Genomic DNA, 122,813 nt, shown 5'->3' with positions numbered 1-122,813 from the left:
TGCTCAGGGGACCTGTCCGGCCTCACAACTCCAGACAGGAGCTGGGCACCTGACCGGGGCTCTGAGCTGGGGGAGGGAGGGGCTGTGGCATTCAGTACTGAGGTGTGGGGACTCAGCCTATAGCTACACGTGGCCTGCTCGTGGACCACAGGACAGGGTCTGTGTGAGGCCCCAGGCATTGCTCACTGCTTTCCCCTCTACCCCCGGGCCCCCCGGGAACACAGGGAAGCTTGTTGGTCCCCAGAGTGTGCGAGGGTAGAAATGACACAGAACAGTCCCATCTCCAAGCCTGCGAAAGAACTGGAAGGCTGTGGCTTACTCATAGATCAGTCGTCCCAGCTTTTTGTGGAAAGGACAGCACGATCTTTATTCACAATCCCACTCTTACCAAAGTATTTTTAGACTTCAGAATAGGAGTGAGGAGCCTAGGCGTGAACACTGGTAAATTGTTCCTAGCTGGTGGTGTGGAGGAAGGGGGGCAGGGCGTACTGTCCTGAGTTTAATTCCGCCCCCTCCTCCAGTGAAGCTTTGAAGATGTGGTAAGAATAGTTGGTTACTTGAGAACAATGGTGAAACCCCCTTTCTGTTACATGGATTAGAACATTCTTAATGCTTATGATGACTGCACGAGGGATGTTATGAGGAGAGGAAAATATTCACTATTTCCTCCGGACTTAGCAGGGTTGGGGAGTAAATCTCCATTTGACCAGACAAAGAGGAGTTTTGGGTTTTCCCACTTCCGAGCCATTGACTCGATCTCAAGGAAACGCGGTCTCGCTGTTGTCCAGCCGAGCACTGACATCAACAGCAAGAGGCCACTCACATTTTCTCTTTGACTCCTGCTTTCTTCTATTTACCATATTCTGTGATTGTGCCAGTTCCTCAGAGTTTTTCCTTTTTCTTTCCCCTGAAGATTTTATTTATTTATTTGAGAGAGAGAGAGTGAGAGCAAGCACGAACTGGGGGGCAGGGGGAGAGGGAGAGGGAGAAGCAGATGCCCCGCTGAGCAGGGAGTCCAGTGTGGGGCTCGATCCCAGAACCCTGGGATCATGACCCGAGCCCGAGGCAGATGCTTAACCCACTGAGCCACCCAGGAGGCCTGGAGTTTTTCCTTTGATCAGGAGCTTGAGAAGAATAGAGCCAGCTTCCACCCATTTGTATTAGTGCAAGAGAGTGTCGATACCCCCACAAGGAGAGCATAGATAAGAGGTCAAAGAATAACGAGTGGTCCAACTGGAGGAGCCGTGGGGACAGCGGACCCTGCCTCTTCACTTTTACGTATGGAAATACAGACACCCACAGAGGGAAGGGAGCAGATCCCATGATTCTCACTCCTGTCCTCTTTCCAGAACATATGACTGCATCATTACATATTTTCTCTCCTGATTATGATTTGTAAAGGTTGTCAGTTGGCATTTCTGGGGCCTGTAGCCAATTGGGTGTTAAGGGGACAGGTCCAGAGCCATACATGGTAGGGAAAGCCAGACCCAAATAAAACATTTACCCTGAAGGATCAGATCTGGAATGGGCAACTCGCTCGCACTGTTAAGTGTTGGCATTGTCCAAAGTTCTGTCCTTGGTCCTCTTTTCTTGTATTAAGAGTAGGCCTGTGGTCAAGGTTGGTCTCTGTGGCAAAATAATATGAACTCTGGATCAAAAACCTGTACCTGCATTTCTTAGGTTTTTTTCTGCTGGTCTCTGAGGATAGCATATCCTCTCCTAGTCAACGCCAACCTTTTCACCCACCCATCTCTTGACAATTCTTTACTCTTTCTTTATACTCTGCTACATTTGAAACCATCACAAAACCTCAGGTTTTTTTAAATGACTTTGTTTATTTGAGAGAGAGAGAGAGAGAGAGAGCATGGTGGGGGGAGGGTCAGAGGGAGAAGCAGACTCCCGCTGAGCAGAGAGCCTGATGCGGTACTTGATCCTGGGACTCCAGGATGATGACCTGAGCCGAAGGCAGAGGCTCAACCCACTGAGCCACCCAGGCGCCCCCTCAGACAATTTTACCTGATGTCTCCCTTGTCAGCCAAGCCTCCTGAAGGAATGAATAGTCTATACGTGACGTCCCACTTCCTTCCTTTTTGTTCACCCCCACGCCAAACCTTTTAGTCGGTGTTTTGAGGAACTTTGTTTGGCAGCTTTCAACATCCTTCAGCCACTCACCTGCTGGCGCACTCTCCGTGGCTCTTCTTCTCCTGTTGTCCCACTCCTGTATTCCTCAAGGATCTTATTTGATAGTAGTTATATTTTGGTTAATGGCCGGCTTCAGTCTCCTTCGAGGCTCTATTTCCCCACCCACAGCGTCTCAGGAAGGGACGGTGAAGCCTCGGGCCTGGCCACTAGGACTAGGGGTGGACATTTAGGCAGAGGGGATGCCTAGGAATATGGCAAGATGGAGGGAGGTGGCCGTTAGGAAATAGGGCTGAGAAGTTGCATAGACACGGAGGCTGAAGCTGTGATTCTGGCCACGTGAGTGTGGGCAAGTGACCTGAAGACGCTGCTGGGCAGGGAAGGGAGTGTGGAAGTCAAGTAAATGCTCCCAGAGAAGCAAGGAAGAGATCATGAGCCAAGGGAGAGGTGTGGAGTAGCAGAGGAGGAGGAGAGGGGGAGCCTTGTGGGATGGATCAGTGGGGCGAGGGGGAATGATGACAGAGAGCCCAGGAGAAGGTCCCCCAGACAACTTTCTAGATCCTGGGAGCTGCTCTTGTGCTTAGTACAGTAAACGAGTGATTCTTCTAGATCCTTGTGATAACCCTTTCTGGTACCTTGTTTTAGTAGATAATATTGTTTCTTGCGACCTTTACCCTAAGGTACCTCTTCTCCCACCAACTTCTTGAACTCTCCCTGAGTGATCTCATCTACTTTTTTTTTTTTTTGAAGTTGATTTTAGTAATCTCTACACGCAACATGGGGCTCAAACTCACAACCCTGAGATCAAGAGTCACATGTCCTTTCGACTGAGCCAGCCAGGCACCCTCATCCGCTTGCTTCTACAGTTTAAAAAGTTTTTATTTCAGGTGCCTGGGCAGCTCAGTCATTAAGCGGCTGCCTTCGGCTCAGGTCATGATCCCAGGGTCCTGGGATAGAGGCCCACATCGGGCTCCCTGCTCAGCGGGCAGGCTGCTTCTCTCTCTCCCACTCACCTAGCTTGTGTTCCCTTTCTCTCTCTGTCTCTCTGTCAAATAAATAAAGAAAATCTCAAGAAAAAAATGTTTTTATTTTTATAATATGAAACATGTATAGAGCTTAAAAAAAAAAAAAAAGAGTACCAAAGGCTTATAATGAGAAGCAAAACTCCCTTTGCCTATCCCTTTCCTTCTTACCAGAAGCAATCACTCCTTGAAGTGTTCCTTACGGTGTTTACCTCAGTCATTTAAAAGAATATGATTATTGGGGTACCTGGGTGGCTCAGTCAGTTAAGCGTCTGCTTTCAGCTCCGGTTGTGAATTCAGGGTCCTGGGATCGAGCCCCACATAAGGCTCCCTGCTCAGCAGGGAGTCTGCTTCTCCCTCTCTCTTTCTCTCAAGTAAATAAATAAATCTCTAAAAAAGAGTATGATTATTAGCTTGCAATTTCTTTTTTGATTATTGTGGTAAAACATACATAGCACAAAATTTGCCATTTTAACCATTTGTTAAGTGTCAAGGTCAGGGGCACTAAGGACATTCATATTGTCATGCAACCATCACCACCATCCATCTCTCGAATTTCTTCCTCATTGGGAACTGAAATTCTGTGCCTGTTAAACGGTACCTTCCCATTCCCTTCCCTGCATGTCCCCGGCAACCGCTATTCTAGTACCTGTCACTGTGAATTTGGACTTTGGTTCCTTTTTCAGACCGAATGATATTCTATTTTATACACACACACGTGGGCGCGCACACATACACACACTGTATTTTGTTCTTCCATCTGTTCCATGATGGACATTTGAGCCGTCCACCTTTTGGCCGTTAGGAAAGTGCTGCTGTGAACACAAGTGTGTAAACACTTGCCCGAGTCCTTGCTTACACCCCTTCTGAACTTATACCCAGAAATGGAATTGCTGGATCGTTCAGCAATTCCCCAATCTGCTTTCTTGAGGAACCACAATGCCGTTTCCACATTCTGTTTTCTTGACGCTTTTTAACCATCATCTACTGACTTTGTATTATGGTAAGTGAGGGACCGTCCGCTCTTCAAGTACTCTCTACCCCCACGTGCTGATGGCTTCCTGTCCTATTTCAAGCCCGGACTTTCCCCTGAGCCTCAGCCTTTAATATCCAAATGCTTGCTGGATGTCTCCGTGTAGATGTCCAGCTCGGTGTTTCTCAAAATGCTTGCCCCTGCCTCACCCCCAAACGTTCTCCTCTTCAGGCTTTTCTACTGTCCCCTACTTCAGGGAGTGTCACCAACACCTACCCAGTCACTCTAACAAGAAGCCTAGATGTTGTTACAGACCTGTTCCCAGACCTTACCATCCAAAGGATTCCAAAGGATCACCGAGACTTCCTGAGTTTACCTCTTCAATAGCTCTTGACTCCATTTTCTTTTCGCCCACTGGCACCGCTCTCGTTCGGACCTTCTCGTTCATTATCTCTTGACTGAGCCACTTGCAGCAGCCTCCGTATTTGCCCTCCTTTAGTCCTCCTGCAAATCGAGCTAAGCCTTTTTAGCCTCTCACATTGTCACTGAGTTTTCAGTGACCGTCAGTAGCTTCCACTGACCCAAGATGGCTGCGGGTTGTCATCCTCACCCCGTCCTGTGCAATCTGCCGGCCGGGTGGTCCATTCCAGAGACAACAGGGCTTCGACCCAGTTCTGCCAAACACATCTATTAGTGGTTAGACACAGTCCTACAACCTGTCCTCATGAGACCGTGAAGCCCCACGTGGGAGAGATTCACTGAGGCACGTTTAGCAGTTCCCCAGTCGCTGCAGTTTAGCTAAGCTTGTGGTTAGGTCAGGCGATGGGATCTTCCATTAGGTGTCAGGACGCAGGACCAGTGGCTTCCTAGACCTAGAATGCCACTCTGGGCTCATCAGTTTCTTAGGTCCCCTTCATGCAAGGGCAGATGGTGGTACAGATCCATAAATCTAGAATACTTTTATTTTACCAATGAAAGTTTATTTCTAACATCCCTTGTATTAATGAACCAACACTCTCGTGCAGATTTAGGTAGATTGGTTGAAGCTTTCCAGTTCCGCTTCTGGAATGTATGTTCATAATTAGTCTTTCAGATGCACAGTGAGCACGGCTGGAGTGTGCTCCTCATAGGGGTAGTTCCGATACTGACTGTCCCTATATACGTTATGTGCATGTATATATGCATGGGTATGTGTGTATCACACACTGTGCTGAGTATTTTTTTTTTCTTAGAGAACGCACACATGCCCACACAAATAGCAGGGGAGGGGCAGAGGGAGGAGAGAGAGAATCTCAAGCAGATTGCGCTGAGTGTGGAGTCTGACGTGGGGCTTGATCTCATGCCTCTGAGGTCACGACCCTGAAACCAAGAGTCAGACGCTTAACCTATGATGCCACCCATGTGCCCTGGGCTGAGTATTTTTAATTTTAAATTTAATTTTAATTTTTAATTAAATTAAAATTTTTTTAATATTTTATATATTTATTTGACAGACAGAGATCACAAGTAGGCAGAGAGGCAGGCAGAGAGAAAGAGGAAGCAGGCTCCCTGCTGAGCAGAGAGCCCAATGCGGGGCTTGATCCCAGGACCCTGGGACCATGACCTGAGCCGAAGGCAGAGGCTTTAACCCACTGAGCCACCCAGGTACCCCTAATTTAAGATTTTTAAAGTAAGTTTTAGACCATAGAACAAATCTCTCCTCCTATGTACATCTATTCATGCTGTGCCCCTGAATGAAACCCTTTATCTCCATGGTTCCATGGTCCATGTGAAATAAAGTCCAGATTCCTTCCAGTGATGTAGAAGGCCTTTCCAGAACCCTCCCCCACCTCTCTCCTTTCTGCACTTTATGCTCCCGTCTAGAATTACCAAGCGGCGCGTATGTGAGCTCCCGCCCACGATGCTGGCTTGGGCTCACACTCTCCCCCTGCCCGGCCCACGTTCGCTGCTTCGATTCACCTGGCTGACTCTTACTCATCTTCTGTGACTCAACCCAGGCATCAGCTCTTTCAAGAAGCCTGTCCTGTAATCCCATTCAGACTTAAGCTCATTTATTTTAACACACGTATAGTGCTTATTATGTGCAAGGAACTCTTCTAAGCACTCGGAATCCTCATTGTGGTTCTGGGAGTTAGATGCTATTATTATCCCTCTTTTCAGATGAGGAGACTGAGGCACGTGGAGGTTTAATGGGTCAAAGTTCACGTAAGTGGTAAGTGGCGAAGCCAGACCGCAAACCCACACTGTCAGGTTTCCGACCATGAGGGTCAGAAAGCCGAATAGTCTGAGGCGGAGTGGGGTCGTGGTTAGATCACACAGTTTGGGATTCGATATGCCTGGGACTAAGTCCCACCTCTGCTGTGTACTAGCCTTGTGACCTTACGCAAACTTCATAACCTTGCTACATGCCCTTTTCCACATTGGTCAAGTGGGGCAAAGAACACCCCACAGTGCGATGGACAGAATGAAACAAGATGATCTAGGTAGAGCACCCTGCGGAGGGTCTCTCAGAATTTAAAAAAAAAACCCAAAAACAAAAAACACACAAACAAAAAAACCCTCTTGGTAATGCTTGACTGTTGCTACTAGCTATTATTATCTCTGCGTCTCTAGCAACTAGCCCCTGGGAAATAGATGCTGGAGGACTATTGTTGAACTGAACGAGTATGGAAATCTTTAGACAGACCTTGGTATCTAAAGTAGACATGACTTCAGAAATGGTCCCCTGTTGTTAAGCGGGAAGTGCCACCTCACTTTGCTAGGATGCCCGGGAAGAGTTTTACCTCCAAAGAGTAGCTAGCCCTGTAGGTCTTCAGTTAGTAACTAGCAAGCATATGGTGCTGGTCTTTGCCACCATTCATTTTAACGTAGCTAAAGCTCACTACAAGAGAGCTCATCGCTTCCAAGTGGGTCTTGTCCTCCTAAACCATTTCCCCATCCTTTAAAATGAAAGAGAACCCATTTCATTTCCTTTCGTCAGAACAAGGGCTTCAAAACTCCCCCTGGGGCCATTGAGTCTCATGGGTCACTGGCCTTTTCAGTTCTGGAATTCCCATGTACATTTCCTTCCCAGCATGCCAGGGCTTTGATCCCTTCTGCTATAAATTTCACTTGTCAACTGGATGAAAAATACAGTTATCAGACATGCCCAGGTCAGCTTTGGGTAGTGTAGTTTTGACCGAAAATGTCCCAGGGATCAATGAAGTACCTATCTTCTTGCACCCAAGAGCAGTAGAAGATGCTGCTTGAAAATCTGGAATAGACATATATGTCATATTCAGAGAGTAACCACCCTACCCCCCAGAACACTAGGGTTAGGGTTAGGAAGCTCCTCAAGCAGAATTTCTTGGTTTACTTGGGGCTAAAGGGAGCCCTCATTGGGGTTCAGCAGGCCGATCTTTCTGTAATATCTGACCCCACTTTCCTTCATAAAGGAAGACAGCCCCGAGACCACGGATTCTTTTTTCCAGGAGGATCTCACAGACCCTCTAGGCTGACCTGGTTATCACCAGTGATTACTTCAGAATTTTAGATGGACAGACAAAGTTAAGAAGTTGACCTGAATTTCTATTCATCCTGGTCATAGTCTAGAATAATCTGGCTGTTTGATTAAACCTCTGATATTTTGGTATGTTTTCATTTTTCTCTTTTTTTCCCTCAAATCTGTTGTATAGAGCTACTACTGTTAATACTGTTTCAACACACACACACATACACAAACACACAGCTAGTTGAGGGTTCTGGACTCTCAGGTGCTTGAGGATTTTAATGCAAGGGGATGATGACTGTGGTTTGGGTCTGGTCAGGAAGGGCTGCCTAGAGAAGGTATCCAGTCAGGTTTGGTAGACTTCGGATAGTGAGGGCTTCTAGAGTTGAGGAAGAGGGTTGGACGGGAGTCAAAACACACAGTACATCTAAGAAACTATAGGCAAAGGCTTGTGGTCGTGGGCTCAGTGCAAAGCCTGGGATTCCTCTCCCTTTTTCTGTCCAGACAGTCAGAAACATGGAGGGTTCAGAAACACAGGTTGGAAATGCTCACCTCTCAGAAAGCACAATGGGCGAGGGGTGAGGAGATAGGACTTCTGATCCTAGTTCTACCACTGATTTGTTCCATAATGGCAGGCAGGTCATGTAAACCTTTCTCAGACCATTTCCTTGTCAGGTAACGTAGAGATAAATAGATAATCAGACTACTACTAGTGGGAGGCTTAGGTGAAACTTGTAAGTATCCATCAGATGTCAGTTACTAAGAGACTGTTAATAAATAAAAGGTAGATACAGTGGGAAGAGAGGCCATCTTGTCGGTTGGCCTCTTACTGGATATTAAATACCAGCCACTCTGGGATGCCAAGGAATCGGATACAGAGAAGAGAAAAGGATTGTTTTTAACAGATGAAGAAACCAGAGTTCAGAGAGTTTAAACCACTCCCCAGTTGTTGAGCAGGGACTGGGCCAAGGCCAAATACGAACAGTGTCACTGCTTTGCTCTAAGAACCCATATCTGTATGTCTTCAGAATGCCCAGTAGGAGTGACCCTGTTGGTGAGAACTGTAGGGATATTGGAAAACTACGAGGGTACTATTTTGGAGGTGGACAGCTGATCTCAGATACATATAGTTCAGTCTCTTTGTGTGCCTTAATCCATGCTGATCTCTGGGTGAATTGCTAGGCCCTTCCCCTACTGGTAGGTACTACCTGTAATCCTTTTTTTTTTTTTTTTACTGACACAGTCTAATAAAAATAAATTTATTTTGCGTACTATTTTGTACAAGCTTATAAATATTAATCCCAGTATCCACAAGCTCTATGTCATTCCTTTTGAGCCTAACTTGCTAGAGGGAACTGAGAGCTGCTCACGTGGAAACAGGAGGTCGGGTCCCTTCCAAGTAGGAAATACTGTTGTAGGAAGTGCCAGGAGAGAGAAAGCCAGCGGAAGGAGAGTGAGCAGGGCAGAAATCTGCATTCTGGTGGGATCAGTGAACAGAAAGGGAACTGAGGATTTATGTAAGGTTTGTGTAAGAGGCCATGTCAGCAGGTGCAGAGAGAGCGAGCGAGCAGAGCACCCGCCGGAGCCTAGTAACTGTGTCGGAGTGCTGCTGGGCCTGTTCTTGGCCCTCAGAGCCGCTCCGGCCCTCTTCCTCATCTCTCTGTCAGCCACCAGCCATCTCAGCTCCCACAGAAACTTGGCCAAGAGGTAGAGACAGATAAAGAATCATTCAAATCACCCTTCCAGACATGTTCACTCCAGAACATCTCTCCACTTGGATCTTGCCATCACTCCACGAACACTGGGACAGACAGCTTTCTCTTCCGTGCTCTTTAGCCAATGCTCAACAGGATCGTCACAAGAAGTTGCTGGTAACTTTTTTCTTTTAAGATTATTTATTTATTTGACAGAGAGAGAGAGAGCGAGAGCGCACAAGTAGGCAGAGAAGCAGGCAGAGGGAAAGGGAGAAGCAGGCTCCTCGCTGAACAGAATAACCAGCCCGATGCGGGGCTCCATCCCAGGACCCTGGGATCCTGATCTGAGCCGAAGGCAGATGCTTAAGCAGCGGAGCCACCCAGGCGCCCTACTGGTAACCTTTCTAAGAACAGATTTGATCAGTGTCTTCATGGTATTACAAAATGTCAAGGTAGACATTTAAAACTTGATAGTAATCCAAAAAGGAATTTAAGTCAATCTTATGACTTTGTTGCAGAGGTTCTAGGCTTCCTCTTGTAATGGAAGATTTTTTTTATTTATTTATTTTAAAGATTTATATTTTTATTTGAGAGAGAGAGAGAGCACAAGCAGGGGAGGGGGTGTGGAGATACAAGTGGAAGAGGCAGAGGGAGTCGAAGGCTTCCCGCTGAGCAGAGAGCCCGGCGTGGGGCTCCATCCCAGGACCCTGGGGTCCTGACCTGAGCTGAAGGCAGATATGTAACCAGCTGAACCACTCAGATGCCCAAGACAGAATGTTGGGGTTTTTCTTTTGTTCTTTTTTTTTTTTTTAATATTTTATTTATCTGAGATGGCGTGAGAGAGCGAGAAAGAATGAGGGGTAAGGGGCAGAGGGGGAAGGAGACCCTGAGCTGAAGCCAGATGCTTAACTCACTGAGCCACCCAGGCACCCCGGATGGAAGGTTTTAAAGCAGCTGTTTTCTGGGGTGCCTAGGTGGCTCCGTTGGTTAAGCATCTGACTCTTGATTTCAGCTCAAGTGCCATGTTGGGCTTCCCACTCAGTGGGGGTCTCTTGACCTTCCCCTTCTCCTCCACCCCTGCTCATGCTTGTTCCCTCTCTCTTTCTCTCTAAAAAATAAAATAAAGCAAATAACCCCCCAAATTCTACTTCCTTCACCTCCTCAAATCTAACCCTCATATCAGAGAATTCTGAGTATCCTTTGTGTTAGCACTGGTGTCTGAAGGCCAGTCCCTCTTACACCTTGGTTGGATGAAGTTGATGGTGGAAATTCACATTTGTATGTTAATATGTGACTTTAGTCAGAGTCTGGAGATGACCTGCTATTAATAATTTGGCATATGGGGGTGCCTGGGTGGCTCATTCATTAAGCATCTGCCTTTGGCTTTGGTCATGATCTCAGGGTCCTGGGATCAAATCCCACAACGGGCTCTCTGCTCAGCGGGAAAGCCTGCTTCTCCCTCTCCCACTCCCCCAGCTTGTGTTCCCTCTCTCACTGTGTTTCTCTATCAAATAAATAAATAAAATCTTTAAAAAATAATTTGGCATATGAAAAAACAAAATGCTTTTAATCTAACGAAGAGAGAGGCACTAGAATTCAGCCTCATCTTCTTTATGTATTTTACATAAAACCAGACAGATTTTCTTAACAACATTAATAATGTACTATTATAACATAATTGCAATATTATACCAGAAGCATTATCCACGCTAAGTACTCTCCAATTTAGAATGAGTGAATAACCTTCAAGAGAAGCGTATCCATTTTCTTCAGCTAAATAATCCCTAAGTTCAAAAGGTAAAATGAATACTTCTTACACAAAATGCACCCTGTATGTGGGAGTAGAATTTTGATAGGACTTTATGAGCTCAGAGTGCCTGGCAGGCTCTGTTGGTAAAGCACACAACTCTTGATCTTGAAGTAGTAAGTTTAAGTCCCACATTGGGTGTAGCAAGTACTTAAAAATAAAATCTTTAAAAAAGAAATTTGTGAGCTCCCTGCTAGTGGATTTAAAAACCTCCTTGGCCATCTCCTGGCAACTGAGGCTACTATGCCCCCTTCCACTGTGGGGCCAAGACATAGTGTCTGCGAAATTATATACCCATTAAGGTAACCCTTGTTTTGTCCTGTCCTATTTTAGTGCATGGCGCCCAAGGTCACCCTGGATGCTGACAAGCAACTAACAGATGGGGAGAGAGGAAGAGTGGAAAAGGCACGTGACCTTCTGAGATTGGCCTGAGTGTGGCACACGCCCCTTCCACCAACATTCCGCTGGTGAGGACTTGGGGGCGATTCCTTCGTGATCTAACCACAATCCCATACCACCTTGAACACTATTCAGCTTTCTGACCCTCATGGTGAAGTGACAGGCACATCCCCAAAGAGACAGTTTCAAACCATTATGCTCAGTGCTAAGATCAAGGTATTCTTAGGGTGCTGTGGGAATATGGAGCACGGGCCTTCGAGAAGCAGCGCAGCATATGCCTTTCTAAGAGCACAGACTCTGGAACCCGACATTGTGGGTTTGCGGTCTGGCTTTGCCACTTACCAAATATGTGAACTTTCACCCTGGAAACAGCAGTGCCTTCCTATAGCACCAGCTCGATTTGGTTGGCAGTTCCCATCACTTAGAAGAATGGCCTTCCTAGGCATCATCAGAGACAATGCCACTGGTCTATGCCTCCTTCTTGAAAGTCTGAGCCCTAGCATACAGGGACCCTCCTCCAAGAACAGAGATCCCAGCAGCAGCTAGCAAGGACCTCCTTCCCAGAAGTCGGAGTTTCAACTCCATGGAGACCCTCCCCCAAGTTTTAGTAATTATGAATTCTCCTCTTCCTCCCATGGCCCCCCAGTCTAGGAATGCTGGCTGCTTCCTCAAGTTTTTACCTCTGGGACACCTTACAGCAGCACTGTCTAATAGAAATATATGTGAATCACACACCGATCTTTAATTTTCTAGTAGCTACACTAAAAGGGTAAAAAGAAATGGTGAGATTAATTTCAACAGTATATTGTATTTAACCCAATGTATCTGATCTGCTGCATTTCAATATGTAATCACTATAAAAATGATTAGCTATTTTTATATGAATTCTTTGAGATCCGGTGTATATTTTACACTGACAGCATACTTCAATTTGGATGATAAATTTTCACCAGAAATACTTGATCCATATTTTGATTTCATAAAATTTACAGTTGAAGATGTAGATTTACATTTTTTAAGTCATTCTCAATATACTTAGAAGTTTGCCAATAACTGAATTGAGTATCAATTTGTAACTCTTTCAAAAAATATTTTACTTATTAATTTGATATAAAGAGAGAGAGCAAGCAAGCAGGGGGAGAAGCAGCTTCCTGTGGAGCAGGGATCCTGATGCAGGACTTGAACCCAGGACCCCAGGATCATGAGCTGAGCTGAAGGCAGACGCTTAACCAACTGAACCACTCAGGCGTCCCAATTTGTAACTTTTTATTTTGAAATGAGAAGTTGAAAAAATGCTGCAGAGAGTTTCCATGTACCTACCCCACAGCTCCCCCCCATTGGTAACATCTTTCCTAACTCTAACTTTCACAACCCAAATCAGAAAATTAATCGGCACGATACAGGGAACTACACTAGAGGTCTTAGTCAGATTTCATCACTTTCACATGTATTTATTTTTTTTTAAATATTTATTTATTTATTTTAAAGGAGGGGGTGAAGGGCAGGGGGAGAGAAGAGAGACAATTCCAAGCAGACTCTGTGCTGAGCGTGGAGCCTGACGTGGGCCTCGATCTCACGACCCTGAGATCACAACCTGAGCTGAAACCAGGAGTCAGACGCTCAAGTGACTGTGCACCCCCTCTCCCAGGCGCCCCTTCGCGCACTTATATGTTGTGTGCCTTTGTGACTGTATGGTACTTTGTCACTTGTGTAGATCTGTTTGATGGCCACCACCACAACCGTGAGACCAAACTGCCCCTTCACTGCAGAGGGAGTTCCTCATGCTGCCCCTTCAGGCCTGAACCCCTGGTAACCCAGTAGGTGTTCTTTGTCTTTACAGTCTAGAACATGTTGAAATTGGCTATTGCACTCGGTGCAGTACCCTTAAGATCCATCCATGTTGTCTGGTGTAAGAGTGCTCTGTTCCTTTTTAGTGCTGAGTAGTATTCTACAGTATGAATGGACCATAGCGTGTTAACTGTTCACCTATTGAAGGACATTTACTGGGTATGTTTTCAGTTATTGGCTGTACAGATAAAAGCTGCCAGGAACATTTGAGTATGGTTTTGGTGGGGGCAGGCATACGTTTTGATTTCTGCGGGTTGAATGCCCGGGGGTGTGATCACTGAGCATATGATAACTCTGTGTGTAATTGCCAGAGTGCTTTCCAGAGTGGCCCGACCATTGTGCGTTCTTACCAACAACGAAAGAGAGAAGTCCATTTGTTGGCATCTTTGTCAGCACATGGTGTGATCTGTGTTCTTTTTTTTTTTTCATTTTTTAAAAATATTTTATTTATTTATTTGACAGAGAGAGGGATCACAAGCAGGCAGAGAGGCAGGCAGAGAGAGAGAGAGGAGGAAGCAGGCTTCCTGCTGAGCAGAGTGCCCAATGCGGGACTCCATCCCAGGACCCTGAGATCATGACCTGAGCCGAAGGCAGAGGCTTTAACCCACTGAGCCACCCAGGTGCCCCTGATCTGTGTTCTTTATTTTAACCCTTTGAATCAGTAAGTAGCAGCATCGCATTGTGGTTCCAATTTGCATTCGCCTAATGGCTCGTGATGCTGAACCTTCCTTCATGCACTGATTTGCTGTCTGTATGTCATTTGGGGGGAAGTATCTGTTAAGTCTTCCCCATTTAAAAATTGGGTGGTTGTTTTCTTACAGTTGAGTTTTGAGAATTCTTTATATATCCTGGATACGAATCCTTTATAAAAAGGTATAATTTGCAAATACGTTCTCCCAGTGTGTAGCTTGTCTTTTTATCCTCTTAACAGGGTCTTTCACAGAATGAAAGGTTTTCATTTTGATGAAGTTCAATCTATCCATCTTTTCTTTTATGTCTCACTTTTGGTGTTATGCCTAAGAACTCTTTACTTAATGCTAGGTCATGAAAATTTTCTCCTACATCTTTTTCTGAAATATTATAATTTTGCTTTTAAATCTGTGATCCAGTTTGAGTTAACTTTTATGTAAGGAATGAGGTTGAGACCTAGGTTTGTTATTCTGTTTTTGCCTCTGCATATCTCATTTTCCCAGCACCACTGATTGAAAAAAAAAAAAAAAAGAACCTATTTTGGGGTCCCACGACCACTCAGGGTCAGTGTTTCACTGGATAGACCCACCAGACCAACTGCAGGCTTTACTTACAACTAAGGTTTATTACAGCGAAAGATACCACAAGCCATAGGAAAACTACGCATGGGACAGAGTTCGGAGAGGTCGGGCACAGATTTCCCCATCCGAAGCCACACAGAATGTGCATTCTCTGTAGCAGGCAGCTGCAGGGCCAAGGGCAGAACAGCTCTGCCCAGGGAAGCCTGTGCCTGTCTCAGGATCTGAGACTTTTATGTGCAGGGGAATGGCTCTGTCATGGCAATCTGGGGACTCGGGCTGCAGAAGCAGAGGCATGACCTGCAATTTACCTGAGTGTTTTTTTTTTTAAATATTTTATTTATTTGAGAGAGAGAGAGAGAGAGAGCACGCGTACACAAGAGCATGAGCTGGGTAAAGGAGGGGGAGTGGGAGACGGAGAAGCAGACTCCCCACTGAGCAAGGAGCCTGATATGGACTCCCTCCAAGGACTCTGGGATCGTGACCCAAACGAAGACAGATGCTTAACCAACTGAGCCACCCTGGCATCCAGTTTATCTGAGTCTTAGCAGAACTCCTTGGGATCCACTGAGAACATGAGAGGATGGGAGGCACATTTGTTCTAGAATCGTCCTTTGTGACACATGGGACGAGGAGCGTACGTTGCCAGTACCTTCAGCTACTCTGCCTTTCATTCTCTGCATGAGTAATAAACTGTCTGAACCTAATGACAGCTCACTGTGTCTTTATTGGTTGAGTCTGTGAGGCCTTACTTAACCTTTCCTCACATACCATCGAATGGCTTTTTCGCCTTTATCAAAAATCAGTTTCATTGGCATATGAATGACATACAATAAATCGCACGTATTTAAAGCTTACAATTTCCGGCTTGGCTCGTGCAGACACCTATGAAACTCTCACTGCAATCAGGATACTGATCACAACCAAGGACACTTGGAAACTTTGGGCTGTGTTCAGCGTCTTGATTATGGTGTTGGTTTCACAGGTGTATACCTATGCCAGACCAGAAATTATACACTGTGATACCCAGGCAAATACACCAATTGGGCAAAATAGAGAAATCGGAAATATATTCGCAAATACAGACAGCTGGTTTTTTACATAGACAAAAAGGCAATTCATCAGAAAACTAACAACCTGTTCAGCAAATGGTGCTAGAACTATTAGATATTTATCTGCAGGAGGAAAAAAAAGCAACTTGAATCCATACTTTGCCCCATCCCCCAAATTAACTCAAAATGGATCATAGAATTAAATATAAAAGCTGAAACTGTAAAAGTCCTCCAAGAAAATACAGGAGAAAAATCTTCATGACCTTGAGCTAGGCAATGATTTCTTAGATATGATACCAAAAACACAATACATTAGAAATGAATTGATAAATTAGACTTCATGAACATATAAAACTTTGGCTCCTTCAAAGACACTGTTAAGACAATGAGAAGGTAATTCACAGACTGGGAGAAAATATTTGCAAAGCATATACCTGATAAAAGATTTGCATCCCGAATATGTAAAATACTCCAAAAGCCCAATAAGAAGAAAATGAACAAGCCAGTCAATATAAAATGGGCAAGAGATTTGAACAGGCATTTCACTGAAGACATACAGATGGCACAGAAGCACATGGAAAGACATTCAACACCATTGGTCACTAGGTAGATAAATGCAAATTAAAAACCACAATGAAATAACACTACACACCAAACAGAAGAGCTAAAATGAAAAAGAATGGCCATAGCAAGTGTTGCCGAGGATGCCAATAAAGCTGAGCTCTCTTACATAGCTGGTGGTGATGTCAGTGGTACCACTTTGTAAACAATTTGGTGGGGGGGTTTTGTTTATTTTTATTTTTATTTTAAGATTTTATTTATTTATTTGAGAGAGGAAGAAAGAGAGAACACAGCAGAGGAGAGAGGCAGAGGGAGAAGCAGGCTTCCTGCTGAGCAGGGACCCCCCCCCCATACACACACCCCACCTCAACCCAACCCAGGACTCAATCCCAGGACCCTGGGATCATGACTTGCGCTAAAAGCAGATGCTTAACCAACTGAACCACCCAGGTGCCCCAGTTTGGTGGTGGTTTAAATAGTTAAACATGTACATGAAATGATTTAGCCATTATTCTCCTAGATGTTCACCCAAGACGAAAGAACGCATGCATCCACAGAAAGTCTTGTACACAGAAGTTCATAGAAGCTTTATTTGCAATAGCTAAAAAGTGGGAACAAGCCAAACATCTGTCAGCGGTGAACGGATAAACAAACAGGTGAATAGACCAATCAAACTTACCAAGAACTGTCACAATTATAGTGTGCAGTCTATGCCTGACGCACGAATAAAGTAAAAACCTCTATTTAGATTTTCTTTAGTTTCTCCTAGCCGTACTTTATATTTTTCACTGTATAGATTTTGCCTATCTTTTGTTTGATTTATCATTTAATATTTTACGTGTTATTGTTTTTTTAAATGCTTTTTTTTAAAGATTTTATTTATTTATTTGACAGAGAGAGATCACAAGTAGGCATAGAGGTAGGCAGAGAGAGAGAGAGAGAGGAGGAAGCAGGCTCCCTGCCGAGCAGAGAGCCCGATGCGGGACCCGATCCCAGGACCCTGAGATCATGACCTGAGCCGAAGGCAGCGGCTTAACCCACTGAGCCACCCAGGCGCCCTTAAATGCTTTTTTAAAAAAAGATTTTATTTATTTATTTGACAGAGAGAGATCACAAGTAGGCAGAGAGACAGGCAGAGGGGCAGGGGAAGCAGGCTTCCCCCTGAGCAGAGAGCCTGACGCAGGGCTCCATCCCAGGACCCTGAGATCATGACCTGAGCCACCTCAGTGGGCTTAACCCACTGAGCCACCCAGGCCCCCCTATTTTAGGTACTAATGTAAATGATATTTTAAAATTCCAGTTCATTGGTTCAGTTGTTCAGTATAATGGTTTTCAGTGTAAAAAAAAAAAAGTATGTATTAATGGCATAGCCTACAACTTTACTGAACTCGCATGTTAGTTCTAGAAGCTTATTTTAGATTTCAGCCAGTTTTCTGTATACGAACAGGTAATCTGCAAGTAAAGAAGATTGTACTTCTTTACAATTTAGGTGACTTTTACTGCATTTTCTTGCCTGATCGCTCTAGCCAGACCTTCCAGGACAGTGCTGAATGCCCTTCTGTGGCTAATGATCTAGGGAAAGCATTCGGGCTTTCGCCACTAAGTGTGATATTAGGTGGAGGTTTTGCATAGATGCCCTTTATCAGGTTGGTGACGTTTCCTTCTATTTCTAGTTTGCTCAGAGCTATTATCAGTAATGAACGTAGGATTTTATCACATGATGACTCTCTCTCTATTGAGATGATCCTATGGCCTTTCTCCGTTTCTTTGCTACTATGGTGCATTATATTGATTTATTTTTGAATGTATATCAAACTTGCATTCCTGACAAAGACCACACTTGCAAATGGTATATTATTCTTTTTACATATTGCTGCATTCAATTTGCTAAAATTTTATTTCTGGTCTTTGCCTCTGTGTGAATGAAGGATATTAGCATGCAGTTTTACTTATTTAATTTTTATTTAAATAATGTTATTTACTTTGGTATCAGGGTAATGCTGTCTTCATGGAATGAATTAGAAGTATTCCTCCCTTTAATTTTCTGGAAGAAGGTGGATGAAATTGACAACTATTTCTATTTCAGGCGTTTATAAGAAATCCCCAGTGAAAACCTCTGGGCCTGGAGTTTACATTGTGAAGAGTTTTATAATTGCAAATTCAGTGTCTCTAATAAGCTTAGGACTATTCATGTTATATGTATCTTTTTGAATGAGCTTTGATAGTTTGTGTCTTTTAAGCAATTAGTCCATTTCATCTGAGTCCTCAAATCTCTTGACTTCTATAAATCCTTTCATAATATTTCTTTCTTATCCTCTCAAATTTGTAGAATCTGCTGTGCCATCTTCTTTATCGTTTCTGATGTTATTAATTTATGTTTTCTCTTTTGCCTGATCTGCCCAGCCAGAGTTTTATTAACTCTGCTCATTATCTGGAAGAACCAACTTTTAGGATCATAGAGCTTCTCTGTTTAGTTTCTGCTTTCTGTCTCATTGATTTCTGCTGCTTCTTACTTTGGGTTTCGTCTGATTTAGTTTGTTTGGTTTCTTAAGATAGAAGCCGACATCAATGATCTGAACTCTTTCTCTTTTTACCTATGCATTCAGTGCTATAAATTTTCCTCCACATACTTATTTCGAGGTATCTGACACATTTGGATACATTATGGTCTCGTTTTCATTTAGTGAAAAATACGATGTCCCTTTTGATTTTTTTCTTTGACACGTGTTATTTCTGAATGTGTTATTATTTAGTTGCCAGATATCTTGGGGAGTGTCCAGATCTCTTATTAAAATCTAATTTAATTCTCTTGATGTCAGAACACATACTAAGTATGACCCAGTATGCTTTTTGCTCTGTGTATTTTGAAACTTGAAGCTTCACGATTAGGTGCATAAGCATTCAGATCGTTTTATCCTCTTGACCAATTGACCCCTTTATTATTATCATCCTGGGTAATACTGTGTGGTTGGAAATATCCTTGCTTGTTATTAACATAGCCATCTGTCTTTCCTGCATCTGGTTATTAGTTAGCTAGGTTTATTAGTTTACTGTGGCTGCCATAAAAAAGTACCAAAATCTTGTTGACTTAGAACAAAATACTTACTCTCCTACAGTTCTGGAAGCGAGAATTCTAAAATCAAGGAAAAGACAGTACTGCATCCCTGAGGCTCTAGGGAAGAAACCAGTCCTCGCCTCTTTCTGCTTCTGGTGTCAGCATTCTTTGGCTTGTGACTACATCTCTTCCTGTGTTTTATCTTCATATTGCTTTTTCTGTGTGTGTCTTATCTCCCTCTGTGTGTCTCTTAGAAGGGTATGTGTGATTGCATTTAGGGCTCCCCTGGATAAACTCCTTTTCTCAAAACCCTTGAGTTAAATCATACCTTTTGCCAAATAAGGTGATATTCACAGGTTCTGGGGATTAGAACATGGACGTATCTTTGGGGACACCATTCAGCCTACTACACAAGGTATATCTTTTCCTATTGTTTTATTTATTTTTAAAGATTTTATTTATTTATTTGAGACAGAGAGTGTACACAGTAAAAGGGGCAGTGGACAGAGGGAGAGGGAGAAGCAGGCTCCCCACTGAGCAGGGAGCTTGATATGGGGCTCGATCCCATGACCCCAGGATCATGACCTTGATCGACTGAGCCACCCAGGTGCCCCTCCCATCCTTTTATTTTCAACTTATTTGTATGTTTATAGTTCAAGTCTATTGTGAACAGCATACACTTGTATCTTGTGTTTTTTATCCAGTCTGACAGTGCTTTCCTTTTAATTGAGGTGTATGGTAGATAATAATAGACCCCCCAAAGATGTCCACATTTTTATCCTGTGAACCTGTACAATATTAAGCTAACATGGCAAAAGGGCCATTGCACATGTGCTAAGTTAAGAATTTTGATATGGGAAGCGTATCCCGGCTTATTGGGGTGGGCACAATGGAATCCCAAAGTCTACAGAGACAAAGGCCAGAGGGTCAGAGGGAGAAGGAGAGGTAATGACAGAGCAGAGGTTGGAGTCGTGTGCTCTGAATATGTGGAAGGGGCCATGAGCTAAGGGATGCAGGCGGCCTCTGGACGTTGTTAAAAGGAAGGAAACTGATTCTGCCCTAGAGCCTCTGGAAAGAATGGAGATCTGCTGACACTTGGATTTTTAGCTCAGTAAGACCCGTGTCAGATTTCTGACCTGACGAACTAACTATAAGGTGATGTACGTTGTTGTAAGCCATTAAGTTAGTGGTAACTTGTTATAGTAGCAGTAGAAAAGTCACATAAGGTACTTAGATCATTTATATTTAATGTGATTATTGATATAATTAGGTTTAAATCTTTCATCTTGCTGTTTGTTTTCTCTCTGGGTCATCTGTAGTTCGTCTTTTCCCCTGCCTTCTGTGGGATTACTTGAATGTTTTCATTTTTATTTTTATGTTGTTTGTTGGCTATCATTCTTGGTTTTTTAATTTTAGTGATTGCTTCACAGTTTAGAATACAGAGCTTTAATTTATCATCATCTACCTTTAAGTGATATCCTATCACTTTACAAATAATGTAAATACTTTACAATAGTGTGCCTCTACTTCCCCCTTGGTCTTTATACTACAGCTTTTTAAGAAAGAGTCACCTATTTATTTGAGGGAGAGAGAGAGAAAATGCGTGAGCAGGGGCACAGGGAGAGGGAGAAGCAGACTCCCCAGTGAGCATGGAGCCTGACATGGGACTTGACCGCAGGACCTATGAGATCATGACCTGAGCCAAAACTAAGCGTCGGGGGCTTAACCAACTGAGCCACCCAGGCGTCCCTGTTCTATAGTTTTCATATAATTTACTTATGCATAAGTTGTAAAGCCCACAATACATTTTTATTATTTTTGTTTATAGTCAATTATCTCTTAAAGAGATTTAGGAAATAGGAAAAATATCTTATATATTTACTCATAAAGTTTCTGTTTGTAATATTCTTTATTACTTTGTATAGATCCACATATTTTTATCTGGTTTCATTTTCTTTCTGCTTAAAGGATATCCCTCAATATTTATTACAATTCAGGTCTGCTGGTGATGACTTTTTAAATTTGGACATCAATCTTGTATTCCCATGGTCACCTCTATAGATTTTTTTTAAAGATTTTATTTATTTATTTGACAGAGAGAGAGATCACAAGTAGGCAGAGAGGCTGGCAGGGGAGAGAGAAGGAAGCAGGCTTCCTGCTGAGCAGCGAACCCGATGTGGGGCTTGATCCCAGGACCCTGAGATCATGACCTGAGCCGAAGGCAGAGGCTTAACCCACTGAGCCACCCAGGTGCCCCAATGATGACTTTTTAAATCTTATGTATGTCTAAATCTTATGTATATCTTTATTTCACTTTTGCTTTTTTTTTTTTACTTTTGCTTTTTTAAAATTTTTAAAAATCATGATAAAATACGTATAACTTCAAATTTGCCATCAAAGCCATTTTAAGTGCACAGTTCAGTGACATTAATCATCACTGGCCATCTCTAGAACTCTTTTCACCTTGTAAAACTGAAACTCTAGGGCTCCTGGGTCCTCAATCAGTTAAGCGTCTGCCTTCAGCTCTGGTCATGGTCCCAGGGACCTGAGATCGAGTCCCATAGTGGGATCCCTGCTCAGCGGGGAAGTCTGCTTCTCCCTCTGTCCCTCCCCCTGCTCATGTTCTCTCTCTCTCTCTCTCTCTCTCTCAAATAAATAAATAAATAAATAAAATCTTTAAAAAAGAAACCCTGAAACTCTATACCCATGAAATAATTCCACTTTTTTCCTCTCCCTCAGCCTCCAGCAACCACTATTTTCCTCTCTATTTCTATAAATTTGACTATCCTAGTACTTCATATAAGTAAGACTATACAGTATTTGTATTTATAGTAAATCCCCGCTGGTTCAATTGCTCACGCAGTGTTTGCTCCCAGTCAGACCCTGGCCGACACATCTGTTCAGACAATTTCATCCTCAAGGCAGCACGGCGATCGTACTGAGAATCCCTGTGACGTGGGTTCAGCTGTCACTTCCTATCTGTCCGAGCCAATAACTTAATATCTCTAATCCTCAGAATATTACCAGGTAAAAATGGAGAGAGTAATACCTACTACCCAGAGTTCTTTTGTGAGGAGCTATGAGAACACCAGACACACTACAGGTGTTCAAGACACACTATTTCGTTTCAGCCATTTCTTTACCAGCGTCCTCTGGGCACTTTGATCTATCCGTCTCAGCAACAGCCTCCCGGAGTATTTTCTCCTCCTCCGCATCTATCCCACACTGTCCTGTGGCCCTTTCTCTGGGCATTCAACAAATGCTTATCTTTTTTAAAAAAAGATTTTATTTTTATTTATTTGACAGAGAAATCACAAGTAGGCAGAGAGGTGGACAGAGAGGGGGGGGGAAGCAAGCTCTCTGCTGGGCAGAGAGCCTGATGCAGGGCTGGATCCCAGGACCCTGAGATCATGACCCAAGCCGAAGGCAGAGGCTTAACCCACTGAGCCACCCAGGCGCCCCAACAAATACTTATCTTAAAAAGTAACCAAAGCTCATTGTGAGTGAGTTACGGTGGCTTAGAATGTTCCGGAAGAGGAAAAGCAATGGATGTATCTTTGGTGCCATGGTAGGGTCAATAAAAGGACACGCTAGGGGGGACGGACAACGTTTGGTTGCCCCAACCTAGCCCGCAGAGCCATGTCTGCATGGCTCCATGGTGAAGGAGGTCTGAGTCGACTCTCCTGGAATGAGATTACTCTCTCTGTAGCTCCTTCAGCAAGGGCCCGGTGTGTCCACCTACTCAGGATCGTTTCGCTCTCAAATCCCAGGAAAGCCTGTTCTTCCCAGGCAGCAACCCATGCCTGAGGCCTTCCCTAAGCCTTGCCTCAGCTTCCTCTTGACGTGTTCTGTTTCTTGCTCTCTCCTAGAGGATGGGGGCGACAGAGAAGAGGACCTTCAAACTCTTGCTTCAGCCCACGACCAGGCTATTGTACTTCTCACCATCTGTCGCCATCTCTAAGCACTGAGCCCCACTGTGTCAGACAGTACTTCCCCATCCCCTAAGCCCTCCCCACCCCCGCCAAGGACACTGTTGTGTGATCCCTGGGTAGCTTGGCTTTCAAGGGAAGGTAAGCCACAGAAGAGAATGACCCCTTCTTGGATTACTGTATCTCCCACTCATGGTTCCAGGTTACTGTCCTTGAACTTGATATTCGAGAAAACTATAAGCCTTTACCAGGACAGCCGTTCCTCTCCATGCGTGGGTTGTTCTCTCTTAGTTTGGCTCACCGGAAATGAAGAAAACAAGCTATTTTTTTTTTAAGTTACTGAGACTCGATATTAAAGATTCACTCCTTTCTCTGTTTCTCAAATGGTCATCGTGTACCTGCAGCGTACGAGGAGTTTCTGACAGTGTCCTCCTTAGCATACCGGTTTGCTTTCTGATCATTCCATCAGCCCAACTCTGGGGAAACCTGAAAACCTCTACGTGGTTCAGTTACAAAAGCAAACAAGCCACATAGAGTCGGGCAACTTCTAAATGACCATCAGCAAATCTTTCCAGGTTGCCCTGAAAGGCAAACACAACTCGAATCCCAGGTGTGAACATAAAATAATGTGGTTATCGCCTTCTGAAAAGAAACCCAGGAGGGTAGGGGTGAGCTTGTCCAAGGACATCGTCTCCTAGTTAGGGGCGTCACCTTCCCAGTCTGTGCCCTGGTTCTTTTCTGTGTGGCCACAGCTACTTATCTTTTAAAATTCGACCTCATCTCCTCCTTTAGGAAGCTGGCCCTCGCCCCATGTCTGGGTTGGAGGCCCCTCTTCTGGGCACCCTGGGCGTCCCATGCTTACATTGGTCAAAGCACTTACCACACTGATTGTCTCCCTTCCCTGGCTGAGGGCTCCCTGAGAGTCGGAAGATGTCCCTTTGATCCTGTATCCCTGGGGCCAGGCACTTCCAGGACTAGTTGCTCAGTAGCTGTTAGTTAGTCAACTAAAAAATGTCTGTGCATCATAGTTTGGGACTATGTTCTACCATGGCCAGTCTTTCTTCTTTTAGTAGAGAATGCAATTTTCAGAAAAACGAATGTCACTCGGAAACATGTTGGGCAAATGAGGTATTCACCAAACTGAATAACACTGTCTTTATTTATTTTTTAATAAGATTTTATTTAGTTATTTGACAGAGAGATCACAAGTAGAGAGGCAGGCAGAGTGAGATGGGGGATCAGGCTCCCCACTGAGCAGAGAGCCCAATGTGGGGACCCAGGACCCTGAGATCATGACCCGAGCTGAAGGCAGAGGCTCAACCCACTGAGACACCCAGGTGCCCCCACTGTCTTGATTTAAAGAGGAGGGGTCGTCATAACAGATTCACTGCTTTCCTTCTGTGGCTCGTACAGGCACCTTTCCTTCTGTGGCTTGTACAGGCTCTCAAAACGATTCCAAAGAAGGAATTCACAAAAGGTTTTGAGCAGCAGAAGCTTCCCAGGACAGTAACTTTGAAATCTACATTCACTGAGACATTTAAGGTCCAATATGCGTTTAGAGAAAAAAGATCCAACAAATAAGCATTTGTGTTGAAAATTACTGAAGGCCTGCTCTAGGGAGTGGGGCATATCGTTTAGAGGTTAAGAGTGTTACTCTGGAGCTGGACTGTTTGGGTTCAAATCCCGGCTCTGCACCTAACTTAGCTCCATAGTCTCTGACGCATTACTCAGCCCACTGGTACCCCAACATGGAGTCATTGGGGGGATTAATTGTGTTAATCTTTATTAATTGTGTTTACTTTATGGGTAAAGTGCTTAGCATATAGGGCCAACTGTCACAGTGCAAGAAACATCTGAGACAGGGAGGAGTCTGGTAGCCATAAGCATCTCAGCGTAGTTCTAGAAGCTCTGAATGCCCTCCACGCGATTCAAAACATTGTGTCCTGAGACTATGAGTGTCAGTACAACCAGATGCTTGGTATTCATGGTAGTGAGAACAGAAGGATCTGAGACTAGAGATAATATTCTTCCTCTAAAATTCTTACTTTTTTTTTTTTAACAAAGAAATGGTATGTGCTGTTAATGCTTGTGAAAGAATTCAGTGTTCCTCATTTCACTTGGAATAGAAGCTAGCATAGACCCTTATAATCAATATGTCTCTCTCCCTCAAAAAAAATTTGGGGGGGGCGCTCCTGGGTGGCTCAGCCCTTAAGCGTCTGCCTTTGGCTCAGGTCATGATCCCAGGGTCCAGGGATCAAGCCCCACATCGGGCTCCCTGCTCCACACAGAGCCTGCTCTTCCCTCTCCCACCACCCCTCTCCTGCTTGTGTTTCCTCTCCTGCTGGATCTCTCTCTGTCAAAGAAATAAAAATCTTAAAAAAAAAAAAGTTGGTTCTGATTTCAAAAACTAAGATATAATGTTGCTCTGATCTGGGAAGAACAGAATAATCTAGAGGGATTTGCCATTTGCCAAGATAATTTAGAGCTTCACTGTGGATTCAGATGGCATCAGAATTTAAGAATAGTAATTTAAATAATGATATAATTTACATTTGGGGAGCGTATGGTTTCATTACTGTATCCTTTCTGCTACTGTGCAGAACATCGTTCTTTTAATTAAAATATTGGTTGCCTTTTTTGAACTAGAGTTTCCCTCTCTCAGAAATAGTTGTGAAGATGACAATTTCTGTTGCAATCAGCTATTTTGCATGATTCATGAAGAAGCGCTTTAAAAATAACTTTGTAATAAAGACAGAAAACTGTTTCTTCACAATTGTGATTCATCAAAATTATTTTTGAACATTTGGTAAATCCTGTTTCTGAAAACTTTTAAAATACATTAAAGCCCCTTCGGAGACTGTGTCTGGGCCTCCTTTATGGATTCCCCAAAAGCTTCACATAGTGGAGAGATGAGGCGGTGAGGTCAGCTGTGTGTTCTTGGCCCTTCCTCATCATTTCTCTTCCAAGAAGTTCAAAGAAGTCAAGGGATTATTTGGGGGGGGGTTAAAGTAATGGCCAAGAGAAACAGCATGAGCCCACAAGCCCTTCCAACATGGCACGTTCTGTGCTTCTGGGCCCAAGGGGTAAGCCGTGGGTGGGGTGTGGATTGAAAGGTTTCTCTCTTACCAGAGAAAAAGATGGGGTTGCCATGCTATTCCGTGCCTGCCACCATTCCAACAGAGTTAACAATGCCCCTTCTTCCTTCCTTCCTTCCTTTTTTTCTTTCAAGATTTTATTTATTCATTTGACAGACACAGAGAGAGGGAGCACAAGCAGGGGGAGTGGGAGAAGGAAAAGCAGGCTTCCTGCTGAGCAGGGAGCCCAATGCGGGGCTCCATCCCAGGACCAAGTGCCCCTCCTTTTGCTTTTTTTTTTTTTTTAAGATTTTATTTATTTATTTGATAGAGAGTGAGTGAGCATAAGCATGGGGGAGTGGCAGGCAGAGGGAGAAGCAGGCTCCCCGCTGAGCAGGGAGCCGGATATGGGACTCCATCCCAGGACCCTGGAATCATGACCTGAGCTGAAATCAGACACTTCATTGACTGAGCCACTCAGCCAGCCCTACCCACAGGGTTCTTAAAATTCTCAAAGAGGTCTGTATCCCTGTAGACATTAAGAAATATTGCATTAAGGTTTATTTAGCTTCCATTTGAAGATTATATTTTAACAGCTCTATTGGAAATAATCCCTTAGCCTAAAGAAATGGCTCTATAAATGAAGAGGAGGCTTCACGGTACGGAATATATTATTTGGGAGAGGAGTTTGTGATACCTCACTACATTATATGGGTAATTACTTATTTTTTCTGCTCTCTCTATTTAATGACAGTGACAAAGGGATTTATGCCTTCTGTTTCACTCTGTGGTTATGGCCTTAATGGATTCTAAGATATAATGTCTCTAAACTCTTAACACAAATGTCAGAATGGGGATGGGGAAGCATTCAGTCCAATTTGGTTTGCATGCATTCATTTGGCACTGTGTAAAGTGCAGTGCTCAATGAGATAGGCTAGAAAGAGAAAGAAAATCCTTTGAGATATGAACCTTCCAGAATCTGACAATCCCTGGGGGGGGGGGCGGGTGGACAGATGCACACATACACACCTACATAATATTAATGTCAGACAGTGAGATGTGCTACTGTATAAGATGGGAGGCAGGAGGCATTGATGTTAACTAGAGAGCATCTAGAAAGCCTTCACTAAAAGTACAAATGAGTCTATCAATCCTCAAGCCCCTGGGCCCTCAACCTTCTCTCATTCCCTCTTCTGAATAACCACTCCTTCATCCTTTTTTTCTTAAACAGATTCAGTGATTAGGCCTATTCAACTGTAGTTTTTTTCTTTTTTCTTTTGTTTTCAATTAGAGAGCAAGTGCAGGAGGAGGAGGAGGAGGAGGTGCAGAGGGAGGACAGAGAGAGAATCCCAAGCAGGATCCACACCCAGCCCACAGCCCAACCCAGGGCGGGATCCCATGTCCCGAGATCATGACCTGAGGTAAAACCAAGAGCTGATGCTTAACTGACTGAGCCTCCCAGGCACCCCCCCCCCCCGCATTTTTTCTTTGTTAGGAAATGTTTCAGACCTAAAGAAGTTATATAAAATATTACGATAAATACCCACGTGCCCACTACTGGGCTTAAGAAGTAAAGCATTACAGATACAATCGAAGCCCCCTGTGTACCCACACCCTAGAATTCTCTTTTATGGATACCCTCCACTTTTGACTGGCAGCTTTCAAAGAAGACCCTCACTGAGCCCCATCTTCTGGTATTCAGGCCTTCCCTTTGAGTGTGGGCAGGACTTAGTGACTTGCTTCTAATGACCATGACAAAAGTGATGGGATGTCACTTCTGCAATTAGGTTACAAAAGATCGCGACTTCCATCCTGCTGGCATTCTCTCTTGTCCTCTCACTTGCTCTGATCAAGCCCGCTGCCACGTGATGAGATGCTGTATGGGAGACCCACATGGCCAAAACTCAAGGGAGGCCTCTAGCCAATAGTTTAGTAGGAAACGAATCTTTAGTCCAACAGCCTATGCAAAACTGAATCCTCCCCAAGAACGATGTAATTGAACTTGGAAACAGATGGTCTACCATAGAGCCTACAGATGCTACATTTATGTGGCTCATTCCCATGCATGCCTATACCCACACTCACTTATAATATATATAATACTATATATTATATACATATATGATGCATATATGTGTACACACACACACACACACACACCATTGATCATTGTGCTTTCTGCAGCAGTATGTGTCTGAACGTGTAATGTGCATAAGAATTACCTGTTCAGGGAGGAGGGCCTGAGGTTCTGTATTTCCACAAAGCTTTCAAGTGCTGCTGATGCAACATATAGTGTATGGAAAGATTGCACTGGGTGTCATTTACCTAAAAAGAAATCTGTCCACACTCACGTTTCTAAGTTGAATGAATGTTGGCAAATATATGTGTAGAATTTAGGATAAAAGTCAGTTGTCAGTGGCTATCACTTTTTGAGTGATGAAATTTGGAGTCAGTATCAGCGTTGAGAAAATGTCCCTGGGCAAAACAAAAACCCTAAAAAGAGCAAAGAACAGATTCTCTTCCCCCCCCCCATCCTTCTCTTTCCTCCCAACTGCAGGGCAAAATAAGAGAAAATTAACAATGATACAACATCAACATGCACTGGTGACTTTCTAAATCTAAGAAAATAGTCTTCCTTAGGTGCATACTGTATCTCAATAAGGAGAAAAGAAAATACATTTTCTTTTCGTAATTTGGAATCCTGTGTATCTGATGGCTTCCACCCCTGATCACACCAGCCTTGTCTCTGTTATCCAGTTGCACAAACTCTTACCTCTTCCCCCGGCTTCTCTCCTCTCTGTCTTTCTCTCTCTCTCTCTTTCTTTCTTTCTTTCCTTTCTTCTTTTTAGAAAATCCACTCTGAGATTTAAATGCAGCTTAGCTGTATTTTAAAACTGTGTATTTTAAACTGTGCAGTTTCCACTTCGGACCAAGTCACAGGGACTGGTCTTGCCCTCTCACTTGAAACAACCAAAAACCCGGACAAAACACACAAGCTCTACCTGACTTGGTTCCCTGATATCTCTGACTGGTGTCCTCAGCTCAGGGAGTCTGCCAGGCTCTGCCTCAGCTCCCCTTCCTATCCTGGAAACTTTCTGAAGGCAGTTGGGCCAAATCTTCTACCTTGAGACACTGAAAAATAAGGGCAAACTCCACCTAAAGCAAGTCAGGAGGAAATAATAAAGATCAGAGTGGAAATTAATGGGAGAGAGAATAGAAAAACAATGGAGAAAAATCAATGAAACCAAAATCTGTTTCTTTTGTCAGCAAAATTGACAAACCTTTCATTAGGTTGACCAAGAAAAGAAGAGAAGATTCAAATTTCTAGAATCAGAAGTGAACTTACATAAATATAAAGGAGTGCTATGGATAATTATATGCCAACAAATTAGATAAGTGAAATGGATACATTCCCAGAGAAACGCTAACTACTGAAACTGACTCAAGAAGAAAATAATAATTTGAATAGATGTATTGTAAATGAAGAGATTAAATTAGTATTTTTTTTAAAAAAACCTCTCCATGAAGGAAAAACCCCAAGTTCAGTTGGTTTATTACTGAATTATAAGAACATTCAAAGAACTAATACTAACTATTCACAGACTTGTCCAAAAATGGAAAAGGATCGAACCCTTTCCAATTCATTCTGAGGCCTGCTATTACCCTGATTATCTTAATACCAAAACCAGAGACATCACAAGAAAACTAGATGTCATTATCTATTATGAATATGGGTACAAGAATCTGCAACAAAATAGTAGCAAACTGAATCTAACAGCATATGAAAAGAATTATGCACCATGAAAAGTGGGATTTAGCCTAGGACTAAAAGGTTGGTTTAACGTCTGAAAATCAAATAATGTAATGCATCATAGCAGCTGAATAAAAAACAAAATCACATGATCATCTCAATAGATGCAAAAAAAGAAAAAAAAAAGCATATGACGAAATCCAGCACCCTTTCATGACAAAAATACCCAACAAACTAGGAATAGAAGGAAACAAAGGACATCTACAGAAGACCCACAGCTAACATCCTACTTAATGATGAAAGAATAGATGCTTTATCCTTAAGATTAGGAACAGAACAAAACGTCTGCAGCTCAACATTTTACTGGGGTTCTACTGGGGCACTTAGGCAGGAAAAGGAAATGAGAGGCATCCAGATTGGAAAGGAAAAAGTAAAATTATCTCTCTTTGCAGAAGACATGATCTTGTATGTAGAAAATTTTAAGGAATACACACACACACACACACACTAGTACAGCTAATAAATAGTTCAGCAAGGGGACACCTGGGCAGCTCAGTCGGTTAAGCATCTGCTTTTGGCTCAGGTCGTGATCCCAGGGTCCTGGGAGTGAGTCCTGCATCAGGTTCTCTGCTCAGCGGGGAGCCTGCTTCTCCTTCTGCCCCCCCCCGCTCATGTTCCCTCTCTCTCTCTCTCAAATAAATAAATAAAATCTTTTTTAAAAATTCCATTTACAATAACATCAAAAAGAATAAAATATTTAGCAATAAAATTAAGAAAAGGAGCATAACACTTATATGCTCTGAACAAGTTCAGACACTGTTGAAAGAAATGAATGACCTAAGTGGGAACACATCCCATGCTCATGGATGGGAAGATTTAATATTGTGAAAATAGCAATGCTTCCCAAATTGAGCTATAGTTATAATGCAATCCCTAGAAGAATCTCATCTGACTTCATTTTAGAAATTGGCAAGCTGATTCTAAAATTCATATGGAGTTGCCTGTGACCCAGAATAGCCACAACATTCTTGAAAAAGAAGAACAAAGTAGGAGGATTCACACTTCCCAATTTTAAAATTTACTACAAAGCAATGACAATCAAGACAGTATGGTAATGGCATGAGGATAGACATATAAGTCAATGGAATAAAATGGAGATTCCAGAAATAAAACCATGTGTCTACAGTCAACTGATTTTTGACAAGATTGCCAAGATCATTCAATGGTGAAAGAATAGTCTTTTCAAAAATAGTGCTGAGACAGCTGGATAACCGCATATAAAAGGATGAAGTTGGACCATGCCCCACACCATATGCAAACATCAACTCAAAATGGATTTAAAAACATAAGTATGAAAGCGAAAACTATGAAACTCTTGGGGTGCCTGGGTGGCTAAGTTGGTTAAGCATCTGCCTTCGGCTCAGGTCCTGATCCCGGGGTCCTGGGATTGAGCCCCACATTGGGCTCCCTGCTCAGTGTGGAGCTTGCTTCTCCATCTGCCTCTCCTTCCACTTGTGATCTCTCTCTCTCTCTCTCTCTCTCTCAAATACATAAATAAAATCTTTTAAAAAAAACTATAAAACTCTTAAGAAAGCATAGGGGTAAATCTTCATAACCTCAGATTCGGCAAAGGATTTATTTATTTATTTATTTTGAGAGGGAGAGAGAGGTAAAGGAAGGGGGAGGAACCGAAGAAGAGAAAGACTCTTAAGCAGGCTCCACACCCAGTACCAAGCCTGACATGGGGCTTGATCTCCTGGCCCTGAGATCATGACCTGAGCCAAAACCAAAAGTCAGACATCCCAGCGACCAAGTCATCCAGGCACCCTGGCAAAAGATTTTTCTTTATTACACCAAAAGGGTAAGCAACAAAAGGCAAAAATAAATCGGACCTCATCAGAATTAAATACTTCTGTGCTTACTCATCAAAGCACAAGGAGAACCCACAGAATGGGAAAAAATATATGGAAGTCATTAATCTTACAAGGGAGTTGTATCTAAACTATATAAAGAATTCTTATAACTCAATACAAATAGAAATAACCCAATTGAAAAGTGGATAAAGGCTATGAAAAGAGATTTCCCCAGGGAAGAGATACAAATGGCCAATCAGCACATGAAAACTTGCTCAATGTCATCAGAGAAATGCCAATCAAAACCACCATGAAGTCCATGCCACTTTATACCCACTAGAATGGCTATAATAACAAAAAGTCAGATAATAACAAGTACTGGCAAGGATGTGGAGAAATCGGAACGCTTGTACGTTGTTGGTGGGTATTTAAAATAATGCAGCCACTTTGAAAAACAGTCTGGTAGTTCCTGAAAAATTTAAACATAGAGTTACCATATGGACCAGCAATTCTCCTCCAAGGTATAGGAAGGAAAATATATATTCACAAAAAATCTCGTACATGGCAGCATTATTTATAATAACCAAAAGGTGAAAACAACCCAAACGTCCGTTGCCTGAAGAATATAGAAATGAAATGCGCTATATCTACAGAACAGAATATTATTTGGTCATGAAAAGGAATGAAGTATATACAACGTGAATGAATCTTGAAAACATACTGAGTGAAAGAAGCCAGTTACAAAAGACCACGTGTTACATGATCCCACTTATTTGAAATGTCTAGAATAGGGAAGCCTATAGACAGATGGTAGGTTAATGCTTGTTTAAGGGCTGGAGGGAATATGGAATAGGCAGCTAAAGGTATGGGGTGTCTTTTTGAGGCGATGAAAATGTTCTAAAATTGGTGAAGCTTGCACATATCTGTGATACGCTCAAAGACATTGAACCGTAAACTTTAAACCGGTGAATTGCATGGTATGTCAATTACATCTCAGCAGAACTATTAAAAAGAAGCTGAGGCATTCATAGGGCTTGCCTTGTTTGTTTTCTCTCTGGGATCACCGTCCTTTGTTGCCTAATGCCTACTGTCTTGAAAACTGTTGCTTCATACTGTCCTTTTTTTTATTTTTTATTTTTTTTTATCTCCAGTTGTTTCACCCAGGGGGTTAAAGACAAATCCTTAGCCAGAAGTAGCAGTTTATTTTTTTAACTGGGGAAATTGAGGCCAAAAGCAGCTGACTGGCTTGCCAAAGTTCGTGCTGGTTAGTGACAGAGTCAGGACCACAACTAAGACTTCCTGATATCTAATCCAGAGTTGAGACAGCTTGGTCTGTCCAGCTTCTGGGGCAACCTGATGGTAGAATTTTAATTAACCAGTCATAGACAAAGCAAAGGCTTTGTCTCCGCTCTCTGCCTTTCCCTCGATCAGCAAGCATTTATTGCACACCTATGTGCAGAGCTCGTTTGGGAGACATTCCTGGGGACGGAGAAGCAGTTGACATCATCTCTGGCACCAAGGGGCTCCTCATCTGTTTGGGAGAAAAGGCGGTGCGCAAAACATCTCTGACTCGTGTGTGATCACCTGTCGAATGTCTCATTCAGGTGTGCAGCCAAGACCATCGGGAGGGGTCACAGCGTGTGGGCTTTTCTCAGGAAAGGTTTCCAAGGAGAGGAAGAATTTGGGTTTCAAAAGATAGGCAGCATCCCCTGACTGGGTTGGGGCACTGAAGGCAGGACACTGTCTCCACAGGGTGTGTGTTAAAACGAATACAAGGCCTCAGAAGTTCCTTGGTTGTAAGAAGAGCCTGAGTCTTGGAGGGGGCAAAGCACTGGGATATTGTGCTGATCACAGGACAGATTTGATGGGAACCTGTGATGAGCACCACGACTAACGGGGCAGCCCCTTTGCCTACTGCAAAATCAAATGCTCCCAGGCAGACAGTTTTTTTTTCTTTCTAGGAAAACAAGTGTCTTCCCAGGTCATGAAAAGCCGGGCTGTCCACTTGAAGTTATGGGACAAATATTCCAGACCCTTCACTGAGCCTGTATTGAACACCTACTATAAATTGGGAATTGTGCTAGTGGCTGGGGATTCACAGGGGCCTAAGTCTTGTACTTGCCCTAGTTCATGGTCTGGAGAGGAAGACACTTGCATGATAGATTTCTTTAGGGAAAGGTGCTCTCCTTTCCTGCCCGATTCCCCCCGCTGGTCAACGGAAGCGGTCAAGTCCTTCCCCTCTGCAGACCTGACTCCAGGGCCAGAGTTGGACAGGAAGAAGGACCCAGGGCCATGACAACTGGGAGAGGTTTCCCTTCAATTTCAGTCCACTCCCTGAAGACCCATCTGGAGCTCTCCTTTATAGCCTGGGCCCAAAAGTCACTACCTCCAGGCGGCCTCCTTTCCTGTGTCTGCTCCCCGCCCCACCCCACCACCCCCACAGCCTCTCCAGAATGACAATGACCTGTGTGGACTGTGTTTAGGCCCCTGTAAGCACAGGCCATGAGGCAGGGGGGATGGCCGCAACTTCAAGCTTGTAACAGTCATGGGGACTTTGCATAGGTGGGTGTTAGACAAATGTTTGTTGACTGAATCCCAGGAGCTTTGGAATGACTGTCCTCTCAACGGCGTTTCTGTTCTACCCGCCTAGGGCTTGACTGTTTACCAAGGGCCTTATCCCCTCTCCGTTTCTGTCTTGGGATCCTCTCCACGCCTCCTGTGACGTCTCTGCTCCTGGGGCCCGGGGAGATGCTCGAGGTGCTGGGATGCCAGGCGGCGAGGGGCCGAAACCTGCAGGTGAGAGCCTGCCCGGGCCCTGCACAGAGACTGACTCGGCCTGTCCCTGGCTTCTAGTCCCGCCGTGTCACAGCCAGACTGGCCTGTGGGTGCTCCCCACATGGAGGGGGGGAGCGGGGGGGCATGCGCCTGCAGGAGCCTCAAGCCCTCTGGTGACGGGCCTGGAGCCCAGCCCCTCCTGCTGCTGGCGGAAGCCAGGGGACACAAGGGGACCTTCAGGAGGGCCGGCCTCTCAGGACTGGACCTCGCCTTTAGGTGCTGGGTTTCCCGTAAAGTGTAAATTCACCTTCATTCATTTTATCCCCCCCCCTTCTGGTTTTATAATTTGGAGAATTGTACTCCTCTCTCCCCCCCGCAAAACCTGCCCAAGAAAGGGAGCCTTAGCAGTACAAGTGCATAGAAAAATACAAACAAACCCATGCGTCTTGGTTGACAGTTAAGTCTGATAACACTCGGCTTAGCAATTACAGAGCCGTCATGCTCCCTGCTGAGCAAACCGAGTTTTGGGGAAAATCCGTAACAGCTGTAAGCATATTACGGCATCAGAAACCCAACTTACCAAAAAGATTCGTGAGAGAGTGGCTAGTCACAGTTTGAAGGCATACTTACTTTAGAAGAGACTCATAAAGCTCCTGAATTTGAGTGAGTATGCATTCATATGTTCTAGTCCCCAGGGTTTTCAGAGAGTTTAGAGAAAGTGACTTGTTCTATCCTGTGGCTAATTAGTGGCCAAGCCTTGTACTTAGGCTCATTCTTTCTGAGCCCTGGACTCTTCATCTGAGCCTCCCTGGGATAGAAGGCTTTGCTTCCAGGCTACTCATTAAACACTAAGTAGAAAGAAAGGAAAAAATGTCTTAAAGCTCAGGGGTATGAAGACATCCTACGCTGACAACCAATTAAAGACTCAGATAAAATACTTCTGAAATGATTATATGCTGCAAAGCAGTTGGTGGGGAAACAGGACTTGAATTCCTTAAAAGGGATTTACAGTAAAGATCTAGAAACTCATCTAACGGCCTGTTCTAGAAGTGCGAGCAAGAGATGTCCGGGTAGAATGCCAGAGTCCTGATTGGATTCCTTCTGGCTCTCGGACCCGGTCAAATCATTGCCCCTTCCTCAGCCTCTATTACTCATCTTAAATGAAAAAAAAAAAATGATGCTAACATCTAAATTGCTCCCAAAGAGTGAACTAAGGTCATCTAATCAGTCCCCACATCTGCTCCATTTTGTCTTAAATGTCCCTTGAGCCCTCATTTCTCCCTCGCCTCACTGTCCTTCCTTTAGTTCATCTTTCTACCTGGTCTCTCCCAGGCTGGGCTTTGTCATTCCGCTCTCCTCCACGTTGCAGCCGAAGATCTTTCTAAACAGCAAAGCCAGTCACATCACGAATCTGCTTTAAACCCTTCAACAGCATCTTCTTCCTCTCGGGATAAAATCCCAAGTCCTTACACTGGTCTACACAGCCCTTCATGGCCTGGCATCTGCCCACCTCTCTAGACTCCTACTACTTGTCTCACTCAGATGCTAGCTCCAGCCATGACACACTAGCTGCGGTTCCCTAGCGAGCCAGCCTTTCTCACCTCCGCAGTTTGCAGTGGCTTTTCCCTCTATCTCAAATGCTCAGTCCCTTCCAGCGCACCTTTCCTCCCCCTAACCCCATAATCCTGTGAATCCTTGGTCCATGTTACTCACCTGGAAGCCCTCCCCTGATCTGAACTCACCTTCTCTGTGCCCCCCATCAGCACCCCATGCTTCTGTCTTCTTAGCACTCATGTCCTGATTAAGACCACCTTTTCCCATGGTAGTCCCGCTCAGTTCTGCGCGACTGCCTTACCCATCATGTTTCCAGTGGAGCCTGTTGAATGAATGATGAATGTTTAAATGCTTTGTAAATTGCAACTTGCTACACAAGTGTTAATTATTGTGTAATATTACTGTGTTTGGGTTGGTGGTGTAATATTGTTGGCCTACTCACCCATTTGATAATAACGAAGATCACATTTCACTTACATCATTCTGGTTCCTTCTTAAACACAATAAAGGTTACCACTTACTGAGTATTTAGTCTGGGCTAGGTTCAGGGGTAAGATTTGAGACATACGATCTCATTTACACATCATCAAAGCAATATTACAAGCTAGGTTCTATGCTAAGCATCATCCCCATTTTTCAGATGGAAGAACTAAGGCAGGCTCAAAGAGGTTAAGTAGCTTGCACAACATCAAATAAGTCGATTGTGAATCCAGTTTCTTCAAGGTCCAAACCCGACTTCTAGTTGCACTGGGATGGGTCAATCAGTTATGCATCTGCCTTTGGCTCAGGTCATGATCTCTAGGGGTCCTGGAGTCTGGCTCTCTGCTCACTGGGGGGTCTGCTTCTCTCTCTCTCATTCTCCCTCTAAGTTCTCTGTCCTTCTCAAATAAATAAATAAAAATCTAAAAAAAAGAAAAAAACCAACCTGAATTCTGACATCTCCCAGTTTTCCCAAGGTTGTCAGATAAGGACACTATCAGCTGTGAAAAGCAACCCACAGAATGGGGGAAATGGGAGAAAAAAAATTGCAAGGCACATGTCTAATGAGGGATTAATAGCCAGAATATAGAGAGAAGTCTTAAAACTCAACAACAAAACTATAATAAACAGCCCGATCTAAAAAAAAATGGCCAAAAGACTCGAACAGACATTTCGCCAAAGAAGACATATAAATGGCCAGTAAGCAAATTAAAAAAAAAAAAAAAGCTCAAATCACTCATCATCAGGGAGATGCAAATCAAAACCACAGTGAGATGTCACCTCACACCCATTAGGATGGCTCTGATGAAAAGAAAACAACAGAAAATGACAAGTGTGGACAAGGCTATGGAGCAATCGAAACACTTATGGATTGCTGGTAGGAATGTAACATGGTGAAGCCACTGCGGAAAACGATATAGTGGTTCCTTGAGTGAAAAATAGAATTGCCAGCCAGTCACCATATAATCCCATAGTTCTTCTGGGTATGGAGCCCAAGAAGTGAAAGCAGGGTCTAGAAAAGAGCTTTGTATACTCATGTTTATAGCAGTATTATTTGCAATAGTCAAAATGTGGAAGCAACCCAGCTGTCCATTGACTGATGAATGAACAAGCAAGAGAGCAAGATGTATGTACCTATAGGGGACTATTACACAGCCTTTAAAAGCAAAGAAATTCTGACACATGCTATGACATGAATATTGAGGACATTTTATGGAGTGAAGTAAGCCGGCCACAAAAAGCAAATCCCATGTGGTTGCACTTATTTGAAGTGACTAAGAGTTGCCAGAGTCATAAAGACAGAAAGTAGAATAGTGATCGGGGGGGGGGGGGGGGCTGGAGAAAGAGGGGAATGGAGAGTTGCGGTTCAGCGGGTGCGGGGTTTTGGTTTTGCAAGATGAAGAATGTTCTGGAGGTGGGTGATGGTACTGGTGGCACAATGATGCGAATATACTTAATACCACCAAACTAGACACTTAATATGGTTAAAATGGTCAATTTTATGTTTTGTATATTTCACCACAATTTATGACAGATATTAACCAGGCTTGCCAAAGTTCTCAGGTTAATTTCCTTCTGATGGATGTTTGCTGTTTTCCCTCCAGATAACCTGCCCTTTATTTCTTTTTCCTCCTAAGACCAGACAGCTCTTGGCCAGGAACTCTAGGGCCCCCACACTGGCCAGTACCCCTATAGAGGGCAGGGCCCAGCCCCGGGCCTTTAGCTCACTCCCCTGGAAAGAAAGCACTTCTACTCCGAAGGCAGTCGGTACATATTTTACCCACAACAGTTGACAGATGACTGTGGATTCCTTCTGTTCCCAGGAATCACATCGGGACTAACTGTACTGTGCATTTGCCATTACTGGTAGCTAATCCCGACAGTGACGCTGGACATCGTTATTAATAGGCAAAGGACACACCAAGAGAGAGGGGAAGTGGCTGGGGCTGAGTCACACAGCAAAGCTAGGACTCAGGACTCAGAGCTCCCAGTCTCTAACCTCACCCTGGGCTTTGTCCCACACACCTGGCAGTTCCAGAGACTTGCTCCTTTTTGTCCCCTGGCCAGCCTACAACTCTGAGTAGGTCTGATCTGTCTTGCTGAGAAATGAAGCAAAATCTTCCTTGAGATGATAGCTTCTGATATTTTTATTTCTACTGGTTGGCAGGAAACCAGAGACCACACTACTTGCCGAATGACGTTCAACATATCATTGAAAGTCTCGGGGCATGGTGGGGGGGAGTCTCTGGACCCTCAGTTTTCCCTTCAGTAAAAAGTAGACAAGAATTATTGATATTCACCACCCAGAGAAACTAAGGGTGAGCTAGAGAGAGAAGGATTGGGGTGTACTTATCCAATCTATTCTGCATTATCCTTTACATGAGTGAACCCCAAATCTAACTAAGCATCAAAATCACATGGGTAGCCCTTAAAAATAGAAATCCCTGGGCCTTGATCAGCCCAGCTTCCTTGAATATCTCCCTTTCCCTAGCCAGGTGGCCTCTGATGTGAAGGGAATCCCCTCGAGTTGAGAAGTGAGGTGGTCTTTAACTTCTCTAGTTAAATCCTCTCCAGCCTGGCTTAAAGGCACCTTCACTATGAGATGGGAAGCAGTGCCTTCTGTCTCCTTTGAGCTCTCGCTTGGACTTGCTGTTCCCCCAATTTTGGCACTTCTCACATACTGCCTGTTATTTTTACCTAACTATTTCAAATCTTTGCCTCTTGTTTCCTCAGTTAGCTACTGGAGGATAAGAATGGTGCCATACCCTTCTATTATTGCCCACAAATGCCAGCTCCGTTAGCACATAGTATATGTTCAATAAACATTTGTTGAATTGCAAATCATGTAAGAAACCTGAAATAACTTCTAACTTATTTGGGGAGATGTTCTGTTCTGTGTTCCTTGGAAGTTTTCTGCTCACGTGGAAAGAACGTTAGACAGAGGCAGGGGGCCTAGCTTCCAATCTTGGTTGTCTCATGGATCCCCACAGCAAGTCACTAGCTTTCGCTAGCCCTCAGTTCCCTCAATTGTGAAACCAGGACTGATTGGTGAAGTTTTCATACTTTTAGTTTTCAGCTCTGGCTTTTGGCTACACTAGATAGCAAGGGGCAGCCTTTTTCATGTTAGTGCCTTTAAAGCTCCCCCCCCCCGCCGCCATAAAGCTAAATAAATAAATAATTTCTTTAAAGATTTTCTTTATTTATTTGACAGAGAGAGCACAAGCAGGGGGAATGACAGGCAGAAGGAGAGGAAGAAGCAGGCTCCCTGCTCAACGAGGAGCCCAATGTGGGGCTTGATCTGAGGACCCTGGGGTCATGACCTGAGCTGAAGACAGACACTTAACCAACAGAGCCACCCAAGTGCCCCAAGGCTGCGTCAGCCCCAGTTCATAAAATGAGAAACTCAAGTAAACATTAAATAACTGCTTTGGCCAAGCTTCTGGGCATAGCGTGTGCACACATGTGTGTGTGTATATGTTTGTGCATGCGTGCAGGGTTGTATGGGACTCTCGGCTCCTTCCAATTTTAGTATATGTGCTGCCGAAGTGAGCACAGGACTGTCAATGCTTAAAATCATCTGCATCTTCACTATCTCCTCTGTGAATGACCCAGGGCAAAGGTATGACCTTCTAGTTGGATGTCCTCTTGTCCCTCTGCACTCTCCCATCCAGAACCCAAATGTCCCCTGCTGTGTTCAGTAAGATCTGTTCAAATTCTGTCCTTCGAAGGGCACCTGGGTGGCTCAGTGGGTAAAGCATCTGACTCTTGATTTCGGCTCAGGTCATGATCTCAGGGTCCTGGGATCCCTTCCCTGCATCAGGCTCCACACTCAGCGGGGAGTCTGCCTGAGGATTCTCTCCCTCCCCCCCATACCCCTTCCCCCTCTAAAACCAAACCAAATCAAAAACAAAGACTGTCCTTTGAGGAGGAGATGAAGGACACAAGACGCTAGTCTTGCCCTCGTGGAACTTCTGGTCTAAGAAGCTGGGATTAAAATGTGTGGGAAAAGTATGTGCAACCCTCTGTAAAGGGAGTACCTGGGAGCCAAGTGCTGCTTTGCTGTATCTCCACCTAAACAGTGCCTGGTATATAGAAGATGCTCCACGAATATGGGAAAATGGCCATGGTTTCCAAACTTTTTATTTATTTTTATTTAAATCCAGTTAACATATAGTGTGTTGTTATTTTCTGTTCTAGTAGGTAGAGTTCAGTGATTCGTCAGTTGCATGTCACACCCAGAGCTCATTCCATCACATCCCCTCCTTAATGCCCATCACCCCATTACCCCAGCCCCCCAGTCCCCCTCCCATCCTCTCCGGCAGCCCTCAGTTTGTTTCCTATGATTAAGAGTCTCCTATGGTTTGTCTCCCTCTCTGGTTTCGTCTTTTCAGACTACTCATTTTAAAGAAGGGAAAGCCATTCTTCGGTGAGATTTGACCTCAAGCTCACCACGAAATGGACAGACTGACAGCTGCTGTGCTCCCTGGCGAAGGGAGCTAGGGTCAAGCCCTGCCTGCTGTCTCCTCTGGACCCCAGAGAGGTTCTTCAGTGCCCAGTTGGAAAACTTGCTATAGTTACTGGAAAAGGATGTGCAGATCAACCCTGCCGCATGGGGGATACTAGCATAAATAAACAGTGGTTTGAAGCACCAGGCACTCCAAAGGGAATATTTGCATCTGAAAAAATGTTGTCGGTCTCCCCTGTCCCCTCCTTCTACGCAGCCCCAAGTAGTGAGAGCAGAGGGAAGGAAGTTTGGAATAGGAGGCTTTTGAGTTGGTCCACAAATGTATATTGCGGTAATGTTTGTTCACTTTAAATAAAGGAAAGAAAGCCATTGTCGTAATGTCTTCCAGAATTCCACAGAAGCCCCTTTGGTGTTATCCTACAGGCAGTCCTGATATGCAGATACAATGGAAAATTCTTATGCAGTTTGTCTGGTAATTGAGTATGTGGCGCTGCCTGGTTTGGGTCCCAGGGCACCCGGCATTACCCTGGCAGCTGTTAACGTTCCTGACGAAATTCATGGTCAGCTTTAGGCACACACAGATGCCGAAGGGGGCTACCTGTTGAGAGCATCTCTACACCACGCCTGCTGGACTGAAACCTGCTGCCTGCCTTGCCTTGGTCTTCTTCTTCCCGCCTCCAACCCCGGTGGACAAGGGAGGGAAATCTCTCACCCAGAGGATGCTTGCTAACTCATCAAGGTGGTCCAGGGAACAAGGCTCATCTCAGAACTGCATCCGGAAGACAACCGGCAGTAACCAACATCTTTTTAAAAACTTGTCAAAGGGAGAAAGATCTTGAATTAAGTTTTCATCATTATCCGTCTCATGGCCCTTTCATTACGTCTCATTACCCACCAATTACCTACAGACTGTCCCTCCTCAAAGGTGTCAAAAGGGGCAGACAGATAATGTTGGGAACCCTGCTATAGACTGAATGTTTGTGTCTCCCGCATTCATATGTTGAAACCTAATCCCCAGTGTGATGGTATTTGGAAGTGTGGCACTTGGGAGGTGATTAAATCAAAAGGGCTCTCACTCTTATGAATGGAATTAGCACACTTATGAAAGAGAGCCTGGAGACATCCAGGCTTCCACCATTTGAGGACACAGCTGGTGAAGATGGCTGTCTATGAACTGGGAAGAGGGCCCTCACCAGACACCAGATCTGCTGGAATCTTGGTCTTGTTCAGCCTCCAGAAGTGTGATAAATAAATTTCTGTTTCTCATAAGCCACCCAGTATATAGTATTTTATTATGGCAGCCTGAATGGACTAAGACTGAGCCCATTCAACAGCAGAGCAATTTGAAGGGTGAAAGGAGCTTCCTTTAGTATTTTACTGGGAGCCCCAGCTTCTCCTCCACTGCCTGGCTTGGCCATCTCCTTCCCTCTTGTCAAGTCCCCTGACTTCTCTATCTTCAAAATCTAGCTCTTGGGGCGCCTGAGTGGCTCAGGCCATGACCTCAGGGTCCTGGGATCAAGCCCTGCATCAGGCTCTCTGCTCAGCGGGGAGCCTGCTCCCCCCTCTCTCTGCCTGCCTCTCTGCCTACTTGTGATCTCTGTAATAAATAAAATCTTAAAAAAAATCTAGCTCTGGCCTGACCCTGATGAGGACAGGAGTCTAGCCGCCCCCGCCCTTCTGCTACTGCTGACTTCACCCCCTTGTCCAAGCCACCAACCAACACCCTCCCACCCCCAGAATCTGGACTAGTCTTTTACTAAAGTGGTTGAGTTGCTATCATGAAATTCAGTCTTAGGATAGAAGTCACTGAAGGCGAGGGCTGGAGAGAACCTTGATGATCAGGAGAAACTAAGGCCTGAATGGAGGACTTGCCCAAGTTCTCTTCGCAAGTCATGGCAAAGCTAGAGCTGCAAGCCAAGTTTTCCTTTGAGCACCTTATGCCTTTATGGCTACATCCTGAGCTCCTTGGTTTGTTTTCTTGTTCTCCCCCCACCCCCCGCCGCTGTCCCCAGCATTCCTTCTCCCCTCTGACCCTTTCCCCAGTCCTGTATCTCTAGAGAAAGGCTCTAGAAATCCCTGCACGACGGTGTACTTTTTTTTTTTTTTAATTTTGGTGTTGTTTGGAGGGATTGACAACCTAAAGAGACACAGAGCCCTGACAGAGCCCTGTGATGCCCAGCTCTGAAACATGACTTGATCCCGACTAAGGTCATCCCTGACATGTATTCAGAACCCCAAATATCGGTTCCTAGAGTTTAGGTCATTTGCCCAAGGTCCCTCAACTAAGAGATGGCCACAGCGGGAGCCAGCTGGAGGTCTTCAGATGCTGGGGGAGACGCTGGGCCCCTGAGCGCGGCTCCAGGCACTGCTCAGAGCTTGCAGGCTGTGGAGGCTCTGGGAGCCAGAGGCAAGCCCAGACCCCGTTCCCCTGCTCGCAGCAGCAAGGCCCCAGGGGACATGCGTTATTTCTTTAGGTCTTGAAGCCTCTTCGTTTTGCGCGTGTGGCTCCTGTCAACTTCTGGGTGGGGAGAGATGGCGTGAGCAGTGCACATGGGCCTTCTGGAAGGAAGCGGGGCATCCTCGAGGGAGCACGGCTATTGTGAGCCCAGCACACCGGCCTGAACACAGACCTCCCCACTGCGCGCCGGGGCCGAGACCGCGGCGCTTCGGGGCCGCGAAGCTGGAGGCAGCTCTGCCTGCAGCTCGAGCGCGCCGGGACGCGCGGACTTTCCCGGGAGGAGCGCTCTTGGTTCCGGTCCCGCCTGCGGGTCGCCTACGCTCCCAGGGGACCTGCCGATCCCCGCGGAGTTCTCGTGGCCGCGCCCCCTCGTGGTTCTCCCCGGAGCCCCTCTCGTGCCCCCCATCCCCCTGCCCAGGGCCACGTGCAGCAGGTTTTGGCGCTGGCGGGAAAGACGCGAGTCGCGGGGCACGCGAGGCGCCACCCCTGGGGCCCGTCCGGCAAGCGCATCTTCCTGACGGGTCCCTCGCGGTCCAACCGAACTCTCCCGGGCCCGCTGCTTCGGTTGGCTCCCAGCACAGAAGCGCCTTCGGATGACCACACTCACTAACTTTGGGGGGGAACTCCCCGGGGAAGGCGGCTAGGGACCCCGAATGTGAGCCGGGACGCGGCTCCCAAGGCTCACGAGCCGCCGCCGGAACTGGAGAGAGAGGGGCGTGTGGGCTTCCCGGGGACCGTCCCAGCACGCTTCCCTCCGCAGACGTCAACCGTCAACCGTAGCCCCTAGGCGGGCGAGCCTTCCGCGTCTCAGAGATCTGGCGGGCTGCGCCGCTCGGGGTCTTTGCGTCTCGAGGGATGGGTTGGGGGCGGGGGGACCGCCGGCGAACGGCTGGCTGAGGAGACCTGTTTGCCCGCGGCTTTGAAGGTGGGATCGAGTAGGCTCCGCTGACGGAGAAACCCGAGAGAAGACTTCGGATTTTTTTTTTTCGCCCTTCCCTCTCCTCAGAAAAGCATCCACATCGTGGGGTGTGGGAATAAAGAGGAGAATAAACACAAACAGCCTCAAAAAGACGCCAAGAAAAGCGAAGCCAAAAGAAGCAATCGCAACACTGTTACAAAACTGTCTGGTTTTGTAACAATTTCCCTGCAGCCGGCCAATGAGCGGCGTGGCGGCGCGTCACGTGGTACTGTTTTATATAACACTTCGCTGAGACAGGACAGTTATCAGTCGGCGCGAGGCGGCCGGCGTCTTGCTCGCGGAGGCGCGGCAGCGAGGGGCGCGCGGTAGCGCGGCGGTGGCTGTCCGAATTCTCTTCAGTCCCTGCTCTCTGCTCTGGGTCTCCGGCCCCTAGACGCCTCTTCCTGCGCGCCTGTCTCTCTCTCTATGGATTCACTTCAGACCGGACAGATGCTAAGCGTGACCGCCGAGCTCGGCGGCAACAACTTAGAACTGGCGGATCCGGCGGCAGCCGAGACCCGCGCAGGCATGGGCCCCCAGCCGGGGGCGGCTACGGAAGGCTCCGCACCTTTGGCCGCTCGGGAGCCGGAGCCGGAGGAGCCGCCTCCGAGTCCCTCGACCCCCGAGTACAAAGTCCTGCTCGAGCAGGCTGACGCCCTGGCGTCCGGGGGCCGCCTCCGGGAAGCCTTCGAGGTGTACCGACAGCTCTCCGAGCGGCAGCAGCTGGTGGCCGAGCAGCTGGAACAACTGGTGCGCTGCCTGGCCCAGAACGTCCCGCAGGGCGAGGTGCTGCCGCCGGCGCCCCCGGACGGGAGCGGAGCGGCGAGCTGTGAGGCGGCGGCGGGAGAGGCAGGGGCGCCAGCGGCCGCTGCCGCCACCGAGGTGTGGGACGGCTTCAAGTGCAGGAAGTGCCATGGGTTTCTGTCAGACCCCGTGTCCTTGTCGTGCGGCCACACCTTCTGTAAGCTGTGCCTGGAGCGCGGCCGGGCAGCCGACCGGCGCTGCGCCCTGTGCGGGGTCAAGCTCTCGGCGCTGATGGTGGCCGCCGGGAGGGCTCGCGCGATCCGGCGAGTTGAGCCGCCGCCGGCGGCCTCCGCCGCGCCTCCGCCGCCGCCGCCGCCGCCGCCACCGCCGCCGCCACCGCCGCCGCCACCGCCGCCGCCGCTACGGGTCAACGTGGTGCTCAGCGGCCTCCTGGGCAAGTTGTTCCCCGGCCCCGCACGGGCGTCGCAACTCCGGCACGAGGGCAACCGGCTGTACCGCGAGCACCAGGTGGAGGCGGCGTTGCTCAAGTACAACGAGGCGGTGCGCTTAGGTGAGCCCGCGGCGTCGCGGGGCCGGGCCGGGGGGTGGGAGGGGAGGGGGGAAGGACCGCGGCGGGGTGTTGGGGGGGCGGACCGGGGCCCAGGGGGCGCTGGGGACCTTAGGTGGGGGGGGGGGAACGAGCCGTGACTGGAGTGGGGGAGCGGTGTCTGGAGTTCGGACTCTAACTTGGTCTGGGTCGCTACCCATTTCTCGCCCTTTCAGTGTCCCTGTCTGTCCCTGTCGCTCTTTGTCTTTTTCTGTGTCTCCCCGTGGGATGGATTCCCGAGTCTCTCCGTCAGCTTTTGTCTGGGTCACCGTTTCTCTGTCTCTTTCGCGGGCCTTTCGCATCTTTGTGTTCCCCCCCTCCTCCCCCCACCCTGTCCCGTTCCTTGAGTCGGGTCGCGCGGTGCCAAAGTCTGTCCCTCCGCCCTCTCCCTCCGCGCGCCGGGGCTCCTCTTGCACCTGCCCGCACCTTCCCCGCGGGCGGAGGAACTTCTCACCCTGCCCACACTGGCGCCGGGGCTGACCCGCGACGTTCGGTCGGCGCGGGCGTCTGCGGCTCGCGCCCGGGCCCGGGGCCGCCGCGATGGCGGGAATCGGCCCTTCCGGGGCCGCGGCTCCCGGTGGGGTGGGTCCGGCGTGGAATTAGGTCAGGAGAGCACTGGTTGCATAAGGGCCGCGAGCGGCCCGGGCCGGGCGGCCCCTCCTCCGCGCGGGCGGGATTGTGTAACGGCTGAGGTAACCGAAGTGGGCCACGCTCGCCTCGGAAACCATCCCGCGAACGTGTGCGGGGGGAGGGGAGCGTTCGCGCCCCGCTGCCCTGTGACTCATTGTCACCGCTTCCTATCACACGATCCCTGGCTGAAATAGATGCCCCCCCCCATTCCGCCCGCCCGCCGCCTGCGCCCTCTCCTCGCACCCCTACCCCGCCAACCTGGCGGGCGACCGGGCGGCGCAAGTGCTCGGGAATCCCCGGGGACCGCGGGCTGGCCACGGATGGGGGCGTGTCGCGGTCCCCTGCTGCCGCGCGCTGCGGGAGGACGGACAGGTGGGCTCGGCGGCTTCAAGGGCAAAGTGGGCAGCCCCACGGTTCTGGCCGCACCGGGGCGCCCGAGCTTCCTCGAGGAGCCGCTCCCGCCGACCCTCCGCGCGTCCCAACCCAGGAAGTGGCTGCCGAGCCGCGGGCGGGTAGTGCCCAGCTCTGGCCGGTCGCCCGGAGCTCGGCCGGGGCGGGGCGCGGCGTCCGGCGAAGCGAGCCGGGGAGGAGGCGGCAGGGCCGGGCAGACTGGGCTCTGGAGATCCCAGGGCGCCCTGAGCCCAACTCCGACGGGTGGAGGCGGGGGAGGGCTTGAGGCTCCACGTGTTGACTCGCTGCCCGAATTTGCAACAGGTAGTAGGGGAGGGGGAGGAGCGCGGGCTGGCGGTGCAAGGTTGCCAGGCGAGGTAATACACCCGCCCCCCCCCGCCCCCCCCCCCGCACGTCCTGTGCGCAGGCAAGGCGCGGTGGGAGCCGGCACGGGGCTGGCGAGTGCCGCCGATCAAAAGGGATGGCATACACTCTAAACTCTGCTAACGTCTGGACAGCGGGTAATGGGGACCCAAGGAAGTCCTCTGCATGGCCCTGGGGAAAAATCTCGCGAACTTTGTTGGAGCCCAGTCCCTGGGCAGGAGCGGGGCAACCTGGAGACAATGGAGGTCACTTAAACCCAGATCTCCAAGGGAGGTTCCATTCTTTTTAGCCATACCTCAAGGGCCAGGAAAGCCCCTCCCCGCTGTCTTCCTCCCCCTTTGTTGCTGCCACCGCTTTTCCACTGGGAGTTTCTTCCTTCACCTCTGTTAATCTGAGCCATCAGGGTGAAAACAATCGTGACAGCCTTACCTTTTTAAGAGGTAAGGGGCCTCCCCAGTAGGTGAGTATCTCTGCGCTGAAAGATGGCCATTGTCCCCTTATTATTCTGCGTAGTGCACACCTTTCAGAAAAAGGAACGTGTCCCCCGCCCCAACTTCAACGCTTCCAAGGTCTGACCGGCAGGCTGTATGATTCGGAGCAGATGCCTTCTGCTCCCTGGGCTTGATTTTCCTCATCTGAAGAATGGGTTGGTTGAATCAGGCGATCTCTAAAGGCCTGTCCAGCCCTGGCATCTAGCGATTCAAAGTGTTAGTGAGAGCCAAGCTCACTTCATTCCCAGCAGCCTTGTTCAGGTTCACTCACATTTGGCCATCTAATGAGAGGACAAAGCCTTGCAAGTGCATTCAGAGAACGTCATAGGCACTGGGCTTGGTAGACAGGTGTTGCTAATGTCATGAGTAGACTAACCTGGACTTGTCTTCCTGGTGGGCAGCCTGGGGGGTCACATCTGGCCACCTCCCTTTCTCTCCTCCCTGGCCCATTTCCTCATGGGTGATACCTCCCTCAGAAGCCAGGCTGCCCGTGGGTAGCCATGCATAGTCGCGATGAGGGGGCCAGGGTTGCCCCATGTCAGAGCGGCTAATGCATCGCTGACCCCACAGGCCCACTAAAGAACCACTTGAGAAAGAAGCAAAAATCACTTCTTTATGGGGTGCCTGGATGGCTCAGTTGGTTAAACATCTGACTCCTGATTTCAGCTCAGGTCATGATATCAGGGTTATAAGATGGAGACCTGAGTGTGGAGCCTGCTTGGGATTCTCTCTCTCCCTCTCCCACTGCTCCTCCTCTCTCTGTCAAAATAAATAAATAAATAAATGGAAGTAAACATACTTAAAAAATTACTTCTGTATAGTTGGGAAAGCTCAGACCCAGAGTGGCTGGGAAGCAGGGGGTAGTGTGGCAGGGCAACATCAGGGCTGGAAATGGAGCCTAACCCTTTGGATCCCCAGTAGAAAAATCCTAGATAACTTGCCATTTGCTCAAGACCCTTTCTCAGTAGAGGACTTAGTTTTTGCCCTGGGACCACTAATGAGAGCTTTTTTTTTTTTTTCTTTCCTCATTCTGGCAGCTCCAAATGACCACTTGCTTTATAGCAACCGGTCTCAAATTTATTTCACCTTGGAGTCTCATGAGGACGCGCTGCATGATGCAGAAATAGCATGTAAGCTCCGCCCACTGGGTTTCAAGGTGAGTGGAATGGGAAGGCTGGGAATGGGCTGTGCTATAGATGGGAATTGGCAGGAACAGCTGCCTTCTTGAGGGTTTGGGGCACTAGAGCTCAAACAGAGCAGGGAAAAGGCTCTGCTAAGGAGCTGGGGATCCCTTGGCGAAGGGTGACTCAGAGGTCTGCAAGGGAACTGGATTCTTCCCCACTTTACTTCTTCACCTGATGGTCTGCTGAGCAGCTTAGGCTTTGTGACTCTTCGCACATGAACTTGGCAGTCAAACCGCCTGTGTTTATGCCCCAGCTCTGCTCCTTCCACCAGCTGTGTGGCCCTGGGCAAATTACTTAACCACTCTGTGCCACATCTCCTCATCTATAAAATGAGGGGGGGTATTTAAAGCACCTACTTAACAGGCTCCTTCGTGAGGATTATGTGAGCTAATATATGTAGGATGCCTAGAACAATGCCTGGCACATAGCATTATATGGTCTGTCATTTTCAGGGACAGTAGAAAGAGGAATGTGAGAGAAGTATTGCTGGCTGGTTGTGTTATTTCGAGTCTTTCATATAATCAACCTGCTGGTATCCCCAAACATCTAGGTCGCACGAAGGGTGGTTGGAGAAAGGCTAGACACCTCTCAGGATGCTAGGAAGCAAAGTGTCACTTTCTGTATCTCTGGCCTCAGGACTGGCCCTTAGCCACGTATCCATATTTTGTTTAGGAGATTAGGTTTGAGCCTGGGCTCTACTACTTGCAAGTTAAATTGCCATGGGGAAGTCGCTTCACTTTCTGGACCCCAAGGGTCCTGGGTTGCAAAGCACTGCTCTTGCTCTCTCCCCAGTTGCCTCCTGGGGAATGTGGTGTGAGGGTCACAGGTGAGCGTGATCGAGAGGCCATTCTGGGAGCTCTGCCGTTTGCTGGGTCTTGGTGTAATGTTCTCTCTACACAGCCCCCAGGATGCCACCTCAGAAACCCACCTTACCCAGGTTCCGATCTGTGATCCTTATCTGAATCCCATGGGGCCAGAAGTGTTCAGGGTCCAGAATATTTCTGATTTCAGAAAGACCACATACTAGGTGGCACCCTCCGGGAGCTCTGGACAACATCCCACAATCATACACACTAATATTTCTGCCGTACCTTACATGAAAATTCACACTAAATGAGATGGAGACTATGACATATTCTATATCATATATATTTGCCACCCAATAACTTCTGATGCCGAGCTTGTGAAACTTTGGACTATCAGACTGCTTCTGGAACTGGGAACCTCAGATAAAGCATTTGTGGACCTGCGTGCTGAGCCATTAGTGTCAGAGGGAAGCTCTTATGTACTTTGATGAGAAGGTTTTCATGGGTTATGGCGGAGTGGTATGTGCTCCTTCCCAAGGGACAGATTTACGGTTTACTAAAAGTCACCAGTGTCTGACCCAAAGGAGCTTCAGTGAGAACATATCTGCTTTATAGCTGTGCAGGTCAGGAAGCTGCCTGGGGGTAAGACTTCCCTTGCAGCTTCTTCTGCTCCCACCCTAAACCTAGGGCCTAAGGGTGGGAGCCTTCATGGTGCAGTGGGAAGCAGGGCTAAGGAGTAGCGGACCATTTAAGATGAAATGGGAAAAGTGACTTCCCCAGTGAAATCAGAGTTGGTGGAAGTTGTAAACAGGAGTTTCATTTCCCCAAATTGCTGGGGTAAACAGAGAGGCAGTGCAGAGAACAAATGGTATTGTCTTGAGGGTTGAGAGAAGATTTGAACTGATCCATATGATTCAAAACCAGCCCATACCCCAATTTGCATACTTCTCATCATTTCTGTGTACAATGCCCCTAGGGGCGAGGTACACCTCCTGCAGCCCTAGTCCAGCCAGTCCAGCCAGGTGCGGTGGTATTATAACTTATCCTGCAGGTGCCACAGCTCTCAGTGGGTGGGCTGGCTGTCCCAAGCAAGTGGAATATGTGGGCTGCTATTTGGTATGATTGGAGGGGTCCTAGAGGCCTCTCTGGTCTCCCAACACTTATCCCCTCTAGCTGTCCTGAAATGTCATACAAGCCTTTCTCCAGGGGACCCCTGGTAAATGGTGCTGGGAGGAGCAACGAAGGAAGCCATCATTGTATCATCATACCCAGGTATCAGCTAAGATTAGGCTCCAGGAAGAGGGTGGGGGGCATAGGAGAGGACCTCAAGAGGTTTGGAGCAGAGGCCACAGCTCAAGAAGGCAGATCCCTGCCTATGGAGCCTGTAGCCAGGCCAGAGCCAGAGGACACCACCCCAGGGTCTGTAGAAGCATGTTAGGAGGGGAAGCTGGGAGTGCCCAGCAGGAGCAACCTGGATCGTTTTCTTCTCTAAGTTAGACTCAGGGTCAGCCATAGAGGCAAGAGAGTGGGGGCCCCCGAAGGGCACCCTAGATGACTCAAGAGCAACGCCCTCCCAGCCAAGTTGCAATGGCCACCTGTCCCAAGGCACGGAGAGAATGTTGCCATCTTTCCACCTCTTTTTTTGCTCCTCCCTCTTCCCCAGGATGCTCTTCTGCTACCTCAAGACTTTCTCTGCTGAGACAGTTGGGCAGAGACCTCTGAGAGCCCTAAAACTTCTTTATACTTTTTTTTTAAATATTTGTCTATTTATTAGAGGGAGAGAGAGAGAGAGAGCGAGCGCACATGCAAGGTGGGGGGAAGGGGCAGAGGGAGAGAATGTTCTAGCAGACTCCCACCAAGTGGGGAGCCTGATGCAGGGCTAGATCTCACAAGCCAGGAGATCAGGACCTGAGCCGAATCCAAGAGTCAGATGCTTAACCAACTGAACCACCCAGGTGCCCCCAAATCTTCTTTATACATTTTAAAGGTGTGGGAAGGGAACAGAAGTGAGCTGAGCCCACAGGAGGGAAAGCATTTGCTCAGTCTCTGGTTGGCCCTCTGAAGGGAAATCAGCTTTGCGGGGAAGAGCATTCTGGGGGTCCTACACCCCAGTTCTAGTTCCAGCTTTGCCACTAATTATACCTTGAGGTCTTGGGGAGGTCATGTCCTTTCCTTGGGCCTCTTCTGAAAAATGATCAGCAAGTATAGGCGATCATTCAGCCAGTAATGCGGACTAGGTCTTTGCTTGACAGACTAGTTAATAGAAAGGCCTTTCTGGGTGGGTTCTGGAAGCTGGACTAGTACGTGCTTAAATGAGGGTTCTTGCTATGTTTGGCAGTGCCCCCACTACAACAGTGGGGCAGTGGGAGGTCATTTGGCACAGTTGTTAAGAAACTGGACTTTGGTATCAGCCAGTCCCAGACTTAAACCCTGAGTCCACAATTTACTAGCTGTACTACCTTTGGGCAAGTCACTTTTCTGGGTCTCGGTTTCATCTGTAAAATGGGCTTCAGAACTTTTGCCTACATGATAGGACGGTAGAAAGGCAGTCCTTCTAAAACCCTTCACACAGTAATGACTGCTCATTAAGTGTTCGGCTAGGGTCAATAAGTCGGTAGGTGAATAAGAACAAGATTGAATGTTAATGTTTTCTTCCAGGCACACTTCAGAAAAGCACAAGCCTTAGCCACCTTAGGCAAGGTGGAGGAAGCACTAAGGGAGTTTCTGTATTGTGTGTCCCTGGATGGAAAGAACAAAAGAGCAAGATCTGAAGCCCAGAGGGTGAGTTGAGATGATGTCAGGTCCAGCTGCCCAGTGGGCTCCCACTTCTCTGTCTTCTCCAAAGAGGGAAGTGAGGGAACTGCCGTCCCTGGCATTTAGGGCCCTGAGTGGGTGGCTCCCTTGGTTAAGGGGGCAGGAAGGAGACACAAGAGCCAATTGCCTAGAAACACCATCCTCTTGGCATGTGCAATCCGATGGAGCCGTTCCCGCATTTTTGGAGGAGCCTCCGAGGAATACTCTTGCTTCTTCTAGTCCAGGTCTGGGTTGTGAGTAGGAAAACCACCCAAAGCAAACCAGACAAGTTAACATGGGGGTGGCGGCTCACTGAGGAGGATCTGGCTGTTGATGGAGAGAGGTCAGGGCTGCGGGGCTTCCCAGAGTTGTAGAACTTTGCTTTGGCTGAGTCACAGCTTCACTCGCCCCACCGGGTGAGCTCCTCGCCAGGAATGGATGCTGGTTACCATCTCCCCTGCTATATGCAGAACTCCAGCCTTCAGTCTTCACTAGTAATAGAACACACACTGTCTCACGAATGTAAGTCAGGGACCATGACGATATAATCCAAGCCGTCATTCCAACTCTTGAATCCCCGGAGAATGTGGTGGTTTTGTTTCGTTTTGTTAATTCACGAAACATTAACCCTCCTGAAGGGCTCAAGCGTCCCCAGCTCTGGGAGTGCAGTGCTTTCTGTTCCACAGTGTGCTTTCACGGTGGGGCTAACTGGCCCGGAAGTCGGATGCTGAGAGTCAGTGGTGGCCTCTGCCCTCCTTGTGCTCCTCCCCCTGGTCCACCACCTGTCTCAAGTGCCTCTGTCCCAGCGAGGTTTGGCAGAGCCGTGGGTGAAGAAAGGGAGCAAGAGAAGGATTGCTTTCTGAAGGTTCCAGAAAGGAATCTTTAGCATCATCAGTGAACTAGGAGAAGCCAAGCTCTGGAGGTTGCACCTTGCACAGATTTCTTCTCTGGAAGGTTGCTTTGACCTGGTTTAAAAGTGGACAGGGTGTCCTTGAGAGGAGTACTGGTGGCCAAGAATTGCTCCAGGCTGTGAATCTTAAGTGTGGTCCATGGTGTAAATAAAAATAATAATAATAATAATAACACCACCTAACATTTATCCAGCATTTCCAGTGTACCAGGCACTATGCTAGGGCTTTCTGTGGAGGATGTAATTTGACCCCCACAGCATTCCTATGAGGGTAGCTGCGGTTACTTATCCCCCACGTTACCGAGGAGATAGATGAGGAAGCTGAGGTTTGATGACTTCCTGAGATCATGTAGCTGGTGATTGCTGAAAAGGCATGTAAACCCAACTCCATCTGCTTCCAGGGTCTGCCTTCTTAGCCATTCCACCATTCTTTCGTCCCAGGAGGACATGCCAGGGGGCTTGATGCTCGCTGAGGGGGTGGGGTGGAGAGCAGCAGTGGCACCATCCGGTTCTGGGGGCGGGGGATGGCCAAAGGTTGGTTAGAAGAATCTTGACTTTGGGGGCAGAGCGTGCAAAGGCCAGCAGAGGCAGGGGTCAGATCCAGGGGCGAGTGGTCTCTCTACTCCTGTTCATCCATTTCCATTTCCTACTTGGCCTGAGAGGCTCTGGTGTCGTCAGCTGGGTCGACCTCTCTTGCCAGCCACTTTTGTAGACCTGCTAGTGTCACTTCCTCAACCGCCTGACGGGATAGGGGCAAGGGCCATGCTAAGCTCTGGAGACCCAAAGAGGCATAAGCCACCGTCTCGGTCCTCAAGGACCCTCCAGCCCCGCATGTGTCATACAGTGCACTAAAAATGCCAGACAACACAAGGGCACATATGCCCATGATGAGTGTCCTGGAGTTCTGAAGCGGGGCGGAGAATTTAGAGGCGAATTTCCACTGACTGTGATGAGGCCATGGCAGCCGTATACGAACCCCGAGGGCCCTCGGCCTTTCTTACTTACTGTCCTGTTCCAGTTTCAGGGTTGAAGATTTGACAAAGGTGGTCCAGGTTCACTCAGCAGGAATCGGCTCCCTTAGGCACTCCCAGGCCTAGGTTTCTTTTTAGTGTTTGTTTTTACCTCGGATTCTCTCTTTCCCCTTCTTGACCCATTCAGGTCTTTCTAAGGCTGACACTGAAGTGGAAATGACTTTCTTTCGTGTGGAATGATTATTCTCACTCAGTGTTGACCCCAACTTTTGTTTCCCAAAGCCTCTGGGAAGGTCTAGAATGCAGTCTTAGGTAGTGAAGGGAAGAAGCGAAGTGCTGTTGCTGTTTCTGCCTTGTCTCCTTCAATTTCTCCCCTCTGCCCCCTTCCCACCCCCGTCCATGCTCTGCCCTTTTAACCGTGTCCCTTGGGATGCTGTGCGGCTGCCACTGAAAAGCACCATGTTCTCTTTTCAAAAGTTCTTCTCTCAGTTCCGGTTAGTTAACACACACTGTTACATCAGTTCCAGGTGTACAACACAGTGACTCAACACTTGCATACATCAGCCGGTGCTCCTCCCGGCAAGCAAGCCCCGTGCTCCTTGGGTGAGAATCCTAGGGACACTACTTCAGAAGTGGTTGGTCCTTTGGGCCCCTCAGGGGGGCTTCGGAAGGCCAGCTCTGGTTCCTGGGGAGGAGGGGCCTCTGAAAGCTGGCATTTGTGGCCCCGGGGCACTGTGAGTACCTCCTCGCCTCACTCCTTTAGAAACAACTTCCACCTGGGAAGTGGGTTTCCCAGAGCTGGAAGGAAACTGCGATCTGTCTGAGGATTTGGGACTTGAACGCTTGGCCTCTGCCTGGGCCCTGGGATGGATAAGTGTCTCAGTTCAGTTCCATCCGGGGTGATGAGTATGTACTGGACATGGTCATGGGCCTCCAGAAGCTGGGCACCTGGTTAAGGAGAAAGACTCAGGTGTGTGGCACGATCTGAGACTCAGGCAAGACCGAGCAGTGTAAGGTGCTCCGTTATGGTGCAGCAGAGAACTCGAATGGACCAGTGACATCGGGGGGCCCGAGCTGAGGCACTGGAGCTGGCGCTGGACACTGAGCAGGCTTTGGCTCTGTGGAAAGTGATAACATCTCAAAGAGCCTTGTGAAGGCACTGCTAGGGGCCAGCAAGGGGACAAATGAAACAGGACAGAGTTTGGTCGGAGTCTCTGTCAGCCTCCCTCGATCAGTTCATAGCCTGTTCCCCTGAGCAAGGGCGTGGAGCGCCCTTTAGTGGGTCTCCAGACACCGCAGCGGCTGCGCAATGGTAAACACTTCCATGTGTGCTGGAAGCCAAGTGAGCTGCTTTCTTGTGTTTTGTGTTACATACAGTATGTCCACGCGTCTGTCTGTAACCCGTGCTGGCACAGGGGAGAATTGAAGCAAGGATGTGGGCAGCTCGTGGGGAAGCCTGCACGAGAACACATATCCTTGACTCCCAGACCCTACTGGGTCTTCTGTGTCTTCACCTGCCACCTCCCCTGCTCCCCACCTTCTCCAACCACAAGGGAAACCTGCCCCAGACAGGAGCCTGCGCGCCTCCAGTACCTGAAGTTACCCAGGAGTGAAGGCCAGAATGGGGGAGGAGAGGCTGGGTTCTGCTCTTCCCACCACTTCACTGTGGAAGGGATTAAAGGTCCAAGGAGGTTGGTCCGAGGAGGAGGAGGCAGAATGGGCTGGTAGGGGGAAGACATGGAGGAACCTAGAGGATGTGTGTAGGCTTCTACCCACGGGGCTGCTATGGACGTGACTGCAGGTCCCCGCCATGTTGTTTGCCTCCTGCCTTCACCTCTCTGTGTCTTTCCTCCTAGATAGGTCTTGAATTCCCACTGCAGCTATTTCTACGGAATGGTAGCATGGGAGTGATGGCTCTTAACTTGGCTAGGATGACAAAGTCATCTGTGATGCCATTTTGAGATCCAGATTCTAGGGCCACACTTCAGACCTGGGGGAGCCAGGCGTGGGAACTTGGAACCTGGGGTGTTCATTAGCTCCCCAGGTAGCTCGGGCGCACGCCAAACTGAGGCCCCCTGCCCTGGTACGTTGGGGTCTCTGGTTCCAGGCTGCTTCCCTGGAGTTTCACCCTGCGAGCTGTGTCCCCTGCCCCTGCCTCCCCCTCCCCCACCCCCACCACCCAAGCACCTGTAGAAACTTAAGCAGTGAAGTCTTCTGTTTTATGTCACAGCTTCTCCTTAGTTTCTTTTCACCATCAGTCCCGGGGGACTCTCAGGAACATTTTCCCGATATCCTGAAGTTGTTGGCACCTCACCCTAGATTAAAGGAACACGTAGAATCAATGGCTACTGAAGGCACCAGTCATAATCTACCAAAGTTGTCACAGGTAAAACTCAACTCACCCAGCTCGCTCGCGATGCTTCGTTTGGCTGTTGTGTGGGCAAACGTGGGAGTGAGCCCTACCTCTCCTTCGGTTCCTGAGAAGGAAGAAATGGATTCACTAGTGGTTGTGTTCTTTGCTAGAAGGTTATTTCTTACAGATAAGACCGGATTTCAGGCATGGTCCCAGGGGGGTTTGGTTTATTACCTTCATTTTTCAGTTCTTGATCAGATCCAGCTGAGAGATTTGACAGAAAAAAAAGGAGTAGGAGTAGGCCCGCTTCCCCTGGAACCATTCAATCCAGGCGGCTTTATCAGCTTAGGGGTGGAGCCTGGGAAGAGGCCTAACAACCCCTCCTTTCCTGCTTTTTTTGTTTGTTCAAGCTGCTGGTCTTTGAGCACCAGCTGAGTTCCCTGTGCAAAGACAGCCCCATTTGATCCCCAAGTAGAGGTAATTTTATATTCCCCCACGGAGTCTTACACATCAGTAGACTTCCAGGACATAGTGGCAGCTGGGAAGAGGGAAGCAATTTGGGAAGAGTTAAGTCCCTGGGAGGGAGATGGGTATTTGTGCCCATCTTTGGGAACAAGAAAACAGAACCACGGAGGAATGGGCTCTAGGTCCTGGCTTTCTCAGCAGAGAGTAAGTGGGCAGAAGTTGGGGCTCAGAAGTCCAGACTTGAAGACAGAATTTAGCCCTGAAAACCCAGGCACCTTGAGGCAATGGTCTCCCTGCACGCACCAATCCTTGCCGTGTGTTCTTCCCCTGTGTGGAAGCCCTGTGATCTCCAGGGCTTCTTGGGTTCTCTGACAGGCAGGAAACTTATATTTTTCCCTGCTTCTCTCCCTGCTCTTAAAAAGGAATAAAATGCAGGCGTGCCTTTCTTAAGAAAACAAAAACAAAAAACGGGGCCGAACCGAGTATCTTCAGAAGTCAGAGAACACCTAGTGCATTTCAGTAATGTTTGAGATCATCAGTAGATGACTGAGAACGCTCATAGTTGCCTGAAGAAGTGCCTGGAGTGACTTCTCACTTTAGCTCAATCAGAAGTGAGGGAAAATAGCACCCCTGGCTTTCCAGGGAGAGCCAGTTGTGGGGAAAGGGGAATTGGGCTTCCACATAAACTTTGCATTGCAAAGCAGTGTACCCCCATGTGGATGCGGCATAGAGGAAGTGGAGGGTGCCACACCGCTCTGGGGCTGCAGGTCCCCTGATCTCCCCAGGTTAGAGACTGAGAAAACCCATATCCTTTTTCTTCTCATCTCACCGTTCTCTCCCGACTACACACTCCCCATTTTCCATCTGTCTACCATTTGGAGGGGCTAGGGGTTGAAGGGAAAGAAAACAACATGAGCATTTGGGGACTTGCAGACTATGGATTTAGAGCAGAGTTCAGGGTTCGCCAGATAAATCTGCAAGCACCTTGTCACTGGATTTATTTCTAGATCCATTTTCAAATGCCCTCTCCTGGACAAAAAGTCTTGAAAAGACTAGAGACATTATTGGTCGTTTTGCCAAGTGACTTGTCTCTTTTTCAGACATCTCACTCAAAATCTAGTCAAAAGAGTAGTTTGTTTTTTGGCTAGTATGACACGGAGTTCTTTTGACCGGTATAACGCAGAGCTCTGGAACCCAAGGGAACTCCACAGGCCTGTGAACACACCTGTGCCAAAGCCTTAGCGAAAGTCCTTTTGGAGGTGGGGCTCTCAGATAGCCTGAAGTGGCAGAGAGAGCGGCAGGAGATGGGGGGATAGGATCCACGCTCACTGCGTGCCTTGGTTTCCCTCAGGTGGTAACTGGGGAAAGATTTGCCCAGGAGAGGGGAAGGTGCCCCACTCTCTATCTGTTCCCTTCACCACAGCCCAAGGTGTCTGTCCTCTACGCGCTTTTCTATCCTTGCCTAGGGAAGTTCTTCCGTTTCACCCAGGCCCGGCATGCCTTCTTTGCCGATGCTGGTGGTCGGAAGTAGGAAGTATGTCTTCTGACTGCCCCCCCACCCCAATTAAGCTGTGTGTCTACTCAGTGATCAGGGCTCCGTAGTTTTCTCTCTGTCCCCAGTCGGTAGCAGTGTCAGAGGATGATGCTGGTCCTAAGGTGATACTGACATTCGGCTCTTTCTCCGTCCAGGACAACCCGGAGCTCCCACGCTGTTCTAGTCAGGAGGAAGCAGCGGCGGGGGGAGACCGCAGCAGCCTGGCAAACCCAGTTAAAGTAGAGGGGGAGGGGAAGCAAGGCGACCAGAAAGGCCAGGCAGGAGACAAGGCGGAGAAGGGGGACGCGGCCTCTGCAGAAGCTGCCTCCACCAAGGCTGGCAAATGCCACGAAAAGAAAAGGAAGCATTGTCAAATTGAAACACGAGATCCAGAGGTGCCTGCGAAAGCCTTGAAGCCAGGTACTGACTCTCCCCAGGGAGAAAGGGGCTTGGAGGGGGCAGGGCCGGGACTCACAGGCATCTACCGGTCACTTAGCCTCCATGGGGGGCTCGGCGGGCTCTGCCGACTCTGGGCGTGTGGCCCAGCTCTGGCACCGAGCTGTGCCACCTCGGGGTGCCGTGAGGCCTTTGAAAGAGCCCACATGGTTGTTAGCACACTTTTGGGGTTCACTAATAATAAGGAAAAGCCAAGGCATAAGGTCAGGGCCCGTATCGACTACTGACACCTCACGCCCTTGGTGGTGTCGCCTCTTCCCAGGCCCACCTGCCCCTACCCTCGTCTCCATTCTAGGAATGGAGGCACGGGGTGGTGTGACCAGGCCTTGCCCTCCTCCCTCCCAGCTGGGTGCCCAGTGGTAGGCATCAGAAGCAGCAGCCGCAGCCTCATGTCTTTCCAAGACAGGCTGCCAGGGCTGGGATTCAGTATCAGCCTTGAAGACCTGGCTCAGGACTCACATTTTTCTTCCTGTGGGGCTGCCGGAAGCCTCCCGAAGCCTCTTTCCGGGTATCCCACTCCCGGTGGCTCGGGTGGCCACTGCATCTACCCTCTGGGAGGCAGGTTGAGAGCAGCAAGCTGAAACACCCATGGGGTTCTCTTGCCTCAGAAGTGCTGTCTGTGAAAGTAAGGTTGGTCCATCTCTGACTTACTGCTTTCTAAATCACAGATCCTCTGGCTGAGCAGGGGGCCGAGGCTGCTGTCAGTGCTCCACTGCCATCTTTTGTCGATGCGTCTGACCTTGAATGCGCCCTGTGTATGAGGTATGTGATGGGGGCTATCACTTATTGCCCGAGGCTGCTTCTTCTGGGGAGTCCGGACCTTTGGGCTAGTGACCTATGTTCGGTTGGTTAGCACGGAAAAGCATGGTTCTAACAGAATGAAAATCACGCTGTTGTTGGTCACGTGGGCTAGCTTGTGTCCCTTGCTTACAGGTTATATTCCCTACACTCCTGACTTGGAGATACCTAAAGAGTGGGAAGGAAATGGTCTCCTCAGAGCTCACACTCAGGGCCACACTCTGAATGTCTTTGGTTTGGCCTTCATGGGATTTTTTTTGGGTGGAGGGGGTTGTTGTTAAATGTGAATGTTTAGAGAGAGGAGAGACACTCTCTAGTTGGCCATGGTTCCCCTCTCTCTCAATTGCCTGTGTCTCATATTTGCATTATTTTCCTGGTACCTTGTAGATATTTGAGTTCATGACCCTAGAACCAGTCTCACCTACTAGATCAAGATCCCAAAGCTCAAGGGCTAATGTCAATGCCATAGGCCTGTTCTTTGGAAGCCAAATGGAGGGCCTGACTGGTTTTCGTTTTGAACAGTAGCAGAACAATATCACTTGGCCAGGCATCCCTTTTATACCCAGTGGGGAAGCGAATTATCCACACACCTGCCCACCCGCCTCGGGAAAAAAGGAAGCTGTGTGAAAAAAAGGACTTTAGTTCGGTTCCTTTCACAGCTGTGACTTTGTGGCTACGAGGAGGTGCTCCAAAGCCAGATGGCCTGGGCTTGAACCCTGGCTCTGCCACTTTACTGGCTGTTTGACCTAGAGCAAGTGATTTTTCTCTGCCACTGTTTTGTCATCAGTAAAATAGAGAAGAGTAGTACCCAGCCTATGAGGTTGTTATGATTAATCGAGAGAATCTATTTAAAACACACTTAGAATAGTGCCGGACATAATAAATACTCCATGTATGTTAATTCTTTTTCTAGACCAGAGATTCTTTAAGCCCACGGACCCCTGAGGAAGTTCTTTGTATGGATTCTAAAAGATCTGTGAATTCCCTGAAGTTGTATGTAAAAATGTGTATGTGTGTGAGAGAGAGAGAGAGAAAGAGAGAGAGAGTGTGTGTGTGTGTGTGTTTCCAAAGGTCCACAGATTTCGGTAGATTCTCAAAAGTGCTTTTTTTTTCCCCCCAAAATAGCATTAAAAGAAGGCTGAGACATTTGTATAAAAGTTATTAAGATGGTTGACCCAAGAGATGTTAAGAAAAATCCTGTGGTCTACCACACAGTGGGGTCCAGCGCCACCCCCAAGGATCCTGGAGTGTTTTCTTGCCCTTTGCAAGCACGTATGCCTTCCATATCAATCATGTGCTTTTGTATTTGGGAGGACTTTTACCGTACGCATAAAAATGAGTAAGGAGCCCATTACCTGGACATGTACTTTTTCTTCCTCTTAAAAATAATTTCTCTTAAAAATAATTGCCTGGGTGGCTCAGTGGGTTGGGCCTCTGCCTTCGGCTTGGGTCCTGATCTTAGAGTCCTGGGATCTAGCCCTGCACCGGGATCTCTGCTTAGCGGGGAGCCTGCTTCCTCCTCTCTGTCTCTCTGCCTTCCTCTCTGCTTGCTTGTGATCTCTGTCAAATGAATAAATAAAATCTTAAAAAAAAATCGAATTGTCAGATTTGCTTCTGAGCTCGGGCAGACCTGAAAATGAACTGTTCGGCAGATGAATACAGCAGCACCGAAAGAAAGCCTTCCAGATACAATCGGGGAGTTTTAGGTGGAGTAGGTGAGAGCGTGGTGGGTCATGTTACCAGTTCCCTTTGACCAGCTCCCCGTCCCCCTCACAACAAAGCGTCAGGTGGGTCATGGAGGAGCCAGGATACGAGGCAGAACGTCTGCTTCCAAGCAGAGAAGGGGACCTCCGCCATCATTCCTCTAAGCCACAGTCTTTCAGGTGTCAGACTTTGCTAGACTTCGTTTAGCTTGTTCAGAAAGTCCAGGTCTTTGGCTGGACGTATCCTCCTTAATACTCCTCCCAGCATCCAGCCAACGCAAAATCAAACACACAGACTCATCCTGTTTGTGTTTTTGCCGAGGGCTCAGAATCCTGAGGTTGGAGTTCTTTTGTTCTGTTTCCTCTGCTTTCTCCCTTTCATCTTGTTTGTCCCTGATCTCAACAGGGGGCTTCAGAGAAGGGTTAGAAATTTGCTCCAAGAAATAAACACCAAGAGGATAAGACCCCCTTCTGGTTTGCTCACCCTGAGCTTAAAAGCCATTATTTCCCTTATCCTGCCCCTCTGTTCTAAATGAGACTTCAAAACAAAAGCCCATCTTTGTTTTGGGTAGCTGTAGTATATAGGCTGGTAACTTTTAAGGGGACCCCAGCTGCTTCAGAGTGCAGAGGAACCCACCAAGTCCAGAGAGCTTTTCTGGCCGCAAGGCTCTTAACTGTAGCCCTTGGGACACCTGGGTGGCTCAGTCAGTTAAACATCTGCCTTCAGCTCAGGTCATGATCCCAGGGTCCTGGGATCGAGCCCCATGTAGGCTCCTCACTCAACGGGGAGTCTGCCTCTCTCTCTCTCCCTCTGCCCTTCCCCCCACTTGTGTTCTTTCCTTCTCTCTCAAATAAATAAATAAAACCTTAAAAAAAAACTATAGTCCTGGGTCAGAAACACCCTCCCAACAGGGTTTATCTGTAAGGCAGAAATCAGATGTTGACAGAAGCTGTTTCTTGTGCATGCTTTGTTTGAATACAGTCTTGTCAAAGTTCCTTGTTTCCACCTCTAGTGATTTTTTTTCCTTTTTATTGTCATTAGGATTATTGTCCGGTTCTATTATGACCCTCATGTGTCTTTGGGGGAGAGGGTGTCTGAGGGTTGAGATATTTTCAAACCATCTACTGGGTCATGAAACTAGACATTTGTACCTCCTCTGCAAGTCTCTAGAATGAAATCCAGTCCTATGGCACTGCGTTAGTAGAAGACAAGTTGGAGTGCGAAGTTCATCCGACTCTAGAGGAAAACCCAGGAGCCTCTTGTACATCTTGCAGGGAAAAGGGTGGAAAAAGTGAATGGGATAAGAATTGGAGCGTGTCGTAATGAGACACTTCCCTGTCTCCCAAGTCCCCCTGGCTGAATTGGGAGAGCTCTGTTGAGGGAAGTTGTTTCCTAATTCTAACCCCTCAGAACTCTGCCCCCCAGTCTTTCGTGACTGGAAACCCCTTGAGATTTAGCCAGCTGGAATCTCTTGCCAGTGGGGCCCCCCTCTGGGGCTGTTGTGGAACATCGCCTTTGGGGTGACAAGGATATTTCGAGATGTGGAACAAGAATGCTTGATATTTGAACCAGTTACCTAATGGCCCAGTGACCTCTTTGTCAACTGAAATGAAAACTTTGTATTTAACCTAGTTTTAGCTACTCAAATAGCTGGGTGTTAAGGAGTCGGCCCCACCATCTCTTTCCTTCCTTCCCTCTCTCTTTTTCTTTCTCTTTCTCCACCCCCCTCCTTCTCATTCCCTCTTCGCTCTCCTTTGATAGCAGCAAAAGAACACAATACAAGGATGTAACTGGTGGGAAAAGATAGCTATTTCTAGACAGGCCAACCATTTTATCTGGGCTGACATGTAACTGAAAGCATTTATTATTACTATTGTTTACTCCACCACTGTGACAATGTAAAATGCTTTCTTGTGAGAAAATCTGACTCTACTCTGATTTATAAATGTCTCCCTCAAGTGTTTCCTGCAATCATTACCTAGTGGTAAATAAAATGGAGAGGACTTCAAGTATATACCTATATCTAGCTCTATCTCTATATACAGAGTTCTCTCTCTCTCTCTCTTTCTCTCTCTGGAATGGGGAGAGAGAGAACTGTGTTGTCGGTATGTCTACACACAGATGGATGATGTCTGTTCTAGATATAGGTGTGCACGCTGTCGCTGCTGTGTCATATAGTGGAGAAGGAAGATGAGCTGGGGAACAAGGTGTGACTTCACACCCCAAGCCCTGCTACCTCCTAGCTAGCTGTGTGACCTTGGGCAAGTCCCTTAACCTGAGTCTTAATTTCCTCAGTAGTAATACATGAAGTTAATTTATTTGAAAAACAGTATTACACACACCAAGAACCGCAAGAGAAATATACTCCCTTTGTCTCTTGTCACTTTACTCCATCATTCTTTGGAGAGGAGCAGCATAGCCCCGAATATAGAAGCGACTTGAGTCTTAAAAGGTGATATCTTCTGAGCATCTGAACTTTGAATTATTTCAAAACAGTCACTATTTTGTCACTATGCAGTGTCTGTTGGCAGCCTTCCCGTCTGCGACCACTCAGCTCGGGGGGCATTTTAATCACAGTTCTTGCTGAGAGTTGCTGTTTCCTTTTGGGTCTGTTTCGTTCATCTGCTCATTAAATGTCAGTATTTACTGCAGTGAATTAGCCAGTGATGCCACTGCTGTTTTACAAAAGGCCAATTTTGAAGTTCTCAGGAAAAAACAGTTCAGCAGGTACAGATTCCTCAATCGTCATCATCATTAGTGTCATTGACTAAGGTGTGTAACAAATTTTCAGATTCATAGGACTCAAATTACTGGGAAAGTGGGACTTTCTGGATTTGGCTGCTGCAGGAGCTCATGGCAATGGTTTCCAAATCCGCCTGCAAATCACACTTGTGAGAAACATTCTAAATTGTGAAACACACATGGTGGAAAGTACATAAAATTAAAATTGTACTCTCTTAACAAAATTCTGTAGGGAGGATACTCGTACAGTCCTTCTCAGTTCAAGAAATAAAATGTGGCCAGGACCCCCACAAGCCTCCTTGTGGGCCACTTCTGGATCACATCTCCTTGCCCCTTGCCCACTGAAGCCACTGTCTTTCTTGATTTTTCTCTCTTCTTTTTTAAAAACAGTTTTACCGGGCCTACCCATGTATGCATCTCTAAATGGTATAATTTAGTTCTACCTATTTCTAAAACACTTCATATAAATCGAACTATCCAGAACATATTTCTTTTTGTTCTGGCTTCTTTTCCACAGTATTAGGTTTATTCACGTTACTGCGTACTGGTGATGTTTGTTCATTTTCATTCATGAATAGTGGCCCATTGTATGAATCTACCACAGTTTCTTCCTCTGTTCTATTTCAGAAGGATATTTGGGTTGTTTCTAGTTTGGAGCTGTTATGGACAACATTGCTATGAGAAGTTTCTATGTATGCTGGTACATACAAATCTTTTTCCATCTTGATTGGGTTATCTCTCTTTTTCTTACCGACTTCTAGGAGCTTTATGTATGTTGTGGACACAAGCCCCCGTTAGTCATGTGTGCTAAAAATACCTTCCCCCACTTGTGGCTTGCCTTTTTGCTCTCTTCATGGCATCCTTTAAAGAACTTACAAGTTCTTTGTTTTAATGCAATGAAATTTATCAATCTTTTCATTTATAGTTAGTGGCTTTTTTTTCCTTGTGCGTGTTTTGCCCAAGAAATCTTTTTTTCTTTTACCTTGAGATCATCAAGATATTCTGTTATGTCTTCTAAAAGCTTCACTGTTTCACATTTACCTTTCCAGCCCACATGAAAGTGGTTTTTGTGTATGGTGTGAGAACAGCCCAACTTCATTTCCCCATACAGACAGCCCGCTATCCCAAATAGCATTTATTGAGAATGCTACTCATGTACTGAAAATCCCCCCTCTGCTTTGAAGTGCCACAGTTGTCATAAATGAAGAATCTGGGTCTGGGTCTATTTCTGGGCTTTCTAGTCTATTTACGGATTTGTCCTTGTGCTAGCCCTATACTGTTTTAATCACTACAGCTTTATAATAAGGTCTGATGTCTGGTAGAGCCAGTCCTCCCACAGTGCTGCCCTTAGAAGTGTCTTCGGTCCTCTTGACCCTTTGCCTTGCCTTATACCATTTAGAAATCAACTTGTCAAGTCAAAACAAACATCTGAAATAAGCCATTGGGATTTTTATCGGGATTAATTGGGTCTTCTTTACTTCCTTTCAATGAGGTATTTATAGCTCTTTCCATCATAGGTCTTGTACAGCTTTTGTTGGATTTCTTCCTGGACACTTGATTTCTAAATGTGACTGTAAATGTTGCCTTTTTAAAAATGGGTTTTCTTATGTTTTTTGCTGGTGTATAGAATACAGTTGTGTGTGTATGTATATTTATTAACATCCTTGTTAATACTATCAATTCTTACAAATTCTAATAATCAGTCTGTAGATTTTTAAATGTTTTTTTAAAAAAATGTATGTGTTTTAGAGAAAGGAGCCAGGGAGGGCAGAGGGAAAGGGGGAGTCATTCTTTAAGCAGACTTCCTGCTGAGCGCAGAGCCTGACAGGAGGCTCAATTCCATGACCCTGAGATCACTGCCTGAGCTGAAACCAAGAGTTGGACACTCAGCTGACTGAGCCACCCAGTACCCTCTGTGGATTCTTTTAGATTTGACCAGGTCACCATCACACCATGTGTGAATAATGACAGATTTGGTGTTTTCCATTCTAATCCTCATACTTTTTTTTTCCTTCTTCCTTAGTACACTGGTTAGGACCGCCATCATAGTGTTTTTTGAAAATTAATCTTACGTTTTGGCCAATTTAATAACAAAAATATATTAATTCTGTTAAACAAATGAGCTGCTTTCTAAAACAGGAATATAACATTCAAAATGTAGAAAAGTGAACCTATCAAAAGTCTCTCTCCTACTCCAGACCTTCATGTGATTGTTTATTTTTTTTTTTCTAATTTCAACACTTTAAAAATTATTATTTGTACTGGTACAGACTTATTAAATTCACTTTTTCAATGACCTGTTCAGTGTGTGTCCTCTCGTCTCCTAGAAGTCAGATGCCTTCTTATACTTGTCATACTGCCAGAACCTAGTTCTGCGTCAGCACGCAGAGCACGTTTGCTAAATGAGTAAGTGAGAATCCGTTTCGTGGATAGCTTGTTAAATTTAAACTGATTTCTCTTAAGAAACTATTCATTTCTTTCCCACGAGATGCTTTTCCCTCAAATTCCACTAGAATTTTTTTAATCAAGAAAGAGGGGAATGTGCCAGCAGCTGCTAGTCTTTCACTGGCTTGTTAAAAATATCAAATCTCTGTCCCTCCCTTTGACCTGCTAAATCGCACACTTGACCCAGTAGAGCTTCACGGTGTCTGTTTTTGAAGCTCTACAGGTGGCTCTGATAATTCAGTTTGGAGACCAGTACAGGATTCATCTGTGCAGAGATTAGTAAGATTGTGGAATCCAGTGATTTTCAATCCTGGCTGCACTTTAATTAAAACCACCCAGGAGCTTTAAAAAAAAAAATCCTGATGCCTGGCCCTTACCTTGGACCAACGGATCTGAATCTCTGCAAGCGTGGTCCCTGGCAACTGTATGGTGCTTAAAAGTTCCCCAGATGGTGGTGGAGGCTGGGAGAGGGGAGCAGGAGGTAGGATTTACAAAGGAACATGAGGCAGTATTGGGGGGTGACGGATATGTTCATGACCTGGATCGTGGAAATGGTTTCATAGGTGTGCACATAGTTTAAAACTTACTAACCTGTAAACTTGGAGTATGTGCAGCTCATGCATGTCAATTACACATCAGTAAAGCTGTTTAAAGGAAAAGCTCCCCAGGTGATTCTCACAAACAGCAGTGGTCGAGAATCATTGTTTGAACAGAGGGAGCACGCCACTGGAAGGTGGACATTGGATAGACTTTGATCTGCCAACTAGAAGCGACTTCCTCCCCTCTGGACCTCACTTTCATTCTGGTTGGGGGGGTTCAGTTTTTTTCTGGGTACTCTTCCTCTCTGACATTTTGATCCTTCTGCTCAGCCTGGCTCTGTGCGCCAGGCTGTTGTTGCACCTCCTGGCCACACGAGGGGGCTGTGCAGCTGGCTGCCTCTTCCTCTCAACTGAACACTCCTGTGAGGTCAAAAGAGGCTGGTCAGGCATCTGTCTTTCCCTTCTGTCTGTCCTTTGGTGAGCGCGGGTCCCACTTCTGAACCACCATCTTCAGCTGCCCCCACCCAGTGGTCCTGATGCAGGTGAGCCTTTCTTTTTAAGCAAAGTAAATCCATGAATCTCTGAATGTATAGAACAGCTTTTTTAAAAGATTCCCCAGATTGCTTTGAAAATATCCAGCTCCTGCAAAGCAATTAAAGTGGGATCTAATTGAAGTATATGGAGACAGATCTGCATATGCATGTGTGTGTGTGTGTGTGTGTGTGGATCAATAAACACATTGACAGTATTACTCTACTGCTTCTAAGAAAATGATCCATTCATACAAAAGGTAGTCATCTATTTGTTACAGGTGCAATATTGAGATCCTTCAGGCAGTAAACATTGCTTAGGTGAAAAATGGAGTCAAGGTTAGCAAACAAGCCAAGTCTTTTTGCACTGTACATATGATATTAAGTACTTAAATGAGTAAATGTGTGAGACAGAGTGTGTGTGTTTATCTGTGTGTGTGTTTACATATATTTAGGTGAACAGGTTTGCTAAATATTTTAGAACAGAATCTATTCAGACACTCTGGGCATTAATCTCTATTTTTCTGGGATCTGACAGGGAAAAACATTTTAGATGCCAGTCAGAAGAGACTGACTAGAACTGATGTTACAAAATGATCTAGCTATGTCATAAATGTTGATAAATGCATTTTTTAAAAAATCCAGCTCAGGAATAAAAAAGCAAATGCTTTTCTGAAGTGCAGAAACAGCAGGGAATTATTTTAAAAAGGAAAGACACCCCCCCCTTACATAGAATTTTCCAGTACTGTAAAACCTTAACATTGACTAGCTCTGTCTTTTATTTTTCATCTTATTGCATGTTTCTTCCATTTTGATTCCTAAATTTCAGATTATTCTATGAGCCAGTCACAACACCTTGTGGACATACATTTTGTTTAAAATGCCTTGAAAGATGCCTAGATCACAATGCAAAGTGTCCACTGTGCAAAGATGGTCTTGCACAGGTAAGACATTCTTTCTGTCTTGATTGTGTTAGCTTATTTGGAACTGGATACCAAAATGGTGTCCTGTTGGATCCCAAGCCAGTGCACTGTGCTAGGGAAAAATACTCCCTCAGGCCATCTATCTATTTTTCCTGTCTTAGAGCTACCCCTCCGCTCTTCACAAAGTCCTTCAGGAAAATGGGGCAACATCTAGGTTTTTATGAACTGTAAATAGTGAAACTAATTTGTGATGGAACCAAAAGGATTAAATTGAGGACAAACAGGGATCCTGGTGCTAAGCCTATCATGGCACCTGATTCATTGCAATCTTAGGTGAATCCTCTGTCCTCTCTGGGCTTGGACGAGATGAGTGCTGATGTCTTCTCATCATCCTTGTTTATTCTGTGGTTTGAAGGTATCACTCCCAGGTCCCCAGAAAAACCTCACAGACCTTCAGTGTAGTCCTTGTTCCATGCCCCCCACCCCCACCCCGTGAGCTGCTGTACTTACTAGCAGATATTTGGCCACTTGAAAAGCTCTGCAGCTTCCAGGTCCTCCAAAAGGAACCACACAGGCAGCCACCATTGTTTTTCAGGTGGACTGGAGGACTTTCCTGTAGCACAGGAACACCTGGGAGCCCATCTTGTTTTCCCTCCCCTGGGGACTTGTGCACGACACATTATAGTCAGTCTTAAAGTTCCTTGACCCTTGTTGTCCCCAAGGAGAGGGCAGAAATGCCAGGCTGTCTCTAGGTGAATGTAGGTCCAGAAAAGTCACCTGCTGAGCTTTCCCAACACCCAAACGTTTGAACAAAGGGAATGGAGTGAAATAATCAACCAGGATAATCCTGGGTGTGTGCTGGCCTGATGGTGGGTGAGGAGCCCATGGTCCTTATACATAACAATACACGTGTGTTGTGGTAACACTACAACATTCATGTAAACAGAAAGAAGAACCTGCTCTTGCTGAGCACCCGGAGAAAACCGCTGTTAACATCTCAGTATGTGCCTTTCCTGGGTTTCTGTTTTAGCATCAGCGGTGGAGTCTGGATTAGCAACCTCCTGAGTCATTGCTTTTCCCCAAAGACTGGGACTGGGCAAAGCAGCTGATCCGCCATTAGGCGGTAGCAGGGGCTGGGAAGGCATCCTAAGAGCAGATGCTGCGGGGTCCCAGACTCAGGGGCTAGAAAATATTCTTGTCTGTCTCTGTGTATTGGCACAGGGGCGCACTTACACTGTGTCCAAGAGCGATAAATATTTTATGCCAATCACGTTCACTGCAGAATAGACACACAGAGCCCATACTGGGAATGGAAAAAGGGTCTCCAACAAGCAATTTTATACCCAGGAGCTCCCCCTGCTGGGTCTCTATGGGTAGTGTCCGTAGCAAGCAATTCGCAGATGTTTTAACTCTCATTGTCTGGTTCACACAGTTAAATTCCCATTGCTTACGGATCCCTGGATATGTATGGAGTAGGGGTGTTTGCGAGGATAGTAGTGACCAATGGACCTGAGTTTGGCTCTGAAATCATGGTTTATAACATAATTTCAGTGATAACCTAGATGATATATCTAAAAAACAGATTAAAAAAATCACCAGTATTTAGTTGTTGTTTTGTTTTTAGCTAAAGCTGGGCGGGGGGAATATTTAGACTGACAGTATCCAGAAGCCGAGCATTGGGGTGGGGTGCCGTGGGTATGGGACAGGTCAGGAAAAGATCAGTGTTTGAAAATGGCTTTTTCATGCCCCAAACATTTTGACCAGACTTTCAGTATATCCCAGATGGAGACCATTTTCATGAGCTTGTAAATGCAGTAACCAGAAAAGGAAAGGGAAAGATTTGCCCTCCCACCTTTTTCACAAGCACATAATCTCAATTTGAGCATTTTAGGGAAGCTATGAGATTTTTAGAACTTCAACACAGGTCTTTTTCCCTTGTTAAAATATTTTTGCCTAATTATAAAGGTAATTAGTCACATGTAATATCCAGAGAATATATGCAGTATGATTTATCACCTGCTAATACATGGGTCCAAATTACTCCAATATGTGGGTCATTCGACTATCCTACTGACAAAAGCAGGCGTGCTTTGTGTTTTTCTGAAGACTGATTAGTATTTCATTGCCCTGTTCCCCCTTTAGTGCTTGGCATCCAGAAAATACAGCAAAAATGTCATAATGGAAGAGCTAATAGCTAAATTCCTTCCAGAAGAACTCAAGGAACGAAGGAGGCTTTATGAAGAAGAAATGGAAGAACTTTCTAAGTATGTATATGCACGTTTTCTCTTTTTTCTTTTTCAGTTTGACCCACAGAGGCTCATAGAACTGAATGTGCACATTTCTTCCTAACTTTTCACTTGATGATATCATTTTGGTAGCTTGACATTGGCCTTGGTGAGAGTATCTACACTATAGAAATTGGCAAATGCTGTAAGCCAGAGCTTCCCCCAGAAGCCAGTTGCTCAGCGCTTACCCACGCACCACAGACCATTGACCAGGTCACATCTTGGCACTTGTGCCTGGGTGTTGCTGGTAGGAGGTAGGAGTAAATTTGGAGTAGCTAATCAGGGGAACTCATGGAGTGTACAAAAGACTGCAAATACTTAAGCAGGTTCTGTGAGGTTAAGAACTTTGGTGCCAACCAGACCTGGGTTTGTGACCCAATTCTGCCACAAAGCGAGTACACTTCAGGACCTCAGGCAAGTCCCTTGACCTCTCTGGACCTCAGTTTCCTCATCTGTAGCTTGGGAATAATCCGTTCTTACCCCACGGACTTGCGAAGATTAAATGAGCTAGTGCACAGTAAGTACTTAATTAATGGTAATGGTAATAGTGAGACTGCTGCTTGTTCGGTGCTTCCTCTGCCTGGCCCATGGGGGAGGCAGGGTAAGGAGGCAAGGAAGGAGGGCTCCTCCGCTGGAAGAGCAGCCCACTGGGAAAAAGCGGGAGGCAGTCTCTCCCTTCTGCCTCTTCTACTGCTGCCTCCCGCCTTCCCATCCCCACTGGAATCCTCACAGCATTCTGGGGGCCAGGTGCCTGGTGGCAAAAGGTGCCCCCCTTACAGAGAACACCTCTGAACTGCCACAGCTTCGTTTGAGCGAGCCTCTCACTTCGGATGATATGTTCTCCTGAGAAGCTAGAAATTAAATCCTTGTTTTTCTCCTTGACTTAGAGTAGATCTACTCAGGGCATCTTTATTTCTGATTCTTAAATTTGCCTTGAGTTTCTCTGAGCCCTTATCTCCAATATCACTTAGTGTCTTATGAATAAACACTGGGGTATACTAGAGGGATATCTATTTAAAGAAGTCCTAAACTTAATACTGCGGGGATGTGGGCAGATGGTCTTATAGCTATTGATAAGTTCCAGTACTGGATTTACCAGACGAAGAAGAGAACGGTGATGGAGGAGGCGCTGGGCCGGTTGGTGGTTTCCCATCAGGCTGTGCGTCTGCTTCTTCATGGGCACTTGTTGAAGGGCAGACTCCTGGGTCCTAACTCCAGAGCTAATATACCAGTATCTCAGGGGTCCTGCAGCCCACTGTCTGGACCGAGGGCCCCCTGGTGACTGATGCACAGGAGCTTTTGAGCATCACTAGACTAGCACCTTACCTCTCTGCTACTCCCTCGTCCTTCTGGCTGGGTCTGCCCAGCAGGTCTCCTGGGGGCTTTGTAAATTTGAGATGCTGATGGAGACCTTGCAGAGATTTTCCCACCATCCCCCTGGAGGGCTGGGTCCACTTTTACCACCAGCACGACATCTGAAGAGATTGTTTTGAGTAGAGAGCATTAAAAAAAAAAAAAAAAAAAAAGATTGAGGAATAGCTATCACCCACCATGTGAAGGTACTAGAGGACGTCTTTAGGCAAATTAGAACGTATAGAATATCGGTTTCAATTTCTCAGTGCTTAGGCTAACCTCTGCACCAGGTAACGGGACTCAGCCCGTAGTGTCCGTGGCATCTCAGGATTTTTTTTTTTAATCAGCCATCGAAATTTGAGGTCTCCTTGGGAACCACAAGGGGACGTTTGATCAACTTTTCTGTGTTCTGCTCCATTGCTTTGAGACATCCACATCATTTGCTCTTCCTGACAGCTTAAATAAGAACGTGCCTATTTTCGTGTGTACTATGGCCTATCCCACCGTTCCTTGTCCCCTGCACATCTTCGAGCCTTGTTACCGCCTGATGATTCGTAGATGCATTGAGACAGGCACAAGGCAGTTCGGCATGTGCCTTGGAGATCCCGTCAAAGGGTAAGTGGAGAACTATGGAGGGTGAAGGGAGGCTTGGCTGGAGAGGGATTTGGGTTGACTTTGGGGCGCTCCCAGAAGACGGGAGCTCCCGAGATTTAGTCAGTCCGTGACCGTGAGTGTTCATAGAGACCATGGTCTCCCTGGCCCCTAGCCTACCATGTAATAGGCTGCCTATATAAAGGAACCCCAGGATTAATCTGTTAAACGAGTGGCATTTACTCTACAGTTTGTTTCACTGGAAGACTGTGGACCTGGGAGTCACACTGCCTGGCTTTACATTCTGGCTCCAGCCTGAGCAAGTTTGACTTTGGACGAGTTATTTCTGTGACTCAGTGTCCTTATCTGCAGAGTGGGCACAATAGTGCCTACCTCACTGGGCTTGTCGGGAGGGTTGGCGAGTTAACGCGCATAAAACACTGAGCACAGGACCTAATACACAGTGTATGCTCCATACACGAGAGCAGTTAGGTTATCGCATAAACATTTTTCTTTGCACAGACTCTGCCTGTTGTGTAGTTGCCGCCGTGGACCCCAGCACAGGCAAATAGGCAGAAGTCCCTCGAGGCACAGCCTGGGATTACAGAAATGGTTCAGGGCCAGGGCACAGAAATGACTCAAGGATTTACGTCTGTACTCATACCCTATTAAGCAGGTTCGCGGAATACGGCTGCATCCTGGAGATCAGAAATGTGCAGTTCTTTGCTGATGGCCGCTCAGTGGTGGACAGCATAGGCAAGAGGCGCTTCCGGGTCCTCCATCAGGGCCACCGAGATGGCTACAATACAGCTGACATTGAATACATTGAAGACCAAAAGGTGAGGGCGGCCAGTGCCATGAATCCCAAGGCCAGGCTATCCCTGTAGCTTGGCCCACAAAGATGTTTGCAAAAGAATTTCTCAGCGCTGTTGGGGGTCTTGGGATTTCTCACCAAATTGTTATGGTGACACTGAATGCTGCTGGATTGCTGTTTGGCTGTAGAATGGCACCAGGAGCGCTCCATGTCCTGGCTTTCTCTGCCTAGCTGCTGAGTCCTATTCATGTGTGAGAAATGGCAAGCCAGACCAACCACGCAGAGGCCCGTTCAGCCTAGGAGTCAGGTCTCTGCCACAGATGTCAAGGGGTAGATAAGGAGCAATAGCTACACTTGTGCATTTTATGTATCAATTTATTTATATTTTCCAACTTTGTCTTTTTGAGATAATTATAGATTCACATGTATGTTTGTATTTTTTTAAAATATTTTATTTATTTATTTGACAGCTCAAGCAGGGGAATGGCAGACTGAGGGAAAGGGAGAAGCAGGCTCAGGGAGCCTGATAATGGGGCCTGATCCCTGGTGGCTGGGATCATGACCTGAACCGAAGCAGATGCTTAACCCACTGAGCTACTCAGGTGCCCCCGTACATTTGTAATTTTAAACATGCAGCCTGCTTAACAGTTCTTCCCTAAAACCCATCGTACCATAAAGCAGAAAAATAACATGTCCAGTTAATCTTTGGTGTTCTGGACTAATGGGTAGAAGAAAAGGTAAATAATTCCACGTTCATTTATGTTTACATTCACTACATGGTACAAGATTAGTAAATGTTTGATTGGTGAATGAATGTATTTGACATGCAAAATAGAGTTACACAGTGAGACACAGACATACTCAGGTCTCTTTTGCCAGTGCGCAATGGGAAACCAGATATAAAACATGAAAAGGAGAGAGGCATAAAGCAGCGTAAGCTAGTTGGACAGCATGCCTCCACTCAAGCCAGTGCGCCCCTCTGGTTTCCTACCTGTCTTGCTGTTTCAGCTAATTTACCCAGAGGAGACTTTATCCTTCCTCCTGCCCCTCAACAAGTTATGCACAGCCCATCCTCTGGCAGAGGAGACGTTCACATACCACACTGGAGAAGGCCGGGTGGGCAAGCCTTCCTAGGGGGGCAGGCTGGATGCCCAAGGGAGTCTGTGTCAGCAGCAGCCTTGGGAGTGGTGGAGAAGGTACAGAGTGCTTCATTTCCACTTTGGTACTTTCAGGTTCAAGGAGACGATTATGCTGAGCTCATGGGATTGCATAATTGTGTCTATGAGCAAGCGTCATCGTGGTTTCATTCGCTCAAATCATCTCTGAAGAATCGGATAATCAGTCACTTTGGTCCCATGCCAGAGAAAGATGCTGATCCCCAGGTACATGAATATGTCTTTTTGTAATGGACTGCCCCCACTGGATGAGAGAGCCTAGGGCTTGGGATCAGGTGGGTGCACGGTTGCCATTTGGCAGACCAGGAACAGAGAGGAAGATGGATCCTGAGTCAGAATTGGAGCAGTAAAGTAAAGCAGTAGGAACTTGGATCCAAGACAGGTTTTGAGAAATAAGTCAGGTGAGAGTTTGAGAACACAAACACCATCAACAGAAGAACTTTGAGTGAGGGTCCAGAGTCACACCACAGTAATATGTGGGAGTGACAAGATTCACGCAAAGGCCAGGCTTAAGAGAAGGGTATCCTGGGAGCTGAGACCAAAGGTTTCCAGTTCTGGGGAGTCCCATAACTCTCTTCCCCATTGCTGTAGGAGCAGGGAGTTGGGACCAGCTAACTTACAGGATTCGAACTGCAAACCCCAGAATCTTCTCACACCTGGGTCCCTCTCTCCTTAGCCTCGTATGTCTAGACCCTTGTCATTGTTCTCATCAGGGGTGAGCAGGTCCTGAGCAAACAGACCCAATCTTTAAATCTACCCTTGGCTGAATTATACTAGAAAGCAGTTCATTAGGTTCTACTGGATTAGTCTGTTTCCTGGGGAGACAGGTCCACTTGAGAGATCAAGCTGCAGATCAGAAGCTTTTCAGGAAATTGGAGATAGTTAAGTTTCTCTAAGCTTTGTTTGCCTGGTATAAATCAGACAATACTCTCTCTCTAAGACCAGGTTGGAGATAAGCTAGTTAAATATTTGCCCATGATCACCTCTCCCACATTCTGAGCTGGCTCCCTACATCATCACTTCCATGACTTCCTTGATTGTTTGCTTTCACTCTGTCACAGTAGTGAGTTGGAATATGTATGTTCTGATTTCCCTGCCAAGAGACTGGTCCTTACCACTCTAGCTGTGTGACCTTGGATAAGTCCCTTCTCCTCTCTCAACCTTTCTCCCAGCTCTGAAATGAGGGAGGTGGGAGAGGAGGTCTTCCAAGTCCCCTCTTCTTCTTGCATCTGGGGCTGTAAAACACCGGTCTGTTCCCTAATGGACTGAAATGTCTCACTTTCTCCAGACCACAAACGTGCCTCTTTCCCACCTACCCCCCCATGCAAAGGCATGAATGTTGAAGGGAGAAAGTCCAGTCAGTGCTTCCCAGTGACCCAGCTCCTGGCTCTGGGCCACTGTGACTCAGAACTACGTCAGAGCTATGAGCAAGCTCATGATCAAGTGTAACGTTCCCCTTCACCTTTTGGAAAGCATTCTTCCTCAGTCAGGCAGAAGGTAGCAATCAGCAATGACACAGCATATTCCTCAAGAAAAAACACAGATGCCAGAGAGTGATTCATAAGGGCTCGATGACACAGAAAGCTGAAATCTTGGGCTCATTTCCTTTCTTATTAGAACCATTATCATATTGCTTTGGCAGCAGCAAAAAAATTATAATAATAATTTAAAAAATCATCCAGTTTGATCTAGTCAGTGTTGCAGCCCCAGAGGTCCCATTAATAAGAATTTTCTAAGCTTTGGGAGGAGATTTCTCAGAAATCTCAGAAATAGCTGCAAGTATTAACATCACCTTAAATGTCTTTGTTAATGGCCCTGGGAAAGATAGTTTAGAATATGTCAATTTCATATCCAGAACTAATAATAGGAGGGAGAGCCTGTTACAGCTCACAGTGAGGGGCAAAGAAGAATTCAGAAGCTACAGGCACAGAGAAGCCAAGAAGGCAGCAAGGTTTGGGGAGAATCAGGTGAACCAATTTGGAGGCAAATATGTAGGTGGTCTGACCAGAGTGGGGTTCTGTATAGTCCTAAACCCATCTTCTGGAAGTTGCGAGTCGAGAGCTCATTTCAGGCTTCACAGGAAATAAGTCACCAGTGTCTAAAACGTGTACCTGAGACGCTGCTGACAAACTGAATTTCGGTAAAGGACTCATGTGGGATGGGAAGGGTCGTTATTAAAAAAGAAACCTGGGGACCGAATACATTTCTAATGTGAATGTGTTTTCTAACTGGAAATTTTGCAGAGTGGGATTGCTGTGCTTTGGGGCTGTGGATCATAGGCTTTGGTTTCAGAGGAGAAGCTAGCTGTGGCCTTGTAGAGTGACATGGCATGTGGGAACTATATTGCCTTCAGCCAGGAGCAGGGAAATAAAGGGAGTTAAGAGACATGTCGAGCCCAAGGGATCATGGGAATTGAAGGCCCACAGGTGGTAGGTGTCAGTCCAAAGAACCTAAACAGAATCTTTGAAATGGAACAGACTGAGTGGTAGATATTCTAGCTCACAGAATCACACTGGCTGGGAGGTATAGGGTATCTGTTAGGATATTGATTTGTTTGCTTTAACAACTACTAAAAATAACCGTGGCTTGAACCAGATAGAGAGCTGGGGCAGCTCTGTTCCATGAGATCATTCAGAGATCCAGTGTCCTACATCGCAGATCTCTACCATCCTCAGAATGTTGCCCCGTCTTTCTGATAGAAGAAGGCTGGTCGTCACCATGTTCACGCTCTGGCCGGGAGCTGGGGGGAGAGAAAGAGTAAGGTGGCGGGCCCAGGACCTGTTCCCGGCGCATGATCCGGGAGTTACACATAGAACTTCTGTTTACATCTCATTAGCCAGAACCTGGTCTTGTGGCCTCCCCTGGCTCAAGGCAGCCTTTGTTTTCTGGGTGGCTACACGCCCAGCTCGGATAAGGGGATGTAGACCTGGGCGTGATCAGCAGGGTCTGCCGTACACAGAAGCAGTTCGTCCTGCGACATTTACCGTGCGGTGTGGGAAACCTGCAGACTGAGCTCACTTCTGTGAAAATGGGATGAACCCATGTGTTTCTCTGTTGTAGGTTAACCCAAATGGCCCAGCCTGGTGCTGGTGGACGTTAGCGGTTCTCCCACTGGAAAGCCGAGCTCAGCTCCCATTCCTAGCTATGAGGTCCTTAAAGGATAGACTGAACGGCATTCGGCGAGTCCTGGCCTTTATATCCCGAAACCAAAACTAGTGAGAGTGGATTGCTGAAGAGGAAGGCCCACCCTCCCCACCGCCCTTGGGGGAGTCATCTTGTAAATATATCTAATTGCAATAACATCTTAAGAGAAGGAAGTATCAAACAGGCATTTCCTTGCTGTTGGTCACAGAGAGAAAATGTGTAGAAAGACCAAAAGCATGGGACCTGTTTGAAACTTTCTGTCTTAAGATGCTTCTTGACATGCTGCACAACGACATGCTCAGCAGAGGTGTTTAAAAGCCCAGAAGAAAAAAATTCCTTTGATTTCGACATAAACTTTTCCGAAAGTTTAAAGTGGTTTTGCTTTAATTTTCTTTCTTGCATAGTTAAGTGTGTGGTTGAAATGTGACACACAGATACTAATAACGTCGTGTTATTTCACTGACTTGAGTTCTCATTCCACATGGTTCAGGGTTTATACAGCATTGTGTAAAATAAGGTTCATCGTTCTATCCGTTTTAATAATTTATTTTTTGCACTACAGTATCCTTTTTTCTACATGTGTGTTTGTGACTATTTAAGTGTATGTTACTAAGAAGCCAGTTACTTTATTTATTAACGTGGTTTACCGTGTACCAAGGGGGAAATAACAGTACTAGAAATGTGCCATTTTTGCTTTTATCACATGTAACTGTGATTCTTAAACCAGTTCTCGAACGATTTCCGGATCTACCCCATTGGAAGGTTAGAGGAAGTTCAGGGTCACATAGAGATTACTGATCTTCGCAGGTTCCATTTGGCTTTCAGTTTGGGTTCAACAATATAAGATACACAAGGGATTTGGCATACATTATGGAATAAGCCAGGGTGAGGTAAAATAATCCATTCTCTCTGTGTTATATGGAGTAGGGCTGAAGGAATGACTTTCTTTCAACCAAGAGATGAATCTGAGGGGTGTCTTTCAGAACAATCTGTTGTAGGCATTTATCTCAACAATCTAATTACAGTGAACCTCATGTCTCCCCAGTGCAGTTAGGTGTGGGATTCTGAGGCAGGATGATTTTTAACCCTTCAGAGGGAATGATTTTCAGTCTGGCACATCATAGCCTCCATACCCCACCTCTTCTCAGGGTTCTGGGGATCACGACCTGGCTAGCACTGGTGCAAACACATGAAGAAGAGCTCTTTGTTATTAAAATGCAATGAAGCCAGTAGAAAAGGTAGAAACCCTCAAAAAAAAAAAAACCCAGAAAAACTATCTTTTCAGTTTGTAAAACTCTTTAAAGGAAATAGTGAATCCATGATTTTATCTAAGCACTGCCTTCCCTCCCAAACACTACAGGCCAAAGATAGAGGTACAGCGGAAGGATAATGGGTAAGAAGGTAAGAGGGAGGTCTTGTTTAGCCCGCTTAGTGCTAGTGTGATTCCTTTAGTGCCGGGAGAACCTGAAAAATGCCCTGAGGATGGCGTGTCACAATGACAATGGGGTGAAGAGATTAGGACAGGCAAAAAGTGAGTCCCACCATTCACACTGTCGTGGGCATTATCACCCGATGTGATGCCGGGGTCCCTCCACCCCTCTGAGGAGGGCTTAGTGCCTCAAGGAACCGTTCTGGCTTCTTTCATCACCACCTTCGTCCAGAAACAGAGAAGGGAGAATGAGATGATCCAAGGCAACAGAACAGAGATTCACATAAGCAGAAACTCAAGGATCTTTTCTGCACTTGCCAAATGGATGCTATATTGTCAGAGTGTTATGTTACCAGGCATGATGTTTGCGGCCAGACCAGGCTAGTGAAAAATGGAAGTATAGGCGTGGTTACTGCCCAGGCAAATTCTGCAGGGCTCAGGGAGCGGGAAATTAAAGTCTCCCCCTCCCACTTGGTGCCCAGCCACGAGGTCGTAGCACTAGGACTCTAGTGAAATATTTTCCCATCATCTAGTGCAAATGCAGCAAAGAAAATGTCATAAGCATCTCCCCTTGGTAGATGTTTTTGTTTTATGATTTAACACTTTCTGGGGCCCAGGGTCCTAATCTAGGAATTGGCAGTGTTCAGTGCCACATATACAGTTGTTATGAATGTTATATAAGGTAGTATTTATGTAAATCACTTAGAGTGTCTAGCGCCTAGGAGAGGTTCAAAAAATAATAGTTTTGATTAGGTTATTCATAGTTATAGAATATCATCAGGGGCCCATGTTTGCATAAAACACTGTCTTTACACACAGGACCCATATCTACTCCTTGAAACGTAGTTGGGGGGATCCGCACCACTGATTCTTGGACTATAACTTGATGCTTTACAGTTAATTCCTTTTGGAGACAAGTCTGTTTGGGAAAATGAAAAGGCTAGGGAACAAATGAGGGTTAGAGACAAGGGAGACTTCTGGGCAAGATCATTTTTCCTTATTTCAATAGGACTAAAAAGTAGTGCTCTTTGGAGGTCTAGAATTTCTGATATAATGGAAGTCTTAAGTTCTAGCTCCATTTCAATAACCAGCTCATCATTTGCTCTTCAAAGAGTATTAAAAATCTTGGCCATGCCAGAGTGAAGAGTTTTACAATCTGACTTTTGTGCTTATTAATTCATGGGATTTCTTTATGCTACTGCCACAGAAGTTTATTGTGAACCTAGTAAGTACCGGCCACCAAGCCACGTACTTGCAGGTTCATTCCACGAACATACACAAGTTTGTGGAATCATTTCTTTTCCACATCAGCCCTGTGAGATCAGTTATCATCCCCACATTACAGATGAGAAGGCTGGGGCCCTGCAATGTTTAACATTTTGCCCAGATAACACAGCCAGTTAATAGCCAAGCTTGATTTTGAACCCCTTACTTCGCAGATTTTTAACATTTTGGACAGTTTCTGTTACACATAATTTTATTAGATAGTCAAGGTAAGTATGACTGGCTCATGACTCAAATGGCAGTTGGGGGTTAAGTAAAATGCAGTTACCTCATACATCATAATCTAAGTAGAAAGGAAAGTTTTTTTTTAAGTAAAATTCTACAGTATAGAATATTTTATGTTGATAAATGAGAACCTAACTCCAACAAATAGATCTTGGCTGGGCAGAATTGCACTGTACTCTCGATAGCCTAAAAACACATTTGAGTTGTCTTCTAGCAAGCTTTTGTGTCAGCAGTGGTTGGAGGCCAGATGTAAGGCTGATGAGCCTTGGCTTTCTTTGGGATGTACTTGAATGGGGTAGTCAGCTGAACATGACCATTTTCACCACTTATAAACTGATTTTGCTGCCAAGCTTGGGTATGAAGATTGTACAGAGAAAAGACATAAGGCTAAATCTAGGCCAGAAGTACAAGACATCCCCCTTGGTAGACTGTGCCATTTATTTGGATAATTTTCTCGTTTTAACCTAGATTATACCTAGATTATTTTCTGTGTGTATATATATGTGTGTATATATGTATATATGTGTGCATATATATATATATTAGGTACCAAGCAGATACGATGCCTTTCTGCTTTGTACTGTACTACTGCTGCTAGCTAATACCCAGCAAAATGTAGAAAATGAAAAATGTTAAACTAATTTTCTGTAGACAACTTGGAGAAAAGGGCACCTGCCCCTGACTTAATGGGGCCGAGAGACCTGACTATTTTGAGAATTTGCCTTTTCTGAAGGCTGACTGCATCTAGCCCCATGGCGTTTCTAGCTCTGCCTCTGGGGCTGGCCTGGGCTCAGATAATCCCCTGTGACTGGCCGTCAGAGCCGTGGAGCTCCTGAGGCTGGTTCACAGCACCCAGAGGTCTCTTACTGTCAAACAGATTGCATGCTGTGGATAGACCAGAATCCATCAGGGACTGTGCTCCCCTGCCAACTCCATTTCCAGGTTGGGAGCTTCATTCAAGGACTCAGAACTTGAGTTCCCAACATGTTGACTTTGCATCCGTTTCTGTTTATCGAGGCAAAATCGTAGCAGAGGCATATAAGGATGCAAATGGAAGGCAGCCCAGATAATGGAAAAGGACAGATTTTCAGCCCATCTGGGGCTTGAGGAGTGAGGTTTTGATTTAAGATTGAAAGCAGTTCTGCAAAGCAGGCCGGCTGCATGGGCTACAGTGTGTGCCCCTCCCTTCTTTCTGAGTGCAGAGGGAGACAAGGAAAAGGAGTCACGTACAATGTACGCATTCAGTTCCTCTTAGAACGATAGCTCCCACTGTTCAACTGTTTTATAATCCTGGTGATACACATCCAGAGGTGAAATGAAGTTGTTCTCACTTACAAGTGGTTATTTTTCAATGCGCTAAGTTAACCTTGAGAGAGAAGTGCCTGTAATCTCCGTTCCTGGTGTCCTTCTAAAGCTTTTGCTTCACGACTCTGTAGCTGTTTAAAAATTTGTCGCAGCAAATGTGATTAACAGAAGTTTACAAAGCAACACGGTAGCTTGTGCGTCATGTTAAAAATCGCCTGTTTCTCTATTGTCAAAGCAACAACAATAAACAGCAAAATAAAAGGAGCGCAAATAGGCCAATGTGGCATCATAGGCTTATCTTAGATACACTAGCTCCATCTTTTCAGGCCGCGCTCAGTCCTGCCAGGATTAAAATCTCAAGCAGGCCGTGCAAACAGTGGCAAATGTGTGGGTGTGCTTGTTAGCCCGCTTGTTTGTTCAGCAGCCATTTTACTTTCCCGCTGTAATGAACTGGAAGGGAAATTAAGATAATGCTTCCTCCCCGCCCCCTTGTTGTTATTCAACTACCTCTATATGCTTGGTTTCTCCTTATGGGTTTCTTTCTTCCAAATCTATACAAAATGCTGTTTCAACTCTTCTATGTTGTAATAACAATGTGATTGATGTAGACTTTTGCTGTGAAAGATGTTCATGCATTAAAAAATGTTTCCTATCGTTTCACTTTATATCTAACAAAGCTCAACCCATAACTTTTGGGCAGGAATTGCCTAAATAAGTCATCATTTTGTTGGAAGCCGAATAGAAGGGAAAGCTAATGGACCATCTATTCTGTTCTTGTTCCTGTTGCTTGAAATACATTTGATCAGAAGATATTTCAAGGAAGTAGATTTTCACTCAAACAGTAAGCTCTCACGCATCTGACAGTGAGGCCGGCGTGAGCTAGTTAATGTGACTGATGTGTTCTGAAAACCTGGCCATAAACTGTCTTTCAAAAATGCAAAAATTGTTTAAAAAAAATCTTGTTATTTAAAGACTTATGTTGAGTGTTTTGCCAATAACCCACCCCTAGTTTGTTTGCAGATCCGTTCATCTGTTGGGTTTGCTTCAAACAGAATACACTACTTACCATTTTCTTTGCCAAAATAAAATGTTTGTGAAAAGCAAGTTATGTGTTTTTATTTGCGTCAGACTGTTTCTCCACGATAGGCTAAAGCTAAGGCCCAAAGCGTGAACCCTTTGATGGGAAAACTGGTAAAACTGGGACAGTGGGCAATACTGACCGAGCTAGGTTCGGCAAGTGCGACTCAGCAACATCTTTTCAGTACCAGTTTTAAGTCTCCTGCCACGGAAGACTTTATGCAGGGTCTGTTTCCCCCCGGCAAACAAAATACAGTGGAGTGCGACAGTGAAAATGATAGCAAATCCCACTTGGCTTGACCTTCGTGTAACAGGGTCTTTTGTGTAATTGAGAAAAATGAGAACTCCTGGCCAAGTAGATCCCAGAGGAAACACTTGGCTCTGTTGGACTTCCGGGCCCAGTCCACCCTGTCTGGTGGTCAGGAGTTGGAGCGGACCCCGGCCAAAGGCACAGTCTTCCCTCCCAGGCGGTCCGGGCCAGAATGCCTGCGTAACTCTCTCTGGAGAACTGCACTGGGTCATCTCAAAGGAAGGTCTGGTTTGCAGTTGCCCTCCCGGCCTTGGGCAAAGCCAAAGCCAACACTTTCTGCTTCCTCTCCTCTGGGATCCACCCTGGCTCCACTCCCGTGAGTTCTCTACGGCCAAAGATGCCTCCCTGGAAGGAACTCCCTGTGTCCAAATTAGATCAGAGCAAGAGAAGGAAAGAACAAATGCCCTAGACCCACAGGCTCCTAGATACTTCCACTTTCCCTTCCTGCGAGGATTTCATCGCTCCCGGGAGGGGCTGAGGTGGGACAGGAAGGGGCCGGTGTCGGTACTCCCGATGCTGGCTTCTTCCAAGGAATGCAGGAATTTCCCAGCTGGCCTTGTCCAGGCTCAGCCCAATGTAAAGGCAGGCCCTGGTCAAGGCAGGAGGGTCCCGGCCCCCAGGAGCCCTGCCTCTGGATCTCCGAACCCCTTTCTCCCACCCTTTCTGGTTTTCTGTGACTGCCTTTCCCTTCCCGCCCTATCCTGGCACTGGCCAGCCGTCCATGTTTACTGTCCGCTTGGATACACATGCATTAGCAAGTAGCATCGTTGCGTTAGAATGCCCCGAAAACCGCTTTCCTCCACTTACTAAAGTGCCGGCCCCAACCCCCGCTGCAGAGCGCTGCCTCGCTCCCCGTGAGTCCCTAGGGGCCATTTCTGGAGGCCACAAAATATAACACATTAAGTCCTGAAATAACCCACTCACCCAAAGTCTGGTTTTGCTCTCAAAAGCTTGCTTCTTGCGTTTTAGAGGTGTGGTAGGGGAATATCTGGCAGACGCAGGGGGTGGGCAGGGAGATCACCACCCCTTTGGCCCATCAGGGTATCGGTCGCCACCCCCCATACGCTGCTACATTCCCAGGGCCACGTGCTCGTCCTGCAAGTGCACACGTGCTCTTTCACAAGATGACCAGCAGTGACGGGGAGCGCTGGGCCCACACGTGGCTTCCGGCCCTTCTGCTGGGGCTGTCCACGCAGATGAGTCCACTAGATCATGGCTAGCCAGGATGATTGGAGTGGCTCCTGAAGTCTGAACGACCCAAGTCGCCTCCTCCTGGCCACAACTTCATGCATCCTCTTCTCGTAGTCACTGGGTTTGGTCTTCTGGCCCGATTGGGGAGGCCATTTATGCCCAAACCCAAAGTGTGGGCATGTGCTCAGGAAACAAGGAGTCCTATTCCTACACCCCCAGGCATCCACAAGCTCAGCTGATGTCTGTTGGATGTTCACATGCCAGGCTCTTTTCTAGGGGTTTCTTTCTTTCTTCTTTTTTTAAGTATTTAGCTTCTCATTTGATCCTCGCTATAACCTACAAAGTAGATGTCTTTTCCCAGGTTATAGGTGAGAAGACTGCGGCACAGGCTGGTGATGTCACTTGCCTGTGGTCCTCCCCATGAAAACCCCGGGTGGCCTGATTCCAGAGCCCACACCCTCAAGTGCTACTATGAGTCCCCTATCCTGCAGTGGCATGGACCCAGGAGAGTGACTCAGCTTGCAGATACCCCGTGGGGGGAACTTCCAGAAATAGCGACAGCAGAAGAGCGGCACCAGCAGCTCCCATGTATCGAATGGGCACTACGTGCTGGGCACGGAGCTCAGCATGATCTGATTTAGTCCCGACGCAGGTGCTGTTGGCACCCGCCCTTTACCAAGGAGGGGACACTGTGGGCTCAGACAGCCTGGATTCCGAGCCCAGCCTCCCTGCTTCCCAGCTTTGTGGCCTTCCACAAGTTGCTTTCTCTTTCTGAGCCACGGGGAGGAGAGTGGCTGGCCTGGATTCCTGGATTCTAGCATCTTCTTTCTAATTCTAGTGCCCCAAAAGGCTTGCCCCTCTTCCGTCTTTGGAGCACTCCTCCATGAAAGCGTGTCTCTCTAGTGACTACAAACTATGGGGGTCCCCTGGTTGTCCCCATGGCTTGCCCAGTTCACCCTTCCTCCACCCTACACCTGTCGCTGCTTGAAGAATCTTCTGCCACCGAAAGACAGAGATTTGTAGACTCGGAGGGTAATTCGAATAAGAAAATCCAGAGGCTGCAACCCCATAGTTCTAGAGTCATCCTTCCCCGAACCAGAAGAGGCCTTAAGAAATCCTCTAGCTCAGTTTCCTGCTTCCGGCCTGTATTGTTCTCCATGAGGTGGCGGCCAAGGCCAATGTAGAGCCTCCTATCAGACGCACACTACACACTAGTGGTGCTCCCAGCTGCCCCACCGCACCCCACGAGTGTTCCAATGGGGGGCATCTTGGAGATGGCACTTTCACGGGGAAGAGCAACAAATTGTGTAAAAGCAGCTATAGCCTATTGGGTGAGGCCCTTTTGGGGATTATGGTTTCGCTCCGGTTCCTCCGCCCTGCCCCACCCCATACTGCCTCACCTGTTCCCCTCAGACTGCTTCTCTATCCAAGGAGCTTGTCTCTCCCACAAGACTGAGGGCTGCTTAGGAGAGACAAACTCTAGAGTCAGACGCTTCAGGTTAGAATTTTGCGGCTGCTACTTACTGCATTTGTGATCTAGAAGGTGATTCATGATTTCCTGTCCTTGTTCACATTTGTCCAAATACGACCTTCTGGGGCAGGCCGTCAAAACACACTTGCTTTTCAGAGGACAGGTCATCAAAAAGCTTCCTCTATCCCTACCCTCCCACCAAATAGACATTTACCATCTTATTTAATAGGAAGACCGGAAGCAACAGATTTCAGGGTTGGTTCGTGGGTCTGATGGTCTCAGCAAGTAAAGTGCCTAGGCTGTCTCTATCTTTCTTCAATGTTCTTAAAGCCCCTGGTGGAAACAGCTTCACCAAGAAGGCCGTCCACCCGGTCCTTCCTGCCAGAGGCCAGATGCCTGAAGCAGAGGGTTTCATTGGCCCTCTGCAAGGCAGGGCTGTAAGTCCACGGACCACGACTGTTTTCCAGTGGAAGAAGGTGCTTTGAATTTTCCTCGGAAAATTGTAACATCTTACTGGTTCCCTCATTAATTAATGAGTCAAATAAAAATATTTAGCCCATGTTCAAAAAAGAAATGAAATGGGAAAGGAGTCTTCTGGCCCTCACATCCCCCTTAAAGCTCAGATGGCAGGGTGGTCGCCAGAGGCTTTTCCACCTATATGAACCGCCTGGAAGATAAGGTTTCGACTACACTTGGAATTTCTACTTCAGGCTCTCCACGGGCGTGTATACCTCCCACTCGCTCACTTAATAATGGAACAAATGTTTACAGGACACCTATGCTAGGCATTGGGCTACAGAGAGGAACACAACACTGTCCGTGCCCTTGAGAGGCTCACAACTGCAGGAGGAAAACACAGCATCACCTAGAGCACAGGGGTGCATCAGAGGAAAGGCCCCCAATCTCATCTGGGGAGGGCTTCAGGGAAGGCTTCCTGGAAGAGGTGGTGCCGGAGCTGCATCATGAAGGATGAGAAATTATCCAGATGAAGGAACGGAAAGGGGTTGAGGAACATTCCAGGCAGAAGAAACCTGTGAAAGAATCTGGTGGTCTTACAGAGGGCTGGCCAGACAGAGGGAATATTGTGAGAAATTCAGCTTGGCAGAGCACAGGGCGGATGGCGTGATAGGAAACGGGACCCAATTTCTCACGCTTTTGTTTGATCCTAATCGGAACCCCCAGCTGGTCCTGGGGAGGCCTGCGCAGCAGGCTTCTAGGCGAGGGGGAAAAGACTAGTGAATGGGAGCCCTGCTCGCTGACCAAGTCAGGGTTCATTGTGTAACGGCCACGGGAGCCCTCTTGGCACAACCTGACCCCCGGTGCTGAGCCCAGCAGCCCCCTCAGGGCTTGGACCCGAGGAGGACAGGGAGGGACTGGCGGGAATGAGAGCCAATGGTTAAGACGTCAGAAATATTATAAGCCAGTTATTAAACACAGCCTTTATTAAAAAAAAAAGTTGTATCAACTTACAATTAAATAAATTACATTAAAACCAAAGTAATAAATACTCAAAGTTTATCATGTCCTAATCCCTGTACTACTTTTTACTCTTATCTACGCTCTTGAAGTTATTCAGGTCATACTGGCTCCAGTGGGTGGAAAGGCTACCTAATAGCCCGCCACTGAGCATCTCTTTCTGAGTCCCTGTCCAGTGACAGGTCAGGTCGGTGGCCGAAATCAGCCAGGGTGGGAGTGTTTACACCCCACTAGAAATTAGGGCTCCCCTCCCAGAGGGCCATTGGCTACATTTTTACCAGCACACCACCGGCTCTGGGTCTTTCTCCTCTCTCCCTCCCTGAGCTTACCTCAGATGCCCATAGCTGTTCTCCGGGAAAATAGCCATCCTGAAAACTAATTCACGTGGACAAGCAAAATGCCAGGAGTCTAGATTTCCGGTCTGGGCTCTGAGGTCATCTGTGTTTTAGCAGAGATCTCCTGGAGACACCATGATGGGATGATGGAGTGAGATTTTTCCACTCACTTTTCCCGAGGCTGTTGAAATGTACACGATAGACTATGATCTCCAACGCTTCTGCTTAAGGTCATCCTTCCACACCACAGGGCTGAAACTATTCCCCTGCTTAGGATTTCAGTGGAGTTAAGCCACTGAATCCCATTCATCCCACTGAGGTCATGACAGAATGGATTTACATTTTGTCCCCAACCCAGGAACTCCAGGCTAGAGAGGTTTCCTTCCGCCATCACCACCACCACACAAGGATTAATAATAATAATAATAGTTGGCAGTAGCTAGTGTATATTGAATGCTTACTATGTACCTTAACAATCAGCAACAGTTCTATAAGGCAAATACTATTACCATCCTCGTTTCATAGAAGAGTCAATGAGAGGCTCAGAGAGGTTGAGGACCTTCCTGAGAGGCACACAGCAAAAGAACGGTGGAGGGAGAGATGAGTGAGGCAGTCAGTCTGCTTCCAGGGCTCTATCATTCCTCACCATAGCCAGGAGCTTTCTCCCATCAGAGCCGTCCTCATGGCCCTTCCCATGGCTCTGCCTTGCTCAGCCCTGGTTCCCTCTAACCAACCTGTTCCCTTCTGCCTGGCCATTGTGCCATGGCACATGTAGAGGCTTAGCCGGACGGATGAACTTGAGTGGTGCATGAGAAAATTGCAGAAGCTGCAAAAGTCCCCAACCAATGCCACTGTGCAGTCCTTTCCAAAGTATTCAACAATACTGGCTAAGACAAAGCTAGGATTTATGTAAAAATTAATTTGTACTGAGCTATGTGCTGTACACTCTGGAAATGGAATGTGAGCTTTAAGTTGGATGACACATGTTGGCTTCGTCCAGTCCTGTGAGTGAATCTCAGTGGGTGTATGCAAGACAGATGGCGGCCCCAGCTGCCCACCCATGTTGTGCTTTGATGAATGGCTCCTGGTGACAGAGGGTCGCTCGCATTCATCAGTGCCACTCAGTTTTATGGCCCTGGCTCTCACCATCACTTCCAGAGAAGGCGCACCAGCTTGAGAGATCTTCTAGGACAATGCCATCTTGTCCTGACGTTTTGATCATCTGAGCCAATGGTTGAACCTTATTTCATCGCTCTTTATATTGTCATAACTTGCTGATTGTCACCATGATTGTGTGACACACAAACGTGGAACTTTATATATCTGGTCTCTAGGAAAAGATATACGCAGACACGCATGTGCGCGTGCGTGCACACACACACACACACACACACACACACTATTTAAACTACACTCTCTATACAGTTTACAGACCTCTGAATCTATGAAGTCCATTCATGTATTATCTATATAAGAACTTGCTTCATATCAAAGTCCACCATCTTTGAGAGGAAGTTCTAAGCCATAATTGTTTGAGACCGCCAAGGCGAACTTGAGAGCCCATTATATTCCGGGGACTTGGTGGTGGGTCAGCACCTCAGGACAATATGTTACATTTGGACTTGACCCAAACTCCCAACTCCCCTGGTTTGAGAAGTTCGAGAACTGCCCGCCACAACTCCTTCTGACTTAGTCTCCCCGGCATGCTGGTTGTGGGACTATAGTGTGGAATTGTCTAGCAAACAGGCAAATGCAAATACTCATCAAATCTCTCTGGGGCTGGTCTGTGTAAAGAGAAAATGTATCTAAGTTGTTCTGCCTTTGAGAATCAGCTAAAAGCCACAGAGCTGGGCGCATGTACCTGGGAGCTCTCAGTCCCCTGACAGGTCTCCATCGTTTGACATGCTCTATTTGCTCTCTGACTTCCGACCCGGGCCCTTCTTAGAAATTTTCCTTCTCTGACTCTAGTGTCTAGACTACACCCATGTGGACATTCACTTCCTGTCTTATTCATCTGGTAGTCTCTGTCCTTGCCTCACTGCACTTGTGCCCTCTCATCTCGGAGCCAGAGTCATATTTCCACTCGTTTCCCTCCCTTGTTCCTTTAGCTCTTCTTTTCTTTTCTTTTTTTTTTTTTTTAAAGATTTTATTTATTTATTTGACAGAGAGAAATCACAAGCAGATGGAGAGGCAGGTAGAGAGAGAGGAAGGCAGAGAGGGAGGAAGGGAAGCAGGCTCCCTGCTGAGCAGAGAGCCCGATGCGGGACTCGATCCCAGGACCCTGAGATCATGACCTGAGCCGAAGGCAGCGGCTTAACCCACTGAGCCACCCAGGCGCCCTAGCTCTTATTTTCTTGAGGCTTCTGTGACACTGTTCTGTCCTTCTGGTCTCAGTTCCCCTCTTCCACCAATAGCCTCTGAACACTGCATGTCCGATCCTTCTCTGCCTGGCCCAGCATCTCCCACAAACCAGCTATGCCTGACTCTATCAAAGAGTTTCAATACAGCTTTCTAACATATATTTGCATTGAGCTTAGGACTCCCATAGATTTCAGCTTTGCCAAAACCAAACCCAACCCGAGATGGAGACCACACTTGGTGGGGTGAGCACAGCTCGATGTGTAGAATTATCAAACCCCTGTATTGTACACTTGAAACAAATAGGACATCGTGTGTCAACTATATTTCAAGAATAAATTTTTTAAAAAAATAACACAACTCAGAAAGCCACGGTGACCATTTTTTAAGTCTAGTCTGACTATCTTCTCCCCTTTTTGGCTCCCACCGTTCAAAACCCCTCCATTGCCAGGGATAGCATGGTGCCTCTTCCAACCTCTCCCACACTTAACTGCTGGGCAGTTAAAGAACAGAACATTGTTTCTACTTGGCTAAAGGAAAGAGGTCATCAGATGGAACCCAGAGGCGTATGTGTGTGGGCTCATAAACAAAATAACCTCATTTCGTTCTTTTCAAACAGCCCTTCAGCTAGGTCAGTTCCACCAACAGCCATGCATGGCGGGGTGTGGGGGAAATGAAAGGCTATCAGCTTACAAAACAGGATTTTGGAAATTGGTAAAATGAGAGCTTGATAATTCTTGGGTTAGTATTCCTCATTGACCTTAAAGTACATTGCAGAAAGAAAATAGTGTATTTCCTATCATGACAACCTGATACCTGTCCCTGGCATTTTTCGATGAACAGTGATGCATAGACACTCTGACCTTTTCAAGGGTAGCAGGACTGAGTTCTGAATCATTGTCTCCGGAGCTTATCTCGAGGAACATGATAGTCAAATGTTCCTAAATATTTTCACCCATCTGATCCTCAGGGGGCGAGTTGATCCTTGTACTGAAGCAGTGGGCCACTAGCCGTGCCAGTTTGGAGTCTTAATAGTTCATCAAGAATATGGGAGCAGGAGGCTTAAGAACTCCAGGTGTTTTAATTTGGGAAAGTGCAGCCGCAAAGCATTCTGGGGCCTCGATAGCGACCTGGGAGAGGAGCCAAAGTAGCTGGCATTGGAGAAGTGGGATCAGAGCTCACTCCAACAACCCCATCTTACCCATTTCCCCCAAGTTTGGGGAATAAGCATTTGTCCCTGTTGTGGGCTGAACTGTGTCCCCTGCAAAATTCTAATGTGCAAACCCTAATGCCCCAGGACCTCAGAATGTGACTGTATTTGGCGATATGGCATTTAAAAGTAATTAAGGTAAAACCAGGCTGCCCGGGTGAGCACTGACCCAATCTGACAGGTGTCCTTATAAGAGGAAGGGCCACAGGGCACCTGGGTGGCTCAGTCGATTGAGCTTCTGTCTTCAGAAGCTCAGACTTGGGTCATGGATCCCAGAGTCCTGGGATCGAGCCCCACCTTGGGTTCCCTGCTCAGTGAGGAGTCTGCTTCTCCCTCTGACCCTCACCCAGCTCCTGCTCTCTCTCTCTCTCTCTCTCTCAAATAAATAAAATCTTAAAAAAAAAAAAAAAAGAGGAAGGGCCACGTGAGGACCCAGAGAGAAGGCGGCCTTCCTCGAGCCAAGGAGAGAGTCAGGAGGGGACACACTTGCCCGCACCTTGATCTTGGACTTCCAGCCTTCACAGCTGTGAGAAAATACATTTCTGTCATGTAAGCCCCCCAAGTCTGTGTTATTTTGTCACGGGAGCCCTAGCAAACACACTCGGTCCCTCTTTTTCCTTTCCCCGACTCTAAACCCCCTCCTTGGGGGGACTTGGGGAAGCCTCCCTTGACAAGTACGGGTGGGAGGTAAGGCCTCTCTAGCAGCAGTGATGGGGGCATCAAGAAGGAGTTCCCCTCTCAGCCGTGATGGTGTCAATTGGGCCCGACTGCTGTGTTGGGTGCCCAGAACCAGTCCCGAGCGAGTGAGTTCTGCAGTGTCCTGGTCAACATTCTTGCTTGCTCTGACCTGGACATGGCTCCCTAGCTCCCCCCAGGGACTCTGGGAGCTACTAAGAACCCATACATAAATGCATCTTCTCCCTAGATCTGTGAAATATAGTTTCTATGGCTTCTCATCGAGGCCACTGACTCCTATGATTCAGGTCGATGTCTGTATCCTCAGAGTCACTCAACTACAAACAGTACTGAGTGTCAGGGGCATGGAAGTTTGGGTGGGGGTGGTCTCGGGGCTCTTTGGAGTCAGGAAATTTGAGCAGTGCTCCAGCCACCCGGCCGTCCGAGGTGTTGGCAAGAGGAACACACGGCCTGAGGAGTTCTTTTTCTTTTTCCTTCCCTACATCCCTTTGTTCCTCTTTTTGAGGTCCTCCTTTTTCATTCCTCATCCAGAAGCTGCCTTAGGATGCGCCGCCTCCGGCCTGTCCAGCTTGTCTTGCACTCGGTGGTGAAGGCTGGTGGATACTCATGACAGGACCTGATTTCTGTGCAAACGTGGATTCTCAAGGACTTGGAAACAAAGAAGGCAGCCTGAGATACAGTGGCAACTTTAGTGGCCTTGGGTCAAGAGCCTAATCCTTCCTGAGAGTGTTTTGAATGTGACCTGAGCCTCGTCTGACTCCTGCTGGCCCCCACCTTCCTTTGTCGTGTCTTACCAATCCCTCTGTCTTCCTCACTCCCTTCCAGTCTGTGGTGTCCAAGCAGGATGCGGAAGTCAGTCCTTGAGCCACAGCACGTACAGCGAAGGGGTCATTCCCGGATTACTTCCCCTTCCGGGAAACTCTGTAGGATGATTTGACTGAAAATGTAAAAATCCAGATCAAAACAAAAACCTCGGGAGACAAACTGAGTTTGTCTGAGGTAGAAGACTCCCAGGCATTCCCCACTGGGAAAGAGCACATTATACTCAAAGTTTACCCAACCCCTCATTGAAGAGTTAATTTAACTTAAAAAAAAAAAAAACAACCCACAAACTTTTTACTAGGGGGGAAACAAAAGGTCAGTAGAGCAAAGGTTTCTATAGCAACCTGGAAGCTGTGCCTCTCGGAGCCTATGAAATCATTACATCATGGGGGGGCAACTGGGTCAGAGAAGAGCCTTATGGGAACTGGCTGACCAATGTTCCTGTAATCGGCATAAGCAACGGTTACAACCCACTCACCAAGGAGGAGGCAAGTAGGTACTCACTAATGCCTGAGGCCACGTCAGGCTGCCCTGTTGCTAGGAGGGCCTTTGGGGCAGGGTGGAAGGGTACAGGGTTCGAGAGCATCTCTGCTGGGTCTCTGTCTTCGGGTTGGGGGTGGAAAAACAGAAGGGCAGAACCTGACAAAGCAGAAAGCCGAAGATTGAAGTCTGAAAAGCCTGGTGCTCCTTGGCCTGGGTGATTTCCCGAGGGTCTGCCACCCTGGCAAGAGGGCCCCGGGCTCCTTTTTCTGGAAGGCAAGGGGGCAGGAGAGTGCAAGCCCACCGTACTTGAGAGTAAAGCCACGTGTGTCGCAAGAACACACAGCAAGACCAGGAAGTTCCTGTACAGACACATACACACACACAACCCCCAAACTAAAACCAGGCTGAGGTTGGGGACCAGAGGGTTTGACAAGGTGAAAAGGGCTCATGGGCCCAGTGGCTCCATCGCTTGCTGCCCTCCTTCTCCCCGACGCTGCAACCTATGACGGCAACCATAAGTTCCCAGCTGGCCTCCAAGTGTCAGGTAGAAAGCCGATGCTCAATACAGAAACTGCTGGAAATGAACACCCACCATTAGCTTCTTTCATCCCAGCGACACTTCAGCAAGCCAGATGTAAATAGATTAACCAACCCACTTCCATTTAGTGTGGGGGGTTGCAGAGCCTTATATAAGGCGGATATTTAATTTTGCACCTGCTGCTAAGAACGGGGTTTGACTTAAGAGAAGTTTGCTTCCAGTCTGGGTCATACAATGAAGGAGAGTGACACGCACGCGCGCACGTGCGCGCGCGCACACACAAACACACACACACACACACACACACATTCTATCTCCTCAGTGGCTGGTGGGAGGAAAGTCTGTCACCTGATCAACATCAGCCCCATCAGAGGGGCCAGAGTCTGCCACCTTGCCAACCACACCTGTGCTGAGACCATTTTCTGGACCCTGGAAGTTGCTCCTTGGTTAATTCCCCCTGGGGTCTCAGAACCCACCTCTACCCTCCGCAGCCCCCACACAGAAGACTTGGGTCCCTTATCTGTTGTCTTGGATCACATTTGGCTGAGAACACGTAGGAGTAAAGACTGAAAAATGGTGAATTCTGGGGGAGGGGCTGTGAGCCATAGATAACAAGCCTCGCTGCTGCACTCAGGCGTTGGCTCTCGTACTAAAGTCCAGGGTCGTTTCCAACTTGCTCAGTGACCTTCAGTCTTCCGTGAGTCACAGCTGTCGCTGAGTCATAGGCAGGAGGAGAGAGACTGTTTTCCACATAATTGGCCTTCATCTCTCTCTCTCTCTCCCCTCCCATATTCTCCTGAGCTGCTGGAGGAATGGGCTCTTACTCTTATAACATGAGATTGTCCCAAAGGCCTGGGAGTCACGCAGATCTGTTACAGGTCATGTGTAGATTCCTACCTCCGCCCAAGGCTCCATTTCCTCACCTACGAGATGAGGGAGAAACCTCATACTGTATCACAGGATTACTTTTTAAAATGAAATTGTTTAATTGAAATTGTTTAAATGAAATAAACTGCACAAAGAATGTTTTCAGAGTCCATGTCCCATGGTAAGTACCCAAAGGTTGTGAATCACGATGAAGTCCAGCCTCCAATTAATTTTTCGAAAGCTTTTTGGAAATCAGTCTATTATGAGTTTGGTTAGTGAGGAAACCTCATTGCCCTGGCGGGGGAGGCAGTGACCCAATCTAATTTCTGCATCTTCAAAGCTAAGGACCAGCCCTAAGCGTGTGGTCAGCAATGGATTACACTTTTACGCCCTTCTGTTTGTCAGACTTCCGCTAAGGGCAGAGGTGTCCCAGGGTTCTCTGAGTTTATGCTAATGGGATGGTTTGTCCAACCCATGTAGAAAAGCCATGTTGTTCCTTGATGTCAATAGAAAGTACACTCTGGCCACGTGGGTGCCCCCCTGGGCTCCCTGCAGGTCCTATGTTCCTTATAGGTAGGCGTCTCTTGGTCACTCTGACACCCTGAGCCAGTGGAACTGACCAGTCCTCAAACTGAAGACTATTTTGCTAGTTTCTTTCTCTAGAAATACGGCATTAATCAAGATGTTTCCTATTGCACGTCTCTCTTTCTTCCTTCCTTCCCCTTCCTCCTTTATCTTTCTTTCTCTCTCTCATTTTTTTCCTCCAGAAAAAGAAAAGTCTGCCTGCAAGCTTCCACAAAGTTGTCAAACCTTTCCCCTCACCAGACTCTGAAAGCCAACTTCAGGGCTGGTTGTGCTTGGACAAGGCCGCCCCACCCCACCCCACTGCATTGGCTATGCGGCAAATTGGTCATTTTGACGATTTTGGTCAAAATGACCAATTTGCCGCATAGCCTTTCAATCCCAGATTGTAGTGATACGAAATTGACAGGCTTCCAGGCTCCAAAGGCAGCGCCCCCCCCCCTTTTCTTCCTCCAAGAACAAAGCTTCCGTCTTGGTTCACACACACAAAGCCAAAGGCAAGATCAGAGTGGATGTTTTAATTGTCCCAGAATCAGTCATCAAAGAGCTATTGTGTGGGCGCCCCCCCCCCACCAAAGCACCCGCTTGTGTTCCAAATGCAAAGAGCAGAGGAACAGAAATGTCGATGAGGAGGCGTGGGCTCAGTGGCCCCATGCGGCTCGTTGATGACGCATGGCACTGGCGCGGGATGCCAAGCCTCTCTGCGGGCTGATCACGGGGAGGGTGGTGGGGGGTGGGGCTCCTGCAAGTCCCCTACCTCTCCCCGCAGACTGCGGCCACGGGAAGAACAGGGCTGCAGTCCTGGCTGGGAGCCTCTACAGGTTTCCTCTGAGAACCTCAGAGACATGTTTTTAAATTGAAATATATCAGTAACACGCAATGTTATATTAGCGTCAGATGTGCAGCCTGGTGACTGGACAGTTCCATACATTACCCTGGAGAAGGGAGTCACTACCTGTTACCATTCAACATTATTACAGTATTATTGGTTATGTGCCTGGTGCTGTACTTTTCATCCCCGTGACTGATTTATCTTATAAACGGAAGTTTGCTGCTTTCCTCTGTAATGGCATTTGTTTCACCTTAAACGCTAAGGGCTAATATTATTGACCTGTTCCCATGCACCAGGAATTGTGCTGAGCACAAAAGGCAGTATCATATTTCAGCCCCAAAACAATGCCAAGAGGAGGAGATTTCTATTTTCCCCATTTTATGGATGTAGAGATAGAGGCTTAGAGAGGTCCCATAACCGAGCCAAGGTTACACATTATACCGTACCACTCTCGTAATATGTAATTTACTAAACTAATCGATCCAGTCCAAGAAGAAAACTACCCAGAAGGAAGGGGATGTTTGCGCTGACTGGCATCTGTAAGACAGCATGGCAGAATTTTATGTGCATTTATTTCTTTTAATCCTGAGAAAATAATTTCCTGCATTAAAACTTGTAAGTCTATTTCTGGGAGGTTCTGCCCTCGTCTGAATGCTCTCACTGACATTCACCGCTATACCGTGTTCAGGAATGGTAACATCATGAGCCCTAGAAAATATGCATAGGTTGGAATTAAGATCGGAAAGGCAGAGATTAAAGAGTTAAAATATTGACTGGGAGGGCCTGGGTGGCTCAGTCTGTTAAGCGTCTGCCTTCAGCTCAAATCATGATCCCAGGGTCCTGAGATCGAGCCCTTTGTGGGGCTCCCTGCTCATCAGGAAGCCTGCTTCTCCCTCTGCCTCTACCCTCCTCCTCGTGCTCACATGCGAACTTGTGCTCTCTCTCTCAAATGAATACATAAAATCTTTTTTAAAAAGAAGATTAAAGAATTAAAACATTGACTGGGAGCGCCTGGGTGGCTCTTGATTTCAGCTCTCTTGTCTTTTGGTTTTGACTCAGGTCATGATCTCAGGATGGTGAGATCGAGCCTTGCATGGGGCTCCACGCTCAATGGGGAGTCTGCTTCTTTCTTTCTCCCTCTCCCTCTGCCCCACCCCTCGCTTGCACTCTCTCTCTCAAATAAAAAGAATGAATAAATCTTCAAAAAACTACTGACTGGATAGATAGGGTATCCTGGGCTGTTTGGAAAGAATACATCCTTTGATTCTATTTGTCTTTCCCGGTTATCCATAAATCTCTTCCCACTGAATTCTGGTTGCATAAAGCCACTTGAGGTAGTGGGTCTGTCTTCTATTTCTGTTCCTACCTCTACCCCCCTCCCAAGTTTTTTCATACACACTTCCCACTCTCTTTTTCCCCTGCAGCTAGGCACTGAGTGCCCTCTATATCCCCCAGACAAGCTGCAAAGCAAAACATTGAAGCTACTCATCTAAGCCCACATATGGGCAAAAACCACAGACAGACAATGCTAGAATGTACAAGTTGTGGGGACCTGTCTGGTCAATTAGGGAATATCTTCTTCAGTTTCCATGCTGATCGCCTGAGTCCCTATTATTTCTGTGAGACTGTCTAGATGGTCCACTGTTCCTTGGGAGTGGAATTGGAGCTGATGGATAGAGTTGGGAATCTGGAGAGTTGGATTTCCGTCTCAGTGATCCTTTTAGAGGCTCAGTGTTCCCTAGGTTTAATACCTCCCTTCCCAAAATACAAAGTGGCTGTAAAGACAATGGGAAGAAATGTGTGAATGTTCTTTGAAAAATAGCCAATGATACATATGGAAGTTATCATTTGTGATGGTTAACTTTATGTGGCAACTTGACTGGGCCACAGGTTACCCAGATATTTGATGAAACATTACTCTGAGTGTGACCCGGAGGGTGTTTCTGGATGGGATTAACATTTGAATCATAGACAGAGTAAAACAGATCACCCTCCCTAATGTGGGTGGGCCTCATCCAGTCAGTTGAAGACCTGCAGAGACCATAGAGGCGGATCTTCCCCTAAGTAAGAGAGAATTCCTCCTGCCTGACTGCCTGTGAGCTAGGACCTCAGCTTTCTCCTGCTTTTGGACTCCACGGAGACATTAGCTCTTCCTGGGTCTCAAGCCTCCTGGCTTTCAGACTGAAATTACACCATAGGCCCTCCTGGGGCTTCACCTTGCCAACTCTCTCAGCAGATTTGGAAACTGGTCAATGCTAAATAATCATTGATCCCATCTCTCTGGAGAACCCAGAGTAATGCATCATATGATATTTCAGTTGAGGCCCATATCAGTCAAGACTCAGCCCTCCAACCTGCTATTGTCAATGTCTACACCCGTGAATATTCCTAAATCTCTCTCTCTCTCACTCTTTAGCTCGTACCTCTCACTCTTGTTACTAATTTAGAGTTAATTTGCCCAGTATTTATGAACTATGTATCCTAGGTGCTGCCAACGAGAAACGAGGTCCCTGATCTCATCAATCTTCCTTGAGAATTTGAGGAGAGGAAAGAGAACATGAACAAAACAATATATATATGAGGCACCTGGGTAGATCAGTTGGTTGAGCATCTGCCTTCAGCTCAGGTCATGATCTCAGGGTCCTGGGATTGAGTCCCACATCAGGCTCTCTGCTCAGCGGGGAGCCTCCTTCTCCCTCTCCCTCTGCCTGCTGCTGTGCCTATCTGTAATCCCTCTCTGTCAAATAAATAAATAAAATCTTTTTAAAAGACAGTATATATACAAGAAGATATCAAGTAGTGATGAGCTCTTTGATGAAAATGTAACCAAGTGATAGTATAGTGACAGAATTGAGTAAAGGAGCTCATTTAGTTTGGGAAGCCAGGCCTTCCTGAGGACATGACTTTTAAGGTGCTAACTGAATGGCAAAAAAGAGCTGACCACGGGAAGATGTGGAGGGAAAGAGTTTGTCAGGCAGAGGAAAGAGCTGAAGCAAGATTCTATGACCGTAATGTGCTCCATGTGTGTCAGACACCAAAATCCTGCTACTGTGACTGGAACACAGTGAGCAAGAAGGGAGTTGGTATAACATCAGGGTGTAATGATAGGCAGAGTCCTCAGTGTATGAAGCATGTAGGATATGATAGATTTAGATTCTCTTCTATGTGCCAGGGGAAGCCATTGCCAGTTTTTTTTAAGTGTACTCTACACCCAATGTGGGGCTTGAGCAAAGGACGCTGAGATCGAGTCATGTGCTCTACCAACTGAGCCAGCCAGGTGCCCTGGTCATTGACAAGTGTTAAGTAAAGGAATACCACGATCTGGTTTATGTTTTTACAAGATTGCTCTTGTCACTGTATGGAGAATGGAGTGTGTGTGTGTGTGTGTGTGTGTACGCATGTGTGCGCATACGCATGCATGCGCATGTGCACATGTGTGATGAATTAAAGCAGAGAGACCAATTAGGAAGCCACTGTAGTCACCTGGGAAAGAAATAATAGTGGCTTGGCCTAACACAGTGGTGATTGAGATGAAGATAAGTGAATGGACTTGGGCTATGTCTTGAAGGACGAAGAACTAGGTCTTGCTAAGAGATGACAGGTGGGGGTAAAATCATGGAAGGAAACAAAGGTGACTTAGGTTTTTGGCTTGAGCATCTTGGTACTAAAATGGGGAGCCCTGATGGGAGATACAAGAGATTCAAAAGTACTGTTTGGGACATCCTATGTTTATGATGCCACGCAAGTAGAGGGCTAAGTATACGGACTGAAGTTCAGTTGAAAAAGTTAATTCTGGAGATAAAATTTTGAGGGTCATCAGTGTCAACAGTAATGAAAGCCATGGGAGTGGAGGCGATTTCTAGAGAGAATCTGTGAGGGACAAGGGTCCAGGGACAGAGCCCTGGGCAGTCCCAACACTTCGAGATGGAGCAGAGCAGTAGGATCTTGCAAAAGCAACTCGGAATAAGGGGTTGGGGAAGCGTGAAGAAAATTAGGGGTGTGCTCTCCTAGAGTAAGCAGAAGAGTGTGTTTCATGAAGGGAAATTTGGTCAAGCATGTTGAATATTGCTAAAAGGTAAAGGAAAAAGATAGAGCAACGATCATTAGATTTGGGGATACATCAGAATTATGACCTCAAAGATGACTCTAGTGTCAGCATGGGTAGGGGTTGAATGGGCGGGGGATGGTGGTAGGATGGGAAATGAGAGGATACCAGTTAGAAAATCATTGCCAATTGATTATTGACAAGGATACAAAGACAATTTAAGAATATGCTCCTCAACAAATGAAGCTGGGACAATAGGATGTCCCCATGTAAAAGAATGAAGCTGGGTCCTTACTTTATCCTGGATATAAAAATTAGAGCACCTGGGTAGCTCAGTCGGTTAAGGGTCTGCCTTCAGCTCAGGTCATGATCCCAGAGTCCTGGGATCCAGCCCCACATAGGGCTCCCTGCTCGGCGGGAAGCCTGCTTTTCCCTCTCCCACTCCCCCTGCTTGTGTTCCCTCTCTCGCTGTCTCTCCCTCCCTCAAGTAAATAAATCTTTAAAAAATTAGCTCAAAATGGATCAAAGATCTACATGTAATATTTCAAACTATAAAGCTCTTAGAAGGAAACAGAGGCATAAATCTTTTGTGACCTTGGTTAGGCAATGGTTCATTAGGTATGACACCAAAACCACAAACAACCAAAGAAAGAATAGATCAAGTGGATATCCTCATAATCAGACTATTTCATGCTTCAAAGGATATTTTCAAGAAAAGACAACCCACAGAAGGAGAGAAAATATTTGCAAATCATATTTCTGGTAAGGGACTTGGGGCCAGAATATATAAAGAACTCGTAGAACTCACCAATAAAAAGACAAATTACTCAATTTAATAATGGGCCCAAAATATTTGCATAGACATTTTTCCAAAGAAGTTACACTATTGGCCAGTGAGCACAGGGTAAGACGCTCAATGCCATCAGCCCATCAGGGAAAATGTAAGTCAAAACATCCACGAGAAGCCACTTTGCACTCCTAGGATGCCTGTATGGAAAAATACAGGTAATTTGCAAATGTCATTGAGGGTGTGAAGCAATTGGGATTCTCCTGACTTGCTGGTGACAATAGACAGTGGTTCAATGGCTTTGCAAAACAATTTGGCCAATTCCCCAAAACGTTCAACATAGAGTTATCAAATATATATCCCAGCAATGCTGCTCCTAGGTATATACCCCCCAAAAAACAGAGAACATACATCCGCCCAAAAACTTAGATGCAAATGTTCATAGAAGCACTATTCATAATAGCCAGGAATTAAAAATGCCGCATACTATGAGTCCATTTATATGAGATGTCTGGACAAATAATCAGAGGCAAATAATTAGAAAGTAACATAGTGGCTTCCTAGGGATGGGGGAGGGGCCGGTGTTGATGGCTAATACCTATGGGTTTCTTTTAAGGGGACTGAAAACGTTAAAATGGATTGTGTTGATAGACACACAGGTCTGTGACTATACTAGAAAATGCTCAATTGTACACTTCCAGGGGGTGCCGTGTATGGAATGTGAATTATATATCAAAGCCACGTCTCCATAAACTGCATCCATCACCCCCCGCTTTCCTCCTTCCTTTTGTTCCGTCTCAGCTGCCTCCCTCCCATGTCTCTAGGTGCAAATCTCATCTAGCTTCACTTCCATTCACTTCTCAGTGGGCAGATCCTCTAACCTGTATTGTAGTTATTCGTCCTTGTTTTATGTCTCCTGCCCCTTATTACCCGTAAATTCCTGGAGATCCTAGCTCACGTCCTGCTTGGCCACAGCCCTGAGCCACCTGGTCCAGCCACAATTCAGAGCTGAAGCGCATTCACCTTGAATTAAGAGGATCCCGCCCTAGGATTTTTCCCCCAGCCACTTTTTATCTTTGAAGTGCTACAATTTTTAGTTACTGTAAACTTTGGGACTTTAGTTCTTCTTCTTTTTTAAAAGATTTTATTTTTTTTTATTTGACACAGAGAGACAACACAAGCAGGGGGAGTGAGAGCGGGAGAAGCAAGCTTCCCGGAGAGCAGGGAGTCCGATGCGGGGCTTGATCCCAGGACCCTGGGATCATGACCCCAGTCCAAGCCAGACATTCAATGACTGAGCCATTTGGGTGCCCCTGGGACTTTAGTTCTTAATCTTACTCAGTCCTGAAGCCTCAATAGTTGTTTCCTAGCCATCGCAGGATTCCTGCTGAGCTTTGAGCTTTTTGTTAAGCATATGGTCTCAGAATGCTAAGAACTTCTAATATTTTACTACCATTTAATTAAACACACACACACACACACACACACACACACACACGTAATTTAAAATATATAAGGAGAGACTGAGAAAGGTAGGGAGGGAGGAAGGGAAGAGAGAGCATCTACTGTGTGCCAAAATACCAAGATGTTGAAGTCATAAAGACGGAAGAGTCTTCAGTCTTAGGGCATCTGAGTGGCTCAGTCAGTTAAGCGTCTGCCTTCGGCTCAGGTCATGATCTTGGGGTCTTGGGATCGATCCCTGTGTGGGGCTCCCTGCTCAACGGAGAGTCTGCTTCTCCCTCTCCCTCTGCCTCTCCCCACTTCCCCGCCTCTCATGCTCACTCTCAAATAAATAAGTAAAATCTTAATAATAATAATTAAAAAAAAGAGTTCCTAGTTTCGTGGGTGGACATGAAGGTGGGCATACACAAACGGAATACAACAGACCTGGCAACGCACAGAGGAAGTAGCACCCAGAGTTGACCTCCTCAAGCTGCCTCCCCCAACAAGTACAGGGACCCTTCTTCGGGCTGCCCCCACATGCTCTGAGACCATGTCTATTTTACAGATTGGTTTGTTTAATTTCCAACCACACTGCTTCTCTTTTTTGTTGTTGTTTTCGTCTTTCTACCCCATTGCTTTTCAAGGGTCTTATTCTCATCAGATACATGAGTTCAGGTTATTTTTTTGTCCTTGATTGTGTATTAGCTTGTTCTTACGTGGATTGATTTTGTTTATTGATTTATTTTAGCCTTTCTGTTGTCCCTTTGCTAAAGTCTGAAAACTAATATGTTGGAGCCAATGAATTCTTAATATAGATGACATGATCTCTAGCCGTCTAATCAAGTTACACTGCATTTCATGAATAACATACAGAAATAGAAAATGCCCATTTTATTATCACTGGTGTTATCTGATCATGCTTAAGAATGTTTTCACCAACTGAGGACGAAAGCTATATTTAAATATAGGGCACAGATGCCCTGAGAAATAAAGGGGACAAAAACAGATTTGCAAACTCAAGAGTTATCCAATATGTACTTCTATTGAAGGCGCATTTACTTACTTTCCTGAACTTACCATAAATATCCAAGTTAAGAGAATCCTAAAATAGTTTGAGGTAATCATAACTTTCTTTATATCCACACAATTCTCTTTTCCTTCACTTGGTACCAGCACAGATTTGGCAGAAAAAGAACCCAAATGGGTAAAAGATATACAACGTGTCTTTGCACCATGCAGGGAAACCAACTACTGGGCATGCCTGAGGGAGCCCTGTTCTGAGTAATGGAGGGTAGGAGAAAATGTACCATTTACTACGTTTGGGTCCTTAAAAAACAATTTCCCTGAAAAATGTATGAATCCTGTTTCTTGCTCTTGTCCTAATACTCCTGTTTAAAAAGCTCAGCTCCTAGGGCTCCTGGGTGGCTCAGTCAGTTAAGCATCAGCCTTCAGTTCAGGTCACGATCCTGGGATCAAGTCCCCTATCTGGCTCCCTACTCAGCAGGAAGCCTGCTTCTCTCTCTGCTTACCTCTCTCTCTATCCCTGACAAATAAAAATAAAAACCTTTAAATATATATATATATATATATATATATATATCTATATATATATATATATATCTCAGCTTCCCATTATCTCTATCTCTTCTACCTATGTGTCTTCATATCATTTATCATCAGCTCATACAGGAAATGATTTTGCTCCTTGTCTGCCCACCCCCATTCGAATGTCTAGTTCATGAGGCAGGGATTTTATTTTTTTTCCCCATTCCCTCCACGGCTGTGTTTTCTCCCATGCCTTAATCACAGTAAAAACTAAACACATGCTAAACATGCAAATCATTATTGAAATAAACTTCATTTTGGAATAGTTTCAGAGTTGAGAAAATATTACAGGGCACAGAGATTTCTGGTTGAACTTCCTCTCCTTGGTGTCCCATGTTTCTCCCACTGTTACCATCACACACTGGAATGAGGCATTTGTTACAATTTGAGAAGCTATATTGGCACATTATGATTCCCTACAGTCCAGAGTTTATTCAGAATACCTTAGTTTTTACCTACTATCCTTTCTCTGTTCTAAGATCACATTATGATAGCACATTACATTTAGTCATTATACCTCCTTGGACTCATCTTGGCTGTGACAGATCCTGAATTTCCTTGTCAAAGACAAGGAAAGACCTTGAAGACCCTGATAGTTTTGAAGTTTAGAGTCAGGTATTTTTTAGCCTGTCCCTAGTTGGGATAGAGCTGATTTTTTTTTTCATATAACTTTATGTCAAATATATTCCATAAAAAATTAAAAATAATTATAGTTTTATAATAAGTCTTGATTTCATGGGGAGTGGGGTCAATCCTGTATTCATTATTGTATCATTAGTATTTGTCATTATCTTGACTATTCTTGGCCTTTTATTCTTTGGTATAGATTTTACAATTATCCTATGAAGGAAAAATTTTGTTGGAGTTGTACTGGATTTACATATGTTGTTGTTATTGTTGTTGTTTTTTTTTAAATAGGCTCCATGTCCAGCATGGAGCCCAGTGTGGGGCTTGAACCCATGACCGTGAGATTGACACCTGAGCTGAGATCAAGAGTCAGATGCTTAACTGACTGAGTCACCCAGGCCCCCCCACATGTGATCATTTTTTTCAAACATGAGTTTATAAAAGGGTGTGGGGAGAGGAACACCACAGAAGTCAAGGGCCCCATTCTCCTCACATCATATCTAGAGTACATTCCGTCAATGTAACTTATCACTTTTGATGTTGACTTTGGTCACCTGGCTGGAGGAAGTGTTTATCAGCTTTCTTCACTGTAATATTACTTTCCATACCACACTCTCTTGCACTATGCCCAGCCCGTGCTTAAAGAGTAGGGAGTTATGTTTCACCTCTTTAAGGGCAGGATATCTACATAAATTATTTGGAATTCTTCCACATGGGAGATTTGTCTCTCTCCTCTCATATTTACTTATTTATTCAATCATTTATGTATATCAGTATGGACACATAGATAGTGCTTTTTTAGTTTGGGTTATAATCCAACACTAGCATTGCATATTTGGTTCACCTTTGTTCACTGGAAACTATTTCAGATTGGCTCCTGTATCCTTTGGACATGCCCCCCATCATTTGGGGATTTATTTTAGCATTTCCCTACTTTCCAGCACTATAAGCCATTCCAGATTCATCTTGGATTTTCCATACCACCATCCTAGAATCAGCTATTTCTCCAAGGAGCCTTGGCTCCTTTGATTAGAGAATAGCCTTATAAACCAGTATCACGGGATTGGGTATGTTCATTGCTATTGGGCTACAGTTGTTTCTGGGCCCCTTCAGTGAACAGAGCTAGGATGTATCTGCATGAATACCAACCCATACATACACGTATCAGTAATTTTTTCTGTATCTATCCACCTGTATTTGTATTAGCTGAACACGAGTTCATACAGGTATCGCCAACTCCAATTCATTATCACAGGGGTCATTCTAGCATCCTGTCCTTGCTTCTCTGTAGCATCCCCCTACAACCTCCCACTACAGGTGGGAACCTGGCTCCCACCATCTGCCATCCATTTACTTACTTTCTCCATGCAGACCTATACAGCAGTATCAGAATTGTACCTGTGCCTCCATGGGAAACAACCAGAGTAGAGGATTTATGTACTTGTTTGTCTTTAGCTTTTTATTAACCAGACAAAACACCATTTTGCAAAGTTACTTCAGCAAGCCTCATTTCTCCACACTCCCTTCAGGGACATTATATCATCCATTGATAAGAAAATGCGATCCATTACCCACAATCTGAATTTCACCCTTGGATCCTCCAACTTCCTGGCTGATATTTTTTAAAAAAATTTTTTAATTTAAAAAAATTTTTAAAAATCTTTTTTCATACATTAAGGTTTTACTTTTTGTGCTGCAAAGCTCTAAGGGTTTTGACAAATGCATACCATCATATATCACCACCATAGTGCCATATTGATTAGCTCTGTCTCACTAGAAAAATCTTCTGGGCCTCCCTAGCCAAGTTCTCCTCCTCTCCAAACTCTTGGCAATCAAAAACTTGTTTTCTACCTCTCTAGTTTTGCCTTTTCCAGACTGTTAATGAATGGAATCCTACATTATGTAGGCTTTTAGTCTGACTTCTTTCACTCACCGAAATGCCTCCAAGATCCATCCGTAACGTTGTGTGAATTCTTAGTTCATTTGTATCCTTGAATGTCGTTGCATGCAAATACCACAATTTGTTTGTTCATCTCCTCACCTATTGGGGGACACCTTGGTTGCTTCTAGTTTTAGCTTCAGTACAACTCTGTGTTTGTTACAACTTGAAACTTAAATTCGGGAACACTTGCTGGGTATGGCCCTAACTGTGTGGGAGGTTTTTAATACCTCTAAGGCAATCGGATCTCTGTTGCTTGGTGGCGCTGCAGTTTGAAATGAAAGGGTGGTGTTAATGGAGTAAGAATAGATGCACATTAGCAGACAACTGAAAGGTTGCACAGTGAGAGATGAGTCCCTCAGAACTGGTTTTTGGTTGCTAGAAAACCATTAATGACATAAAAATAAGAGGACTGAACATTTTACTAAGAACACTTAACATACTTCAAAAGTTTCTAAAATCAGAGGGGAGGAAGCAAGATGGCAGAGGAGTAGCAGACTGAAATGACGTCAGGTTCCAGGGGTTCAGCTAGATAGTTATCAAACCATTCTGAACACCTACAAACTCAAAAGGAGATCAGAGAGAAGAAAAGCAGCAATTCTAGTAACAGAAAATCGACCACTTTCTGGAAGGTAGGACGTGCAGAGAAGTGAATCCAAAGCAATGGGAAGGTAGACTGGGCGAGGGGGGCGGAGCAGGGCAGCTCCCGGCAAGCGGTGGAGCAGCAGAGCACAAAATCAGAACTTTTAGAAGTCTGCTCCACTGACGGACATCACGCCAGTGGCTAAGCGGGGGTAGAGCCCTGATGAAGACAGTGTGGTCTCAGGACCTGCAGGGTTACAGAAAGACCAGGGGTGTCTGAGTGTGGCAGAGCTGCCAGGTATCAGAGCAGGTAAGCCGCTACAGATATGGAGCTGAACAGTGGGGTCTCAGCTTGGGGTTACCTTAAACCATGATCCAAGGCACAGTTAGGCCACTGGTCTTCAAGCAGGGACCCCACAAGTAGCAGATCCAGTGAGACTCCCCTCCTTCCTCCTCTAGGAGGAGTTGTGTGGGAGCACATAGCAGGAATCCGCTGGGTTTGGAGATTCCGAATGAGGTCATGTGCCAGAGATAGAAACGCTCCATCACAGGCTGGGTGAGCACAGAGTGTGGCCGGAGACCAGGGAGATAGGAGGGATTGACTACTTTTCTCTGAGGGCGCACTGGTGGGGGAGGGCGAGCTCTCAGCTCCTATGGGGCCGGAGATTAGGAGGCCACCATTTTCATTCCTGTTCTCCAAAGCTCTATGGAAAGTGTTTGGGGAACAAAAGCTACCAAGAACGAACCCGAGCAGATTAATTAGGCTGGCCCCTGGCAAGGGTGGTGCAATTCTGCCTTGGGCAAAGACATTTGAGACTCACTGCAATAGGCCCCCCACCGCTGCAGAAGATCAGCAAGAACATCCAGCCAAGACCAAGCTCTCGATCAAAGAAAACAGAGGAACTCCAGAGCTAGGGGAAGCAACATGTAGAATTAATGGCTTTTCCCCCCATGATCCTTTAGTCTTGCAAAGTTAAGTTAAAAAAAATTTTGTCTATTCTATTTTTAAACTTTTCCTCTTTCCTCTTTTAATGTTTTTTTAACTGTTTATCTTAACAATACGTTTTTTTAAAAGTTTTTTAAAATCTTCATATTCTAGTCATATTTTATCCCTACATTGTATTTAACCTTATTTTTTGTATACATATAGGTTTTTTTTTTTCTTTAAATTTTGGGATACAATTCTTTTAATGGATCAAAATATACCCTAAATCTGGCACATCTCCAGCCTGATCACATTCTCTCCTCTTTTTTTTTCTCTTCCTTTTTCCAACCAACTTATCTTATCAATTCCTTTTTTAGTATTTTTTTAAAATTTTCGTCTTTACAGTCATATTCCATCTCTTCATCATGTTTACCTTTATTTTTGTATATATATAAGTTTATCTTTCTTAAAATTTTGAGAGGTAGTTTCTTCTAAGAGACCAGAATATACCCAAAATCAAGTGGGTGGCTCTGCTTTCTTTACCAGTCTAACATACGTATTTTTTCTTTTTCCCACCTTTCTTCTCCCCCCATTTTGGGTCTCCTCTGATTTGATTAGTATACATTTTTCTGGGGTCTTTGCCACCCTTTTAGTATTTTATTTTTCATTCATATATTCTTATCTGGATAAAATGACAAGGCAGAAAAATTCACCACACACACACACAAAAGAATAAGAAGCAATAATGATAGCTGGGAACCTAATCAATACAGACATTGGTAACATATCAGATCTAGAGTTCAGAATGATGATTCTCAAGGTGCTAGCTGGGCTTGAAAAGACTTGGAAAATAATAGAGAAATACCTTCTGGAGAAATAAAAAATCTAAAATCTAACCAAGTTGAATTCTAAAACTCTATTAATGATGTGTAATAAAAAATGGAGGCTCTTACTGCTAGGATAAATGAGGCAGAAGAGAGAATTAGTGATATAGAAGACCAAATGATGGAGAATAAAGAACCTGAGCAAAAGAGAGACAAACAACTACTGGATCACGAGGGGAGAATTCAAGAGATAAGCGATACCATAAGATGAAACAATATTAGAATAATTGAGATCCCAGAAGAAGAAGGAGAGAGATGGCAGAAGGTATATTGGAGTGAATTATAGTAGAGAATTTCCCTAATATGGCAAAGGGAACAAGCATTTAAATCCAGGAGGCACAGAGAACCCCTCCAAAAATCAATAAAAATAGGTCCATACCCCACCATCTAATAGTAACTTACAAGTCTCTGTGACAGAGAGAAAATCCTGAAAGCAGCTCAGGGTAAGAGGTCATATTTCCAACATACAGTGTTGGAAATATTAGATTGGCGGCAGATCTATCCACAAAGACCTGGCAGGCCAGAAAGAACTGGTATGATATATTCAGAGTACTAAATGAGAAAAATATGCAGCCAAGAATACTACATCCAGCTAAGCTATCATTGAAAATAGAAGGAGACATTTAAAAAACTTCCAGGACAAACAAATATTAAAAGCACTGCCAAACACCAAACCAGCCCTATGGGAAATATTGAAAGAGGTCCTCTAAGCAAAGACCAGAAAGGAACAGAGACAATATACATAACAATCACCTTACAGGCAATACAGCAGCAATAAATTCCAATCTTTTTTTTTTAAAGATTTTATTTATTCATTTGACAGACAGAGATCACAAGTAGGCAGAGAGGCAGGCAGAGAGAGAGAGAGAGAGAGAGAGAGGAGGAAGCAGGCTCCCTGCAGAGCAGAGAGCCCAATGTGGGGCTCGATCCCAGGACCCTGGGATCATGACCCGAGCCAAAGGCAGAGGCTTGAACCCACTGAGCGACCCAGGAGCCCCTAAATTCCAATCTTTCAATAGTTACCTTGAATATAAATGGGCTAAATGCCCCAATCAAAAGACACAGGGTATCGGAATGGATAAAAAAAACCAAGACCCATCGATATGCTGTCTACAAGAAACTCCAAAGACACCTCCAGATTTAAAGTGAGGGGATGATGGAAAATAATTTACCATGCTAATGGACATCAAAAGAAAGCTGGGTGGCAATCCTGATATCAAATAAATTAGATTTTAATCCAAAGACTATAATAAGAGATGAGGAAGGACACTATATCATACTAAAAGGACCTACCAACAAGAAGATTTAACAATTTTAAATATCTATGCCCCCAACATGGGAACAGCCAGTTTTATGAACCAATTAATAACAAAATCAAAGAAACATATTGACAATATACAATAGTAGCAGGGGTAGGGGGCTTTAACACCCCCCTCACTGAAATGGACAGATCATCATAGCGAAAGATCAACAAGGAAATAAAGGCCTTAAATGACACACTGGATAAGATGGACATCATAGATGTATTCAGAACATTCCATCGCAAAGCAACAGAATACACATTCTTCTCTAGTGCGCATGGAACATTCTCCAGAATAGATCACATTTTGGGTCACAAATCAGGTCTCAACTGGTACCAAAAGATTGGGATCATTCCCTGCATATTTTCAGACCACGGTGCTCTGAAGCTAGAACTCAATCACAAGAGGAAAGTTGGAAAGAACTCAAATACATGGAGGCTAAAGACTATCCTACTAACAAATGAATGGGACAATCAGGAAATTAAAGAATTGAAAAAATTCATGGAAACAAATGAAAACAAAACCATAACTGTTCAAAATCTTTGGGACACCACAAAGGTGGTCCTGAGAGGAAAATATATAGAGATACAAGCCTTTCTCAAGAGACAAAAAAGGTCTCAAGTACACAACCTGACCCTACACCTAAAGGAGATGAAGAAAGAAGAGCAAAGAAAGCCTAAACCCAGCAGGAGAAGAGAAATACTAAATATCAGAGCAGAAATCAATGAAATAGAAACCAAAAGAACAGTAGAACAAATCAATGAAACAATGAGCTAGTTCTTTGTAAGAATTAATAAGATAGACAAACCCCTAGCCAGACTTATCAAAAAGAAAAGAGAAAGGACCCAAATAAATAAAATCATGAATGAAAGAGGAAAGATCACAACCAACACCAAAGAAATACAAACAATTATAAGAACATATTATGAACAACTATATGTCAGCAAATTTGACAATCTGGAAAAAATGGATGCATTCCTAGAGACATATAAACTACCGAAACTGAACCGGGAAGAAATAGAAAGCCTGAACAGACCCATAACCAGTAAGGAGATTGAAGCCGTCATCAAAAATCTCCCAAAAAAGAGCCCAGGGCCAGACGGCTTCCCGGGGGAATTCTACCAAACATTTAAAGAAGAATTAATACCTCTTCTCTTGAAAATGTTCCAAAAAATAGAAATGGAAGGAAAACTCCCAAACTCTTTTTATGAACCCAGCATTATCTTGATCCCCAAACCAGACAAAGACCCCATCAAAAAGGAAAATTATACACCAATATCCTTGATGAACAGAGATGCAAAAATTCTCACCAAAATACTAGTCAATAGGATCCAACAGTACATTAAAAGGATTATTCACCACGACAAAGTGGGATTTATTTCTGGGCTGCAAGGCTGATTCAAAATCCACAAATCAATCCATGTGATACACTACATTAATAAAAGAAAAAACAAGAACCATCTGATACTCTTAATAGATGCTGAAAAAGCATTTGACAAAGTACAACATCCTTTCTTTTATTTTTTAATTTTATTTATTTATTTGTCAGAGAGAGAGCGAGCGAGCACAGGCAGACAGAGTGGCAGAGGGAGAAGCAGGCTCCCTGTGGAGCAAGAAGCCTGATGCGGGACTCGATCCCAGGACGCCCGGATCATGACCTGAGCAGAAGGCAGCTGCTCAACCAACTGAGCCACCCAGGCAACCCACAACATCCTTTCTTAATCAAAACTCTTCACAGTATAGGGATAGAGGATACATTCTTCAATATCATCAAAGCCATCTGTGAAAAACCCACAGTGAATATCATTCTCAATGTGGAAAAACTGAGAGCTTTTCCCCTAAGGTCAGGAACATGGGAGGGCTGTCCACTATCACCATTGCTATTCAACATAGCACTAGAAGTCCTAGCCTCAGCAATCAAGACAACAAAAAGAAATAAAAGGCATCCAAATTGGCAAAGAAGTCAAACTCTCATTCTTTGCAGATGATATGATACTTTATGTGGAAAACCCAAAAGGCTCCACTCCAAAACTGCTAGAACTCATACAGAAATTCAGTAAAGTGTCAGGATATAAAATCAATGCACAGAAATCAGTTGCATTTCTATACACCAACAGCAAGACAGAAGAAAAAGAAATTAAGGAGTCGATCCCATTTACAATTGCACCCAAACCCATAAGCTACCTAGGAATAAACCTAACCAAAGAGGTAAAGAATCTGTACTCAGAGAACTTTAAAATACTCATGAAAGAAATTGAGGAAGACACAAAGAAGTGGAAAAACATTCTATGCTTATGGATTGGAAGAACAAATATTGTGAAAATGTTTATGCTACCTAAAGCAATCTACACATTTAATGCAATCCCTGTCAAAATACCATCCATTTTTTTCAAAGAAATGGAACAAATAATCCTAAAATTTATATGGAACCAGAAAAGACCCCAAATAGCCAGAGCAATGTTGAAAAAGAAAGCCAAAGTTGGTGGCATCACAATTCCAGATTTCAAGATTTATTACAAAGCTGTCATCATCAAGACAGTATGGTACTGGCACAAAAACAGACACATAGATCAATAGAACAGAACAGAGAGCCCAGAAATAGAACCTCAACTCTATGGTCAACTAATCTCAACAAAGCAGGAAAGAATGTCCAACAGAAAAAAGACCATCTCTTCAACAAATGGTGTTGAGAAAATTGGACAGCCACATGCAGAAGAATGAAACTGGACCGATACCTTACACCACACACAAAAATAGACTCAAAATGGGTGAAAGACCTCAATGTGAGACAGGAATCCATCAAAATTCTTGAGGAGAACGCAGGCAACAACCTCTTCAACCTCAACCACAGCAACTTCTTCCCAGAAGCATTGCCAAAGGCAAGGGAAGCAAGGGCAAAAATGAACTATTGGGATTTCATCAAAATCAAAATCTTTTACACAGCAAACAAACAGTCAACAAAACCAAAAGACAACTGACAGAATGGGAGAAGATATTTGCAAATGACATATCAGATAAAGGGCTAGTATCTAAAATCTATAAAGAACTGATCAAACTCAACACCCAAAGAATAAATAATCCAATCAAGAAATGGGCAGAAGACATGAACAGACATTTCTACAAAGAGGACATCCAAATGGCCAATAGACACATGAAAAAGTGCTCAGCATCACTTGGCACCATGCAAATACCAATCAAAACCACAATGAGGTACTACCTCACACCAGTCAGAACGGCTAAAATTAACAAGTCAGGAAACAACAGATGTTGGCTAGGTTGTGGAGAAAGGGGAATTCTCCTACACTGTTGGTGGGAATGCAAGCTGGTGCAGCCACTCTGGAAAATAGCATGGAGGTTCCTCAAAAAGTTGAAAATAGAGCCACACTACAACTCAGCAATCGCACTACTGGGTATTTACCCTAAAGATACAAATGTAGTGATCCGAAGGGGCATGTGCACCGGAATGTTTATAGCAGCAATGTCCACAATAACCAAACTATGGAAAAAACCTAGATGTCCATTGGCAGATGAATGGATAAAGAAGAAGTGGTATATATATATATATATATATATATATATATATATATATATAATGCAGCCATCAAAGGAAATGAAATCTTGCCATTTGCAACTACGTGAATGGAGGTAGAGGGTATTAAGCTGAGCAAAATAAGTCAGTCAGAGAAAGACAAGTGTCATATGATCTCACTGATATGTGGAGTTTGAGAGGCAGAGTGGAGGGTGTGGGGGGTAAGGAAGGACAAAATGAAACAAGATGGGTTCAGGAGGGAGACAAAACATAAGAGACTCTTAATCTCCAAAACAAACTCAGGGTTGCTGGGGTAGAGAGGGTGGTTGGGTTATGGACACTGGGGAGGGCATGTGCTATGGTGAGTGCTGCGAAGTGTGTAAGCCTGAAGATTCACAGACCTGTACCCCTGGGGCAAATAACACATTATATATTAATACAAATAAGTAACCAAAAAAAAAAAAAAAGAAGAAGAAGAAGTTGCTGTGACTGAGAGCAGAAAGTATGCTGCTTCTGTTCTCCTCTAGGATTTTGATGGATTCCTGTCTCACATTGAGGTCTTTCATCCATTTGGAATTTATTTTTGTGTATGATGTAAGAAAGTGGTCCAGTTTCATTCTTCTGCATGTTGCTGTCCAGCTTTGACAAGACTGTTTTGTTAAAAGACTGTCTTTTCTTCATTGGATGTCCCTTTCTGTTTTGTCAAAGATTAGTTGACCATAGAGTTGAGGGTCCATTTCTGGGCTCTCTATTCTGTTCCATTGATTTATGTGTGTTTTTGTGCCTGTACCATACTGTCTTGATGGCTACTGCTTTGTCATACAGCTTGAAGTTGAATTGTGATGCCTCCAGGTTTGGTTTCCTTTTTTAGGATTGCTTTGAGTATTCAAGGTCTTCTCTGGTTCCATACAGATTTTATAATTGTTTGTTTTAGCTCTGTGAAAAATTCCAGTGGTATTTTGATAAGGATTATATTACATGTGTAGATTGCTTTGGGTAGTATAGACATTTTAACAATGCTTGTTTTTCCAATCCATGAGCATGGAATACTTTTCCATTTCTTTGTGTCCTCTCCAATTTCTTTCATAAGAATTCCATAGTTTTCAGAGTACAGATCTTTTATCTCTCTGGTTAGGTTTATTCCTAGGTATCTAATGGTTTTAGGTACAATTGTAGACAAAATCAATTCCTTGATTTCTTTTTCTGCTGCTTCATTATCAGTGTATAGAAATGCAATAGGTTTCTGTACATTGATGACCCTATGTTTTACAACAACAAAAAAGGAAAATGTATAAAATGTGCAAATATTTTATCTTTTAGTTTCAATAAGCATTAGTTTATGCTTACTATGAAATATGCTTTTCCCTGTATATTGTATTTGGTTTCCCTTAATAATATATTTTTCCCATTTTAAAAGTAATATAGACTTGTTCTAAAAAATTAAAATTAGAAAGTACAAAGAAGAAAATTAAATTTACCTAGAACCCTACTACCCAGGAATTGCCATTATCTTTCCTAGTCTTTTTTCTTTGCGTATATATTTATAATCATTAAAAAACAAAGTGGGAAGCATGCTGCATCTACATCATAACATAAGTGTCCTATACTGATAGGAGAAGCAAAACCTTAACAGTAGGAATGAATGCACCTTTCAGTAATAAATTTAAAAAGTCAGAAGCTCTTATTAGCGATGTAGCCAAACAGGATCTCATTTTCACAGTCGGGAGATGTGTTTAAGCAGTTCAAATGTTGTGGAGAAAACTAGACATACATACTGAAAGTGACAAACACACATCTCCTCCTTTTCTCTCTCATGTGGACTATAACCCAAGAAAGTAAGATAAAAACATAGATTAAGAATGATATTAATAGTAAAAACATGGAGAGTAGGTACATGGATAAAGAAAATGTGGTATATAACATACACTGAATACTGTTCAGCCTCAAAAAAAAAAAAAAAAAAAGAAAAGAAAAGAAAGAAAAGGAAGGAAATTCTTCAGTATGCAACAACATGGATGAACCTTGGGGACATTATGCTAAATGAAATAAGCCAGCTCCAAAGACGAACACCATGATTCCATTTATATGAGGTATCTAAAATAGTCAAATTCATGGCATGGTGGTTGCCAGGAGCTGGGGGTAGAGGGAAATGAGAAGTTACTAATCACTGGGCAGAAAGTTTCCATTAAGCAAGATAAACAAACCCTAGAAATTATGTGTACAACGTTGCACCTATAGCTGACAATAATGTACTGTACAATTAGAAAGTTGAGAATTGCATTGATATGAATGGAACTGGAGGTGATTATGCTGAGTGAAATAAGTCAAGCAGAGAAAGACAATTGTAGGGTTTCACTCAGATGTGGAACATAAGGAAAAGCATGGAGGACCACAGGGCAAGGGCGGGAAAACGGAATGGGAGGAAATAGAGAGGGAGACAAACCATGAGAGACTCTGGACTCCGGGAGACAAACTGAAGATTACAGAGGGGAGGGCAGTGGGATATGGGGTATCCGGGTGATGGGCATTAAGGAGGGCACATGTGGTGATGAGCCCTGGGTGTCAGACACAACTAATGAATCACTGAGTGCTACATCAAAAACTAATGATGTACTTATATGCTGGCTAATTGAACATAAAAGAAAGAAAGTTAAGGAGGTAGATTGCATGTGGTGTTCTTACCACAATTAAATAAAATTTTTAAATAAAGATAACTAAAAATGATGTCAACTACCATGCTGGAAGGAAGAGCTTTCACTTTCGTTTCGCTAAAGGTACGCCATTAGTATAACTAAAGAGAATTACACTCTTCGAGTTATAAAACAAGTAAGAAACTGAGATGAAAGTACAGCCTAGAAAATATAATCAATCACATTGTAGTAACATCGTATGGTGACAGATGGTGACAACATTTATGGTGGCGAGCACTGAATAATGTATAGAATGATTTAATTAATTTATTTTTAAGTAACCTCTACACCCAGTGTGGGGCTTGAACTCAAAACCCTGAGATCAAGAGTTGAATGCTCTGCCAACTGAGCCAGCCAAGTGCCCCACTGTACAGAATTGTTGAATCAATATGTGGTACACCTGAAAAGCAAATGATATTGTTAATTATACTTCAATCAAAAAAAAAAAAGAAAATAAGACCTAAAAAAAGAAAATTATACTGCAGTCAGAAAGACATTTTCAAAACCACACTACATGGAATCCTGTGTAGAACATGTTAAAAATATGAAGCTACAGAGAATTGTATGAGAACAAAGTATGTAAAATGTTATAAATAAAAATAAGCATGAGACTACATATCTATTGGAATTGCTAAAGTAAAACTTGGTGACAACAAACGATGACGGTGAGGATGAGTATCCGTCATCTGGGACAGGTGTGGGCTGGAGGATGTCAGGGATCGAGGAATTCTCCCTGGCAGTCACTTCAGATATCGCAGGCCTTTGTATGCTTCTGAGTCTATGATTTTTTCCAAATGTAAGGAAAATTGATATTTGATGAAATGTGCAGATAGCTGCTTGGCGGCATTTCCCAGGAGCTGGGATTGCAATAAAAAGCGAACATTTCTAGCACATCCCACGTTGGTTCCACTTGTCCTAAAGGAGCTTGTACAATCCCCTCAAAATTAATTAGTTATCCCACTTCTATTTATACTAGAGATAAATTAAAGCATAAAATTCTTCTTGCTCCCCCAAACCCTTGGATCTAAATTGTATTTCTCCCTCTGTTCCTCCTTCCTAGACTCACCCGGCCTGCCATGAGCTCTTGCTAGGAGAATTCCTCCTGCATTTATGGGACGAGTTCAGATGGCATTTGAAGAACCATGTGATTTTGCATCGTCTTCTGTGCCTGTGTTCTTGCTCTGTTTGCCAACGATTTGCTACCTCCCCAGTCAGTGTGTACACTCCCTGAGAATAAGATTAGTGTCAGATACTTTATAAAGATTTTATTTATTTATTTTGAGAGAGAGAGAGTGAGAGAGCACGAGCAGAAGGGAGAGGGGAGGGGCAGAGGGAGGAGGAGAAGCAGGCTGAGCAAAGATTCCTAATGCAGGACCCTGGGATCATGACCTGAGTCAAAGGCAGACGTTTAACCCACTGAGCCACCCAGGCATCCCTAATGTCAGATGCTTTAGCTACACCGCCTCTTCCACCACCTCAATGGGTTAGCATGGTTTGGAACCAAACAAATCTTCAGAAACAACTGAGAACATGCTTGGGGAAGTCACAAACACGATGTCTCTGTCCCTATAAAGCATTTTAAAAATAGCTGCAGGGGTGCCTGAGTGGCTCTGTCGGTTAAGCATCCAACTCTTGATCTCTGCTCAGGTCTTGATCTCAGGATCGTGAGTTCGAGCCCCGTGTTGGGCTCTGCACTGGTGATGGAGCCTACTTAGGAAAAAAAGTAGCTACAAGAGGGCTCCTACATGAGCACTAATTGCAATTTTCTCCTGACACTAAAGCCATAAGCAAATTATGTTGAGTTCTGTATTTAACCAGCTTGAAGTGGCCCCATCTCCCCTGGACCCTTAGTCAGAGATCAGAGAAAACCCAGCCTCAGATGAATGCCTTGTTGGGAAGTGCAAAGCCGGTGTCCAGGTATTGGTATAGGACCAGCAGTAGGCAGGAGTCTAGTCATTTCTGGAACTGGGGCATGATCAAGATAAATGGAAAATACTTTGCCTGATGGATTGTGAGATTGTGATGTGTTGCTACTGGAAGGCTTTCTCTTGTCTCTGCCACACCTGGGATTGCCTCTGTCATTTTATTTACTATGCTGTGTCATAAGAGCTGGGGCTGCTTTTGCTTCCAGGTTGTCTTCAACTGCTTCTGGGCATTTCTGAAATGAAACTGGGTGGTGGGTCAGCACCCACCGCCCTCAATCATTTTAGTGTGGATATCGATTCTCTCTGGACAAAGACTACTAGGAATACACATGTACTGACCGAACTGGGTTTAACTCTTGCTGCAGTGAGAGAGAATGTACACTATGGAGAGCTTTGAGGCATCTCAAGAAAGAGGTATCTATACGACTTATTATACTAGGATCCAAGCTTTGGTTGGGTGATTCAGGTGAAGGTCAAAGGAAGCTATGCTTCGCTCTAGATCGGGCGCTGTCTGCAAGCAGGACAATCCCGTGATTGTTATTACTATTATTATTATTTCTGTGCATTTTATCTGGGGTGAGGGAGGTCAGACAAGAAGGAAACAGAAGTTGCTATTGGTAAAGAAGGAGTGATCACTCATATTATCCGAGAGAGAGAGAGAGAGTGTTGGTCATTTCTGTGGTTTGAACAATGCTCTTATCTTGTCTGGGTTCAGACAGTATGGAGTCGTCTTGTTTTTGTTTTCATCCATCACAGTCGTGGAGTTGCCCTATCTGATATTGATGTCCTGGGAAATTACTTATGTTCAGCCAAACACCAAGCCCTAGTTTGGTGTTGCTCCTAGAGATGGGCTAGCCCCTGGCGACACCAAGGCTTAACTGATGATGTCAGGCTAGCTCTTGGATGCTAAGACATGCTCTTCTTTTACTTAGTTAAGTGTTTCAGTAGAAAGCCACGTGTAAGGGGTTCCCATATGCATGTTTCAAATAGGTCTCTCCTCCTTTTTCACCCCACAGGCATTTCTGTCCCTAAGTCCATATTCTATTGCCTCCACTGCGTCTACATCTACCAACACTGTCTCCATCTACCCAGCCCCTGGCATCTTCCTAGGGCCTACCCCAAGTCCCACCTCTTCCGTGACGCTATCTCTGACCATTCCATCCTGAAAGACTTTCTCACCACTCTCTTCTTGAGGTCTTTATTGTTTGCTTTATTTCATTGGTACTTTTAGAGCTATACCAAGGCTATCTGGCTCACTAGCATGTCTTAGGGCCTAACACCAGGTACGTTCTCTGTGTGTGGTGCTAAGTGGTGGCATGTACTGTTAATTGCATTATACTGCAGGAGTCTTCCCTCTCCGACTGATCTCGAAGCTACTTGAGGGCAGGAATTATGTGCTGAGAGCTCCTTTATACCCCAGACTCGGTTCTGAGGTTTTTGCATTTAACGCAACAGGCTCATCAAGTAAGAACGAAGATGAGCTCCATTTTCAGATGAAAAGGAAACACGTTTTCCTAGCCCTTTCTGTCACCCTTTCTGCCCTTCCCCCATCCAGGACAGTCGGAGGCTGGTTCATGATGGATGGCAAAAGGCAGGGAAGCAGTAGGCATGCATTTTCCTCCCCAAATACTATTCAGGTATAACTCATGTTATGTGTCACACGTTCTTGAAAAATGGCATTAATAAACTGTGCTTGCTTAGCCAGCATAGCTGTTTGGGTCAGGGTAACAATATTATGAGAGTCTATGAAGACACTATGTGCCAAGTTAGATCAATGTGATTTGCACATAGTATCTTCTTAGACTCTCACGATGCTACCCTTATCCTCATTTTCTGGGTAAGGAAACCAAAGCACAGAGTGGTTCCCAGGAAACGAGAAAGACAGGTTAAAGAAGTAAGAAAGAGGTGGGGCATCTGGGTGGCTCAGTCAGTCAAGTGCCTGCCTTCAGCTCAGGTCGTGGTCCCCAGGGTCCTGGGATCGAGCCCCATGTCAGTCTCCCTGCTCAGGGAGCCTGCTTCTCCCTCTCCCTCTGCTGCTCCCTGTGCTTGTGTTCTCTCACTCTCGATTTCTCTGTCAAATAAATAAAATAGAATAGAAATTCCGTAAAAAAGAGGGCGAAAAAGTGGGTCTAGAGATCTGATACAATCCTATTAAAATCCTAATCTCACATTTTTCATAGAAATACAACAAACAATCCTAAAATTCACATGAAACTACAAAAGAACCAAAGTAATCCTGAGAAAGAACAAAGCTCTGGGCATCGCACGTTTGCATCTCAAACTATATTATGAAGTGACAGCAAAACAAGACGGTAGTGGCCTAAACCAGATACACAGTCCAATGGAACAGAATCCAGAGCCCAGAAATAAATCCACCCGTATATAGTCATATCATATTTGTGACAAAGGAGCCAAGAAGACTCAGAGAAGGATAGTTTATTCAATAAAAGTTAAGAAAACTAGATATTCACACACAAAAGAAGGAAATTAAATCCCGTCCTTGACATTGGTCTTGGCACCAAAAGCACAAACAACAAAAGCAAATGTCAGCAAGTGGGACTATCTCAAACCTTTTAGTGCTATCACGCTTTTGCACAGCAGAAGTAGCCATTGGAAAAATGCAAAGGCAACCCCACGAAATGGGAGAAAATATTTGAAAGCCAGGTATCTGATAAGGGGTTAATATTCAAAATACATAGGGAACTCATACAACACAATAGCGAAAACAGATCAAAACAAACAAACAAAAAAACCCCTAATAGTCTAATTTAAAAATGGGCAGAGTACCTAACCAGACATTTTTCCAGGGGAGGCATCCAGATGGGCAACAGGTACATGAAAAGATGCTTAACACCACTCACTCATCATCAGGGACATGCAAATCACAACCGCAAGGAGACACCACCTCACACCTTGAGAACGGCTGTCACCAAGAGATCAGAGATGACAAGTCCTGGGGCCCTGGTGGAGGAAAGGGAAGCCTCGTGCCCTGCTGGTGGGAATGCAAGCTGGCGCAGCCATTCTGGAAAACAGTATGGAGTCTCCTCAGAAAGTTAAAAATAGAACTACCCTGTGATTCCAGCCATCCTACTTCTGGGTGTATATTTGGAGTAAGTAAAATCACTGTCTCAAAGAGATAATGTCATCGCATGGTCATGGCAGCATGAGTCACAATAACCAAGATATGAAAATCACCTAAGTGTCCGTCGATGGATGAATGCATAAAGAAAATGTGGAATATACAATGGAATATTATTTAGCCATTAAAAAAAAACCCAAGGAAATGCTGTCATTTGTGACAACATGAATGGGCCTTGAGGGTATTATGCTAAGTGAAGTAAGTCAGACAGAGATGGACCAATGCTGGAGGCGCTCTCCTATATGTGGACTCTAAAAAGGCCAAACTCGGGCGCCTGGGTGGCTCAGTGGGTTATGCCTCTGCCTTCCGCTCAAGTCATGATTTCAGGGTCCTGGGATCGAGCCCTGGATTGGGCTCTCTGCTCATCAGGAAGCCTGCTTCCCCCTCTCTCTTTGCCTGCCTACATGTGATTCTCTCTTTCTCTGCCATATAAATAAATAAAAACTTTAATTTTTTTTTTAAATTAAAAGGTCAAACTCATAGGAACAGAGTTGAATGGTGGTCAGCAGGGGCACGGGCTGAGGCTGTGATGGGGGAA

The 122,813-nt window shown here is 45.7% G+C and overlaps 1 protein-coding gene and 1 long non-coding RNA gene across 7 annotated transcripts; both read left to right on the top strand.

Moving 5' to 3' along the window:
* The first annotated feature begins 11,316 nt into the window (after nt 1-11,316).
* On the top strand, nt 11,317-42,455 carry LOC101690122. The gene is made up of 3 exons (XR_200160.3): nt 11,317-11,589; nt 34,563-34,708; nt 41,113-42,455. It is a non-coding gene; the product is annotated as an uncharacterized LOC101690122 (long non-coding RNA).
* A 2,395-nt stretch (nt 42,456-44,850) lies between these two features.
* LONRF3 (LON peptidase N-terminal domain and ring finger 3) lies at nt 44,851-83,710 on the top strand. 6 transcript variants are annotated; one of them, XM_045068254.1, is made up of 12 exons: nt 44,851-45,917; nt 48,886-49,004; nt 52,497-52,619; nt 56,743-56,898; nt 59,020-59,284; nt 59,989-60,082; nt 68,908-69,022; nt 71,144-71,265; nt 73,096-73,254; nt 73,907-74,069; nt 75,277-75,426; nt 78,280-83,710. In XM_045068254.1, exons 1-12 carry the CDS (start codon nt 45,029-45,031, stop codon nt 78,433-78,435), a joined length of 2,511 nt encoding a protein of 836 aa, XP_044924189.1. In that variant the 5' UTR covers nt 44,851-45,028; the 3' UTR covers nt 78,436-83,710. The 6 variants fall into 6 exon arrangements, with proteins under 6 accessions (XP_044924189.1, XP_044924188.1, XP_044924191.1 ...); XM_045068253.1 differs by having other exon boundaries at nt 73,904-74,069; XM_045068256.1 differs by lacking the exon at nt 56,743-56,898.
* The last annotated feature ends 39,103 nt before the right edge of the window (nt 83,711-122,813 follow it).

The sequence above is a fragment of the Mustela putorius genome, unplaced genomic scaffold (assembly GCF_011764305.1).
Source record: "Mustela putorius furo isolate JIRA1106 unplaced genomic scaffold, ASM1176430v1.1 tig00003901_pilon_pilon_pilon, whole genome shotgun sequence".
Lineage (NCBI taxonomy): Eukaryota > Metazoa > Chordata > Mammalia > Carnivora > Mustelidae > Mustela > Mustela putorius.
This window is presented reverse-complemented; position numbering and strand designations above follow the sequence as displayed.

Coding starts and splice junctions, on each gene's coding strand:
- LONRF3 (XM_045068253.1), top strand. CDS start 45,029: ATGGATTCACTTCAGACCGGACAGATGCTAAGCGTGACCGCCGAGCTC. Junction 52,620..56,742: donor CAAGATCTGAAGCCCAGAGG/GTGAGTTGAGAT, acceptor TTTATGTCACAG/CTTCTCCTTAGTTTCTTTTC. Junction 60,083..68,907: donor GAATGCGCCCTGTGTATGAG/GTATGTGATGGG, acceptor CCTAAATTTCAG/ATTATTCTATGAGCCAGTCA.